Source organism: Mustelus asterias, chromosome 27 (genome assembly GCF_964213995.1).
Source record: "Mustelus asterias chromosome 27, sMusAst1.hap1.1, whole genome shotgun sequence".
NCBI classification, from domain to species: Eukaryota; Metazoa; Chordata; class Chondrichthyes; order Carcharhiniformes; family Triakidae; genus Mustelus; species Mustelus asterias.
In genome coordinates this window covers 37,013,373-37,157,551 of record NC_135827.1, presented here as the reverse complement: position 1 = coordinate 37,157,551, position 144,179 = coordinate 37,013,373, and the positions used below count along the sequence as shown (strand labels likewise).

The 144,179-nt window shown below is 46.9% G+C and overlaps 3 protein-coding genes across 8 annotated transcripts; 2 read left to right on the top strand and 1 right to left on the bottom strand.

Moving 5' to 3' along the window:
• The first annotated feature begins 6,248 nt into the window (after nucleotides 1-6,248).
• LOC144480042 (interleukin-20 receptor subunit alpha-like) lies at nucleotides 6,249-27,441 on the top strand. Its single transcript, XM_078199204.1, has 7 exons — nucleotides 6,249-6,338; nucleotides 10,672-10,798; nucleotides 17,316-17,497; nucleotides 19,579-19,745; nucleotides 22,287-22,440; nucleotides 24,626-24,756; nucleotides 26,779-27,441. Exons 1-7 carry the CDS (start codon nucleotides 6,290-6,292, stop codon nucleotides 27,352-27,354), a joined length of 1,386 nt encoding a protein of 461 aa, XP_078055330.1. The 5' UTR covers nucleotides 6,249-6,289; the 3' UTR covers nucleotides 27,355-27,441.
• Nucleotides 27,442-29,999: 2,558 nt separating this feature from the next.
• On the bottom strand, nucleotides 30,000-42,134 carry LOC144480045 (small integral membrane protein 35-like). Its single transcript, XM_078199207.1, has 5 exons — nucleotides 42,007-42,134; nucleotides 40,528-40,629; nucleotides 39,010-39,123; nucleotides 34,493-34,526; nucleotides 30,000-30,215 (listed from the first exon to the last, which is right to left on the bottom strand). The coding sequence occupies exons 1-5, from the start codon at nucleotides 42,008-42,010 to the stop codon at nucleotides 30,059-30,061; spliced, it is 411 nt and encodes a 136-aa protein (XP_078055333.1). The 5' UTR covers nucleotides 42,011-42,134; the 3' UTR covers nucleotides 30,000-30,058.
• Nucleotides 42,135-66,146: 24,012 nt separating this feature from the next.
• On the top strand, nucleotides 66,147-143,204 carry LOC144479953 (transmembrane protease serine 4-like). 6 transcript variants are annotated; one of them, XM_078199039.1, is made up of 14 exons: nucleotides 66,147-66,193; nucleotides 86,148-86,212; nucleotides 112,239-112,314; nucleotides 114,362-114,466; nucleotides 117,145-117,297; nucleotides 117,380-117,509; nucleotides 119,718-119,819; nucleotides 123,227-123,267; nucleotides 125,664-125,823; nucleotides 128,847-129,016; nucleotides 131,581-131,676; nucleotides 134,208-134,350; nucleotides 136,325-136,474; nucleotides 141,283-143,204. In XM_078199039.1, exons 2-14 carry the CDS (start codon nucleotides 86,162-86,164, stop codon nucleotides 141,292-141,294), a joined length of 1,389 nt encoding a protein of 462 aa, XP_078055165.1. In that variant the 5' UTR covers nucleotides 66,147-66,193; nucleotides 86,148-86,161; the 3' UTR covers nucleotides 141,295-143,204. The 6 variants fall into 6 exon arrangements, with proteins under 6 accessions (XP_078055165.1, XP_078055164.1, XP_078055169.1 ...); XM_078199038.1 differs by lacking the exon at nucleotides 66,147-66,193 and adding an exon at nucleotides 71,074-71,157; XM_078199041.1 differs by lacking the exons at nucleotides 66,147-66,193; nucleotides 86,148-86,212 and adding an exon at nucleotides 90,554-90,746.
• Nucleotides 143,205-144,179: the final 975 nt, after the last annotated feature.

Genomic DNA, 144,179 nt, shown 5'->3' with positions numbered 1-144,179 from the left:
ATCCAGGCTCACACATATTCTAGAACCTGAGGAAGGAGCAGCGTTCCGAAAGCTCGTGATTCCAAATAAACCTGTTGGACTTTAACTTGGTGTTGTGAGACTTCTTCCTATGTTCTAGAACAGTATTTGGCAACCTACGGCCCTGAGGGCCACATGCGGCTATCAGGGTTATAAGTGCGACCCATGAGACATTTTATTGATGGTTGCCCATGTGCAGAGTTGCCACATTCTCTTGATTCCCATCCGCTTGGTTTTTTCCTACTGGTTTGATTGAGGCGACATGCACTTAAAGCAAGGGCAAGTGTAGCGAGGAGTGTGCTGATTGCTCACAGCATTGACTGTGAGAGCCGTGTGCTCCCTCTGTGTCCAATCAAGCATTAATTTTCTTTATTTTTGTCGCTTGAAGTTGATAGTTCTGTTAATATATGAATGATTAGTCATTTTCTACAACTCATTATGAAATATTCAGTGTGTATTAAATATATTTAATTTTAAATGGTGAGTGAACAAGCCAGATTTCAATCTTGCCGCCCACTGAGATGAAGGAGGGCCGCTCATGCCTCCTCTACTAGCTTAGGTTGCCCATCACTGTTCTCGAAACACCATTGGATAAAGAGCTGCAATGGAATCCCTAATGGATACCCCAATTCCTTTCATAGAGTTACAGAGTTTCACAGCACAAAAAAGAGGGCCTTTGACGCATCATATCTGCGCTGGCCATCAAACACCTATTTATTGTCATCTCATTTTCTAGCACTTGGTCTCTGAACCAGTGCCTTTACTGATCATAGATTGGAATATCCCTAGGGCTAGGGGTTTGGATGGAGAGGAGTTTGTTAGGTGTGTCCAGGAGAGTTTCCTGACACAGTATGTGGATAAGCCTACTAGAGGAGAGGCTGTTCTTGATCTGGTGCTGGCTAATGAACCTGGACAGGTGGAGGATCTCTCGGTGGGTGAGCATCTTGGGGATAGCGATCATAATTCTATCTCCTTCACGATAGCATTGGAAAGAGATAGGGTCAGGCAGGCTAGGAAAGTGTTTCTCTGGAGTAAAGGGAAATACAGTGTCATCAGGGAGGAAATTAGACGGGTAAATTGGAAGGAGGCATTCTTGGGGAAAAGTACCGAAGGAAAGTGGAGGATTTTCAAGGAATGTTTGTCTGGAGCTCTGCATGACAACGTTCCGATGAGACAGGGGGGTGTTGGTAGGGTACGGGAACCGTGGTGCACGAAGGTTGTGATGAACCTGGTGAATAAGAAAAGAGAGGCGTACAGAAGGTTCAGAGAGCTAGGAGGTGTTAAGGATTTAGAGGAGTATACGCGATGTAGGAAGGAGCTTAAGAAGGAAATTAGGAGAGCGAGAAGGGGTCATGAGAAGACCTTGGCGGGTAAGATTAAGGAGAATCCCAAGGCTTTCTACAAATATGTCAAGAGTAAAAGGATGAGATGTGAAGGCATAGGACCCTTAAAAGGTGAAGGGGGAAAAGTTTGTGCGGAACCGTTAGAAATGGCGGAGCTGCTTAATGAATACTTTACCTCGGTATTCACGGTGGAAAGGGATCTGGGTGGTTGTACTGCTGGATTGCGGAGGACAGAAAGGATCGAGCATGTGGACATAAAGAAAGAGGATGTGTTGGAACTATTGAATGGCATCAAGGTTGGTAAGTCGCCGGGACCGGATGGGATGTACCCCAGGTTACTGTGGGAGGCGAGGGAGGAGATTGCGGAGCCTTTGGCGATGATCTTTGCATCGTCGATGGAGACGGGAGAGGTTCCGGAGGATTGGAGGATTGCGGATGTGGTCCCTATATTCAAGAAAGGGAACAGGGACAGCCCGGGAAATTACCGACCGGTGAGTCTAACCTCAGTGGTTGGTAAGTTGATGGAGAGGATCCTGAGAGACAGGATTTATGATCATCTAGAGAAGTTTAGTATGATCAAAAGTAGTCAGCACGGCTTTGTCAGGGGCAGGTCGTGCCTTACGAGCCTGGTTGAGTTCTTTGAAAATGTGACCAAGCACATTGACGAAGGAAGAGCGGTGGATGTGGTCTATATGGACTTCAGCAAAGCGTTCGATAAGGTCCCCCATGCAAGACTTCTTGAGAAAGTGAGAGGGCATGGGATCCAAGGGGCTGTTGCCTTGTGGATCCAGAACTGGCTTGCCTGCAGAAGGCAGAGAGTGGCTGTGGAGGGGTCTTTCTCTGCATGGAGGTCAGTGACCAGTGGAGTGCCCCAGGGATCTGTTCTGGGACCCTTGCTGTTTGTCATTTTCATAAATGACCTGGATGAGGAAGTGGAGGGATGGGTTGGTAAGTTTGCTGACGACACCAAGGTAGGTGGTGTTGTGGATAGTTTGGAGGGATGTCAGAAGTTGCAGCGAGACATAGATAGAATGCAAGACTGGGCGGAGAAGTGGCAGATGGACTTCAACCCGGATAAGTGTGTAGTGATCCATTTTGGCAGATCCAATGGGATGGAGCAGCAGTATAAAATGAAGGGTACCATTCTTAGCAGTGTAGAGGATCAGAAGGACCTTGGGGTCCGGGTCCATAGGACTCTTAAATCGGCCTCGCAGGTGGAGGATGCGGTCAAGAAGGCGTATGGCGTACTAGCCTTCATTAATCGAGGGATTGAGTTTAGGAGTCGGGAGATAATGCTGCAGCTTTATAGGACCCTGGTTAGACCCCACTTGGAGTACTGCGCGCAGTTCTGGTCACCTCATTACAGGAAAGATGTTGAAGCCATTGAAAGGGTGCAGAGGAGATTTACAAGGATGTTGCCTGGATTGGGGGGCATGCCTTATGAGGATAGGTTGAGGGAGCTTGGTCTCTTCTCCCTGGAGAGACGAAGGATGAGAGGTGACCTGATAGAGGTTTACAAGATGTTGAGGGGTCTGGATAGGGTGGACTCTCAGAGGCTATTTCCAAGGGCTGAAATGGTTGCTACGAGAGGACACAGGTTTAAGGTGCTGGGGGGTAGGTACAGGGGGGATGTCAGGGGTAAGTTTTTCACTCAGAGGGTGGTGGGTGAGTGGAATCGGCTGACGTCGGTGGTGGTGGAGGCAAACTCGTTGGGGTCTTTTAAGAGACTTCTGGATGAGTACATGGGATTTAATGGGATTGAGGGCTATAGATAGGCCTAGAGGTGGGGATGTGATCGGCGCAACTTGTGGGCCGAAGGGCCTGTTTGTGCTGTGGCTTTCTATGTTCTATGTTCTATGTTCTATTATAGCACTGCACTGACTGAGAGAAAACTAACTCAAAACAGATTCAGAATGGGATCTTTTTAGCATGTGTAGCTCAGTGCCAGATTGAGGAAGTATGCAATGTGAAATTGCACCCCTTTGTGCCCCCAGTGTGACTGAAGGAATTGGGCTAAAATGTAGATACTGAGGTAAGAACAAATGGCAATGCAGATTACAACCCCCCGACTGGTACTGACGTTCACCTTCTCTGGCAGCTCTGCTGTGTAATAAACATAGTGACTAATTCTTTAAATCATAGAAATCATAGAAACCCTACAGTGCAGAAGGAGGCCATTCGGCCCATCGAGTCTGCACTGACCACAATCCCACCCAGGACCTACCCCCACATATTTATCCACTAATCCCTCTAACCTACGCATCTCAGGACTCTAAGGGGCAATTTTTAACCTGGCCAATCAACCTAACCCGCACATCTTTGGACTGTGGGAGGAAACCGGAGCACCCGGAGGAAACCCACGCAGACACGAGGAGAATGTGCAAACTCCACACAGACAGTGACCCAAACCGGGAATCGAACCCAGGTCCCTGGAGCTGTGAAGCAGCAGTGCTAACCACTGTGCTACCGTGCCACCCCGGTTAAATGTGATTAAATGTACAATCTGCAACAAAACATTTACTTTAGAAGGGATATGGTGAAATAGAAATACTACGACAGTTTGTGTAATTTTAGAATGATGAATCACCATCAAGTTACATGCTGAGTTCAGAGTGTCATGGTGTTTTGACATCATCACAGAATCATGGAACCCCTACAGTGCAGGAGGAGGCCATTCGGCCCATTGAGCCTGCACCGACAACAATCCCACCCAGGCCCTATCCCCAGAACCCCGCATATTTAAGTTTTAGTTCATTTATTAGTGTCACAAGTAGGCTTACATTAATGCTGCAATGGAGTTACTGTGAAAATCCCCTAGTCGCCACACTCTGGCACCTGTTCGGGAATACTGAGGGAGAATTTACCATAGCCAATCCACCTAACCAGCACATCTTTTCAGACTGTGGGAGGAAACCAGAGCACCCAGAGGAAACCCATGCTGACACGGGGAGGACATGTAGAATCCGTACAGACAGACACCCAAGCTGGGAATCGAACCTGGGTCCTTGGAGCTGTGAGGCAGCAGTGCTAACCACCGTGCCACCATATCTTTACCCTGCTAAACCCTCCTAACTGACACATCTTGGGACACTAAGAGGCAATTTAGCACAGCCAATCCATGTAACCCACACATTTTTGGAGTGTGCTTTGGAATATTTGTCATAAAATATTTGCTGAGCATTTTACACAGATTTTACCCGAGGGAACATATAAGCTCATTGATGTTTAATATATTATTGTTTGGTTTTCCCCCTTCTAACCAGACTATCTAATGGGCGGCACAGTGGCACAGTGGTTAGCACTGCTGCCTCACAGCGCCAGGGGCCTGGGTTTGATTCCCGGCTTGGGTCACTGGCTGTGCGGAATCTGCACGTTCTCCCCGTGTCTGTGTGGGTTTCCCCCAGGTGCTCTGGTTTCCTCCCACATTTTGAAAGACGTGCTGGTTAGGTACATTGGCCATGCTAAATTCTCCCTCAGTGTACCCGAACAGGCGCCAGAGTGTGGTGACTTGGGAATTTTCACAGTAACTTCATTGCAATGTTAATGTAAGCCTATTTGTAACACTAATAAGTAAATTTATAATCCTGAGTGAAAATTGTGGCTCCATTTTAATGAATTTCACAATGTGCTTAAAGCCAAAAAGATTGGTGGGTAATCTAGGCTGACATTCCAGGAGTGGTACTAAAGGAGTGCTGCACGGTTGGAGCTGCTTTGTTTCAGATAGGACATTAGAACCAATCTGCTCTCTCTGTCGGACATGGAGCTGTTTCACAGAGGGAGTCTTCACTCCCACCCACACAACCTGCCACAGAATCCCTCAATCAATGGGCAGCACAGTGGCACAGTGGTTAACATTGCTGCCTCACAGTGCCAGGAACCTGGGATCCATTCCTGGCTTGGGTCACTGTCTGTGTGGAGTTTGCACATTCTCCCTATGTCTGCGTGGGTTTCCTCCGGGTGCGCCAGTTTCCTCCCACACTCCAAAGATGTGCAGGTTAGGTGGATTGGCTTTGCTAAATTGCCCTTTGGGGCGGCACAGTGGTTAACATTGCTGCCTCACGGTGCCAGGGACCCGCATTCGGTTCCCGGCTTGGGTCACTGTCTGTGTGGAGTTTGCACATTCTCCCTATCTCTGCGTGTGTTTCCTCCGGGTGCTCCGGTTTCCTCCCACAGGCTGAAAGGTGTGCTAAATTGCTCCTTAATGTGGGTTAGGGGGATTAACCATGGTAAATGTGCAGGATTACAGGGATAGGGCTTGGGTGAGATGCTCAAGGCGAGCCAGTACAGATTTGATGGGCCGAATGGCCTCTTACTGCACTGTAGGGACCTATGATCACAACCAGTCGTCTATCCCACGGCTGTGCGTGGGTTCTTGCTGTGAACGATCGGTCTTCAATTACAGCGGGGACCGAACGGCGCTAAATAAATGCAGTTTCTTTTAAAATCCCTTACAGGAGGTCTAGCAAGGCAGGAGCCTGGGTTTGTAAATTACTTTTTTTTAAATGCACCAGCAATGGACAAGAAACGACAAGAAAGATCATACGAGGTCCGGGGGCAGGGATCTTTCTGCGAATTCTACACCGATGTGTTATATCTGAAAGGGGAAATTATTTTTCTGTGATCTTTCGGTCATTTGATAGGAAACCCCAAGATTTTCAGTGAGCATGGGGTTGGCTTTGAGAGGTTCAGGGGTGAGTTTGTCAGTGGGAGCTCACAGCCTCAGTTGCTGCCTTTCTCAAGGTCCGTGCCTTGGTTCCGGGGAGAGTTGGAAGGAAATTCCCCAACATTCAAGTGTTCTCAGCAAGCCAGGAAATTAACAGGCGGAAACTGTGACGCTTGTGACTCCCTCCCACGCCTATACCTGCTCCAGCTGGACACCCAGACTCTCAGTGTAACTGGGACCGTGTGAGATATCTACAGAAACAGCAATGGAACTGAGGATTACAACCTTCCTATTCCTGCTGCCCATCCTCTCTGGTAGGTCCGGACGTGTTTCCAACACAGCCACAGATTATTTATATGTATATATATTTTTTTAACTATTGACTGTAAGCAAAAGTTGCAGCTACTCCTGTTCGATTAATGATTGTTGAGCATGTTACAATATTGTGCAGCTGAGAGAGGCACTGTGTGTTTTCTCTGGGTGTGTGATCGATCCTTATTTGTAGGGTCTTATCCTGTTGTGCAAACATTTGCATTTGCGTAGCATCAATTTCGGGACCAATGTGCTTTTTGAAGTCTAGCCATTGCTGTAGTGTAGGAATTGTGTCGGTTTGTCTGTACACGGCAGACTCCCAATGTGATGGTGACCAGATAGATTATTTTATTTCAGTTGGTGATTTGATTTGATTTATTATTGTCACATGTATTAACATACAGTGAAAAGTATTGTTTCTTGCGCGCTATACAGACAAAGCATACCGTTCATAGAGAAGGAAAGAAGAGTGTACAGAATGCAGTTTTACAGTCATAGCTAGGGTGTAGAGAAAGATCAACTTAACGCGAGGTAGTTCCATTCAAAAGTCTGATGGCAGCAGGGAAGAAGCTGTCCTTGAGTCGGTTGGTACGTGACCTCAGACTTTTGTATCTTTTTCCTGACGGAAGACGGTGGAAGATGTTAGTCGAAGGATAGATATTTGGCCAAAACATCACCGGAAAACAGATTGGGCATTGCCAGTGAGGTATAGACCCACAAAGGTCTGAACAGAAATTACTTTTTGTGAATACTGGGTTGGCTTCGGTTATTTACACAACTTTGCCCAATCCAATTCACACCTTCTCCGGGTGTGGGAGTCCAGGTGGGGGTGCTTTAGATTTTTTTTTGTCATCATCTCTCAGGGCAACATTTCCCTTCCATCTGTGTTTCTAATTGTTCACTCACACTGTCAGAGCAAAAACGAACAGGGTTTCTATGCAAAGTTGGAAATGTGGATATTTTGGCATCATATTTCTGGTGGCAACCAGCTAAGCTTGGAGACACTGTAACCAGATGCCACACAATGTAGATCAGAGCTCTATCTTACTGCTGTTTTATTCATGGGATGAGGGGCAAATGTAATCTACCTTTTGTTGAACTGGCTGTTATTGATTTACCCCCAGACATCCAGATTATTCGTTCTCTGTTAACGATTAAGAATCAAAGGTAACTCAAAATACTGCAAATGCTGGCATCTAAAACAAAAACAGAAAATGCTGGAAAATCTCAGCAGGCACGGGTGGCACTGTGGTCAGCACTGCTGCCTCACAACTCCAGCGACCTGGGTTCGATTCCTAGCTTGGGTCACCGTCTGTGTGGAGTTTGCACATTCTCCCCGTGTCTCCGTGGGTTTCCGCCGGGTGCTCCGGTTTCCACCCACAGCCCAAAGCTATGCAGGTTAGGTTGATTGGCCGTGCTAAATTGCCCCTGAAGTGCCCCAGGATGTATATGTTAGAGGGATTAGCAGGGTAAATATATGGGGTTTCGGGGATGGGGCCTGGGTGGGGTTGTTGTCGGTGCAGTCTCGATTGGCCGAACACCTCCTTCTGCACTGTAGGGGATTCTATGATTCTAGGTCTGACAGCATCCGTGGAGAGAGAACAGAACCAACGTTTTGTTGCTCTGACGAAGGGTCATCCAGACTTGAAACGTTGTCTCTGTTCTCTCTCCACAGATGTTGTCAGGCCTGCTGAGATTTTCCAGCATTTTCTGCTTTTGTTCCAAAGGTAACTCGATTGTTTAGTGCAGCACTAAGTCACCAAGGTCCCGACCCGGGTCTGTGTTGAGTTACCTGATCTCCGCTGTAATGGCAGCATGTCTAGCTCCGCCTCCACCAGCCCTGGGCTAGGGAAGGAACAATCATTCAGTGTTCTGTTGGGTTGGACTCGATTGTGTTGGGTGGCATTTGGTTGTGATGTGTGGATCTGGTTCTGCTAGTTGTATTTGGCTGTGTTGGATTAGGCTCAAATGCTTTGGATTGAATTTCGTTCTGATGGTTTTGATCTGGTCATTTTTTTATGTTGGGTTCAGTTTATTTGCCCTGGTAGCGGATGGGATTCTGGTGCAAGCAATTTCTCAGCTGGTTGTTGATGCATTGTTACTAGATTCAGACGAACTCGATATAAAACAGGCAATGCTGGAGCAATAAAAGCCCATGACTGAGGTCCTTAGCACATTTACCTGCATAGAGGTGTTGTGATGAGGTACAAACCCACCCCCCAACCCCCACCGTTTTCATCCACTTTTAGTTCCTAGAGACTTGCTTAGATCATATAATTCTTGTAAATGTTCCACTTTGTTTCCTCATTGCGTTGACTGGATTGGATATGGGTTCTCTCTAATAACTAATGCTCCCGGCCATTATCATAGAAATCCTACAGTGCAGAAAGAGGCCATTTGGCCCACTGAGTCTGCACCGACAACAATCCCACCCAGGCCCCATCCCTGTAACCCCTGGTATTTACCCCGCTAATCCCCCTGACACTAAGGGGAAATTGAGCATGGCCAATCCACCTAACCTGGACATTTTTTGGATCACATTTATATGACCCTTGACAATGATTGAGCAACCTATTCAGCTGGGCGCATCATGGTCAAACCTGATCTTCATCTGACATCCGTGTGCGTCTCCAGCAGGGGGTTACTGGATACCAGTGAGGAGCAAGAGCAATGTCAGAATTCCCCCCCCTCCACCCCAAACATGCTGAGAATAAGAAGGTCAAAGCAAACCACTTGAATGGCACCCCATCCACCACCCTAAACATTCACTCCCTCCACTATTGACATAGTGGTTAGCACTGCTGCCTCACAGAGCCAGGGACCCGGGTTCGGTTCCTGTCTGTGTGGAGTTTGCACGTTCTCCCCGTGTCTGCGTGGGTTTCCTCCGGGTGCTCCAGTTTTCTCCCACATTCTGAAAGACGTGCTGGTTAGGGTACATTGACCTGAACAGGCGCCAGACTGTGGTGGCTAGGGGAATTTCACAGTAACTTCATTGCAGTGTTTATGTAAGCCAACTTATGACTAATAAATAAACTTTAAAAACAGACACTGTCGATTGCTAATTGCCCAGGGCATTCCGAGTCGAACACAATAGGCTAGATCTCGTAGGTGTGGCAAGACATTAGTGAATTAGTTGAGCTTGGTTATTATAATTAATCAGCTGTAAATTTGTCAGATTGAATTTCACTACCTGTCAAAGTGGGTTTGAAGTCAGTCCAATTGTAAAGGAAATTGAGAGGGTTGGGGAAATGCAACCTAGATATTTCTGCTTGTGAAGGAAGACCAAACCTAGGGTTCACAACTATACGATAGTCACTAATAATTCCAATAAAGAGTTCAGGAGGAACTTCCATACCCGGAGATTAGTGAGAGTGGTTGAGGCAAATAGCATAGTTGTATTTAGGGGGAAGCTAGGTCAGTACAGGAGGGAGAAAAGATCGGGTCAGATGAAGCGGGTTGGGAGGAGGCTTGTGTGGAGTATTAACACCGGCAGAAATATTTTGGTGGAATGGTCTGTTTCAGTGCAGCACATACAACTAGATCAGCCATGATGTTATTGAATGGCAAAGTAGGCTCAAAGGCCTACTTCTGCCCTCAAGTGCTGTGTTCCTATAATTCTTTGTAAACCACGTTGCCATAGCCACTGGGCTCTCTTACCACAGGAGGAGCTGTCAGTTCCAACAGTACGAGCAGGAATAGAGTGAAGTCAACCCCATTCATATCTAACACTCCCCCCCCCCCCCCCCCCAACCACTCCGAAGCCTGGCCCAGCACAAACCAGGAATCGTTGTAGTGATTTTACATACTGACATTACCAGTTAATTGATTGTGGACTTAAAGAATTTATTTTTTGTAAAACAGTTCGCTTGCTCAGCTCAACACACACGAGGCCAGGGAAGTGGGGTCGAACCTTTTGCTTTCTGGTCTGTGTAGCCCTGTAGCATAAACATTTATGTGAGAAGCATTTATTCAGTGTGAATAAAGCTGGTGTCTTTTTTTTTTTGCCCGGATTTGAATTTTGGCAAGTTTCTACAATAGGTTTAATTTCACAGAGAGATTATGTATGTCATACAAATCCAAGCATGATTTTTCTGGGAAACTGGACAATAAGTCTATAGTTTTGTGGTATTGCGTGTTTACTTTGTGACGTTTACAAGTGACGTTCAAGTGACGTTCAATCCTGTTATTCTCCAGTATCAGAAAAGTTGTTCCAAGTAATAAGCAGATGTTCTGGCGAGGCCAGAGATGGCGGTGATTCATTTGCAGTCTGACTTCATGCTAATTTGAAAATGTGCTGTGTCTAAAGGAATTGAGACTTTAAAAATATTCTTACAGGAGCTGATGCTGGTCTGCAGCCCCCCAAAGATCTTCATTTCACTTCTTCTGTGACCAAAAACATCTTCCACTGGAGCCCAGCACAGGGGTATTCGCAGACCGTTCGATACGACGTGCAATACTTAAGGTAAAGTAGCATCCTTTCACCTTCTCACCAGTTAGGAGCTAGTAGCAGGGTGTAAGGTTGACCTATAGTTGACCTCAGTGGACCTTCGTTTAAGGAAACATAGGAAATAGAAGCAGGAGTAGGCCATCTGGCCCCTCGAGCCTGCTCCACCATTCACTTTGATCATATTCCACATCCTGATTTTTTTTTCTATTCATTCGTGGGACATGGTCGTCGCTGGTTAGCCAGCATTTATTGCCCATCCCTAGTTGCTCTTGAAGAGCAGTTGAGAGTCAGCCACATTGCTGTGGCTCTGGAGTCACATGTAGACCAGACCGGGTAAGGACGGCAGATTTCCTTCCCTAAAGGACATTAGTGAACCAGATGGGTTTTTCCAACAATTGACAATGGTTTCACGATCATCAGTAGATTGTTTAATTCCAGATTCTTAAAAAATTGAATTTGAATTCAACCTGTGGCGGGATTCGAAACAGGGTCCCCAGAACATTAGCTGAGTTTCTGGATTAATAGTCTAGCGATAATACCACTAGGCCATTGCCTTCCCCATCTCCCTTGATCCCTTTAGCCCCAAGAGCTATATCTAATTCCTTCTTGAAATCACATGTTTTGGCCTCAACTACTTTCTGTGGTAGTGAATTCCACAGATTCACCACCCTCTGGATGAAAAGATTTCTCCTCACCTCAGCCCTAAAATGTTTGCCCCTTATCCTCAAACTATAAGCCATAGTTTTGGACACCCCCACCATCGGGAACTTTTATTCTGAATCTACCCAGTCTAACCCTGTTAGAATTTTATGAGTTTCATCCCCAGCATCCCAATGAGGAGGTGGAGGAGGAAACAACCTGAGGTGTGACACGGTGGCACAGTGGTTAGCACCGCTGCTTCACTACGCCAGGGACCTAAGTTCGATTCCCGGCTTGGGTCACTGTCTGTGCAGAGTCTGCACGTTCTCCCTGTGTCTGCGTGAGTTTCCTCCGGATTCTCCGGTCTCCAGCACAGTCCGAAAGACGTGCTGGTTAGATGCATTGGCCATGCTAAATTCTCCCTCAGTGTATCCGAACAGGCGCCGGAGTGTGGTGTCCAGAGGATTTTCACAGTAACTTCATTGCAGTGTTAATATAAATCTACTTGTGACACTAATAAATAAATAAGGTTTTGCTCCTGGTTTGTATTCAGTGCGTCCCCCATGTCAATGCAACCTCTGATAGGTACTGGGGGCGGGCGGGGAGAGGAATCATGTTCAGACATGTTTTGACCTTTGTAGTCAGCTGTGGCTCTGGGGGTAACTCCTGAGCATCCTCACCTCTGAGTTGGTAGGTCATGGGTTTGAGCCCAACCCCATTCAAAACAAGTTCAATGAGGTGATCAATACGGCGTGAGTGCTGCGCTGTTGGAGCTGCTGCCTATGGGTGAGATATTATACTGAGACCTCTCCCCTCTTGGGTGGACACGGAAGATCCCATCTGGCGAAAAGCAGGCGAGTTCTCCCGGTGTCATGGTTAATATTTATCCTTCGACAGTGTCACTAGAAACAAATTATCTGGGCCTTTATCCCCTTTTTGTGGGAGCTTACTGTGCACAATTTGCCGAGGTGTTTCCCACATTAAAACGGGAGCTACATCATCGTCCATAAAATGCTCTGGAATGTTCTGAGGTCATGGAAGTTGAGGGCATAGAAGTGCCACCTGGCACAGTGGTTAGCACTGCTGCCTCACAACGCCAGGGACTCGGGTTCAATTCCCGGACTCGGGTCACTGTCTGTGTGGAATTTGCACGTTCTCCCCGTGTCTGCGTGGGTTTCCTCGGAGTGCTCCAGTTTCCTCCCACAGTCCAAAGATGTGCGGGTTAGGTAGATTGGCCATGCTAAAATTGCCCCTTTAGTGTCAGGGGGACTAGCTTGGGTAAATGCACGGGGTTATGGGAATAGGGCCTGGGTGGGATTGTGCAGACCATAAGGCCTTTTTCTGCACTGTAAGATTCTATGATTAAAGAGAAATGCATCTTCTTTCTTGAACTTTTTACTTTAAATGTTGAAGTTGGTGCTTGTACGGTAATAAATTTCTCTGAAATTATGTTGCCTCACTGCTGCCTCATAGGTCCAGGGACCTGAGTTCGATCCCAAGCCTTGGGTGACTGCCTGTGTGGAGTTTGCATGTTCTCCCTGTGCCTGCGTGGGTTTCCTCCGGGGGCTCCGGTTTCCCCTCACAATCCAAAGATGTGCAGGTTGGGTGGATTAGCCATGCTAAATTGCCCCTTAGTGTCCCAAGATGTGTAGGTTACGGGGATTAGTGGGATAAATATGTGGCATTATGAGGATAGGGCAGGGAAGTGGGCCTGGGTAAGATGTTCAGTCGGGGAGTCAGTGTAGCCTCGATGGGCCAAATGGTCTCCTTCTGCACTGTAGGGATTTTATGATTATCCTGTCACTGTTTACTTTGTGGATTGATTAACTGATGGGGTAATTCAATTGTGTAACATGCCAGATGTTGACTGTTGTCCACGGAAGGTTTAATACAGGAGAACGTTACACCAGCAAAAGAGACTCAAACTAAACTTTTCACATAGTTGAAATTCATTTCCAACTGCTTTGGCTGTTTATCCCTGTAATAATTTCCTGCCTTGAGTTTGATGTTACCTTTGAAACTGAAAGTTGGGAAATTTGCAGAAACCTTAAAAAAAAAAGGAAACAAAAACTGTGGCTTTTCACATGTTCTGTAATTTGCAAAAAAAACCCAGCTGGTTACCAGACCTTGAGTCTGATCTCAGAAGCGATTGAGTTTGTGGGCTGGTTGTTGAGGGAACTAGGCACAGTGGAAAGAAGGAAATAACTAATTTCTATAGTGGCTTTCACCCAGTTTTCCCAATTTTCACTGCCATTGAGGTACTTTTTTGAAGTGTAGTCGCTGTTGTAATGGAGGAAACATGGCAAGTTCCCACAATCCGTAATGGCATAAATGACCGAATCATCTGTTCTAGTCATGATGGTTGAGGACTCGAGGCCGCTTTTAATTTTGAGCATCTCCTGTTAATCCTCTCAGCTTTAAGAGCAACCCCAGCTTTACCCCACAAGGTAGAAGTTCCCTCAATTCGGAGGTTGGGTTGCCACCCCTCCAGGATTGGCCTGGAGTCTCCCCAGGACACTGCTGTGCGCAGCCCTGGAGGATAATAATAAGGGGGGCACAGTGGTCAGCACTGAGGCCTCACAGCACCAGGGACCCAGATTCAATTCCCGGCTTGGGTCACTGTCTGTGCAGAGTCTGCACGTTCTCCCTGTGTCTGCGTGGGTTTCCTCCGGATGCTCCGGTTTCCTCCCACAGTCTGAAAGATGTGCTGGTTAGGTGCATTGGTCATGTTAAATTCTCCCTCAGTGTACGCGAACAGGCGCCTGAGTGTGGCGACTAGGGGATTTTCATAGTAACTTCATTGCAGTGCTGCTTGTGACACTAATAAATAAACTTTATAGCTAAGAAAAAACGTAATCATTAGGACATCAAAAAAGATTGGGGTTTCTTTTCTTATTTTCTTTGAACATTTTTCTTTGCCAGGTATAAAACTATTGAAAATGGTGGGGGCGCGGGGGGTTGGAAGGATGTTGGGTTGACAGCCAAGCATCATCCAATCAAGTCTTGCTTTCCAATTAGCAGTACATTACAAGAATGGATGTGTTGGCCAATGAATGGCTGGAATGTGTAGAAGGGTCATGTGACAAAACCTCCCGGAATACATTTAATCACAGCTGACAACGCACCCTGGTGCCATTCTGGTAATTCTCTGTTAAGACCTTGACGCCTTTCCTGAAATTTGGAACACAGAGTTGATTTAAGATATTCCAGTTTGTGGATGCGCTTTATAAAGGCCTAGCAAAACCTCAAAGGCAAAATATAAACAGACTACAAAGATGTGCAGGTTAGGTTGATTGGCCATGCTAAATAAAGTTAAAGTTTATTTATTAGTCACAAGTAAGGCTTACATTAACACTGCAATGAAGTTATTGTGAAATTCCCCCAGTTGCCACAGTCCGGCACCTGTTCGGGTCAATGCACCTAACCAGCACGTCTTTCAGACTGTGGGAGGAAACCGGAGCACCCGGAGGTTACCCGCGCAGACACGGGGAGAACGTGCAAACTCCACACAAACAGTGACCCAAGCTGGGAATCGAACCTGGGTCCCTGGCGCTGTGAGGCAGCAATGCTAACCATTGTGCCGCCTCTTGATGGCACAAATTGCTCCTTGGTGTCAGAGGGATTAGCAGGGTAAATACATGGGGTTATGGGGATAGGGCCTGGGTGGGTTTGTTGTCGGGTGCAGGCTCAATGGGCCAAATGGCCTCCTTCTGCGCTGTCGGGATTCTATGAATTCTATAAAACTAGAAATGTGCAGCAGGCCTCGGGCCTCGTCAGCTCAGCAGGCTGGTGTTTAGATTTTAGTGTTAATTACTTTAGTGCTCCACTCCATTGATCACAACGCATCTGGAATCCTTGGTTTTAATAATCTGCTCAGCAAAATATTGGAAGGATCCAAGCCATTGGCTTTGGTTCCTGTCACAAATTCTGTTCCTCATCCATTCCTCTCCCTGTCTGCGACCGAACCAAGTTGTTTACTGTCATTATCAGTGCCATTGCCAATGTACCCATTAACGTACATCAAACGGGGCGTAGGGATTGGGAGCCACAGGCTGATGCTTAGATAATCGCTAATCTTCATATCAAATCCTATGTTTAGACTTGAAGGGAGAGGGACGTGTTGTGAAATTTGTGTGGATCAACCTAATGATGCAAAGAAAGACCAGCCATAAGTGAGATCAGAAGGGTGATATTCTTGACGCGTAATCTCCCACATCAGTGAATCAGAGACTATTTCCTGATTCATGATTTTCAGTTTGTACGGGGCCTTTCACTGACACTGTACTGGACGAGTGATGTCACAATTTTGGGATATCCTGTGCAGAAATATTTTTAAAGATTTGCCCACAGTGATGATCAGCTCCTCTGTGTTGTAATAATGGACACAACTCAGCAAAGTCAAAAGTAGCAGCTACAACAGAACAGTTTCAACATGGCAGCCAAAATATATCATAGAATCCCTACAGTGCAGAAGGAGGCCATTCGGCCCATCGAGTCCGCACCAACCACAATCCCACCCAGGCCCTATCCCCATAACTCCACCCTAGCTAATCCCCCTGACACAAAGTGGCAATTTAGCATGGCCAATCAACCTAACCTGCACATATTTGGAGTAATTTATACAAAACATTTGTGCACAGGATACTCCCAAAATTGCGACATCACTCGTACAATGTACAGTGTCAGTGAAAGTCCCCGTACAAGCTGAAAATCATCAATCAGAAAGTAGTCTCTGATTCACTGATGTGGGATTGAGCATCAATGTTTGCACGTTCTCCCCATGTCTGCGTGGGTTTCCTCCGGGTGCTCCGGTTTCCTCCCACAGTCCAAAGATGTGCGGGTTAGGTTGATTGGCCATGCTAAATTGACCCTTGGTGTCAGGGGGGATTAGCAGGGTGAATACGTGAGGTTACAGGAATAGGGCCTGGGTGGGATTATGGTCAGTGCGGACTCGATGGGCCGAGTGGCCTCCTTCTGCACTGTAGGGGGAAAATAAAACGCTGGCTTAGTCAGCAATATTCACATCCTGTGGAAGAATAAAAAAGTGGAGTTCCCATCCTCCGATATTCACTTTGCTGTAAATTAGGTGAACGCTGGGAAGCTTTTTCCCAGGTCGGTGGTGACGTTCACGAGGGGTCATAGGTTCAAGGTGAGGGGGGGGAGGTTTAACACGGATATCAGAAGGACGTATTTTACGCAGAGGGTGGTGGGGGCCTGGAATGCGCTGCCGGGCAAGGTGGTGGAGGCGGACACACTGGGAACGTTTAAGACTTATCTAGATAGCCACATGAATGGAGTGGGAATGGAGGGATACAAAAGAATGGTCTAGTTTGGACCAGGGAGCGGCGCGGGCTTAGAGAGCCGAAGGGCCTGTTCCTGTGCTGTATTGTTCTTTGTTCTTTGATTTTTAAATAATGTCATCCAGCTGAGAGAAAACAGGAGTTCTGATCTGATACTGGTACACCTCACTTAACTCAATAACCTCACTTCCACAGCAAGCTCCTCTTGTGGTCTAAATTGGTGATGTTCTGTGATCATTGTACTAATACCAGGAAGTGCTGTGTTCAGTTTTGTTTGCAACTCCTTGGATAACGAAACAGCCCCTCCCCACATGCGGTGAACCTGGACAGCTTTCGGGTTTGGGCTAATAAGTGGCAAGTAAGGTTTGCGCCACACAAGTGCCGGAGAGTGACCATCTCCAATTTTTAAAAAAAAGCTTACTAGCTCCCCATGACATTCAATTGGTGAACTCCTTGCTATCAACATCCTCATTCATCGATGATGGTCCAATCAGAGTGATGAAACCCAAATAGGGAAGGAGGGAGTTTTCGGGAAAGGTTGGCCTTTTATTAATAACACGCAGAAGCTGACCCGTTTCCTCATTGGCCCACAGGTATGGACAGATGGAGAAATTTATCGCAGTGAAACACTGTACAGGCATTTCCCACCATCACTGTGACCTCACCCAGGAGACCTTGGATTTTAAAGTGGAGATTATCGCCAGAGTCCGGTGCGTTGTTGGCAACAGAACCTCAGAATGGGAAAGATCGGAACACTTTAAACCCCTAGATTCCAGTAAGTCAACTCTCGCACAGAATGGAATGTAACACCAACCTCTTCTGATGCTCAGAAGGAACAGTTTCCAGTTTGAATGGCAGGGAGCGGCACAGTGACACAGTGGTTAGCACTGCTGCCTCACAGTGCCAGGGACCTGGGTTCGATTCCAGCCTTGGGTGACTGCCTGTGTGGAGTTTGCACACTCTCCCCGTGTTTCCTCCGGGTGCTCCAGTTTCCTCCCACACTCCAAAGATGTGCAGGCTAGGTGGATTGGCCAAGGTAAATTGCCCCTTAGTTTCCCAAGATCTGTCGGTTAGGTGGATTAACCATGGCGAATGTGTAGGGTTGGGGGGTGCGGTTTGGGGGAAGAGAAGGGCCTGGGTGGGATACTCAGAGTCAGTGCAGACTCGATGGGCCAAATGGCCTCCTTCTGCACTGTAGGGATTCTATAATTGAAGTTTGGGGACTGGATGCTAATTTCGAAATTGTTTGCTTACTGATTACATTTTTTTTAAGGGGTTTAGCAAACTGAAACTGTTTCCCACTGAAATGCACACACAGGACAAAACAAGCGCTTTGTGCTCCTATCTGACCTTTAAAGGGAGGAAGGTGCTGAGATCCAACACCTTGATACCCATCAGGAACAAGAACTCTGATATTTATTCCTTACTAGTCCCTGAGGCAGTTGTAGTCCAAGCTCCAACTCAGTGGGTATCAGTTACCTCAGCACAGATCAAACCTGGGACCTTGTGATCTCCTTGTCTCAGGAAGGAGATGTTTGCCTTGGTGGCGCTGCGGTGGAGGTTCACTAGATTCATGGAAGGGGTGAGAGGTTGAGTGCAAAGTCTTTGAAGTTTAGAAGAATGAGAGGTGATATTACTGAAATATATCTTGAGGGAACCTTGCAGAGTAGATACAGAGAGGCTGCTTCCTCTCCAGGTGAAGAGCCTAGAACTAGGGGTCAAAGTTTCAATAATAATATTTAAGATGATGAAACATTTCTTCGCTCAGGGTGAATCTTTTAAATTTTCTGTCTCAGGCATTGGGTCTATTCAATGTTAAGTAGATTTTTGGTCTCGAAGGGAATTGGGGGATATTGGTTTCGGGTGAGAAACTGGATGTTGAACTCATGATCTTACTGAACGGGGCCAAGTCTCGAAGAGCGGTCTGCCTACACCTTCTCCTGTTTTTCATTTGCTTGGCTTACACCAAATCTTTAAACAGTGGACAGCGAGACCCACTTATTTATTAACACCCGCTGCTCGCATTCGGACTGACATACTCACTCATTGACACACTTTCACGGACTCCGGTTGATGCGTTCACACTCACTAACACAGACATGAACACTCACGTTCACTGTCTCACGGGATTTATAGAGTCATAGAGGTTCACAGCATGGAAACAGGCCCTTCGGCCCAACTTGTCCATGCCGCCCTTTTTTTAAACCCCTAAGCTAGTCCCAATTGCCTGCATTTGGCCCATTTCCCTCGATACCCATTTTACCCATGTAACTGTCTAAACGCTTTTTAAAAGACAAAATTGTACCCGCCTCTACTACTACCTCTGGCAGCCCTGACTTACTGGTGCTTACACATGTGCACTCGCTGACACACTCAAACAGACACATTTACCCTCAGTAATAACTTGCTGACAGTCGCACTCAATGTTATGCTCTCGCTTGCACATCCACTGACTCACCAAGACTGTAAGGGGAGGTGGTGGTGTAGTGGTAATGTCTCTACCTAGTAATCCAGAGGCTAATGTTCTGGGGACATGGGTTCAAATCCCACCATGGCAACTGGTGGAATTTAAAATTCAGTCAATACATCTGGAATTGTAAATCTAGATTCAGTCATGCTGACCATGACAACTATCATCGATTGTCATGAAAGCCCATCTCCTTCACTAACTGCCCTCTGAAATGACCGAGCAAGTCACTCAGTTCAAGGGCAATTAGGGATGGGTAAAAAATGTTGGCCCAGCCAGCGACGCCCACATCCCATGACAGAATTTAAAAAACACATCTGCTCACTGACACATTCACTTCCGTTTTGGCGACAGATCTGTACTTAATTTTGTATTTCATATTCTTTCAGTCTCTTTAGGTGTGCCATCCTTTAATATTAAAGCAGAGCACAACATGATTCACGTCAGCATCTCTCCGCCGACCTTGTGTGTGGGAGGAAGGAATGTGTCAATGGAGGAGCTCTTCAACTCGTCGTTGATGTACATTGTTTATGTGCGTGAGAACGGCAATGACAAGGTAAAAGCTTGTGGAGATCTTCCAGCTGAAATTCCCCGGCCATGTGGGAGCGTTCTCCGTTATTGACATTTAGCTGATGCCAACGTTGTGCTGTGTTATTCTCTCCCTCTGCCTTCGTCCTGCCCAGTTTGTAACTCTCCCTCACCACCCTGTCCCCCTCTCTTCCAGAAAGGGTGGTTATTTAACATGTCCTGCTCCCTTGCCCGAGTGATCTTGTTCTCCATATCCGAGTCATGCCATTGAGTATCGGACAGAGCAGCCAGATCCAGTCCTTCCCAAGCCCGAGTCACTGGACAATGACCAGCTGTAGCTGGACATCACCGTGTCCATTCCACAGAGAGGATGGTAGAGGCTGATTGAACCTTTGTGTGAGCACAAATACTCCAGAGCCTGGGCCTTGGGAAGGCCCGTTCCTCGCAACAACCTGTATTTTGTATAAACACCTTTTTATAATACATCTCGAACAGCTTCACAGGAGCCAAGGACAGCTGACCAAATGCTTAGTCAAATAGGCATCTGAAGGAGCAGAGCGAGAGAGAGAGTTGGAGAGTCTTAGGGAGGCAATTCCAGAGCTTGGGGACCAGGTGGCCAAAGTTACGGCTGTCAGTAGTGGAGGGATTAAAATTGGGCCGTGCAAGAAGACAGAATTGGACAATATGGAGATCTTGTTGGGGTGGGGGGCAGGGGGTGGGGGCACAGGGGGGAGGCGGTGGGGGCACAGGGGCAAGGGGATGGTGGCTCTAGGGCCCCAATCACTCCTCCTCTCCACAGCCACAAGTTTGTTCATGGCTCCTCATTTGGGGGCACACGGAATGTGGGGATGTGGCACTCTGGGTGTACACCATCCTAACGGGCAATGCATTAAACTGTCTCCCTATTTCCCCACACTCCATAACCGAAACAGTAGGCAGGCTGCAGATTCCTTGACCGGTGTGAGGAACATACGAACAAGGGACAGGAATAGGCCACTCGGCCCCTCAAGCCTGCTCCATTCTTTAATAAGATCATAGCTGATCTGATAGGGCGGCATGGTGGCACAATGGTTAGCACTGCTGCCTCACAGCTCCAGGGACCCGGGTTCGATTCCCGGCTTGGGTCACTCTCTGTGCGGAGTTTGCACGTTCTCCCCGTGTCTGCATGGGTTTCCTCCGGGTGCTCGGGTTTCCTCCCACACTCCAAAGATATGCGGGTTAGGTTGATTGGCCATGCTAAATTAACCCTTGGTGTCCTGGGATGTGATAGGTTAGAGGGATGAGCATGGTAACTAAGCGGGGATAGGGCCTAGGTGGGATTGATGTCAGTGCAGACTTGGTGGGCCAAATGGCTTCCTTCTGCACTGTAGGGATTCTATGATTCTATGATAGTAACCTCAAATCTGCATTCCACCTCCCCCTGATAACCTATCAGCCCCTTAGTACCAAGAATCTACCCATCTCAGCCTTAAAAATATTCCAAGACTCTGCTTCCACTGCCTTTTCAGGAAGAGAATTCCGAAGACTCATGACCCTCAGAGAAAAAAAATTGCCTCATCTCCATTTAAATGAGTGACCCCTTATTTTTAAATAGTTCTAGGTTCTTCCACAAGAGGGAGCGTGTTCTCAGTGCAACAGGGGTCACACTGTTGGGGCATGGTGCTGTCTGACGCTCTTGCTAAAAGCCTGGTTAGGTTTGGACAAAATGCTAGACAAACACAGAACAGTTTGAGCTGGCTGTGTGTGTAATATGCTGGTGCCACAGCATGCGATGATAACGGAGTGGGTGACTAATCCCTATTATCATTCCCTATCAATGAGTCTGCAACAGACCAAGGCATGAGGTGAGAAAAACCTCAACGATGAAGAACTTTGGGAAATAATGAGATCCAAAGTCACCTGTTACTTCTATTCTGTTTTGGCATTGCAGATTAATATCCATATCACACTAGCCTAATCATTCTCAAAATGACAAATGTAGTGATGAATCTGATCTGTTTCCCACCAAAAAGAATTGCTACTCAAACTGCAGAGTGATGGTCATCGTTAGTAGGTACAGCCAATCAGTAGCCTCTTATTGTTCAATAGAATTTTTCCTATGAACTTCCTTACAGCTTGCAAATCCTAAAAGGATTGGGGTGGGATTTAGAATCATCGAATCCCAACAGTGCAGAAGAGGCCATTTGGCCCATCGAGTCTGCACCAACCCTCTGACACAGTATCTTGCCCAGGCTTTCTCTCCTGCCCTATGCCTGCAACCCCACACATTTATATATGGCTAATCCATCCAACCTGGACATCTTGGGATACTAAGGGGCAATTTAGCATGGCCAATCTACTTAACCTGCACATCTTTGGACTGTGGGATGAAACCAGAGCACCCGGAGGAAATCCATGCAGACACGGGGGAGAACGTGCAAACTCCTCATAGGCAGTGACCTAAGGCCGGAAATCGAACCCGGGGTCCCTGGCGCTGTGAGGCAGCAGCGCTAACCACCGTGCCGCCATCTTGAAATGTTTATGATGTTAGTTGATTTCTCTAATCTGTCCTTTGCTTGTGTTCCAACAGCCTGAAGAAGTGAAGTGCTCCAGAGAATTGATCAAATCCACAGTGCTACCAGGAAAAACCTACTGCATCAGCGTGAGAGCAAAATCGAATCAGGACGAAAGAGAAGGAAATGTCACGGAAGAAATATGTGTAACAATCCCAATCCCAAATCCAGGTAGAGTACTGCATCGATGGTGCCGTCAATTCCGAATTTATATAATTTTTGTTATTTGCAGTATCTCATTTGAAGGTTAGTCAGAGCACAGAGTTGTCATAGAATCCCTACACTGCAGAAGGAGGCTATTTGGCCCATCAAATATATACCAGCTACAATCCCACCCAGGCCCTATGTCCGTAATCCTGCACATTTACCCTGCTAATCCTCCTGACACTCGGGTCAATTTAGCACGGCCAGTCAACCTAACCCGCGGCAATGGCCTTGTGGCGTTATCGCTGGAATATTGATCCCAAAACTCAGCTAATATCTCTGGGGACCCAGGCTCGAATCCCACCACAGTAGCCAGTGGAATTTGAATTGAATACAAAATATCTGGACTGTGGGAGGAAACCGGAGCACTTGGAGGAAGCCCACGCAGTCACGGGGAGAACATGCAAACTCCAAACAGACAGTGACCAAGGCCAGAATCGAACCTGGGTCCCTGGCACGACAAGGCAGCTGTGCTAACCACTATGACACCGTGCCGTTAATGTGATCAGACCCGTGTTGTTAGGGTACAACCAATTACAGAAGGTTTTCGCCCGTCTCCCTGGTCTGGGTTTGAACCCAATCTCCGTCCCTCGTCAGAAACTGCCTCACTTCCTCTTGCACGATCTTTCCATTGGCCCAGAACCTTCTCAGGGGCCCCTTGACAGGAGACATTGGGAGGGTCTTTCCTTCGCAAAGCTGAGATGAACCGTTCAAGCATTGTAACATCAAACCCACTCCACAGCCTGGCATGGCACCTGGAAGCCCTGTGCATCACCAAGGCTTCAAAGGGAATGCTAGTTTGTGGAGAAGTCGTCAGGTGTGGCTCAGTTTCTAGCACTATTGTCTCAAACTCAGAAGGTTCAAGTCCCACTTCAGGCCATAGTCTAAGGCTCATTGTGATATTGAGGGAGCACTGTACTGTACTGCAGTAATAAAATATTAATAATTATTAAACCAAGATCTTGATATAAAAATTCCTGCAACACTATTCAAGGGAGAGCAGGAAAGCTTTGTGTTTCCTGGCTAATATTTATTCCTCCAACAACATGACCAGAAGCAAATCACCTGGTTTATTGCTGCTTATTGTAACAGTTTGGATCCTCTATTTGCCCATGTTTTAACAATTACTATATCTCAGTTGGAATTCACTGGCCATTGGATCAGGAAGGGTGCTACATAAATGCAAGTTCTCCTTGCTTAATTATCTGGCAAAACTGTTCCTGTATAAACACGCTGATGGAATGGACATTGGCAAATGCACAATCCACCTGAGGCAGATCATAGAATCATAGAAAGTGAATCATAGAAACCCTATAGTGTAGAAAGAGGCCATTCGGCCCATCGAGTCTACACCGACCACAATGCCACCCAGGCCCTACCCCCATATCCCTACACATTTACCCGCTAATCCCTCTATTCTACCCATCTCAAGACACTAAGGGGCAATTTTAGCATGGCCAATCAACCTAACCCGCACATCTTTGGACTGTGGGAGGAAACCGGAGCACCCGGAGGAAACCCACGCAGGCACAAGGAGAATGTGCAAACTCCACACAGACAGTGACCCAAGCCAGGAATCGAACCCAGGTCCCTGGAGCTGTGAAGCAGCAGTGCTAACCACTGTGCTACCGTGCCGCCCAGATGTGATGATGCCTTTCATTGGGGGCTCCACAAGGGAGATCTGTCTCGCACACCTGGTGAAGATGGTTCCCTCCATTCATTAGATAATTTTTTCTGACCGGGCCTGTGCATGTGCAGTGAGCGACCTCCAAAGGGTGGATTATGAAGAGTGTTTACATACGGTCACCTGTTCCCTAGAAAGGTGTCATTTCTGATTGAGGCTTTTAGGATTTTGATAGGGCAGGCAGAAGAAAAGAATCTCCGTTGGTGGACATGAGGGGGCTATAACCTTAAAATCAGCCAATTCAGGAGAGAAGTTAGGAAATTCCTCTTGTCAAGGGTGGTGGGAGTGTGCTCAACAAGGGCATAAAGGGAAAGGAGCTAAGACACGGATCAGCCATGATCTCAGTGAATGGTGATAAGTTTGAGGGGCTGAATGGCCTCCTCCTGTTTCTTATTCCATCTGGTTAAGATTCTCATTACTTTCTGTCTCTTTCTTCTGCTAATGGGAGTTTCCTGTTTCTTTGTATAGCATTGGACACTTCAATCAATGTCATCTTTGGCGTCATCAGTGCTGTCTTCATATTATTTTCACTCAGTTTTTGCCTTGGAGTGGCCTGCTGGTCGTACTTAAAGAAGCAAAGCACAATCCCAGCTGTTCTGGTAAGTTCACTTGTCCCTCACTGAAAAATTATGAAACTTCTTTGGCTAAAAGAATTCTCTGTGGCAATGCCTTGACGAATGAGAGTCGACCTGCCTGGTTTGAATTTCAGTGAAAGCTTGGCGGTTAACTGCTCCCTGGTGCATTCTCCATGGCAATGTCTCTACCAATCAGAGTCCACTTACCAACCAGTCGGCACTCTCTTCTCATGCAATATAATTTGTTGTTATCTTTAGAATTGGCACAGTAAGAAGCCTCACAACACCAGGTTAACGTCCAACACGTTTGAACCTGTTGGACTTTAACCTGGTGTTGTGAGACTTCTTACTGTGCCCACCCCAGTCCAACACCGGCATCTCCACATCATGGCTCTTTAGAATTGGTATTCTCACTAATTCTGTCCTGAAGAGTCCAAAGCAAAAAGCTTCGACCAAATGTATTTTTTCAGTAATACTCAAATTCAAATGTGGAGTATTGGGTTTCCATCTGATCATCTCCTCCTGAAATCCCACCCTTACCCTCTGCACAAAACAGCATCGAACTGGGCTTTCAATAAACTCAGTGAGCTAGTTTCACCCACCAGTCCTAACGACCTGCTTAGTGCTGATCATCTCCTGTATGGAGATCATAGAATCATAAAATCCCGACAGTGCAGAAGAGTACATTTGGCCCATCGAGTCTGCACTGACTCTCTAATAGAGTGTTTTACCCAGGCCCTCTGCCCCGCCCTATCCCTGCAACCCCACACATTTGCCAATGGCTAATCCATCTAACCTATATATCTTGGGACACTAAGAGGCAATTTAACATGGCCAAACCACCTAACCTGCACATCTTTGGTGATATCTGCCCTAAACTTGTCGGTACCCCACGTTCTCTTCTTTTGCTCCCCAAGCTTACCTGGAAATATTCTGGCCTCCTCAATCTTATATAGTGTCCCTCATACCTCAGCAACCGCCTTTCCTGAATCTGGCCACGACGTGACTCCCTGTGTCCAGCAATATGGGTGGCCCCCAACCTTCCTGCAAAATGGTCTAGGAAGACACACGGTTGTACAAAACTACTGCAGGGTTGAGTGTCCTTTATCCCCAAAAAATCCAAGAACTGAATTTTTTTTGTAATGTAGGCTTGCGCGTTATCCAAAAAGCGAAATGGTATGAAATCGGCCCGAGGGCTTTGGATAAATGATACTCGACCTGTGTTTATAAAAATATATCTCTGTTGGGCATCTTCCATTCAGGGGTATTCAACAGCCAACAACAAAAGATAAAGTTTATTTTCAAAAGAAAAACCATGACTCCACCATGGTGGATGGGGTCGCGTAGTGGTATTGTCACTGGACCAGTAATCCAGAGATCCAGGGTAATGCTCTGGGTCCTACCATGGCAGGTGGCGAAATTTGAAATCCAATAAAAATCTGGAATTAAAAGTCTACGATGACCATGAAACCATTGTCATAAAACCCATCTGGTTCACTAATGTCCTTTAGGGAAGGAAATCTGCCATCCTTACCCGGTCTGGCCTACATGTGACTCTAGAGCCACAGCAATGTGGTTGACTCTCAACTGCCGTTGGGCAATTAGGGATGAGCAATAAATGTTGGCCCAGCCAGCGACGCCCATGTCCCACGAATGATTAAAAGAAAAGACAATGGTTAAATGGCCTAAGAAAGGATCCTGATTGCTTTGCGTCCCTGGGCTGTTGCTGGTGATAACACGGCCGATATTTGTCTTCCCGAAATAGACATGCTGTTTGTGAAGCTTTAGAAGGCCCAAACTCAGTATCTGGCATTTGGAAAGGGGCACACAGCCCATGCCCACCGCTGAAGCACAGTCCCAAAAGCTCTCCGTTCCCCCCCCGCCCCGCTGCTCCCGCCAACTGTCCCTTTCATCAGTCCTTCCATGGCTTTTTATAGCAAAGATGAACTGCCCCTTTCTGACAATGTTTCACAGCATGGAAGACAAGTTGTTTTTCATTAGGACGTTTATGGTTAGACTTGAACTGTGATGTGTTTCCTCTCTCAGAAATCTCTTGACAAGAACAAGAAGTCTTTGAGCATCATGGATTACCTGAGTCTGATTGAGGATGTGGTCGTCCAGCAGGTGCTGGCTGACATACCTCTCGTTAGCCCCCGTAAGCTTCAGGAGCAGGACGACCTGTGGCCAGAGCTGAAAATCAAGGGGGCGCCTTCAGTGGACAGTGGGATCGATATTGGGAGTGGCTCATCAGGCCAGATGCCTTCGTTATGTGAACCACTGAACCCCTACATGCAGCAAACACCTGAGTCAAGTAGCCAGCGGAGCGTGAGCCCAGAGGGTGACCAGGACAATTCTCAACCAACGCAATCCTGTTTAATAAACATCCCCGATATCATAAACACACCTGCCGACGGTGAGGGAAGCATCACATCATCTGGTTATCAGAGGCAGACACCAAAGACTAACACAGCTTCAGAACACGAGGAGTGCAGTACTCCAGTTCAGACTGTCCATGGCATCTCTCCTTGGTCTGTTCCGATACTGGACATTAACGTAACCGAAGGTTTCACAAGAGGACTTCTCAGCTTAGACGATGTGATGTTAACGGACAACAGATTATAGGAAAAAATCACTTCAATTGAAACCATATTAATGTCCCTTTTTTGTAAATTAATTATTTATTAATTAAAATATTTTCAGTTTAACCTGATTTTTTTTTTGTATTTTTCAAGGTGGCCGGACATAGAGAGAATAACGAGCATCATGATGGCACAGTGGTTAGCACTGCTGCCTTGTAGCGCCAGGGACCAGGGTTCAATCCCGGCCTCCGGTGTCTATCTGTCTGTGTGGAGTTTGCATGTTCTCCCCGTGTCTGCGTGAGTTTCCTCCAGGTGCTCCAGTTTCCTCTCACAGTCCGAAAGACGTGCTGCGTAGGTGGATTGGCCATGCTAAATTGCCCCTTAGTGTCCCCAAGATGTGTAGGTTAAATGGATTAGCCATGGGAAATGTGTGGGGTTACAGGGATAGGGTGGGCGAGAGGGGCTGGGTGCAGACTCGATGGGCCAAATGGCCTTTTCTGCACTGTAGGGATTCTATGATTTCATAAGGATGGTCACTTGAGAGAAATAACGCTAAGGGGGTAGAGTGGGAGAAAGTTGCTGCTTGGATTGCGCTGCAGAGAACTCACAACGACTGGATGGGCCTTCCGTATTGGCAATTATTCTCAGGCTCGTTCATGGATTGTGCTCTGGATGCTTCATACAGGGGAATATTTTAACCAACTTTACGGCTTATCTGCCAGTTAAAGTCCATAAAGCCGCTTTTATTGAATAAAGAGTTCACTTCAGTTGAGAGTGAGAAGATCCCAGTATTTGAGGTACAACAAATTATTACAAAGGCAAAATCAGCTGCAATTCTTCCACCCAACAGTTGATGGCGAGTTTTGGTGAATATGAAATATTTGCTCCCGAGTGGAATTAGTCTCTTTACTGCTAAACTCGGTTTCCCTCATGGTAACTGCCAGCGAGGGAACCTCGGGCTTTAAGCGTCATGTCCACATTTCCACTTTCTATCTGCTTTCCGCGCAGGTTAGAGATTCAGTCTCTTTGTCCGGTGACATTTTTATTCACACACATTCACTCATGTTCACGTTCAAGTGAGTTCAGCATTTGCATTTCACAAAGTATATGAAAGTTTATCCACAGCTTCGCCACAAAGTTAAAACAGCTAAAGGAAAAGCAACATTAATCACAGAATTTCTTAAAACTGAGTTGAGTGTCGGACGGTCAATCTCTGCATTCCCAAGGCAAGGCTGCTGATATTCGGGGAGGGAATCCCTTCTTTTCATGCACCTGGTGCCAGCAATAAACACTCCCAGGACAGGTACAGCACGGGGTTAGATACAGAGTAAAGGTCCCTCTACACTGTCCCCATCAAACACTCCCAGGACAGGTACAGCACGGGGTTAGATACAGAGTAAAGCTCCCTCTACACTGTCCCCATCAAACACTCCCAGGACAGGTACAGCACGGGGTTAGATACAGAGTAAAGCTCCCTTTACACTGTCCCCATCAAACACTCCCAGGGCAGATACAACATGGGGTTAGATACAGAGTAAAGCTCCCTCTACACTGTCCCCATCAAACACTCCCAGGACAGGTACAGCACGGGGTTAGATACAGAGTAAATCTCCCTCTACACTGTCCCCATCAAACTCCTGTGTCTAAGATCTCAGGGCCCCTATTTCGAAGGGCTGGTGAATTCGCCCTGGTGTCCGTGCCAATATTCATATCTCAACCAAAATCATTGAAAGAAATAGAATATCTGGTCAATATCACATGGCCGTTTGTGTTTTGTGCAAACTGACGCTGTATTTCTTTTCTCTATTAAGGAGAGGCTGGGTTGACGGATTTTTTTCTCTGGAACGTAGGAGGCTGAGGGGTGATCTTATAGAGGTCTATAAAATAATGAGGGACATAGTTCAGCTAGATAGTCAATATCTATTCCCAAAGGTAGGGGTGTCTAAAACTAGAGGGCATTGGTTTAAGGTGAGAGGGGAGAGATACAAAAGTGTCCAGAGGGGCAATTTTTTCACGGAGGGTGGTGAGTGTCTGGAACAAGCTGCCAGAGGTAGTAGTAGAGGCGGGTACAATTTTGTCTTTTAAAAAGCGTTTAGATAGTTATATGGGTACGATGGATATAGAGGGATATGGGCCAAATGCGGGCAATTGGGATTAACTTAGAGGTTTTTAAAAAAAGGGCGGCATGGACAAGTTGGGCCGAAGGGCCTGTTTCCATGCTGTAAACCTCTATGACTCTAATCAACAACTCTGAAATAGAACATCTGACTATGAATCCCTTATTGTTTGTGGAATTTTTCTGTGTGCAGATTAGCTGTGGGATTTTCTACATTGCAAAAGTGACTCCACTTTGCGAAAGTACCTAATTGGTTGTGAAACGCTACGGGGCATCAAAGTCATTGCACAAGGGGCTGAGATCAATGCAAGTTCTTGCTCATTTTTGGAATACAATGGAATATTTTCTTACCTTGCTGAGTGATCCCATTGTTCTTTCATTTACACTCCTATTGTTGCTTTGGACTAGATGTAACTGAACCCCCAGATCTCAAACTTGGTAAAACCCAACCACCAGTCAGAGCTGTGATTTCCCCTGGGATTTTTAAGAAAGTTCCTCATTCTAACCCCACTAAAAAACCCAATAGGAATAAAGTTTCTTGTTTCTCGGCAATGTCTGCGGGGGGCGGGGGGCGGGGGGGCGGGGGGCGGGGGGGGGGTGACAATCTCACACACATCTCGCACCCCTCCTTTCAGAGATGCTCTTCGTTTGCTGGGTACAGATCCTCATCGCATTTCTTCATGTTGCGATACTGGAACTGACGTTCTGAGCTGGCGTTTCCCGGAGTGTTCAAAATTCCACTGATGGTAAAGGGCGGGTCAAACTCCAAATGGATCGATTTCAGATCTCTGTTAGAAAAATTCAGAATCTAAGATCTGTTCTTTTCCTTCCCTCTGTCCCATAATTCCCTCACCAGTCCAGTGACATCTCCCCAAAACACTCAACTCCTTCCCATCGCACCCAAGACATCCACCCTCCCCCGCCCCCCCCCCCCACCTCCCCATCCCACCCAGGACACCCGCCCCCCACCCCCCAACCACCAGCACGTCCCCACACCCACCCAGGGCATCCCCTTCCTCTCCCACCCCCCCCAGCACCTTCCTGACCCCACCCAGCACCTCCCTACCTCTATCCTGCTCTTGCTGTGACTTGGCCATTTGGGCACGAGGAGATTTTCTAATTCCTTTGCCCCCGGTGGCCAGTCCTTCATCGGAAGTTTGGTGAGGCTTGTTTACCAAGGGGGGCAGACTCACCCGAAACCGGTCCTGTTCTCACACAACAAGGTGATACACCGGGCCCTTCTAGCAAGAGATCAATGGATAATCCATAGCATAAAAGCAAAATACTGTGAATGCTGGAATCTGAAACAAAAACAGAAAATGCTGGAAAATCTCAGCAAGTCTGACGGCATCTGAGGGGAGAGAATAGAGCCAACATTTCGAGTCTAGATGACTCTTTGAAGAAGGGTAATCCTGACTCAAAGAATTGACTTTATTCTAGATTTTCCAGCATTTTCTGTTGATCCATAGCATCCTCACTGTAAAGTTCCTTAGAGCATCCAGCCTCATATCAGAGAACAAAGAACAAAGAAAATTACAGCACAGGAACAGGCCCTTCGGCCCTCCAAGCCTGCACCGACCATGCTGTTCAACTGAACTTTGGAATCTAACCTGGGCCTTGTTTATCTGCGCAGCCAGATGCATTGTTAGATTTGGTTTGTAATAGAGCACAAGGGCGGCACAGTGGTTAGCACTGTTGCCTCAGAGCATCAGGGACCCGGATTCAATTCTGGCCTTGGGTGACTGTCTGTGTGGAGTTTGCATGTTCTCCCCGTGTCTGCGTGGGTTTCCTCCGGGTGCTCCGGTTTCCTCCCACAGTCCGAAAGACGTGCTGGTTAGGTGCATTGGCCATGCTAAATTCTCCCTCGGTGTACCCGAACAGGCGCCGGAGTGTGGCGACTAGGGGATTTTCATTGTACCTTCATCACAGTGTGAATGTAAGCCTGCTTGTGACTAATGAATAAAGTTTTAAAAAAAGGCTGTATCATTTGTGAATATTCCCACAGTAACAATGTCACACGCAGTAACTCTCCGCTGTCAATGACATCAACAAATACACATGACAGCCAATTGTCACACTCCAGAGGTCACACAAACAACCTTTTAACAAAGAGAAGGCAGGAGAGTCAGTTAATGTTGGATACTTTTATACTGCTGTCTGAAACTACTGAGTATTTTCCAATTTGCACGGTCCCTTCCACATGACAATTTACCTCCGAATGACCTAAAGCCATTTTTCCCTAACAATTAACCTCTGTGGCTTTATGAGTGCGCAGTTTCACCCTAGAAGCAGAATAATGCAGGGAACACGTCTTCAATTTACACCTGGCTATCTGATTATCTGATGTTGCTGTTCTTATATCGCCCACTTCCTTCACTTTCACTGGGTCAAAATCCTGGAACTCCATCCCTAACAGCATTGTGGGTGCACCTACGCAACATGGATTCCAGCAGCTCAACAAGACAGCTCACCGTCTCAAGGGCAATTAGGGATGGGCAGTGAATGCTGACCTGGGCAGTGAATGCTGACCTAACCAGTGACACCGGTTTCCTGTGAACAATGTTTTTTTAAAGTCCTTTTTCATACGCAGGGCAATTCCAGAGGTGAGTAATAATGATGATAATTTCCACTCTCAATGACTTCATTCTGTGGATTGCTGAGTAACACTGACCAAGGGATAAAATTCTAATATTACAATTGTGTGTGGATTTTCTTCACTAGTTTCTCCTGCTAACGATGCCCTCTTGGAGACAATGGAACTTCACCTTCTGTTTACTCTCCAAGTAGCTAGATTTTGAGTGTCACCGAGATAGCTGACTTCAGGTTTTCATGATGTGGAGATGCCGGCGTTGGACTGGGGTAAACACAGTAAGAAGTTTAACAACACCAGGTTAAAGTCCAAGAGGTTTATTTGGTAGCAAAAGCAACAAGCTTTCGGAGCCTTAAGCTCCTTCTTCAGGTGAGTGGGAATTCTGTTCACAAACAGGGCAAATAAAGACACAGACTCAATTTACAGAATAATGGTTGGAATGCGAATACTTACAGCTAATCAAGTGGATTGCTGAGTAACTCGATTAGTTGTAAGTATTCGCATTCCAACCATTATTCTGTAAATTGAGTTTGTGACTTTATATGCCCTGTTTGTGAACAGAATTCCCACTCACCTGAAGAAGGAGCTTAAGGCTCCGAAGGCTTGTGGCTTTTGTACCAAATAAACCTGTTGGACTTTAACCTGGTGTTGTTAAACTTCTTACTGTGTTCAGGTTTTCACACAGGGTCCCTGCCTAACATCAACTCAAGGATCATAAGGAGCAAGAATCATTGATGAATTTCCCAGCCCACAAGAACCGAGGGCACGCGTGCCCCCTCCCCCCCTTCCTAATCCTACCCCTTTACCTCACCCATCCCTAACCCCCTCTCCGCACCTACTGCACTGCCCCCCCCCCCCCCCCCCCCCCCCCATCCCAGCTCCTTCACCTGCTCAGACTGTGGTTCAAAGCTGCAACTTCATAGAATTACATAGGATTTACAGCACAGAAACTGTGTACAGTTCTGGTCACCCTATTATAGAAAGGATATTAATAAACTAGAAAGAGTGCAGAAAAGATTTACTAGGATGCTACCGGGACTTGATGGATTGAGTTATAAGGAGAGGCTGGATAGACTGGGATTTCTTTCTCTGGAGCGTAGGAGGCTGAGGGATGACCTTATAGAGGTCTATAAAATAATGAGGGACATAGATCAGCTAGATAGTCAATATCTTTTCCCAAAGGTAGGGGAGTCTAAAACTAGAGGGCATAGGTTTAAAGTGAGAGGGGAGAGATACAAAAGTGTCCAGAGGGGCAATTTTTTCACACAGAGGGTGGTGAGTGTCTGGAACAAGCTGCCAGAGGTAGTAGTAGAGGCAGGTACAATTTTGTCTTTTAAAAAGCGTTTAGACAGTTACATGAGTAAGATGGGTATAGAGGGATATGGGCCAAATGCAGGCAATTGGGATTAGCTTAGGTGTTTATAAAAAAAAAGGCAGCATGGACAAGTTGGGCCGAAGGGCCTGTTTCCATGCTGTAAACCTCTATGACTCTAAACAGGCTATTCAGCCCAATTAGTCCATACCAGTGTTCAGGCTCCACTCGAGCCCCCCTTTTTTTGCATTCATTCATGGGACATGGGCATCACGGGCTGGCCAGCATTTATTGCCCATCCTGAATTGCCCGAGGGCTGTTTGAGAGCATTGATGTGGCTCTGGAGTCACTTGTAGGCCAGACCAGGTAAGGACGGCAGATTTCCTTCCCTGAAGGACGTTAGTGAACCAGATGGCTTTTTCAGGCAACAGTTTCATGGTCATCGGTAGATTCTGAATTCCAGATTTTTTTTTATTAAATTCAAATTCCACCATCTGCCGTGGCAGGATTCGAACCCAGGTCCCCGGAACAGTAGCCGCGTTTCTAGATTAATAGTCTCACGATAATACCACTGGGCCATCACCTATTTCTCCTGTCTTTTCTCATCTAAACTCAGCATCATAATCCTCTATTCCTTCGCCCCCTCACATGCTTGTCTAGACCGGGTAAGGAGGGCAGATTTCCTTCCTTGAAGGACATTAGTGAACCAGATGGGTTTTGAAACAACAATCATAATAGTTTCATGGTCGCTGTTACTGATTCCAGGTTTGAGTAACTGAATTTAAATCCCACCAGATGTTATGGTGGGATTTGAAACTCTGGCCCCCGGTGTATAAGCCTGGGCCTCTGGATTACTAGTGACATGCCGCCATCTCTCCCTTTATATTGATATCGATGGTCTCTCGCGATGTTCTTCCTCAAGGATTCTCTCCAAATCCACTCTTACCAAAGCCTTCGATAGTTTTAAAGGCCTGGGTGATCAATGAGCTTACTTTTTTCAAGAGATCAGTCACCCAATCCTTTCCTGAGAGGCAGACACACACATTTCTATCATTCCTACTCTGCTGTGTCTCAGTAATGTTGCTACTTTGACAGATTGAACAGTCAGTGAGTGGATTGTAAACCATTCCCAGTGACGTGCCAGTGAAGATTGTAAACTGTACCTCAGAACGTTCTGGCTAAAGGTCAGCTTGGACTCTGTAAAACACACAGAGCAACAGTGTTAATGAAGATCAGCGTATTGAAGCAATGCGATACACATCCTCACACACACCGTCACACGTACACCCTCATACACACCCACATTCACACAGTCATACACACCCTCACATGCACACATCATCATACACACCTACACACATGCACACGCTCTCTCACAATTATATATACCTCCTACACACACATATACACACAAACCCTCACACACAGTCACACCCTCACAAAATCATATACACCTCCTATACACAGAATATCACACACACACCCCACGCACACAACCCCCCACACCCCCCCCCACGCACACATCCTCCCCCACACACACACAACCCCTCCCACACACACACACACACACACCCTCCCACACACACACACACACACCCTCCCCCCCACACACACACACACCCTCCCACACACACACACATCCCCCCCACACACACACCCTCCCACACACACCCTCCCACACACACCCTTCCACACACATACACACACCCTCCCACACACCCTCCCACACACCCACACACACACACCCTCCCACACACACACACACACCCTCCCACACACACACACACACCCTCCCACACACACACACACACCCTCCCGCACACGCACACCCCCTCCCGCACACACACACACCCCCTCCCACACACACACACACCCCCTCCCACACACACACACACCCCCTCCCGCACACACACACACCCCCTCCCACACACACACACCCCCTCCCACACACACACACACCCCCTCCCGCACACACACACCCCCCCTCCCACACACACACACACACCCTCCCACACACACCCCCTCCCACACACACACACACACACCCTCCCACACACCCTCCCACACACACACACACACACACCCTCCCACACACACACACCCTCCCACACACACACACACCCTCCCACACACACACACACACACCCTCCCACACACACACACCCTCCCACACACCCTCCCACACACACACACACTCTCCCACACACACACCCTCTCCTACACACACACACCCTCTCCCACACACACACACCCTCTCCCACACACACACACACACCCTCCCACACACACACACACACACACCCTCCCACACACACACACCCTCCCACACACACACACACCCTCCCACACACACACACACACCCTCCCACACACACACACACACCCTCCCACACACCCTCCCACACACACACACACACACACTCCCACACACACACACCCTCTCCTACACACACACACCCTCTCCCACAAACACACACCCTCTCCCACACACACACACACACACCCTCCCACACACACACACACACCCTCCCACACACACACACACACCCTCCCACACACACACACACCCCCTCCCACACACACACACCCCCTCCCACACACACACACACACCCTCCCACACAGACACACACACCCTCCCACACAGACACACACCCTCCCAAACACACACCCCCACACACACACGCACACCCTCCCACACACACACGCACACCCTCCCACACACACACACGCACACCCTCCCACACACACACACGCACAATCTCACACACACACACACGCACACCCTCCCACACACACACCCTCCCACACACACCCTCCCACACACACACGCAGACACCCTCCCACACACACACATCCCCCCCACACACACACCCTCCCACACACACCCTCCCACACACACCCTCCCACACACACCCTTCCACACACACCCTTCCACACACACACACACACACTCCCACACACCCTCCCACACACCCACACACACACCCACACACACACACCCTCCCACACACACACACACACCCTCCCACACACACACACACCCCCTCCCACACACACACACACCCTCCCACACACACACACAACCCCTCCCACACACACACACACCCCCTCCCACACACACACACACCCCCTCCCGCACACACACACACCCCCTCCCACACACACACACCCCCTCCCACACACACACACACACCCTCCCACACACACACACAACCCCTCCCACACACACCCCCTCCCACACACACACACACACCCTCCCGCACACACACACACCCCCTCCCACACACACACACCCCCTCCCACACACACACACACCCCCTCCCACACACACACACACCCTCCCATACACACACACACACCCTCCCACACAGACACACACACCCTCCCACACAGACACACACGCTCCCACACACACACACACACCCCCACACACACACGCACACCCTCCCACACACACACGCACACCCTCCCACACACACACAATCTCACACACACACACACACACTCTCACACACACACACCCTCCCACACACACACCCTCCCACACACACACACACCCCCTCCCACACACACACACACTCCCACACCCCCTCCCACACACACACACCCTCCCACTCACACACGCACACCCTCCCACACACACACGCACATCCTCCCACACACACACACGCACACCTTCCCACACACACGCACACCCTCCCACGCACACGCACACCCTCCCACGCACACGCACACCCTCCCACACACACGCACACCCTCCCACACACACACGCACAGCCTCCCACACGCACACCCTCCCACACACACACGCACACCCTCCCACACACACACGCACACCCTCCCACACCCACACGCACACCCTCCCACACGCAGACCCTCCCACACGCACACCCTCCCACACGCACACCCTCCCACACGCACACCCTCCCACACGCACACCCTCCCACACGCACACCCTCCCACACGCACACCCTCCCACACGCACACCCTCCCACACGCACACCCTCCCACACACACACCCTCCCACACACACACCCTCCCACACACACCCTCCCACACACACCCTCCCACACACACGCACACCCTCCCACACACACGCACACCCTCCCACACACACACGCACACCCTCCCACACACACACGCACACCCTCCCACACACACACGCACCCCCTCCCACATGCACCCCCTCCCACACGCACCCCCTCCCACAATGATTTTTGATAACTTCTTTCACCATCCTTTCTCCCTCCTGTGGCGCTGACAGTGCCACAGGCACCCACTGCTGCCTCATCCTCATGTCCATTCTCCCCATGTGTGCACACGTACTGAGTGTGACTCTCTGACACACTGTCTCTCTCACACACACGCACACACCTTCCAGAAGTGGGGAGTGAGCTTCAGGGGGAAAACGATGAGTAATAATTCCCGTCTCTCCCTCCGGAACTCCCCGGCACTGAAGGGAAATGTACCAACTTGACAAAAATCAGCACAGGTCAAGGATTCGACCTCTCCTGATATACTTTGGGAGTTAACTCCTCCTGGGAAGGGAGGGGGCAGAGGGGAATGGAAAATGGCTGTTAAGTACATGAGCTGTGGATCGGATAATTAATATTCTGGATGCCTCTCAGATTCCCTGTCCCCATCCTATTATTTTATTGGGAATCATTTACATAATACAGCTACAATATTGTCCAGCACAGTGGATACACATTAGCAGGGTAAATACACAAGGTCACAGGAATAGGGCCTGGGTGGGATTGTGGTTGATGCAGACTCGATGGGCCAGATGGCCTCTTCTGCACTGTTGGGATTCTATGATTCTATGAATATTAATTTAAAACATATATGGTTTCTAATGCTAATCCCTAAGGTTAGTTTGATGGGGCTGGGGTTTAGGTGTAGGGTTTCGGGTTGATGGGAAAGGTCAGGGTTTCGGCAAAGGGGTTGGGTTTAGGGTTAGAGGTTACCCATGAGGTACCAGTGTCTCCCAGTCGGTCACGACCCAGTCTCCAGAACCAAAGAGAAGGCCCACAGGTTGACAGGCCTCTGTCAAAATTTGAATGGACAATGAAATACTTCGAAGCACGAGATCAAACCCAAAAAGGGACCCAGCTCGAAGAGGTCATAACCAACAGCTCCAACTGTTGTACATCCCAACGTCCTTCCTTCACTGACCCTCCCAACCCCCAAGAATAATTAAGGACTGGAACAATCTTCCACAAACCTTAAATCCATGCCCCCTAAGGACTCATTTAAGGAAAATATGTTGAACTTTCTTCAATTAACATGACCATAGACAGCACTCATTGTACACTACCTGTAAACAAAATCCCTAGGGACAGAAACCTTAACCAGTGCCGACTGCTAAACCTTAACCACCATCACCAACCCCTAACCCTCAACTCCAGTCCTGTCCACTAACCCGAATTACGTTTTGTGGGTTGGATTGTAGGGTCAGTAATCCCTCCATTTATAATCATATCACAAAATCCCTACAATGCAGAAGGAGGCCATTCGTCCCATTGAGCCTGCACTGACAACAATCCCACCAAGGCCCTATGCCCCTATAACCCCACGTTTTTACTCTGCTAGCCCCCCTGACACCAAGGGGCAATTTAGCATGGCCAATCCACCGAACCCGTCTATCTTTGGAGTGTGAATCGTCTTCACTGCACTTACTCTGAAAGCAGCATCCGTGTCTGTAGTAATGGATTAAGGATATGGCCAGCGCAATCCCGACGAGGATCAGCAGACAGACAGCGATGATCATTCCCCGCGTATTTACGCCATTACCTAGAAACGGACAGAGATAGCGTTCAGTTTACTTTCTCAGTTTATTTATTAGAGTCACAAGTAGGCTTACATTAACACTGCAATGAAGCTAAATCCCCTAGTCGCCACACTCCAGCGACGTTCGGGTAACCGAGGGAGAATTTAGCACGGCCAATGCACCCAACCAGCTCGTTTTTCGGACTGTGGGAGGAAACCGGAGCACCCGGAGGAAACCCACGCAGACACGGTGAGTGTGGTGCCATTTTCCTGAGCAAACAGAGACCTTGGCTGTCCTCTCACCTGTACATAAAGACCCCAATGTTTTGAAGAAATATGTGGGGTTCTCCCTGGTGTTACATATCATAGAAACATACAGTGCAGAAGGAGGCCATTCGACTCATCATGTCTGCACTGACCACAATCCCACCCATGCATTTACCCTAGCTAGTCCCCCTGACACTAAGGGGCAATTTAGCATGGCCAATCCACCTAACCAGCACGTCTTTTGGACTGTGGGAGGAAACCCACGCAGACACGGGGAGGACGTGCAAACTCCACACAGACAGTGACCCAAGCCAGGAATTGAACCCAGGTCCCAGGTACTGTGAGGCAGCAGTGCTAGGGCGGCACGGTGGCACAATGGTTAACACTGCTGCCTCACAGCGCCAGGAACCCGGGTTCGATTCCCGGCTTGGGTCACTGTATGGAGTTTGCATGTTCTCCCTGTGTCTGTGTGAGTTTCCTCCGGGTGCTCCGGTTTCCTCCCACATTCTGAAAGACGTGCTGGTTAGGGTGCATTGACCCAAACAGGCGATGGACTGTGGCGACCAGGGGAATTTCACAGTAACTTCATTGCAGTGTTAATATAAACCTTACCTGTGACTAATAAATAAATAAAACTAACCACTGTGCCACCCAACAGTGATATCTCATTTGTATATCACTTAAAATAACTAGATTATTTGGTCACCATCACATTGGTGTTTGTGGGAGCTTGCTGTGCACAAATTGGTTGCAGTGTTTCTAAGATTACAGGAGTGACCACACTGCACAAAGTACTTCATTAATTATAGAGTCATACAGCGCAGAAAAGACCCCTTGCCCCATCGAGTCTGCACTACAATAACTAGTTGTGCTAATCCCATTTTCCAGTATTTGTCACACATTCTTGAATGTTACGATGTCTCAAGTGCTCATCCAAATATTTTTTTAAGGGTTGTAAGGTTTCCAGCCACCACTACCTTCCCAGGCAGCGCATTCCAGATTCCCACCACCCTCTGAGTGATGTCTGTTTCCTTCTTTGATCATCCAGAGGATATGAAATATGCTACAGAAATCCAAACTCTTTTTATTCAAGGTATTGGTTAAATGTCCAAGTGACAGGATGTACGGGAGTGAAAGGAATTCAGCTGGTTCTCCCCTTACTGTCTCCTGATTCCGTGTTGTTCTCGTGTGCGATCTGTCTCTGGACATAGAGCAGGATCTCACTGGGAGAAGTGACTGTCCCTCGATCCTCCTGAGAATTACCTGCAAAACAGAAGTTTGGATTGAGTTGCAGTGGAGTCTCTGTGGCCCAGTGACACTGGGAGCTGCCGTCACCTCGCTGGCCGGCAGACCCCGGGGCACAGGAAGGGGTGCACACCCATCTCCTCAATCCATGGGCATCAGCTATGGCTCAGTGGGCAGCCTTCTTGTCTCTGAATTAGAAGGTTGAGAGTTCAGGTCGCGCTTCGGACTTGAGCACACAATCTAGGCTGACACGCCTAGTGCACTGCCGAGGGAGTGCTGAATTGTCAACCCTTCTGATGAAGCATTAAATCAAGGCCCAATCTGCTGTCTCAGGTAAAAGATCCCATGGTACAGGTGGAAGTAGAGTAGGCCAGGGTCCCGTGTTCGATTCCCGGCTCGGGTCACTGTCTGTGCGGAGTTTGCACATTCTCCTCGTGTCTGCGTGGGTTTCCTCCGGGTGCCCCGGTTTCCTCCCACACTCCAAAGGTGTGCAGGTTAGGTGGATCGGCCATAGCAAACGCGCGGGGTTATGGGTGGAGGGGAGGGCCTGGGTGGGATGTTCCTTCGGACATTCGGTGCAATCTCAATGGGCCAAAGGGCCTCCTTCTGCACTGTAGGAGTTTTCCCTGCGCCTCTGGCCAACATTCATACCTAAACATCATTAAACCCAGTTATCTGGTCATTTATCACATTACTGTTGGTGCTTGCAGCAAGAAAATGAGCTCCCATGTTTTCGTGCAGGAGTGCTCTGATACCTTGCAGGATCAGCACTTACCATCCTGCCCGCCATGGGAATCAGAGAGTGTGAGGGGACATCCATGGAAAGGTCAGTTGACCTCGGGTGGGATTTTCTGCTTTCGGGGTGAGCAAGGCTGGAAAACCCCGCCGCGATGGTGTCTGTCCCTCATCAGTAGAAGGATATGTTCTGGCTCTGACGACTCACCGAGTGAGTGCACTATACATTTTCAGGAACCGATACTGAGGCCCACAGCCAGACAGGAAGCTATTGTTCACTTTCAGCGGATGGATGCCGAATTAAATGGGTCAGTAACTGGCCTTTGGCCTTTTGGACAGTTGGACACTTGCATTAAAGCTAATAATTGAAGCGACAGAAGATAATTTCAGGATTAAAAAGCAAACTCTGATTTTAATCAAAATAAGACAGCAAAGGGCTAAATATTGTCACACATACCACAGAGATTGTGACAGTCTCACATTACAAAATCACAAGAGCAGCTGGCTCCAACGTTCTATTACTTCCTGCTGCTGAGAAAAATTTCCTCAACTTCGTAACATAATCCTGAAACCAAACAGCAAGAATATACCCTGTCTATTGTCTGAAATTAGTAATTCATATCTGAAATAATTACTGGGTTCTCTGACTCTCGCTCTTACCCATCTCTTCCCCGGCAGAGTGTGGATAAGGTGAACTTGCTGCCGTGATCCAGTGCTCCCATTAACCCTGACTGCCACCAGAACTGGTTTGTCCTGATTCCTAACAAATCAACTGCGTGAATGCCTCAAATAACCGGGAGATCAGGTGAACAGCTGGAGTCACAGAAATGGGGCAAACCTGAAACTGCCATCAAAACTCCATTCAGTTTCCCCCTCCCCTACGACCTTCATCTAACTCCATCTTTCCCTTGCCCCCAACCCTTCTCTCTTCCCCTCTGACCCTTCCCCTCCCCTCCTGATCCCCACCTCTCTTTTTCAATCCTTCCTCCCTATCCACCCTCTGCTCCATCCTCTTTCCCCCTCCCTTATCCCCCCCACCCTCACTCCTATCCCAAACCATTGCAATAGTATTCATTGCCTGAGAAGTGATTGGACCATCCCAAAGTTGTGAAATGCGCAATAGTAATTCAAATTCCAGCTTTGACAAAGGGTCATCTGGACTCCAATCGTCAGCTCTGTTTCTCTCCTTCCAGATGCTGCCAGACCTGCTGAGATTTTCCAGCGTTTTCTCTTTTGGTTCCAGATTCCAGCATCCGCAGTAATTTGTTTTTGTATAGAAATTCAAATATTTATTTAATTCATAGAATCCCTTCGGTGCTGAAGGAGGCCATTCAGCCCATCGAGTCTGCAACAAACCATCTTTTTATCCCACCCAGGCCTTATCCCCGTAACCCCACATATTTACCCCGCGGCACGGTAGCACAGTGGGGGGGGCGGCACGGTAGCACAGTGGTTAGCACTGCTGCTTCACAGCTCCAGGGACCTGGGTTCGATTCCCGGCTTGGGTCACTGTCTGTGTGGAGTTGGCACATTCTCCTCGTGTCTGCGCGGGTTTCCTCCGGGTGCTCCGGTTTCCTCCCACAGTCCAAAGATGTGCGGGTTAGGTTGATTGGCCATGCTAAAAATTGCCCCTTAGTGTCCTGAGATGTGTAGGTTAGAGGGATTAGCGGGTAAATATGTAGGGATATGGGGGTAGGGCCTGGGTGGGATTGTGGTCGGTGCAGACATGATGGGCCGAATGGCCTCTTTCTGTACTGTAGGGTTTCTATGATTTCTATGATAATCTTCCTAACCTATACATTTGGGACACTGAGGGGCAATTTAGCCAATTTAGCCTAACTTGCACATCTTTGCAGTGTGGGTGGGAACCAGATCACCCGGAGGAAACCCACGCAGACACGGGGAGAATATGCTAACTCCCCACCCGAGGCCGGAATTGAACCCGGGTCCCCGGCGCTGTGAGGCAGCAGTGCTAACCACTGTGCCACCCATGCCGCCTCAGTTAGTCTTAGTGGTTAAACAGGAATCCTGTCTGAAAGAGTCTATGAAGGACCAAATCCCTGCTTTTGCTCCTGAATTTCAGGGGTGAAGTAGATTGCGTCTCTGTCAGTGCGCCGACATTAAAAAGTTAATCCAGACCATACCCAAAGAGGATACCCACCCTGGGTAACACAGCATCCCGTCACCAACATTTGTTAATCCTTTCAGCATACGTTTCCACTTTCACGCAGAAGGAACCAAACTCACGCGATAACCATGTAAACTGATTAAACTCATTAGGGTCGTGTAAAAAAGGGAAAGGTAAAGATTTATTTATTAGTCACATGGAGGCTTACATTTACACTGCAATAAAGTTACTGTGAAAATCCCCTAGTCGCCACACTTTGGGGCCTGCTCGGGTACACTGAGGGAGAATTTAGCACGGCCAATTCACCTAATCAGCATGTCTTTCGGACTGTGGGGGAGGAAACAGGAGCACCCAGAGGAAACCCACGCAGACACGGGGAGAACGTGCAGACTCCACACAGACAGTGACCCCAAGCTGGGAATCGAACCCGGGTCCCTGGCGCTCTGAGGCAGCAGTGCTAACCCACTGTGCCACCGCGCCACCCCACTATTGTCAACACAACCTTGTTCGAGACAGGGTGATGCTGATAATAGTGGAGCTGTCACCTGACTGATCATTTCCAGGGAGGACAAAGAAACCCATCAAATGGTTAAATGGATGGGAAACAGAAACAAAATTTAGCAGTTGCAAATATTAATTCCCTTATCGAACCCAATTCTAATTTTGTACTCATATTTGGAATACAGACTAAAGACTCTCCAGTAAGTCAGTAAATGATTTTAAGGTACTTCCTCACAGATTAAGCAAGAATATAATAGTTAACAAATACCCCAGAATGAGTTAAAGTCTGGAATCTGATCAGGGATTCAGATATATATATGTATATATACACAGAATAACAGATAATCTACAAATGAGTTACGGGCTGAAATCTAATCAAGGGTTACAGGTGGTTTATATATAAGATATCAGGTATCAGGGGAATGAGGTACAAGATGGAATGTAATCAAGTTCTATTCTTTGTTAATGCCAGATTTGATATTTAATTTTAGGTACTATTCTTGCTTATTTGAGTGTTATTGTGTGTGGTCCCAGTTGAGAGAGATGCAGAGAATGCTAGTCTTTTTAAAAATTAATTCACGGGATGTGGGTGTCGTTGGCGAGACCAGCATTTATCCCTAATTGCCCCTTGAGAAGGTGGCGGTGAGCTGCCTGCTTGAACCGCTGCAGTCCCGGAGGTGTAGGTACACCCACAGTGCTGTTAGGGAGGGAATTCCAGGATTTTGACCCAGCGACAATGAAGGAACGGCCGGTATATTTCCAAGTGGGCGGCACGATGGCACAGTGGTTAGCACTGCTGCCTCACAGCGCCAGGGACCCGGGTTCAATTCCGGCCTCGGGTCACTGAGAGTTTGCACTTTCTCTGTGTGTCAGCGTGGGTTTCCCCCGGGTACTCCGGTTTCCCTCCACAGTCCAAAGACGTACGGGTTAGGTTGATTGGCCATGCTAAATTGACCCTAGTGTCAGGAGATTAGCAGGGTAAATATGTGAGATTGTGGGAATAGGGCCTGGGTGGGATTGTGGTCGGTACAGACTCGATGGGCTGAACGGCCTTCTTCTGCACTGTATGGATTCTATGAAGTCAGGATAGTGAGCGACTTGGAGAGGAACCTCCAGGTGGTATGTTCCCAGGTATCTGCTGCCCTTGCCCTTCTAGATCATAGTGGTTGTGGATTTGGAAGGTGCTGCCTAAGGAATTTTGGTGAGTTCTTGCAGTGCATCTTATAGATGGTACAGTGTCAGTGGTGGAGGGATTGAACATTTGTGGAAGGCATAGCAATCAAGTGGGGCTGCTTCGTCCTGGATGGTGTTGGGTTTCTTGAGTGATGCATCCATCCAGGCAAGTGGGGATATTCCATCACACTCCTGACTTGTGCCTTGTAGATGGTGGACAGGCTTTTCCTTACCCCCAGCACACACCTGTTTATAGTCAACAGTCTGGTTTCTGAGTACAATAGATCTTTGTAGTGTGTGATGGTATGGAATAGGTTCATCTTTTAAAGTAAATATACCTGTTTTTTACTAATCTTTGTACTTATATTAAATAATCAAGTATATTTGTTAGTAATATTCATTCATTACTATGGTCAATCCAGCCCCAGTTCAATCCCATTCTGTTCTCTAATCCTGCCCAGCATTGTCTTACTGCTCCACTGAACCCTCTCAATCATAGAATCCCTACAGTGCAGAAGGAGGCCATTCGGCCCATCGAGTCTGCACCGACCACAATCCCACCCAGGCCCTAGCCCACATCCCACCTATTTACCGTAGCTAATCCTCCTGACACTAAGGGGCAATTTAGCGTGGCCAATCCACCTAACGTACACATCGTTGGACCTATTCCTTACCCCCCACCTGTATCCTGTTCCATGTTCCTGCTTGATCTGCCCCAGTTTTCTCCCAGCCCCGGAGCCTCTCCCTGTCCCTTTCCCAAGCTCTGTGCAGAAGCCTGGGTGTGTGTGAAAGGGTTAACTCGCTGGCTCCAGCCACACGGGACTTGCTTTGCCAGCTTGGTGCACTGAAATTTGGCAGGGGGCCCTGGCTGAGCTCTGATTGGTTGAACTGGATTCCTGGGCCATATAGGGAACACAATAACAGAACCATCAACAAGGCCCAACCAATCACGTTAAACATCAAAGGGCAGTTCCAGGAGGACAGTATTCAGAGTGACAATTACTCACCCAGTGGGTGCACTGCACCTTAGGGTGGCACTGACCCATTCAGGACACAAAAATAAAACAGGTTATCATCATAGATCATAGAATCCTACAGTGCAGAAGGAGGCCATTCGGTCCAGCGAGTCTGCACCGACCACAATCCCACCCAGACCCTATCTGCACAACCCCATGCATTTACCCTAGCTAGTCCCCTGACACTAAGGGGCAATTTAGCATGGCCAGTACAGCTAACTCGCACATCTTTGGACTGTGGGAGGAAACTGGAGCACCCGGAGGAAACCCATGCAGACACGGGGAGAACGTGCAAACTCCACACAGACAGTGATCCAAGCCGGGAATTGAACCCGGGTCCCTGGCGCTGTGAGGCAGCAGTGCTAACTACTGTGCTACCATGCTGCCCCTCACTCCACTCTCCCCTCCCTCACTCACTTCCCTCTCCTCCTAGTCTCTTTCCCAACATCTTGTCCATAAAAAGCAGGGAGTTGTTGAGATGCTGGCCCATTCAGAGTCAGTCCTGCAGCAATGATGTGACTGAACACCAGAGGGAGCTGTTGTTTGCTTTTCCCACCAGCTCTCTTTAGAAGGTGAAGGTACTCTGAGAATCTGCAGCTACACCAAGGCCCCAGCAACCACCACCTCCCTTCTTTTGCTTGTGTCCTTTGTTTGTCCACTTATCTCTCTGAAAGAAAGAAAACCTGCACGTCGCTTCTCATGACCATCCTGTGTCTCAGACTGCTTTACACCCAACTCTGGTGTAATGTAGAAAACGGATTCAAACTTTCTCGTGTTGATGTGTCCTTTCTCTCTCCTTTGACATTTGTCTGTGTTTATCTGTCTATCCCTTTCCCTCTTTTAACTGCTCTTTGCTCCTGCATGTCTTTCTTTCCATCATTTTTTCTCTCTCTCTTGCCTTCTCTCTCTCCAATCTCTTTCTTTGCCTCTTTCTCTCTGTCCCTCCTTCTTTGCTTGTCTGTCTCTGTGTCGCTTTTGACCCTGCAGTCCATCATAGAACATAGAAAAACTTCAGCACAAACAGGCCCTTCGGCCCTCAAGTTGCGCTGAACATGTCCCTACCTACTAGGCTTACCTATAACCCTCTATCTTACTAACTTCCATGAACTTATCCAAAAGTCTCTTAAAAGACCCTATCGAATCCGCCTCCACCACCACTACCGGCAGCCGATTCCACGCACCCACCACCCTCTGAGTGAAAAACTTACCCCAAACATCTCCTCTGCACCTACTCCCCAGCACCCTAAACCTGTGACCTCTTGTGGCAACCATTTCAGCCCTGGGTAAAAGCCTCTGAGAATCCACTCTATCAATGCCCCTCAACATCTTATACACCTCTATCAGGTCACTTCTCATCCTTCGCCTCTCCAAGGAGAAAAGACCCAGCTCTCTCAACCTCTCCTCATAAGGCATGCCACCTAATCCAGGCAACATCCTTGTAAATCTCCCCTGCACCCTTTCTATGGCTTCCACATCCTTTCTGTAATGAGGCGACCAGAACTGGGCACAGTACTCCAGGTGGGAGTTTCTCACCTATTCTGGATAAAAGTATTAGCATTGCCCAGGATGACAACGCTTCTCACAGGCTGCTTTTGGGATGGTCCAATTTCATAAAGGGCTCCCCAAACAAATGTTAGACCTTCTTGTTTGTGTATGCAGAGGGTCTGACCTTTGAATGCCAATGCTGGTGCCGACACAGACTGCTCCAGGTGCGCAGACAGGATGTGAAACTGCAGCATTGACCCTCCACTCTCTCCACCAGAGGGAGTTTGTTGGAACAGTTCTATTTGACTCCAAGGACATTAGGCCGAGGGTTATTGTGTCGGAGACATTTGCAACTCAGCAACACTGCTGGATGAAAGGCTGTGCATCTCGGAGATCCCTGCACTCCTTCAATGTTGGTAAACATTCCCGATTTTCTTTGTCCCATGTCTTCAATTCTCTCATCCCAATGACCGGAATTCCTTCACTAAACCCCTCCACCTCTCTCTTCTCCAATACGACGCTCCTTAAGGCCTATATTTTTGGCTATGCTTTTGACTACCTGTTAGGTGCATTGGTCATGCTAAATTGCCCCTTAGTATCTCAGGACACATAGGTTAGAGGGATTAGCGGGGTAAATATGTGGGGTTACCGGGATAGGACCTCGGTGGGATTGTTGTCGGTGCAGGCTTGATGGGCCGAATAGCCTCCTTCTGCACTGTAGGGTTTCTATGACTGTGAAAACCTTCTATGACTAATGGTTCCTTTCATGGCTCAGTATTAGAAACATGTTTGATAACAGCTGAGAAGCTCCTTCTGATGTTCTGGTTCAGGTCAGAAACTCTGAAGTGTTTTATGGAGCCCACCTGAATCAGAAGTTTTGCATTTTGAATTTGGCTCGGATAAGCATGAGATGTTTCACTTCAGGTGTGATTCAAGTGACCCACTAGGGAGCTTTTATCAAACAAAGTTTATTTACGAATGTAGTTAACATGTACAGTAAGAAAATTAACAATAATTTTTATCAATTACAAACAATCATGATAATGTAAAACCCTTAACAAAGATCTCTACAATGTTCCAATCAAACTATAGACAAAAGACTCTTTTCACAGATTTAACACTGCACAGACAAAGAACAAAGAACAGTACAGCACAGGAAACAGGCCCTTCGGCCCTCCAAGCCTGTGCCGCTCATTGGTCCAACTAGACCATTCGTTTGTATCCCTCCATTCCCAGAATGCTCATGTGACTATCCAGGTAAGTCTTAAACGATGCCAGCGTGCCTGCCTCCACCACCCTACTTGGCAGCGCATTCCAGACCCCCACCACCCTCTGTGTAAAAAACGTCCCTCTGATATCTGAGTTATACTTCGCCCCTCTCACCTTGAGCCCGTGACCCCTCATGATCGTCACCTCAAACTAATGCTCACGTGATACTGGGATTGAGGCCGTTAGTGGAATTCTGCAGTCTAATGCTCTTGAGATTCAGAACAGTTTGGAGACAAGAACAGCTTCCCAAAACACCAGGGAGGCTCTGGTCCAGCCCCCAACAACAGCAGATTATCACCCTTCAGGAAAACAAGATCTGGTTCTCAGCTAACCAGCAGAATTTTCAAAACAACAGGGAGAGAGGGAAAACACTTCTTTTTAGCTTGCCGTCCCTTCTAAAACAAAAAAATCAAACCTGCAGCTCCAAACTGAAACTGAAAATTAAGTCCCTGCCATCTGACCTGCCCACAGATTGTTTCTCCTCCCAACAATGCGGCACGGTGGCACAGTGGGTTAACACTGCTGCCTCACAGCGCCAAGGACCCGAGTTCAATTCCGGCCTCAGATCACTGTGAGGAGTTCGCACGTCCTCCCTGTGTCTGCGTGGGTTTCCTCCCACACTTCAAAGCTGTGTGGATTAGGTTGATTGGCCATGCTAAATTGCCCCTTATTGTTGGGACGGGGGGCGGGGGGGATTAGCAGGGTAAATATGTGGGGTTGCGGGGATAGGGCCTGGGTAGTAGACTCGATGGGCCAAATGGCCTTGTTCTGCACTGTAGGGATATGATTCTATTCTATGATCTGACATCACCCAAGGCTGTGAGCATGAATTTAAAAATCTTAAAGGTACGCTAACATCATAAATGTTAAAGGTGCCATATAAATGTAAGTTGTTGTTGATAGCGCACAAAAAAAATATAAACCGAGTTGAATAACATTGGTGCCTAAAAGGCTTTTTAACTTCCTCATTCTGGGTTCTCATCTTGCTCTGAATTCCCCTGAGAATTGATGAAGGAAGTGAACCGTGGATGTGAAGGGTCATTTTGACTTGATTGGTAATCCTCGCTGGATGATAGGCAATACTGAGTCTTTCAAAAAAGAACTTGAGAAACACTTGAAAGAGAAAACATTGTGAGAAGAGGGTGATCGCAGAGTGAGACTAGCTGGATTGCTATTCAAAAGAGCTGGTGCAGACCCGATGGGCTGAATGGCCTCCCGATGCGCTGAACCAATCTTTCATCCTACAAGGGACTTGGAGAGCGGCCCTTCCAACTCTCAGGGTGATCTGATTTTGTTTTAAGTCTCGGTTTTCTCGCCCCCAGTTTTCAATGCGGTGACCAGGAGGAATGGTCGCTGAGGTATCCACATAGGGAAAGGCACATACTGCCACCCTCAGCAGTGTTACGCTGGCAAGGAACCCGTACCGCCTCAATTTCCACATCTTTGGCTGTAGCATTGGTGGGAAGGGATTCAAGGAATACGGTTCCAAAATGTTAACACACCTTAGGAGGCTAAGGAAATCTGGCATGTTCATCATGACTCTCAGCAATCTTTACAGATGCACCATAGACAACATTCTTTCTGGATGTATCACAGCTTGGTATATCTCCTGCTCTGACCAACTCTGCAGGAAACTAATGTAGCCCAGTCCATCATGCAAACCCATCCATTGACTCAGTCTACACTTCCCGTTGCTTCAGAAAAGCAGCCAGCAGAATCAAGGATCCCACGCACCTCGGACATTCTCTCTTCCACCTTCTTCTGTTGGGAAAAAGATACAAAAGTCTGATGTACCAACTGACTCAAGAACAACTTCTTCCCTGCTGTCATCAGACTTTTGAATGAACCTACCATATATTAAGTTGATCTTTCTCTACATCCTAGCTATGACTGCAACACTATATTCTGCACCCTCTCCTTTCCTTCTCCCCTATGTACTCTATGAATGATATGTTTTGTCTGTATAGTGCGCAAGAAACACTACTTTTCACTGTATCCCAATACATGCGACAATAATAAATCAAATCTTACCCTGCCATGGATAGAAAATCAACTGCAGTTAATGTCACCAATGCTGATTGGAGCATATTCTGGTAGGTTTCATCACATTACATCCCACCTTATACCCAGCTCAGACACAATCTCTTCATTGGGTGCCTGATGTGCCAAGTGGTCAACAATGGTGACTGCAATACCCATAATCCTCTGCACTCCAGAAACCACTGTATCTATCAAGCGGCTTGACCACAGTTTGAGTTCACCAAAGGTCTCAATACATCCTGGGATCCTTGCAGATTGGCCATTTATTGTGAGTCTTCTCAGAGTGAAACAGCAAAGGAAAACATCCTGATATTACCAAGGCAGTGTTGGAGGGCTTTCAGATGGGATATTAATCGGAGACAATATCCTGAGACATTAAGTTGAAGAAGAGGATGGGGAATTCTCCCTGTTTTCCTGGACAATAAATCACTCTATGACATTCGCAGGGACTGATACAGGTCTGGATACGGACACTGGTGAAAGACTGATTTTAATATTATTGTAAACACCGATTCCAAAAAAAGAGAAACAAATTCCTCAAGCCCCAAAATGAAATATTTCACGAAATCCCCTCAATCCCCCTGCATCTAGGAATTAACCCACCTTTTCCGAATCATAATTCTATTCCAATGACTGTTAACACAAATGCATCTTCCAGGCACCAATTCTAATGAGTCGCTTCACACTTTAAAGCTGAACTCTTACCATCATATTGCTGTCAAAGTTTAATTGAAATGGAGTAAGAAATTGCATTCATGTAGTGCCCTTCACATCCTCATGACATTCCAAAACATTCAGCAGCCAATCAGTTGCTTCTACAGCTTTAGGCAGGCAAATTGAGTAGCCAATTAGTAGACAGCTGGTGACAACAGTCAGCAGGTGGATCAATGATTACATCATTTGCTTTGGTGGTTTGAGTTACAACTGGGAGGACTGGGGCTGCTTTCCCCCAATAGAATTGTGAATCTTTCATGTCCCCTCGGAACAAACGGACATGCTCAAGGAAAAGGTGAGTAAATGTGTCTCACAAGAATGATCCACACTTGGGTCTCCTGTGCCAAGTAGCTGGTTGTGACAGTTTACATTGACACAATCTCATGTGGAGTGTAAAGACATTTACCAAACAACAGACACACCCAGTTTCAGTTCAGCAGTGAGGGTTTACAGGAAACTGGATAAGGACACATATCACAAATAATCCTAATCATTAATGATTCTCATGTGGCCTCACCCTTCTTGTGATGATTAGTCATTTTTTATTATTGAAAAACTCAGCTGCTCATTGAGGACAAATACAGCCAAAGCAGGCCATTCAGCCCCTTGAGCCAATTCCCCCCCAATCAATGAGATCATGACTGACCACCTAATTCAACTCCACTTTCCTGGCCTATCCCCATATCCCTTAAGTGTCCAAAAATCACTCAGCCTTGTGACATAGCCTTGAGTATATATAATGTACTCAACAACTCAATTTCCTTCTGGAGCAGAGAATTCCAAAGATTCACAACCCTTTAAGTGATGAAATATCTCTTTGTCCCAGTTGTAAATGACTGACACTTTATTCCAAGGTGATGATTGTAAGGTCAAGATTCTGTAAGAGGGAGACTAATAAATGTTGGACAATTGCAACAGGCAGACAACAATCGTGATTTATTTGGGGTGAAAGGATTACAATCAACAGGAACTGGTAACTTACTGGAGAGACTTTTTAGAGAGTTTGAAAATTATATAGCACTGTATTAGGAGGTAAAATGTCACCCAGCGAACATGGCAAGGACACTATGGGTTCAATGTGTACGTGGCTACGCAGTAAACATGTCTGGAGACCTCTGTAATTAGCAAACAAGGTCAACAGTGCAAGGCTGGAGCCTGATAGCAACAAGCCGTGGCACAGTGGTTAGCACTGCTGCCTCACAGTGCCAGAGACCCGGGTTCGATTCCCTGTTTGGGTCACTGTCTGTGCGGAGTCTGCATCTTCTCCCCGTGTCTGTATGGGTTTCCTCTGGGTGCTCTGGTTTCCTCCCACAGTCCAAAAGATGTGCTGGGTTGGATGCATTGGCCATGCTAAATTCTCCCTCAATGTGCCCGAACAGGCGCTGGAGCACGGCGACCAGGGGATTTTCACAGTGACTTTATTGCAGTGTTAGTGTTAGTCGACTTGTGACACGAATAAATAAACTTTAAACACTGGGGAGTTGAAGCAGCTGAAGAGAGATAAAACAGATCATTCCTATTGGAATGTGAATGATGCTTTGCCTACGTGATTTACTGGGTATAAATATTGCGTGGTTCTTCAGCCAGGATAGAGTCAATCGCAGCGGCCTTCTCTTGAGGTTGAGCTCCCCCAACACGTTGGCTGATAAACGATGTCTGTACTGGGTCTCTCCTGAGATTATTGCAGAGAATAATCTGCTCCATAACAATCCCATAGGATCCCTACAGTGAGAAGGAAGCCATTCGGCCCAGAAGTCTGCACCGACTCTCCGAAAGAGCATCCCACCCAGGACCTCTCCCAAGCCCTGGCCCTATAACCCCTCACATTTACCACGGCCAATCCCCCTAACCTACACATCTTTGGACTTCTGGGAGGAAACCGGAGCACCCAGAGAAAACCCACGCAGACACGGGGAGAATGTGCAAACTCCACACAGGCAGTCACCCGAGACCAGAATTAAACCTGGGTCCCGGGCGCTGTGAGGCAGCAGTGCTAACCACTGTGCCACCGTGCCGTCCCAGCTAAATGGAAACAACCACTCAACATGCATGAACGCTGTTGGACAGGGTGTTTCTCTAGTCACCCTCGAATGGTGCCACAGATACTTTCCCATCTTCTTGAGAATGCTGCATTCCTAAAACTGTTTACTCTGGTGTGAGACTTGAATCTACAACCTTTGACCTCCAAAGTTCAGGTAAATCCAATTAAATCATAGAAACGATAGAAAATTACAGCTCAGAAACAGACCTTCTTGTCTGTGCCAAACCATTTTTTGCCTAGTCCCACTGACCTGCACTTGGACCATATCCCTCCACACCCCTCTCATCCATGAACCCGTCCAAGTTTTTCTTAAATGTTAAAAGTGACCCCGCATTTACCACTTTATCCAGCAGCTCATTCCACACTCCCACCACTCTCTGCGTGAAGAAGCCCCCCCTAATATTCCCTTTAAACTTTTCTTCTTTCACCCTTAGCCCATGCCCTCTGGTTTTTTTTCCCCCCTAGCCTCAGCGGAAAAAGCCTGCTTGCATTCACTCTATCTATACCCATCAAAATCTTATACACCTCTATCAAATCTCCCCTCATTCTTCTACGCTCCAGGGAATAAAGTCCCAACCTATTCAATCTCTCTCAGTAACTCAGCTTCTCAAGTCCCGGCAACATCCTTGTGAACCTTCTCTGCACTCTTTCAACCTTATTTACATCCTTCCTGTAACTAGGTGACCAAAACTGTACACAATACTCCAAATTCGGCCGCACCAATGCCTTATATAACCTTACCATAACACTCCAACTTTTATACTCGATACTCCGACTTATAAAGGCCAATGTACCAAAGGCACTCTTTACGACCCTACCCACCTGTGACATCACTTTTAGGGAATTCTGTACCTGTATTCCCAGATCCCTCTGTTCAACTGCACTCTTCAGAGTCCTACCATTTACCCTGTACACTCTACTTTGGTTTGTCCTTCCAAAGTGCAATATCTCACACTTGTTTGCGTTAAATTCCATTTACCATTTTTCAGCCCATTTTTCTAGTTGGTCCAAATCCCACTGCAAGCTTTGAAAACCTTCCTCACTGTCCACTACACCTCCAATCTTTGTATCATCAGCAAATTTGCTGATCCAATTTACCACATTATCATCCAGATCATTGATGTAGATGACAAACAACAATGGACCCAACACTGATCCCTGCGGCATACCACTAATCATAGGCCTCCACTCAGAGAAGCAATCCTCCACAACCACTCTCTGGCTTCTTCCATTGAAAGAGTTTTAACAACACCAGATTAAAGTCCAACAGGTTTATTTGGTAGCAAATACCATTAGCTTTCGGAACGCTGCTCCTTCGTCAGATGGAATGGAAATGTGCTCTCAAACAGGGCACAGAGACACAAAATCAAGTTACAGAATACTGATTAGAATGTGAATCCCTACAGCCAACCAGATCTTAAAGATACAGACAATGTGGGTGGAGGGAGCTTTAAGCATTAAGGTTAAAGAACAAAGAACAATACAGCACAGGAACAGGCCCTTCGGCCCTCCAAGCCCGCGCCGCTCCCCGGTCCAGGATTGAATCCTGAATCCAGGATCCCCGCCCATTTTTCTAGTTAAAGAGATGTGTATTGTCTCGTTCATGTGTATTATCATCATTCTTCCATTGAGCCAGTGTCTAATCCAATTTACTACCTCCCCATGTATACCCAGCGACTGAACCTTCCTAACTAACCTCCCATGAGGGACTTTGTCAAAGGCCTTGCTGAAATCCAGGTAGACAACATCCACTGCCTTCCCTTCATCCACTTTCCTGGTAACCTCCTCGAAAAACTCCAATAGATTGGTCAAACATGACCTACCATGCACAAAGCCATGTTGACTCTCCCTAATAAGTCCCTATCTATCCAAATATTTGTAGATCCTATCCCTTATCACACCTTCCAATAACTTGCCCACCACCGACGTCAAACTTACTGGCCTATAATTTCCCGGATTGCTTTTGGAACCTTCTTTAAAAAATGGAACAACATGAGCCACTCTCCAATCATCCGGCACTTCCCCCGTGAATACTGACATTTTAAATATGTCTGCCAGGGTCCCTGCAAGTTCAACACTAGCTTCCCTCAAGGTCCGTGGGAATACCCTGTCCGGTCCTGGGGATTTATCCACTCTGATTTGCCTCAAGGCAGCAAGCACCTCCTCCCCTTTAATCTGTAAAGGTTCCATGACCTCATTACCTGTTTGCCCTATTTCCGTAGACTCCATGCCTGTTTCCTCAGTAAATACGGATGCAAAAAAAACATTTAGTTTCTCCCCCATCTCTTTTGGTTCCATACACCGTCGACCACTCTGGTCTTCAAGAGGACCAATTTTATCCCTCACTATCCTTTTGCTCCTAACATACCTATAGAAGCTCTTTGGATTTTCCTTCAGTCTGCCAAAGCAACCTCATGTCTTCTTTTAGCCCTCCTGATTTCCCTCTTAAGTAGCTTCTTGCACTTTATATACTCCTCGAGCATCTGATGTGTTCCTTGCTGCCTGTACATTTCATACAACTCTCTCTTCCTCTTAATCAGTGTTACAATCTCCCTCGAGAACCAAGGTTCCTTATTCCTGTTTACTTTGCCTTTAATCCTGACACCGCAAAAATAAATGATAGGAGGCTTCTTACTAGCTTCCTGATTGGTCAATGTTAAGCATGCTGTTATTAGTTAGAAGGTAAAAAAACTAACAAAAACTAACAAAACCTACATTCACAGAACACAATTTATAGATTGAACATTCGAAAGTGCTTCATAGTAATTAGCATTAAACAGGTGAAGACTATAGTAGAAAGAAGTATGGCAATGACTTTGCACACGGCAGAATCCCTTAAACAACAATGGCTGGATAATCTGTTCCAGTGATGTCAGATGAAACATAAATACTTGCTGGGCATTGGGAGAGCTTCCCTGCTCTCCCAGTAAACGCCTGGGATCTTTCATATTGGTTAGGCCATGCTAAAATTTAACACTGGCCATGCTAAATTCTCGCTCAGTGTACCCGAACAGGCGCCGGAGTGTGGCGACTAGGGGCTTTTCACAGTAACTTCGTTGCGGTGTTAACGTAAGCCTACTTGTGACACTAATGAATGAACTTTATTGTTAGGGAGGGTGACAAGGCCTCAGTTTAATACATCATTTGGAAAAAGGTAGTGCCATCCTTCAAACTGAGACATGGCGGCACAGTGGTTGGCACTGATGCCTCACAGCGCCAGGGGCCCAGGTTCAATTCCAGCCTTGGGTCACTGTGTGTGCAGAGTCTGCACGTTCTCCTCGTGTCTGCGTGGGTTTCCTCCGGGTGCTCCGGTTTCCTCCCACAGTCCGAAAGACATGCTGGTTAGCTGCATTGGCCATGCTAAATTTTCCCTCAGTGTACCCGAACAGGGGCTGGAGTGTGGTGACTAGAGGATTTTTACAGTAAGCCTGCTTGTGACACTAATAAATAAGCTTAAACTTAAGTTTTCAAAGTCATCTATGAAATATGAGCATCATTGGCAAGGCCAGCATTTATTACCCCTCCCTAATTCCCCTTCAGAAGGTGGTGGTGAGCTGCCTTCTTGAACCACTGCAGTCTGTGTGTTGTAGGTACACCCACAGTGCTGTTATAGAGGGAATCCCATTATTTTGACCCAGCGACTGAAGGAACAATGACTGACTGTTCCGAGTCAGAGTATTGTTGACACTGCACCAAAATTGACAACATACTGGCGCCATACTCAGTCGTGACTCACCAGATTACAACAGCCATAAGGAACCATCATACTTCCTGATATTTACGCCAAAGAACCGTGTATTGTCTTGTTCTCTGTCTATTTAAGAAAAAAGCATTCTCTTCATTTCTCTCTGTTTTTACTAAAGCAAAACCATTTCCAGTGGCAACTGTGTCAGTAAGCAGTGGATATTGACTCAAGGTGACTGGCAAAAGAACCAGAGGCAATTTAGGGAAATTTTTTAAAAAACAAGTTGTTCTGACCAGGAATGCACAGAAAGGGCAGATTCGGAAGCAGATTCATAGAACATAGAACAGTACAGCACAGAACAGGCCCTTCGGCCCACGATGTTGTGCCGAGCTTTAGCTGAAACCAAGATCAAGCTATCCCACTCCCTATCATCCTGGTGCGCTCCATGTGCCTATCCAATAACCGCTTAAATGTTCCTAAAGTGTCTGACTCCACTATCACTGCAGGCAGTCCATTCCACACCCCAACCACTCTCTGCGTAAAGAACCTACCTCTGAAATCCTTCCTGTATCTCCCACCACGAACCCTATAGTTATGCCCCCTTGTAATAGCTCCATCCACCCGAGGAAATAGTCTTTGAACGTTCACTCTATCTATTCCCTTCATCATTTTATAAACCTCTATTAAGTCTCCCCTCAGCCTCCTCCGCTCCAGAGAGAACAGCCCTAGCTCCCTCAACCTTTCCTCATAAGACCTACCCTCCAAACTAGGCAGCATCCTGGTAAATCTCCTCTGCACTCTTTCCAGCGCTTCCACATCCTTCTTATAGTGAGGTGACCAGGACTGCACACAATATTCCAAATGTGGTCTCACCAAGGTCCTGTACAGTTCGGTCTTAATTTTAAAAGAAAATTGGAAAAAATACTTGAAGAGAATACATCCAGAGGACTTGGCAAAACAATAGTGGAGTGAGACCAATGCGATAGGTCTACTAAAGAATTAGCACAGTCACGATGGGCTGAATGGCCACATTCTCTGCTTTATGATGCTATGATATAGGGCCAAGGAGGTCTTGTGGCACAGTAGGTAATGACCCTGACTCTGAACCAGAAGCTCAAGGTTTAAGTCCCATTCTAGGATTTGATGATGAAGGAAGCTGTGTTTGTAACGTGTCCAAAGAGTTTGAGGATCAACCTGTAAATCCTTCCAACACCCACCAATACTAGGCCGGCAGCAAGAGTGGGAGAGGTTCCTGGCCAGCCATGTGATGGAAAGAAAAAAGAACATTACAGCACAGGAACAGGCCCTTCGTCCCACCAAGCCTGCGCCAACACATGGCGCGTTTCTAAAAATTTTGTCTCAACATGGTCCATATCCCTCCATTCCTTGCCTATTCATGTATCTGTCAAGATGCTTCTTAAACATTGCTATTGTGTCTGCTTCTACCACCTTGTCTGACAGCGCATTCCAGGCACTTACCACCCTCTGTGTAAAAGAAACTCATATCAGCTTTAAACTTTCCCCCTTTTACCTTAAACCTAAGTACCCTAGTAATTGACATTTCTACCCTGGGGAAAAAGACTCTGACTATCCATTCTATCCGTGCCGCTCATAATTTTGTAAACTTCTATCAGGTCGCCCTTCAGCCTCTGACGTTCAAATGAAAACAAACTAAGTTTGTCCAATCTCTCCTCAAAGCTAATATCCTCCAAACCAGACAACACCCTGGTAAACCTTTTCTGTACCCTCTCCAAAGTCTCCACATCCTTCTGGTAGTGTGGCGACCAGAACTGTAGGCAATATTCCAAATGTGGCCCAACTAAAGTTCTGTCCAGCTGCAACATGACTTGTCAATTTTGATAGTCTATGCCCTGACTGATAAAGGTGAGCATGCCATACACCTTCTTGACATCGGAGCCTCTATCATCAATATCCATAGCTCCAGACTATACAAGATGCATCTAGGAGTGCTTGTTGATCATACTGGGTGCCAACAGCATGGGATTTGACTCCCATTCCACCAGGGGTGCAGTTGGGACCTGCTGTCTTGTCCTACCTGTGGTGGAGGTTACAGTGCTGTGGGTCGGACATGCCTTTGGGCAGAGAACTGAAGGAGAAACTTTAGGGAAATGTGCTGCTTTGCACTCTATCCCCTTTCCTAAAGGAAGGGAGACGGTGTGGGGTGACGGTGGCGTAATGATATTGTCACTGGTAGTAATCCAGAGACTTGGGGTTGATGCTCTGGGGACCTGGGTTCGAATCCCACCATGGCAAATTTTGAAACTTGAATTCAGTAAAAATCTGGAATTAAACTTCTAATGATGACCATGAAACCATTGTCGTGAGAATCGATTGTTGTAAAAAATCCATCTGGTTCACTCATGTCCTTAGGGAAAGAAATCTGCCATCCTTAGCTGGTGTGACCTACATGTGACCCCAGAGCCACAGCAATGTGGCTGGTGTGACTCTTAATGTCCTCAGGGATGGGCAATAAATGGTGGCCCGGCCCACATCCCATCAATGAATAAAAAAACCGAATTAAAGTATAGGACAATCACTATTTTTACCTGCTTGATTGCCACACAATGACCTTTGACAGCGGGTAATTATAACGCACCTTTAACCTCATAAATCACTTCAAGGCAATTTACCAGAACGTTGCTAATGGAAATTTGGCACTGAGGAGATATCAGAACAGGGTGACTGAAAGGTTAGTCGTAAATGTAGATAATTAAGGAGCAGCTTTGAAAGAGGAGAGGTTTCAGAGGGGGAATTCCAGAGCTTGGGGCCCAGGCAGCTGGAGCCATGGTTACCAACAGTGGAGCGATGAAAATCAGGTACACTCATTGAGAGTCCAGAATTAGACAAGTTTATTTTGCTCCAGCTAATGTTAATTGTTATTTTTCAGCAACACCTCCTTTATTACACTTTGTTTTCCATTATGTGACCTTGCTTAATATCAGGCGTTAGAATATACAGGAGGAACTACCACGGAATACCGATCAGAACATGCCTTATCTCTCTCAAGATCCCAAGTGCCCAAACCTGTTCCAGGTTTCTTACCCCAACAACCTTACGTCAGGGTTCTGTGAGTCAGATGTTCAGTCTTTTGTTATTTTTTGCTAAACGTTTCTGGTCAGTGACTGTTTTGAAGAAACCGCCTGAGTGAATCTTTTTGTATTTGTGTAGCTCGGGTAAAAATAACTCCTACACCTTTCACAATCACACATCTCCTGACTTTCTTATTGTTCTCTCCTCATACCTTGAGCTTTTTATGTTATCTATCTGACATTCAATGAGAAATCCTCTCACCGTGACACCAAACTACATTCCAACTGCATGCCCAGATACCACCCTGACATAACCTCTGCTTCTTGACCTTCTGGCTAAGATCAAGCGGCAGATTAAGCCCAGGATGGGATGCAATGCCTTATCTCGTCAGCTTGGATCTTCTTTGTCTCTCTTGTGGGGACCTTGAATTGGATTCAGTTGGATTTTGAATTTGGTTTTGGGAGCGAGCAAGGAATGGATTTGGGTTTGCCTGGCCCACTCTGAGCATTGGCTTTCTAACTTCAAGGATGGAGCTAATTTTTTTTTAAAAAGCAAAGTGAAGTGAAGCACCCTCAACCATGTGCTGACGGTCCCCTGAGAAGAATGTCCTTAACAAGTCCATAGGAAAGTCCGACACAGGTTATTCAACCCAATAGGTCGACATTTCTGCTGAGCCTCCTCCCACCTTACTTCGTCTCATCTTGTCAGCATTTCCTTCCTCTCTCCTGTGTATCAATCTCCCCTTTTAATGTTCTGTCACTTCAACCACTCCATTACGGTAATAAGGTCCACATCCTAACCTCTCTCTCTGAATAAAGATGTTTTTCCTGAACCCCCTATTGGATTTAATCATCACGATTTTGAACTTCTGGCCCCTAGTTTTGGGGACTTACCCCACAAGTGAAAACATCTTCTGTACATCAAACCCTTCTGCAATCATAAAAACCTCAACCCTTCTCTTTTTCATAGAAAATAATCCCAGTTTCTTCAATCTTTGCTGATAGGTTTTGATTTTTAAAATCTCTCTCTTTTAATATAATCCTTTGTAAATCTCTTACAATTTCTCCAGTGTTTCTATGCGTGGAACTCTCTCGTTACATAGAACATAGAAAGCCACAGCACAAACAGGCCCTTCGGCCCACAAGTTGCGCTGATCATATCCCTACCTCTAGGCCTATCTATAGCCCTCAATCCCATTAAATCCCATGTACTCATCCAGAAGTCTCTTAAAAGACCCCAACGAGTTTGCCTCCACCACCACCGACGTCAGCCGATTCCACTCACCCACCACCCTCTGAGTGAAAAACTTACCCCTGACATCTCCTCTGTACCTACCCCCCAGCACCTTAAACCTGTGTCCTCTTGTAGCAACCATTTCAGCCCTTGGAAATAGCCTCTGAGAGTCTACCCTATCCAGACCTCTCAACATCTTGTAAACCTCTATCAGGTCACCTCTCATCCTTCGTCTCTCCAGGGAGAAGAGACCAAGCTCCCTCAACCTATCCTCATAAGGCATGCCCCCCAATCCAGGCAACATCCTTGTAAATCTCCTCTGCACCCTTTCAATGGCTTCAACATCTTTCCTGTAATGAGGTGACCAGAACTGCGCGCAGTACTCCAAGTGGGGTCTAACCAGGGCCCTATAAAGCTGCAGCATTATCTCCCGACTCCTAAACTCAATCCCTCAATTAATGAAGGCTAGTACGCCGTACGCCTTCTTGACCACATCCTCCACCTGCGAGGCCGATTTAAGAGTCCTATGGACCCGGACCCCAAGGTCCTTCTGATCCTCTACACTGCTAAGAATGGTACCCTTCATATTATACTGCTGCTTCATCCCATTGGATCTGCCAAAATGGATCACTACACACTTATCCGGGTTGAAGTCCATCTGCCACTTCTCCGCCCAGTCTTGCATTCTATCTATGTCTCGCTGCAACTTCTGACATCCCTCCAAACTATCCACAACACCACCTACCTTGGTGTCGTCAGCAAACTTACCAACCCATCCCTCCACTTCCTCATCCAGGTCATTTATGAAAATGACAAACAGCAAGGGTCCCAGAACAGATCCCTGGGGCACTCCACTGGTCACTGACCTCCATGCAGAGAAAGACCCCTCCACAGCCACTCTCTGCCTTCTGCAGGCAAGCCAGTTCTGGATCCACAAGGCAACAGCCCCTTGGATCCCATGCCCTCTCACTTTCTCAAGAAGTCTTGCATGGGGGACCTTATCGAACGCCTTGCTGAAGTCCATATAGACCACATCCACCGCTCTTCCTTCGTCAATGTGTTCGGTCACATTTTCAAAGAACTCAACCAGGCTCGTAAGGCACGACCTGCCCTTGACAAAGCCGTGCTGACTACTTTTGATCATACTAAACTTCTCTAGATGATCATAAATCCTGTCTCTCAGGATCCTCTCCATCAACTTACCAACCACTGAGGTTAGACTCACCGGTCGGTAATTTCCCGGGCTGTCCCTGTTCCCTTTCTTGAATATAGGGACCACATCTGCAATCCTCCAATCCTCCGGAACCTCTCCCGTCTCCATCGACGATGCAAAGATCATCGCCAAAGGCTCCGCAATCTCCTCCCTCGCCTCCCACAGTAACCTGGGGTACATCCCATCCGGTCCCGGCGACTTACCAACCTTGATGCCATTCAATAGTTCCAACACATCCTCTTTCTTTATGTCCACATGCTCGATCCTTTCTGTCCACCGCAAACCAGCAGTACAACCACCCAGATCCCTTTCCACCGTGAATACCGAGGTAAAGTATTCATTAAGCAGCTCCGCCATTTCTAACGGTTCCGCACAAACTTTTCCCCCTTCACCTTTTAAGGGTCCTATGCCTTCACATCTCATCCTTTTACTCTTGACATATTTGTAGAAAGCCTTGGGATTCTCCTTAATCTTACCCGCCAAGGCCTTCTCATGACCCCTTCTCGCTCTCCTAATTTCCTTCTTAAGCTCCTTCCTACATCCCGTATACTCCTCTAAATCCTTAACACCTCCTAGCTCTCTGAACCTTCTGTACGCCTCTCTTTTCTTATTCACCAGGTTCATAACCTGGGCAAATTAAGAGATTAAAAGGTGACTCTCCAAACCGGATGTCACCAGGAAATATGCTTTGATATTGCACAGGCCTCTAGTGTTTACCCTTCCTCCATCCTCTCCTTGCACAGCAACCCACTCCCCCCCCCCACCTCCCCCGGACTCCCCTTGTCTTTGACGACCATCCCCAGCCTTCAGCATCACCTCGCATATCAAACCTCACCCCCAGTTGAACTTCGGTTCTCTGTTGCGGTGGCTGCATGAGTCCTGCAGCACAGTGCTCTCCAGACAGACACTGGTATGTGGCACCAGGGGTGGAGAGGGGGTGGGGGGGGGAATGAGACCCATGTACTCCCCAACCCCAGTGATCCTTCGGTAGCACAGGAGGGTCTACAGGTCCAGCAGGATGGTGCTGCCCACAATGACCAGCTCAGCGTGGAGATGAAGGCAGGAAATGGTCTGCCCGGCAGAGCGATGTACAGCATGGGAAATCAGGTCAGTGCCAAACCCGATTGGTAAGGTACGGTATTGACAAGGCAGTCCTCCGTTTGCAAGAGACTGCGAGGTGAGTGCAACGTGTGCCAGTGTTCCTGATATAGAGTCATAGAGGTTTACAGCACGGAAACTTCGACCCAACTTGTCCACGCCGCCCTTTTTAAAAAAAATCCCTAAGCTAATCCCAATTGCCCACATTTGGCCCATATCCCTCTATACCCATCTTACCCATGTAACTATCTAAATGCTTTTTAAAAGATAAAATTGTACCCGTCTCTACTACTACCTCTGGCAGCTTGTTCCAGACACTCAACACCCTCTGAAAAAATTGCCCCTCTGGACCCTTTTGTATCTCTCCCCTCTCACCTTAAACCTATGCCCTCTAGTTTTAGACTCCCCTATCTTTGGGAAAAGATATTGACTATCTACCTTGTCTATGCCCCTCATTATTTTATAGACCTCTATAAGATCACCCCTCAGCCTCCTGCGCTCCAGAGAAAAAAGTCCCAGTCTATTCAGCCTCTCCTTAAAACTCAATCCATCAAGTCCTGGTAGCATCCTAGTAAATCTTTGCTGCGCTCTTTCTAGTTTAATAATATCCTTTCTATAATAGGGTGACCAGAATTGCACACAGTATTCAAAGTGTGGCCTTACCAATGTATTGTACAACTTCAACAAGACGTTCCAACTCCTGTATTCAATGTTCTGACCGATGAAACCAAGCATGCTGAATGCCGCCTTCACCACTCTGTCCACCTGTGACTCCACTTTCAAGGAACTATGAACATGTACCCCTAGATCGCTCTGTTCTGTAACTCTCCCCAACGCCCTACCATTAACTGAGTAAGTCCTGCCCTGGTTCAATCTACCAAAATGCATCACCTCGCATTTGTCTAAATTAACCTCCATCTGCCATTCGTCAGCCCACTGGCCCAATTGATCAAGATCCCGTTGCAATTGGAGATGACTTTCTTCACTGTCCACTATGCCGCCAATCTTAGTGTCATCTACAAACTTACTAACCATGCCCCCTATATTCTCATCCAAGTCATTAATATAAATGACAATATATGCTGTACATCAGTCAGCTGGGGTAGACTGGATTCTGCCCTCCATCTCCACGCCAACATTATCTCCTGATTTCGAGACTGGATGGCCTGATGGGCAGTTGTTTTAATGGGCATTCATGAGATGCGGATGCAATTCACGCCACTAGCCAGCGGGAAGAGCGACACGCGATTCAATTATGAAAATTGTAATATGATTTTGCACTGACGGATTTCCAATCTTCTGGCTCCAGCTAGATTCTCCACTCCTGTCCACTACCAGTTTATAAAGTTTTAAAGTTAAGTTTATTAGTGACATAAGTCGGCTTACATTAACACTACAATGAAGTTACTGTGAAAATCCCCGAGTCGCCACACTCCAGCACCTGTTCGGGTACACTGAGGGAGAATGTAGCATGGCCAAAGCACCCTAACCAGTATGTCTTTCGGATTGTGGGAGGAAATCGGAGCACCCGGAGGAAACGCATGCAGACACGGGGAGAACGTGTAGACTCTGCACAGACAGTGACCCAAGCCGCGAATCAAACCCGGGTCCCTGGAGCTGTGAGGCAGCAGTGTTAACCACTGTGCCACCGTGCCCCCCACCCCCCCAACCACCAAACCTGATGGGAGAATTGCACCCTATGTCTTCTGTTATCATGTGCAGAACTGGACACAGCTGTGTTCAAATCAAGGTTCCACATTAAAGTTCAAACTAACTTAACTTTTTTAAAAATTCTCTGTCTAGAAATAAACCCAAGGTCCTGTTTGACTTGTTTAGTGGCCGTATTAACTGAAGTTAAATAACTGGTTGGTTGCTGAGTTGATTAGCTGAATTTAGCTTGTTCTATTTCATATCACCCCCCCGGTGAAGTTAATAATTGAACGTGCATGTTTCTCTGTCCAAACAGCCTACGTGTAATACTTATGACACCACACTTCCTTCCCCAGTTACCATTATTCGTTTCCTGTTTTATTTTGTGCCTCCCTATTTCAGTGCAATCTTTCTCAAATCTAAAAGTGACCTTCATTCCTTTTTTGCCTTTATTGAGTAACAGTTACTGGTAAGTGAGTTTGTTTTTCTACGCTGCTTCTTTAAGAGTAATAATCCTTCCCTTGCGTATCGTTCAACAGGTAGCAGTGCGGTGAGTGTTGTCATCTCATCCATATTGTTCCCCTTCAGCTGAAAATGGATTTTTGGTTGGTTAGTCAAAAATCGCAGGTGCTCAAATCTCGATGGGTTTCACCGCACCCTCTCTTCCTCTCTCTCGATTCCTGTGTTATTTTGTGAGGAACATTTCCATATTGGTGAATTGCCTATGTTTGCTTAGAGCTGTTGGTTCCCCCACCCCCCCCGCTTTCCTCCTTAACCGCAGATTGTGGTTTGAACTTGATAATGAGGGCCTGAATGTGCAAACTATTCCAGAACTATACTATGCAAAATGAAGGGAATGCTGTATTAGTGGAGATGCTTTTCGGTGACCACTCGCTTACATCATGCTTTCTGTCAGATTCTGGTGGTGGTTTAAGTCAATGTTAATGATCCTCTGGCATTATTGAATAAACATCAAATTGTCCTGGTAGAGCAAACTGGAGGGGCCGAACGGTCCACTCCGGATCCTGTTTCCTATGTTGTTGGTGCCCTGGTCATTATTTTTCCAACAACTAACATAGGAACAGGAGGGACTCCCTTCACTCTTCAAGCCTGTTAGGCCACCCAACAAGATCCTGTCTGACCCTAATTCCACCTCATAGAATCCCTACAGTGCAGAAAGAGGCTATTCGGCCCATTGAATCTGCACTGACAACAATCCCACCCAGGTCCTATACCCGTAACCCCACACGTCTATCCCGCCAATCTCCCTGACACTAAGGAGTATTTTAGTATGGCCAATCCACCTAACCTGCACATCTTTGGACTGTGGGAGGAAACCGGAGCATCCGGAGGAAACCGGAGCAGATACGGGGAGAATGGTGACTGTCTGTGGAGTTTGCACAAAGGTTGGAATTAAACCCAGGTCCCTGACACTGTGAGGCAGCAGTGCTAACCACTGTGCCACCATGAAACCTCATCTCCTTATTCCTTAAAACCATTGGCTAGTAAAAATCTATCCAGTTCAAATGTAAAATTATCAATTAAGCTCGCATCTGCCGTTTCTCTTTGGGAGAGGGTTCAACATATTAACAGTATGTTAATTAGGTTAAGATATATAGACAAAAGATATTGTTGAATTACGTAATTGGAGTGAAGACAGACTGCGGGGACACTGGGGTAGTAGATAGGAAGCAGAGACTGGCACGGTGGCACAGAGGTTAGCACTGCTGCCTCATAGTGCCAGGAGCCTAGATTTGATTCCAGCCTTGGGTCACTGTCTGTGTGGAGTTTGCACATTCACCCCATGTCTGCGTGGGTTTCCTCTGGGCGCTCTGCTTTCCTCCCACAGTCCAAAGATGATTTGATTTGATTTATTATTGTCACATGTATTAGTATACAGTGAAAAGTATTGTTCCTTGCGTGCTACACAGACAAAGCATACCATTCATAGAGAAGGAAAGGAGAGAGTGCAGAATGTAGTGTTACAGTCAAAGCTAGGGTGTAGAGAAAGATCAACTTAGTACGAGGTAGGTCCATTCAAAAGTCTGATGGCAGCAGGGAAGAAGCTGTTCTGAGTCGGTTGGTATGTGACCTCAGACTTTTGTATCTTTTTCCCAATGGAAGAAGGTGGAAGAGAGAATGTCCGGGGTGTGTGGGGTCCTTAATTATGCCGGCTGCTTTTCCGCGGCAGTGGGAAGTTTAGACAGAGTCAATGGATGGGAGGCTGGTTTGTCTGATGGATTGGGCCATGCTAAATTGCCCCTATATACAACATTGCATTCTGTAAATATAGTATCAAGAAAAACTTTAGCTCCAGTTTCGTACTTCAACTAGCTTGGGGTTGGATAATTCTCACTTCTAACGTTGTTAATCTAATGAGACATTTCCTAAATCCTCTCCTGAATGGCCTGGCGTGGATTTTAATGTTAAATGTCCTTATCCAAGGCTTCACCATCTCCCCAAGAGATGAATGAATCATTATCTGATTAGTGTACGTGGGATGTTGTAAATACAAAATGACTGCTGAGATTTCCTACTGAATAATTGTCACTGGACTTTCAAATAATATTTGGCCCCCTTAGAATATCAGCTCCCCTTTGGGCAAGTGGAGGCTCGCCCAATAGGGAAGGAGCAGTGGGGAGGTTAAAATCAGCTGGCTCCACTCAGGCTGGCAGTCGATATCTTGGAAGATTCCAAGATGGCGCCACAGCAAGGTGACTTCTTGCAAGCTGTGCCCAGCTTACCTTCTAATTCTATCTTTTACCTTCATTCTTTACTCGCATTCAGGGGCGGCACAATGGTCAGCACTGCTGCTTCACAGCTCCAGGGACCTGGGTTCGATTCCTGGCTCGGGTCACTGTCTGTGTGGAGTTTGCACATTCTCCCCGCGTCTGCGTGGGTTTCCTCCGGGTGCTCCGGTTTCCTCCCACATTCCAAAGATGTGCGGGTTAGGTTGATTGGCCGTGCTAAAATTGCCCCTTAGCGTCCTGAGATCTGTAGGTTAGAGGGATTAGTGGGTAAAATATGTAGGGATATGGGGGTAGGGCCTGGGTGGGATTGTGGTCGGTGCAGACTCGATGGGCCGAATGGCCTCTTTCTGTACTGTAGGGTTTCTATGATGTATGATCTATGCTTCTAAAACTTCATTCTAACTCTTTTAAACTCTCTAACTGCACTCTCTAGTTTCCTTCTCTATGAACGGTATGCTTTGTCTGTATAGCGCGCAAGAAACAATGCTTTTCACTGTATGTTAATACATGTGACAATAAATCAAAGCAAATCAAATCCGATAGACTTGGCACTGATCAGCACTCTGTAACCGTTGAAACGCGTTCAGGTATCACTGTAAATAAAAAGGTGATTGGTGATGGAAGACTGGCCTCGGCAAGATTATTGCACTCACCTGGACAGGGAGCTCCTCTGCTGTGACAAACATTCTGGTCAGTAAATAAAGGAATTCACCAACAGAAGCTGGAGGTTTGTCAAAATGGAAGTTCGATTTGCATGGATATGACCATCCATGTAACTGGTTCATTTTCCAATTGATATCCAGCCTCTTCCTATAACGTAATAGCAAACAGGATGGGGAAAAGAGTCCTCTTCTAGCAGAATGCAGTGGAAAACCATTGCACTTGTGGCACTCACAGCAAGACATTCAAACTCCAACAGGGAAGATTAGTCCGTGTTCTTTCCTGCAACTAGTGAAGAGAGGGATTCTTACAGGAGAGGGAGAGGAGAATGGGGATGAGAAGCATATCAGCCATGATTGAATGGCAGAGCAGACTCGATGGGCAGAATAGCCTAATTCTGCTCCTATATCGTATGGGCTAAGACCTGGACAAAATCCAAGCTTGGGCTGACAAGAGGCAAGTAGTATTCGTGCCACACAAATGTCAGGCAATGACTATCATCAGTAAGAGACACTCTAACCACCGTCCCTTGACATTCAATGGTGTAACCATCGCTGAATCCCCCACTATCAACATCCTTGGGGTCATCATTGACCAGAAACGCAACTGGACTCGCCACATAAACACAGTGGCTACAAGAGCAGGTCAGAAGCTAGGGAGACTGTGGTGAGTAAGTCACCTCCCGACTCCCCAAAGCCTGTCCACCATCCCCCCACCACCGATCCTCAGTAGCAGCAGTGTGTACTATCTACAAGATGCACTGCAGAGAGATCCTTCGAAAGCATCTTCCAAACCCACGACCACTTCCATCTGGAAGGACAAGGGCAACAGATACATGGGAACACCATCACCTGCAAGTTCCTCTCCAAGCCACTCACCACCCTGACTTGGAAATATATCGCCGTTCCTTCGCAGTCGCTTGGTCAAAATCCTGGAATTCCCTCCCTAACGGCATTGTGGGTCAACCCACAGCACATGGACTGCAGCGATTCAAGAAAGCAGCTCACCACCACCTTCTCAAGGACAACTAGGGATGGGCAATAAATGCTGGCCAGCCAGGGACACCTATGTCCCATGAATGAAATAAAAAAACCCACATCATTATTAAAGTTAGAAATGGTTTAGAATTCTAGGAAAGTCTGAAATATAAAAATCTGCCCTTTTATAACAAATGTACAGGATGATCATATTCGTTCTGGCCTTCAGCACTCCATTTAATCTCCTCCCACACCCCATGTACACTGCACATTGCACCATTGGTTTTACCCTATCCATTCACTCCCCTAAGGGTGAGATAGCTATCAATGTTTCTTGATCCAAAGACTCCATAGAATCCTTATAGTGCAGAAGGAGGCCATTCGGCCCATCAGGTCTGCACCGACCGCAATCCCACCCAGGCCCAATCCCTGTAGCCGCACGTATTCACACTGCTAGTCCCCCTGACTCTAAGTGGCAATTTAACATGGTCAATCAACTTGACCCGCACATCTTTCAACTGTGGGTGGAAACCGGTGCACCCGGAGGAAACCCACGCAGACACGGGGAAAATGTGCAAACTCCGCACAGACAGTGACCCAAGCTGGGAATTGAACCCGGTTCCCTGGCGCTGTGAGGCAGCGGTGCCAACCACTGTACCGCTGTGCCGTCCCTTCAATTGTTTGATTCTTCTCTCTGCAGGGAGGAAAAATGTCCTAATGTAGGGATTGTCAGAATCCTCCTCCACCTGTAAGGCAATGCCCAAAAACCACAAGAAAAGCACCTTTAAGAAATGTCTCACTGGTATCCAATCAGAGGCTAGGTTAATGGACTTTCACTCTTGAGCTCACAGACAAATAGTTTCCTCCAGTTCTGTAATTACACCGTTCTGCCTCCCAAAAGGCCTTGCTATTTCTTTCCATCCGCAGGTAGATTTTACAGCTGCCATAAAAGGAATTGCTTGCTAATTCCCTCTCTCTCCCCGTCATAAATGTTTAAGGGTGCGTATATTATCTCTGCAGTGAGAGGGAGTTAGGCTGGGACACTTCCACCTATTCCTCAGCAGCAGAAACTCCATTGCTGGGAGCACGATGCGAAATGTACTGAAAGGATCAAAGACAGACGGCAGGTAAAAAACAAACCACGGGATATTTTGCTAATGTTTGTTTCGGGTGATGTGGTAGAGAGAAATTGGCATAGGAACTTGGGAATTTAGGAGCAGAAGTAGCCAAAAATCAGCCCTTCGCGCCTACCCCGCACCGTGTAGCTGACTCTCAATCTTGGCTGGAGTTGGGTTGAGGTTCCAGCAGAGAAAGGTCAATGCTGCAACATCCTATTGGCTAAAGCTTAGGTGTGGCTTTCGTTAAAGGTTACCCATACCACCCCCCCCCTCACAATATTAATTATAAGACGTAGGAACAGAATTAAGCCGCTCGGCCCATCGGGTCTGCCCCGCCATTCAATCATGGCTGATGAACCATCCAATTAGAATGGGAAACAATCCATCAACAAGTTGTATTTGCAATTTTATTCTTATTCTTCCATGGGATGGCTTGGTCAGCGTGTGTTGCCCATCCCTAATTTCCCTTGAACTGAGTGACTTGCCACGCCATTTCAGAGGGAAGTTAAAAGTCAACCCACGTTGCTGTGGCTCTGGAGTCACCGGCCAGACCAAGTGAGGACAGCAGATTTCTTTCCCTAAAGGGAACCAGATGGCTTTTTTTGGACAATCGACAATGGTTTCATAGCTTTATATTCCAGATTTATTGAGTGAGTTTAAATTCCACCAGCTGGAATTTGAACCCCAGTCCACAGATTGTTAGCCTGGGCCTCTGGATGATTAATTCATTGGCACTACCACCATGCTGCCGTCTCCGTCACCCTTTCAGGCAGTGCATTCCAGATCATAGCGCAGTACCTTTATTTTTGTTTTACTCTTTCCTCTGTTTCCTTAGCCTAATGCTCATTACTCTGTTACTGGTCTCTCTGCCACCTTCCACAATGTGTCCTTACTTACTCGATCAAATATCCTCGCTGTGCATCCTCACCAGCACAGTGTCAACAGGTCAACTAGAGTGGCAAAGTTAATGTGAGGAAATGAGAGTTCTTTATATTTTTTGCAATATCATTGTCATATTTGATTTGATTTATTATTGTCACATGTATTAACATACAGTGAAAAGTATTGTTTCCTGCGCGCTGTACAGACAAAGCATACCATTCATAGAGAAGGAAACGAGAGAGTGCAGAATGTAGTGTTACAGTCATAGCTAGGGTGTAGAGAAAGATCAACTTAATGCGAGGTAGGTCCATTCAAAAGTCTGATGGCAGCAGGGAAGAAGCTGTTCTTGAGTTCGGTTGGTACGTGACCTCAGACTTTTGTATTTTTTTTCCTGACGGAAGAAGGTGGAAGAGAGAATGTTCGGGGTGCGTGGGGTCCTTAATTATGCTGGCTGTGTTGCCGAGGCAGCGGGAAATGTAGACAGAGTCAATGGACGGGCTGCATGATGGATTGGGCTACATTCACGACCTTTTATAGTTTTTTGCGGTCTTGGGCAGAGCAGGAGCCATACCGAGCTGTGATACAACCAGAAAGAATGCTTTCTATGGTGCGTCTCTAAAAGTTGGGGAGAATCGTAGCGGACATGCCAAATTTCCTTAATCCTCTGGGAAATACTGGGAAACATTTGTGTGCGTGTATGAATATGGGTTGTGACTGGTTTAATTCATGCGGAGACAGTTGGGCTGCAAAGATCACATCATCAATAAAGGAGGTAGGAAGACAAATGGTAAAGCACAGGAGGCCAGAGAAACAGCTTGACTAGGAACTTACATTAGGCAGATAGGGGAAGTGATTTTAAAGTTTACAATTGAATTTCTAAGGAAACATATACAAGTGGGAGTTGGTAAATGTGTGAGGCAAAATAGTAAGTTTATTTTATAGATGTCGTGGCCATAAACTAATAAAAAAAGTCAATCAATTCTGGGAAGAGGAACCTCTAAAGGATTGTAAAAACAATAGAGTGGAAGGTTAAAGGTGAAAACAGGACAGCGGAGTATTGTGTGGTACTAGATGATACTAGAAGGTTATAGCTTAGAAAATCTATAAGCACTGTTGTCATCAAAAATTTGATAGCAATTATCACAACTCTGTTTAAATAAACCGTGCTGAATCACGGAATTGTTAGAGAGTGGTGGCCATTCAGCCCGTTGTGTCTGTACTAGCTTTCTAAATGAGCAATTTATTTAGTGCCATTCTCCCGCCTTCTCCCCACGTTCCTGCACTTTTATCTTTTGAGTTTATTTAATCTAACGTTTTTAAGGAAATGTTAATAAAATTAACTGTGTAAATGTGTTCTTGTGCCTTTAAATGTTATTTTATTTTTGTTATCATTTAGTATATGTATATATTTACTATTTAAAAATCAACCAGTGGTTTAGGACTTACTTACCTTGATTTCCGATAACTCCTCATAATAGATAAATTGAAAACTGTTGTGGCAGCTTGTTTCAAGTTTCCCTTTGGGATTTAGACAGCCTGGTACTTATTATTTGTCACGCCATAACATTACTGAACCCGCCAGCGTAAAATAAACTGAATTGGAATCTTTAAGAAGAAAAGGGGCAGAAACAATTGTGAACAGGGATCGGTGCTGGGCCCACTGTTCTTTGTCATTTATATTAATGATTTGGATGAGAATATAGGAGGCATGGTTAGTAAGTTTGCAGATGACACTAACATTGGTGGCATAGTGGACAGTGAAGAAAGTTATCTCCAATTGCAACGGGATCTTGATCAATTGGGCCAGTAGGCCGACGAATGGCAGATGGAGTTTAATTTAGACACATGCGAGGTGATGCATTTTGGTAGATTGAACCATGGCAGGACTTACTCAGTTAATGGTAGGGTGTTGGGGAGAGTTAAAGAACAGAGAGATCTAGGAGTACATGTTCATAGCTCCTTGAAAGTGGAGTCACAGGTGGACAGAGTGGTGAAGGCGGCATTCGGCATGCTTGGTTTCATTGGTCAGAACATTGAATACAGGAGTTGGAATGCCTTGTTGAAGTTGTGCAAGACATTGGTAAGGCCATGCTTGGAATACTGTGTGCAATTCTGGTCACCCTATTATCGAAAGGGTATTATTAAACTAGAAAGAGCACAGCAAAGATTTACTAGGATGCTACCAGGACTTGATGGATTGAGTTATAAGGAGAGGCTGGATAGACTGGGACTTTTTTCTCTGGAGCGCAGGAGGCTGAGGGGTGACGTTATAGAGGTCTAAAATAATGAGGGGCACAGATCAGCTAGATAGTCAATATCTTTTCCCAAAGGTAGGGGAGTCTAAAACTAGAGGGCATAGGTTTAAGGTGAGAGGGGAGAGATACAAAAGTGTCCAGAGGGGCAATTTTTCACAGGTCGACCCTCGATGTTGCGCCGACCTGTGAAACCAATCTAAAGCCCATCTAACCTACACTATTCCAATAACATCCATATGTTTATCCATTGACCATTTAAATGCCCTTAATGTTGGCGAGTCCACTACTGTTGCAGGAAGGGCATACCATGCCCTTACTACTCTCTGAGTAAGGAACCTACTTCTGACATCTGTCCTATATCTATCATCCCTCAATTTAAAGCTATGTCCCCTTGTGCTAGCCATCACCATCCGAGGAAAAAAGGCTCTCACTATCCACCCTATCTAATCCTCTGATCATCTTGTATGCCTCCATTAAGTCACCTCTTAACCTTCTTCTCTCTAACGAAAACAGCCTCAAGTCCCTCAGCCTTTCCTCATAAGACCTTCCCACCATACCAGGCAACATCCTGGTAAATCTCCTCTGCACCCTTTCCAATGCTTTCACATCCTTCCTATAATGCGGCGACCAGAACTGTACGCAATACTCCAAGTGCGGCCGCACCGGAGTTTTGTACAGCTGCAACATGACCTCATGGCTCCGAAACTCAATCCCTCTACAAATAAAAGCTAACACACCGTACGTCGCCTTAACAACCCTATCAACCTGGGTGCCAACTTTCAGGGATCTATGCACATGGACACCGAGATCTCTCTGCTCATCCACACTACCAAGTATCTTACCATTAGCCCAGTACTCTGTATTCCTGTTACTCCTTCCAAAGTGAATCACCTCACACTTTTCCGCATTAAACTCCATTTGCCACCTCTCAGCCCAGCTCTGCAGCTTATCTATGTCCCTCTGTAACCTGCAACATCTTTCCGCACTGTCCATAACTCCACCGACTTTAGTGTCATCTGCAAATTTACTAACCCATCCTTCTACGCCCTCATCCAGGTCATTTATAAAAATGACAAACAGCAGTGGCCCCAAAACAGATCCTTGCGGTACACCACTAGTAACTGAACTCCAGGATGAACATTTCCCATCAACCACCACCCTCTGTTTTCTTATAGCTAGCCAATTTCTGATCCAAACCGCTAAATCACCCTTAATCCCATGCCTCCGTATTTTCTGCAATAGCCATCCGTGGGGAACCTTATCAAATGCTTTACTGAAATCCATATACACCACATCAACTGCTTTACCCTCATCCACCTCTTTGGTCACCTTCTCAAAGAACTCAATAAGGTTTGTGAGGCACGACCTACCCTTCACAAAACCGTATTGACTATCCGTAGTCAAATTATTCCTTTCTAGATGATTATAAATCCTATCTCTTATAATCCTTTCCAAAACTTTGCCCACAACAGAAGTAAGGCTCACTGGTCTATAATTACCAGGGTTGTCTCTACTCCTCTTCTTGAACAAGGGGACAACATTAGCTATCCTCCAGTCTTCTGGCACTATTCCTGTAGACAATGGCGACATAAAGATCAAAGCTAAAGGCTCTGCAATCTCCTCCCCAGCCTCCCAGAGAATCCTAGGATAAATCCCACCTGGCCCAGGGGACTTATCTATTTTCACACTTTCCAGAATTGCTAACATCTCCTCCTTATGAACCTTAATCCTGTCTACTCTAATAGCCTGTATCTCAGTATTTTCCTCGACAACATTGTCTTTTTCCTGTGTGAATACTGACGAAAAATATTCATTTAGCGCCTCTCCTATCTCTTCGGACTCCACGCACAACTTCCCACTACTGTCCTTGACTGGCCCTCATCTTACCCTAGTCATTCTTTTATTCCTGACATACTTATAGAAAGCTTTAGGGTTTTCCTTGATCCTACCTGCCAAAGACTTCTCATGTCCCCTCTGGCTCCTCTTAGCTCTCTCTTTAGGTCCTTCCTGGCTAACTTGTAACTCTCAAGCGCCCTAACTGAGCCTTCACGTCTCATCTTTACATAAGTCTCCTCCTTCCTCTTCACAAGAGATTCAACTTCTTTAGTAAACCACGGTTCCCTTGCTCGACCACTGCCTCCCTGCCTGACAGGTACATACTTATCAAGGACACGCAGTAGCTGTTCCTTGAACAAGCTCCACATTTCAATTGTGCCCATCTCCTGCAGTTTCCTTCCACATCCTATGCATCCTAAATCTCGCCTAATCGCATCATAATTTCCTTTCCCCCAGCTATAACTCCTGCCCTGCGGTATGTACCTATCCCTTTCCATCACTAAAGTAAACGTAACCGAATTGTGGTCAGTATCACCAAAGTGCTCACCTACCTCCAAATCTAACACCTGGCCTGGTTCATTACCCAGTACCAAATCCAATGTGGCCTCGCCTCTTGTTGGCCTATCTACATACTGTGTCAGGAAACCCTCCTGCACACATTGAACAAAAACTGACCCATCTAAAGTCTTCGAACTATAGCGTTTCCAGTCAATATTTGTAAAGTTAAAGTCCCCCATAACAACTACCCTGTTACTTTCGCTCCCATCCAGAATCATCTTTGCAATCCTTTTCTCTACATCTCTGGAACTTTTCGGAGGCCTATAGAAAACTCCCAACAGGGTGACCTCTCCTTTCCTGTTTCTAACCTCAGCCCATACTACCTCAGTAGATGAGTCCTCATCAAACGTCCTTTCTGCCACCGTAATACTGTCCTTGACTAACAATGCCACAGCTCCACCTCTTTTACCACCTTCCCTGCTCTTACTGAAACATCTAAACCCCGGAACCTGAAACAACCATTCCTGTCCCTGCTCTATCCGTGTCTCCGAGATGGCCACAACATCGAAGTCCCAGGTACCAACCCATGCTGCAAGTTCACCCACCTTATTACGGATGCTCCTGGCATTGAAGTAGACACACTTCAAACCACCTTCCTGCCTGCCGGTACACTCCTGCGACCTTGAAACCTTATTCATGACCTCACTACTCTCAACCTCCTGTACACTGGAGCTACAATTCAGGTTCCCATCCCCCTGCTGAATTAGTTTAAACCGTCCCGAAGAGCATTAGCAAATTTTCCCCCCCAGGATATTGGTACCCCTCTGGTTCAGGTGTAGACCATCCCATCTGTAGAGGTCCCACCTACCCCAGAATGAGCCCCAATTATCCAGGTATCTGAATCCCTCCCTCCTGCACCATCCCTGTAGCCACGTGTTCAATTGCTCTCTCTCCCTATTCCTCTCCTCGCTAGCACGTGGCACGGGTAACAAACCAGAGATAACAATTCTGTTTGTTCGAGCTCTAAGCTTCCATCCTAACTCCCTGAATTTCTGCCTTACATCCCCATCCCTTTTCCTACCTATGTCTTTGGTGCCGATGTGGACCACGACTTGGGACTGGTCCCCCTCCCCCTTAAGGATCCCGAAAACACGATCCGAGACATCACAGACCCTGGCATCTGGGAGGCACCACACCGACCGCGAGTCCCACTCGCTCCCACAGAATCTCCTATCTGTCCCCCTAACTACGGAGTCCCCAATGATTAATGCTCTACTCCTCTCCCACCTTTCCCTTCTGAGCAACAGAGACAGACTCTGTGCCAGAGACCTGTACCCCATGGCTTACCCCTGGTAAGTCCCCCCCCCACCAACAGTATCCAAAACGGTATACTTGTTATACAGAGGAATGGCCACGGGGGATCGCTGCACTGACTGCTTCTTACCCCTTCTAACAGTCACCCAAGTATCTTCATTTCTAGGAGTAACTACCTCCCTGTAGCTTTTATCTATAACTGTCTCTGCCTCCCAAATGATTCTGACTTCATCCAGTTCCAGCTCCAGATCCCTAACATGGTCTTCAAGGAGCTGGAATTGGGTGCACTTCCTACAGGTGTACTCAGCTGGGACACTAATGGTGTCCCTCACCTCAAACATCCCACAGGAGGAACATTGCTCTGCCTGCACTGCCATCCCTGCTAACTTCTCTTACTAAGAAACGAAAGAGAAAAGAAGAAAAGAAAGAAAAAAGCTTACCTGCTCTCACATCGAGTCTTTTTTTTAGGTTAGAGGAGGAGAGAGGGTGGGAGACATTAAACGTGTAAGTGTCTCGGGTTTCCTCACCGTTCAAATTTATTGGGCAAAACAAAAACCTTCCCAGGTCTCTCCATGGCCTACTTCCGGTTTCCTGCTGCTCTGGAAAAAAACTCCGGAAAATTAAAAATCAAACACTCTTGCCTTCCAGCTCTCCTCACAAGAATCGCTTCCCTCTCTGCCTGCTCCGCTGGAAGAATGAGGTCGAAACCTCAAAGGTAAGTACCTTTTAAAGAAAAAATACAAAAACCTTTCCAGGTCTCTCCACGGCCTACTTCCGGTTTCCTGCTGCTCTGGAAAAAACTCCGGAAAAAGTAAATTAAAAATCAAACACTCTTACCTTCCAGCTCTCCTCACAAGAATCGCTCCCCTCTCTGCCTGCTCCGCTGGAAGAATTTAGATAGTTACATGGGTACGATGGGTTTAGAGGGATATGGGTCAAATGCGAGCAATTGGGATTAGCTTAGGGGTTTTAAAAAAGAAAGGGCGGCATGGACAGGTTGGGCCGAAGGGCCTGTTTCCATGCTGTAAACCTCTATGACTCTATAACTGTGAGGAGGAAAGTGCAGAACTTGAAAAGGACATGGACAAGCTGGTGGAGTGGGCAGACAGGTGGCAGATGAAGTTCAATGCGGAGAAATGTGAAGTGAGTAATTTTGGTATAAAAAGCATGGAGTGACAAAATAAAATAAATACAAAGTTACAGGGAGTGCAGGAGCAAAGGATCCTGGGTGTACTTGTGCATAAGTCATTGAGGGTGGGAGGACAGGTGGAGAGTGCTGTTAATAAAGTATACGGTATCCTAGGCTTCATTAATTGAGGCATGAAGTGTAAGGGCAAAAAGATTACGTTGAACTTGTAAAGGGCACTGGTTTGGCCTCTGTTGGAGTTTTGCATCCAATTCTAGGTGTCATACTTTGGGAAAGATGTGAAGGCGTTGGAGAGAAAGAGAGAGAGCAGAAAAGATTCATGAGAATAATTCCAGGGATGAGGAGCTTCAGTGTTAGCAGAGATTGGTGAGATTAGGACTGTTGTATAGCTGTACTGTAAGAAGTCTCACAACACCAGGTTAAAGTCCAACAGGTTTATTTGGCAGCACAAGCTTTCGGAGTCTCAGACTCCTTCAGGTGAGTGAGGACTTGTGTTCACAAACAGGGCATATACAGACACAAACTCAATTTACAAGATAATGATTGGAATGCGAGTCTTTACAGGTAATCAAGTCTTAAAGGTACAGACAATGTGAGTGGAGAGAGGGTTAAGCACAGGTTAAAGAGATGTGTATTGTCTCCAGACAGGACAGTTAGGTGAGATTTTGCAAGCCCAGGCAAGTCGTGGGGGTTACAGATAGTGTGACATGAACCCAAGATCCCGGTTGAGGCCGTCCTCATGTGTGCGGCACTTGGCTATCAGTCTCTGCTCAGTGACTCTGCGTTGTCGTGTGTCGTGAAGGCTGCCTTGGAGAAGGCTTACCCAGAGGCTGAATGCCTGTGACTGCTGAAGTGTTCCCCGACTGGAAGGGAACACTTTGAAGGCAAGAAGTGGGGGTGTGGGGATGGCCTTGACGAGATGTTCGTCTTCATCAATGAAATGTTGAAGGGCCGGAGAAGATGCCGTAGCTTCTCCGCTCCTGGGAAGTACTGGACGACGAAGGGTACTCTGTCCGCTGTGTCCCGTGTTTGTCTTCTGAGGAGGTCGGTGCGGTTGTTCGTTGTGGCGCGTCGACCACTTCTTGCCTTCAAACAACCGCACAACCTCAAACAGACCATTGTCCACAGCAAACTACCCAGCCTTCAGGAGAATAGTGACCACGACACCACACAACCCTGCCACAGCAACATCTGCAAGACGTGCCAGATCATCGACATGGATGCCATCATCTCACGTGAGAACACCATCCACCAGGTACACGGTACATACTCATGCAACTCGGCCAACCTTGTCTACCTGTTACGCTGCAGGAAAGGATGTCCTGAAGCATGGTACATTGGCGAGGCCATGCAGAAGCTACGACGACGGATGAATGAACACTGCTCGACAATCACCAGGCAGGAGTGTTCCCTTCCAGTCGGGGAACACTTCAGCAGTCACAGGCATTCAGCCTCTGATCTTCGGGTAAGCCTTCTCCAAGGCGACTTACACGACAACGCAGAGTCGCTGAGCAGAGACTGATAGCCAAGTTCCGCACACATGTGGACGGCTTCAACCGGAATCTTGGGTTCATGTCACACTACCTGTAACCCCTACAACTTGCCTGGGCTTGCAAAATCTCACTAACTGTCCTGGCTGGAGACAATACACATCTCTTTAACCTGTGCTTGGCCCTCTCTCCACTCACATTGTCTGTACCTTTAAGACTTGATTACCTGTAAAGACTCGCATTCCAATCATTATCTTGTAAATTGAGTTTGTCTCTGTATGTGCCCTGTTTGTGAACACAACTCCTCACTCACCTGAAGAAGGAGTCTGAGACTCTGAAAGCTCGTGCTGCCAAATAAACCTGTTGGACTTTAACCTGGTGTTGTGAGACTTCTTACTGTGCTTACCCCAGTCCAATGCCGGCATCTCCACGTCATGTATAGCTGTGCTGTCAGGGGAGTAACGCCCAAGAAGGCTGAGAGGAGGTTTGGTAGAAATGTTTAAAGTCATGAGGAGTCTGCACAGAATAGAGAGGGAGAAACTGTTCCCACTTAAGAAAGGATCGAGAACGAGAGGGCAGAGATTTAAAGTAATTGGTAAAAGAAGCAAAAGCGACATGTGGACGACCTTTTTCACCCAGCGAGTTGTTGGAATCTGGAAATGTGCTGCCTGGGAGTGTGGAGGAAGAACTAGATTGTTATTTGTAATGGAAGAACGTACAGGGACATGGGAAGAAGGCGGGAGAATGGCACTAAATAAATTGCTCATTTAGAAAGCTAGTGCAGACACAATGGGCTGAATGGCCACCACTCTGTAACAATTCCGTAATTCAGCCCGGTTTATTTAAACAGAGTTGTGGTAATTGCTATCAAATTAAAACTTGGACCCATGAAGCATGTGTAGGAGAATCCAGTGGGACTTATTAAAACTGATGAAAATGGGAAGGTTTTTGAAGGCTATCAATCCTTATTTCTATCCACACTTATTTCTGCAGGTAGTTCTGGTCACCATGTTATTATGAAAATGGTATGGGGGCATTGGAGAGGGTGCAGAGAAGATTTACCAAGATGATTCCTGAAAAGTTTGGGTTGTATCAGAAAAGGATTCACAGGCTGGGTCTCTCCTCTTCAACTAAGGAGTCTGAGGGTGACTTTGCGGAGACCTTTAAAAATCTGAAAGGTTTTGATAGAGTGGAGATAGAGAGAATGCTTCCTCTTATGGGGAAGAGGCTGTGAATATGAGGTAGTCACCAAGAAATCTTTACCCAAAAGTATGGTGAGAATGTGGGGTCTCTCAACCACAGAGGCGGCACGGTAGCACAGTAGTTAGCACTGCTGCTTCACAGCTCCAGGGACCTGGGTTCGATTCCCGGCTTGGGTCACTGTCTGTGTGGAGTTTGCACATTCTTCCTGTGTCTGCGTGGGTTTCCTCCGGGTGCTCCAGTTTCCTCCCACAGTCCAAAGATGTGCAGGCTAGGTTAATTGGCCATGCTAAATTGCCCCTTAGTGTCCCGGGATGCGTAACTTAGAGGGATTAGCAGGTAAATATGTGGGGATAGGGTCTGGGTGGGATTGTGGTCGGTGCAGACTCGATGGGCCGAATGGCCTCTTTCTGCACTGTAGGGTTTCTATGATTCAGAGAGTAGTTGGAGTGAATAGCATAGATGCATTTTGAGGGAGAAGGGAATCGAGTATTAGGATACAGGGCGGCACGGTGGCACAGTGGTTAGTACTGCTGCTTCACAGCTCCAGGGTCCCGGGTTCGATTCCCGGCTCGGGTCACTGTCTGTGTGGAGTTTGCACATTCTCCTCGTGTCTGCGTGGGTTTCCTCCGGGTGCTCCGGTTTCCTCCCACAGTCCAAAGATGTGCGGGTTAGGTTGATTGGCCAGGTTAAAAATTGTCCCTTAGAGTCCTGAGATGCGTAGGTTAGAGGGATTAGCGGGTAAATGTGTGGGGGTAGGGCCTGGGTGGGATTGTGGTCGGTGCAGACTCGATGGGCCGAATGGCCTCCTTCTGCACTGTAGGGTTTCTATGATTCTATGATTCTATGATTCTATGATAGTAGAGTTAGATGAAGAAAGATGGGAAGAGGCTTGAGTGGAGCATAAATATAGGCATGGAGTGGATGGGTCGAATGGCCTGTCTATGTATTTACTCGAGAAATGCATAAGAACGCATTGTCAGAAAGAGGAGGTAGCTAAAAGAGTCAATTTGATTAAGTTGTGTTGATGGTATGTGATGGGATTCTCTTATCGATCGGTGAGTACCACCCTACGGATTACTGAGTCCATAAAACATAGGAGCAAAATTAGGCCACTTGGCCCATCGAGTCTGCTCCGCCATTCAATCATGGCTGATATTTTTCTCATCCCCATTCTCCTGCCTTTTCTCCATAACCCCTGATCCCCTTATTAATCGAGAACCTATCTATCTCTGTCTTAAAGACACTCAATGACCTGGCCTCCAAAACCAACTGCAGCAAAGAGTTCCACAGATTCACCACTCTCTGGCTGAAAAATTCCTCCTCATCTCTGTTTTAAAGAATCGTCCCTTTAGCCTGAGGTTGTGCCCTCTGGTTCTAGTTTTTCCTACCAGTGGAAACATCCTTTCCACGTCCACTCTATCCAGGCCTCGCAGTATCCTGTAAGTTTCAATAAGATCCCCTCCTCATCCTTCTAAACTCCAGCGAATACAGACCCAGAGACAAGACAGGTTACAGTCTGAATTCCTAATTTATAGCGTTCTCAGCTGGGGGTGGGGGTGTGGGGGGAGCGGGGGGCGGTGGTGGAGTCGGTGTGTGGATAGGAGGGTGAGATTGGTATGGGTTGGGCTGTAGGAGGTGATAGGGTTCTCAATTTCAGGTGTGCATAATTCTGGAGATTTCATCATGTCAATTCTTGCCTCCAAATGCCCCCCCCCCCCCCCCCACCCCCGCACCAGCCCCCACCACCCCCGCACCAGCCCCCACCTCCATGCAAACTCTCTATCTCTGTGCCTGTCTATCCTCATGGTGTCTTGCCCAATCAGAACGCAAACTGACCATGGATTACCCAAGTGGCAGTTCCTTGATTGTGAAGCAGCTTTTTCTCCCTCTGTCTGTCTGTCTGTCTGTCTGTCTGTCTGTGTCTGTCTGTCTGTCTGACGGCACAGGTGCTCTTAACTAATAAACAACAATATTCAAAGAAATTCATTAGAGTGCTGGGGATTGGGTGTTCATTCTTGGGGAGAATCGAAGAGAACCCTGGAGATATGGAACCTTAAACAGTGAGACCAATTACTGCATCATTTATCGCCACTCCATTGTGATTAACAGTAAAGCCTTGGGGTAAAGTGTACCAAGGTTTATAGAGTGTAGGATTACAACAATCAACAAAGTCGGGGCAAGAACTGCGGTGAGATACTTGAGGAGAATAAAACGAGGCACAGGAAGATGGAAAGCCTCTGCAGGTTGTCAATGTTAGTGAAATTGCAGTGATCGATGTTTCAGCCCCGTCCACCCTTCCCCAGGACGGGGGGGGATATGATCGATGGACGGTATTTAAAAGGGCAATGTGACAGAAGGGATGTAGTGGGGAAGAATAGAGAATATCTACTCTGAGTTCAGACACGTCTGCAGCAAAAACAATTGTGGACGGACCGGTTTCGTGTGCTGTTGACAAGGAAGTGGCGTTAACTCTTTCAATGCTGTCGCTGACTGGGTTCCCTCTCTCTCTCTCTCTCTCTCTCTCTTTCCATGTTGTTACCCAGCACAATTCAAAGCTGTTTCTAACCGCGGATCACTTTGTGCCAGAGAGGGGCGAGGGGAGGGTGTATGGGTTGCTAACACCCTTCACGGTGGCACAGTGGTTGGCACTACTGCCTCACAGCGCTAGGGACCCGGATTCGATTCCTGGCTTGGGTCTCTGTCAGTGTGGAGTTTGCACATTCTCCCCGAGTCTGTGTGGGTTTCCTCCGGGTGCTCTGGTTTCCTCCCACAGTCCGAAAGACGTGCTAGTTAGATGCATTGGCTGTGTTAAATTCTCCCTCAGTGTACCTGAACAGGTGGCGACCAAGGGATTTTCACAGTAACTTCATTGCAGTGTTAATGTAAGCCTATTTGTGACACTAATAAATAAACTTTAGCTTTAACTTCACGTAACTTCAGATCTCAGTTTCAGTATGACACTGTGTCAATGTGTAAAGTGCAATCCTTGGGAATGTGCTAAATCCAACTTTAACCACTTGCAGCCGGGATTCATCGCAAATTCCAGCATCGCCCAATGCAACTGTCCTCATGACTTACACGGTGATGAAGCCTTGGTCACATTTGAACTACATTGATTAGAATCCAGCCCGTAACTTCCTCCCCTGCATCCGTTTTTTTAAAGTGAGACTTGCATTCCTATATCGCCTTTTCTAATGGCAACATGTCTCAAAAACACTTCACAACCAATGAAGCATTTTTGAAGCATAGTGACTGTTGTTATGTAGGAAATATTGCAGCTAATTTACACACGGTAAACTCCCACAAACAGCAAGAGTCCCATTGTCTAGTTAGTGATGGCGATTGAGGGATTATCAATGACCCCACGCACCCCAGAGGTCCACCTTGTTCTGTCGGGAAAAAGATATAAAAGTCTGAGGACACTTACCAACCGACTTAAAAACAACAACTTCTTCCCTGCTGCCATTAGACTTTTGGATGGACCTACTTCGCACTAACTTGATTTTTCTCTACGCCCTAGCTATGACTGCAACAACACATTCTGCACACTCTCCTTTCCTTCTCTATGTATGGTATGCTTTGTCTGCACAGCAGCAATGGTCAGCACTGCTGCCTCACAGCACCAGGGACCTGGGTTCAATTCTCGGCTCGGGTCACTGTCTGTGTGGGGTTTGCACGTTTCCCTATGTCTGCGTGGGTTTCTTCCGGGTGCTCCGGTTTTCTCCCACAGTCCAAAGATGTGTGCGTTAGGTGGATTGGCCATGCTAAATTGCCCCTTAGCGTCGGGGGGACTAGCTAGAGTAAATATGGTTATAGGGATAGGGCCTGGGTGGGATTGTGGTTGGTACAGACTCGATGGGCTGAATAGCCTCCTGCACTGTCGGGATTCTCAAATGACAGCGCGCAAGAAACAATACTTTTCACTGTATACTAATATATGTGACAATAAATCAAATCAAATAAATATTGGCCAGGATACTGGGGCGAGCTCCCTGATTCTTCTTTGAAGTAGTGTTGTGGGATCTCTTGCGCCCTTCTAAGAGGGTAGATGGGAGGCTTGGTTTAACCTCTAATTCAAAAGGTGGCACCTCCAACAGTGCAGCAGTCCCTCGGTACTGCACAGCGAGTGTCAGTCTGAATATTGTGTGGTTCCTCAAAGCCGCAAAGCTCCTGACTCAGAGTTGGGAATGCTGCCCAATGATCCATAACAGACCCCGAAGTGGTTGTGCAACTGGCTGTACTTGTTCTATGTATAGACCGTCTACATGTGTGCGTCATGCACATAGATCTGTGGAATCCTGCTCTGTTGTTTCACATCACAATCACACTGCACTGGATTTTTGTAGATCAGCTGACTTTACTCGATCCTTACAGACTGAGCACTTCCGATGCTCCAAACAGTTTCCGTAGCAGCAACAATGGTTAAAAAGTCCCGAAAGGTAAGAGAAGTTTCTCGTTCGTTTTTCTGTCTCCCCCCCACACCTGCCCCACCTCACAGATTGGATTGTTTCGTTGATTCTTTTTTAAATTTAGCCCAAGTCTATCGGAACACAAACCCTGGAAGGCAAACTGGGACATGTCTTGGTTCTGGATCACTTGCAAGGTGTTCTGTGTTTGTCTTCTGGATTGCTGCTGTTGTAATGTAAACGTGTTTTAAAACTGTTTGCGCTTTCGGGAGGATGTGAAGGGTGCAGAAAGATCTCTGGGAACGGCTCCACAGCTCAGTTGCTTGGATGAACTGGGGTCGTGTTTCTGAGGCAAGAGACGGTGGAGAGGAGATTTGATAAAGGCGTTCAAAATTGTGAGGGGCCCTGACAGGAGATGGAGGGAGACTGTTCTTGATGGCCGAATGTTTGAGAAGAGTACACAGGTTTAAAGTAAAAATCAAAGCAAAATACTGCGGATGCTGGAAACTGAAACAAAAACAGAAAATGCTGGAATATTTCAGCAGGTCTGACAGTGTCTGTGGAGAGAGAATGGAGCCAACGTTTCGAGACCCTTCATCGCTCTGTCATCCAGATTTGAGGTGAATTTGATGCACTGTCTGAGAGTGGAGGACACAGTAAGAGGTTTAACAACACCAGGTTAAAGTCCAACAGGTTTATTTGGTAGCAAAAGCCACACAAGCTTTCGGAGCCCCAAGCCCCAAGGGGCTTTCGGGAGGACTCGATGAGCCCCAAGGGGCTTGGGGCTCCGAAAGCTTGTGTGGCTTTTGCTACCAAATAAACCTGTTGGACTTTAACCTGGTGTTGTCAAACTTCTTACTGTGTTTACCCCAGTCCAACTCCGGCATCTCCACATCATGAGAGTGGAGGAGGCAGAGTCAATCGTAACTTTCAAAAATAAGTTGGAAAAGTACCAAAGGAGTGAGAAATTTGTAGGGGAAAGGGGGTTAGGGGTTGGGAGTGGGGCTAACTGTGTTGCTCTTGGAGAGAGCCAGTGCAGACATGATAGGCCGAATGGTCCTATCATGATGGGTCCGAATGGTTGTGATATTTCAAAGTTCCTTGGATTCTGGTAAGGTCCCGGTGGATTGGAAACACGCTAATGTGACACCCCTATTCAATAAAGGAGAGAGGCAAAAAGTAGGAAACTAGAGGCCAGTGACCTTGACCTCTGTGGTGGGGAATTTGCTGGAATCAATTATTAAGGGAGAGAAGGCTGAGCATTTGGAAAGACAAAGCTCAATCCACCATTCTCAACATGGATTTATGAAGGGAAAGTCATGCCTGACAAACTTGCTCAAATTCTTTGAGGACATAACCAGCAAGGTGGATAGAGGGGAACCTGTGGATGTGGTATATCTAGATTTCCAGAAGGTGTTTGACAAGGTGCCGCGTAAAAGACTGATCCAGAAGGCGGGATCGCAGGGGGTTGGGGGTAGAGTACTGGATTGGATTGAGGATTGGCTGAATGACAGAAAGCAGAGGGTCGGGATAAATGGGTCCTTCTCTGGCTGGCGAAATGTAACTAGCGGGGTGCCGCAGGGGTCAGTCCTCGGACCTCAACTGTTTACAGTCTAGATAAATGATCTGCAAGCAGGGACAGAGTGTAACAGAGCAAAATTTGCGGATGATACTAAAATAGGTGGGAAAGCAGGCAGTGAAGAGGATATAAAGATTCTACAGACGGATATAGGTAGGCAAGGAGACTGGGCCAAAATTTGACAGATGGAGTTTAATGTGGATAAGTACATAAATGGAAAGCAGATTCAAAATGTGTCTGGGCAGAGGGATCTGGGTGTCTTTCTTCATGGATCACAGAAAGTCAGTACTCAGGCGCAGCATGTAACAAAAAAGGCAAATGGGATATTGGCATTTATTGAAAGGAGCTGGAGTATAAGAGGAGAGAAATGTTGTTGCAATTGTATAGGGTGTTGGTGAGACCACACCTGGAGTACTGTGTCCAGTTTTGGTCTCCTTTGTTTGAGGAAGGATGTGGAGGCATTGGGGGCCGTTCAGAGCAGGTTCACCAGATTGATTCCGGGGATGAAAGGGTTGACGTATGAGGAGAGATTAAAAAGTTTGGGCTTGTACTCACTGGAGTTTAGAAGGATGAGGGGGATCTGATGGAGGTATATAAAATTTTGAAAGGGATTGATAAAGTAAATGTAGACCAAATGTTTCCTGTTATGGGGCCATTTCGAACGAGAGGTCACAGGTATAGGTTGAGAGGCGGTAGATTTAAAACTGAGATAAGGAGGAACTACTACTCGCAGAGGGTGGTGAATTTGTGGAACTCACTGCTCCATAGGCGGTGGAGTCTGAATCGTTGAATGGTTTCAAGAGCGAGATAGATATATTTCTGATAAAGAGGGGTTTGGGGAACAGGTGGGGAGGTGGATTTGAGACCAAGGACAGATCAGCCATGATCTGATTGAATGGCGGAGCAGGCTCGAAGGGCTGAATTTGCCTACTTCTGCTCCCAATTCCTAAGTTCCTATGGTCCCCTGCCGTAACAATGCTATAAAAGCATCTCCGGCCCAGTTTCCACCACGTATGAAAAGTCAAGAGTAACAGCAGTCGGGCTGGCAGCAATTGTTTCCTCATCGGTTTGTTGGGTAACCCTTTGTCTCAGTCCACATTCTACCCCTTTCATCTTGCTGAATCCCCAAGCCTTGCTTACCTGTCTCAGATCTGAACTCCAGGTACGTAAGTGATGGAGGGTGGGCCGCACAGACTCCCCTTGTGGTTTCTGCGTTTCCATTCCTACAGCAGCAGAGTGTGATCCTGTTCTCAGCCACGCTAGGACTGCACCTGCACACTCTGAAGGACAGATACCAATCGCTGCATCACTGGTGGCATGGTAGCACAGTGGTTAGCACTGCTGCCTCACAGATCCAGGGACCCAGGGTTTGGGTCATTGTTTGTGCGGAGTCTGCACGTTCTTCCCGTGTCTGCGTGGGTTTCCTCCCACAGTCCAAAAGACGTGCTGGTTAGGGGCATCAGCCGTGCTAAATTCTCCCTCAGTGTACCTGAACAGGTGCCAGAGCATGGCGACTAGGGGGATTTTCACAGTAACTTCATTGCAGTGTTAATGTCAGCTTACTTGTGACACTAATAAATACATTTTTAAAATGGTGATCAAGAGTTGGAACACTGGCTGATTTTATTTTTCTTTCATTTTCTCCAAAGATGTGCGGGTTAGGTGGATTGATGATGTTAAATTGCACTTAGTGTCCTGAGATGTGTAGGTTAGGGGAATTAGCAGGGGTGGCATGGTGGCACAGTGGTTAGCACTGCTGCCTCACAGCGCCAGGGTTCGGGGTTCGATTCCCGGCTTGGGTCACTGTCTGAGTGGAGTTTGCACATTCTCCCCGTGTCTGCGTGGGTTTCCTCCGGGTGCTCCGATTTCCTCCCACAGTTTGAAAGATGTGCTGGTTAGGTGCCAGAGTGTGGCGACTGGGGGAATTTCACAGTAACTTCATTGCAGTGTTAATGTAAGCCTTACTTGTGACTAATAAATAAACTTTAAACATGTGGAGTTACGGGAAAGGGTCAGAGTGCGTTCGTCTGTCGGAGAGTTGGTGCAGACTCGATGGGCTGAATGGCTTCCTTCTGCACTGTGGGGATTCTACGATTCTCCCTTCTTCTCCCCTCACCTACCCCACTGCCCCACCCTGGATGGGTACTGAGACTAAAGTCCCAACACTGATCCAATCGTTACTCAGCAAGCTATCAAGCTCGTAACCGGTTTCTGGCAGTGCTCTCGGAGTTGAGCACAAAACTCAAGGCTGATATTGCAGTGCGTTACTACGAGAGTGCTGCACTGTCGCAGGTGCTGTCTTTCTGATGAGATGTTCATAGGATCATAGGAATCCCTACAGTGCAGAAGGAGGCCATTCAGCCCATTATGCCTGCACCGACAACAATCCCACCCAGGCCCTATTCCCATTGGACCCAAGTCCTGCTCAGGTAGAAGATCCTATGGCACTATTTCAAAGAAAATAAGGCTCATTCTCCTCAATGCCCGTGCCAACATTCATCCCTCATTTAACATAACGTGAAAACAAATAATCTGGGCATTATCACTTTGCTGTCTGTGGGAGATTGCTGAGTTCACAATGGCTGCCACACTCCCTACATCACTTCAGTGACTGCACTTCAAAAAGTATCTAATTGGCTGTAAAGTGCGTTGAGATGTACTGCGGGTATGAAATTTGATACATGAATGATTTTCTTTTTTAATTAATCTGCTAATCAGTATAGCTGTACTGTCAGGGGAGTGACGCCCAAGATATTTTCTCTGTGAGATAGGCGGGACAGTGACTAATCCAGGATAATAGCGGAAGTTGGGAACTAGCACAAACGCTACCAGTGACCAGCCGAGAGGGATAGCAGACTAATGTTCTGGGCGTGGGCCCGACATTGAAAACTGGCACTCTGGAGACAGGTTCAAACAGAACAGGAAAAACAGGCAAACTGAACAGGTGAAAGAATGGGGGAAAGGGGAGAATGCCTGTTTGAAAGATAGGTGAGTCTAAGCTTGGTCTGTACTGGTGTCGTCCCAATAACTGGTGCCGTATGCTGTCTATATAATGTTCACTGATATTCCTGAGGCCAATTTAAATTCTGCACTTTTTAAACCCATGGATCAGTGTTCGTAATCTCTGAGAAACGCCAGGAATACTCGTGTTTATCTAACGAATGAAGTACTTTTTGATGGGTAGTTACTACTGCAATGTAGGAAATGCAACAATTTGTACACAGCAAGCTCTCTCAAATAGCAATGCGATTTAAATATAGAACATAGAACATAGAACAGTACAGCACAGAACAGGCCCTTCGGCCCACGATGTTGTACCGACCTTCATCTGAAACCAAGATCAAGCTATCCCACTCCCTACCATCCTGGTGTGCTCCATGTGCCTATCCAATAACCGCTTAAATGTTCCTAAAGTGTCTGACTCCACTATCACTGCAGGCAGTCCATTCCACACCCCAACCACTCTCTGCGTGAAGAACCTACCTCTGATATCCTTCCTATATCTCCCACCATGAACCCTATAGTTATGCCCCCTCGTAATAGCTCCATCCACCCGAGGAAATAGTCTTTGAACGTTCACTCTATCTATCCCCTTCATCATTTTATAAACCTCTATTAAGTCTCCCCTCAATCTCCTCCGCTCCAGAGAGAACAGCCCCAGCTCCCTCAACCTTTCCTCATAAGACCGACACTCCAAACCAGGCAGCATCCTGGTAAATCTCCTCTGCACTCATTCCAGCGCTTCCACATCCTTCTTATAGTGAGGTGACCAGAACTGCACGCAATATTCCAAATGCGGTCTCACCAAGGTCCTGTACAGTTGCAGCATAACCCCACGGCTCTTAAACTCCAACCCCCTGTTAATAAAAGCTAACACACTATATGCCTTCTTCACAGCTCTATCCACTTGAGTGGCAACCTTTAGAGATCTGTGGATATGGACCCCAAGATCTCTCTGTTCCTCCACAGTCTTCAGAACCCTACCTTTGACCCTGTAATCCACATTTAAATTAGTCCTACCAAAATGAATCACCTCACATTTATCAGGGTTAAACTCCATTTGCCATTTTTCAGCCCAGCTTTGCATCCTATCTATGTCTCTTTGCAGCCTACAACAGCCCTCCACCTCATCCACTACTCCACCAATCTTGGTGTCATCAGCAAATTTACTGATCCACCCTTCAGCCCCCTCCTCTAAGTCATTAATAAAAATCACAAAGAGCAGAGGACCAAGCACCGATCCCTGCGGCACTCCGCTAGCAACTTGCCTCCAGTCCGAAAATTTTCCATCCACCACCACCCTCTGTCTTCGATCAGACAGCCAGTTACCTATCCAATCGGCCAACTTTCCCTCTATCCCACACCTCCTTACTTTCATCATAAGCCGACCATGGGGGACCTTATCAAACGCCTTACTAAAATCCATGTATATGACATCAACCGCCCTACCTTCATCAACACACCTAGTTACCTCCTCAAAAAATTCTATCAAATTTGTGAGGCACGATTTGCCCTTCACAAATCCGTGCTGACTATCCCGGATTAATCCGCATCTTTCTAAATGGTCGTAAATCCCATCCCTAAGGACCTTTTCCATCAATTTACCAACCACCGAAGTCAGACTAACCGGTCTATAATTACCAGGGTCATTTCTATTCCCTTTCTTAAACAGAGGAACAACATTTGCCACTCTCCAGTCCTCTGGCACCATCCCCGTGGACAGCGAGGACCCAAAGATCAAAGCCAAAGGCTCTGCAATCTCATCCCTCGCCTCCCAAAGAATCCTAGGATACATTTCATCAGGCCCAGGGGACTTATCGACCTTCAGTTTATTATAAATATAAATATTATAAATATAAAATGCTAATCTGTGTTTTGCTGGTTGAAGGATAAGCATTGACCAGGGAGCATTCTCCTGCTTTTCGTAATAGTAAGGAGTCTAATAATAGTCTAATAATAGTAATAATAAGAGTCATAATAGTGTCCGGGGGTTTCTTATGCCCCTCTGAGAGGGTGGACTCGGTTTACTGTCTCATCTTTTTAAAAAAAGACCTGGGCCTCCAACAGTGCAGCACTCCCTCAGTATTGCACTGGAGCATCTGAACTTGAACCAAGAACCTTCTGAGACGAGTCCTACCAACCCAGCCATCGCTGACAGCCACGGACTCGAGTTGCATTTGGTGCGGCACGGTGGCACAATGGTTCACACTGCTGCCTCACAACTACAAGGTCCTGGGTCCGATTCCTGGTTTGGGTCACTGTCTGTGTTGAGTCTGCATGTTCTCCCCGTGTCTGCGTGGGTTTCCTCCGGGTGCTCCGGTTTCCTCCCATAGTCCAAAGATGTGCAGGTTAGATGCATTGGCTGTGCTAAATTGCCCCTTAGTGTCCCGGGATGCGTAGGTTAGAGGGATTAGCGAGGTAAATATGTGGGGTTACAGGGGTAGGACCTAGGTGGGATTGTTGTCTGTGCAGACTCAATGGGCAGAATGGCCTCCTCCTGCACTGTAGGGATTCTATGATTCAGCTATACATTGACCTTCAACCCCCTCCCTTCCAAATGGACATGAATCACCCAGTGGCACGCTTTGATTAATACAAGAGTTCTCCCTGTATCATGGACATTTTCTAGCCTTCAGTTAACATCGCTGGAGCAGATTATCTGGTGACTTATTGTGGGATCTTGCTGTGTGTGTATTGACTGCCACCTACCACACGTAAAAATAGTGACTATAGTTCAAGAAGGTGCTGTAATATCTGTGGTGAGGTTTTGGGAGCACTGGAAGTTACAAAGAATGTTATGCAAGTTCCTGCTTGCTTGCTCTCTTTCACCCTCTCTCATGTGTTACGACCCCTCTTACTCACTGTCTCCCTCTCTCCTTTAGCTGTCTCTCTCTTGACTTTGAACCTCTGAGCTCAGGTTGATATATCTGAACGTCAGCTCCTGTCGCTGTCTCGTCGCTTGTTAAGTGTGCGGTTTAAAGTAAATTAGATTTGATGCTTTTTAAAAAAAGTCCTGATTCTACATGTTGTGTAGAAGTACTGTTCTGTGCAGTACATTATACGGTGGCACTGTGGTTAGCACTGCTTCCTCACAGCGCCAGGGACCCGGGTTCAATTGTCAGCTTGGGTCACTGTCTTTGCAGAGTCTGCACGTTCTCCTCATGTCTGCGTGGGTTTCCTCTTCGTGCTCCGGTTTCCTCCCACAGTCCGAAAGACGTGCTGGTTAGGTGCACTGGCCATGCTAAATTCTCCCTCAGTGTACCCGAACAGGCGCCAAAGTGTGGGGACTAGGGGATTATCACTGTAACTTCAATGCAGTGACTACTTGTGACTAATAAATAAACTTTGCACAAGGAGGAGCTGGAAGGGTTAACCAAAGAGTCTATTTGGTTATCAGGTCTGTCAGCATCGAAAAAACAAAAGCTTGCGTTTCAGGGGAAACCCAAAACATGAAGTTCTGTTTTGCGTTTTAGAAATGACTAGTTGTCATGTGCTGGGTTACCCCAAACCCAAACCCAAACAAATGGGCGACTCTTAAAGAAGCACCACTGACAGGAGGGATAAAGACCACGACAAAAAAAAAGCCATCAAACTAAATAACATTTATATAGGGATTTTTAATATAGTAAAACATTCCAAGATGCTGTTGTCAAAGAAAATTTGTTACTGAGTGACACAAGGAAATATTAAGACAGTTGATAGAAACTTAGTCGAAGAATTGGCAGTGCCCCAAAGGAAGAAAGGGAAGTGGAGATGTTTAGGGAGCGAATGTCAGAGTTTAGGATTTGGGCAACTTGAGGCATGACCCACTTGTGATATCGACAGGTTGATCTATCTGAGGTAAAGCTCAATCTCGCTGCCTTGGCATTTCCCCAGCCTGCACTGTAGGATATATACCATGGCACAGTTGTTAGCACTGCTGCTTCTCAGCGCCAGGGATCTGGGATTGATTCCCGGCTTGGTTCACTGTGGAGTCTGCACGTTCTCCCCGTGTCTGCATGGGTTTCCTCCGGTTGCTCCAGTCTCCTTCCACAGTCTGTAAGACGTTCTGGTTAGGTGCATTGGCCATGCTAAATTCTCCCTCAGTGTACCCGAGCAGGTGCCGGAGTGTGGAGACTAAGGGATTTTCACAGTGACTTCATTGCAGTGTTAATGTAAGCCTACTTGTGACACTAATAAATAAACTTTAAAACATGTTGACCTATTGTTCCAGGATGTGCAGACTGACCTGCTGTGCATCACACACATCATTTGTTTGTTTTGCAGTACAGAGAATGTCACAAAACCTTGGGACCGAGTCCATGCAGGATTTTCCGATCTTGCTGGTTTTCGGAATGGATGGTGCAGACAGGTTGGGTCAAGGCTTGCCCAGGGGAAAAGACAGGCGCGTGAAGCTGATGACTAGTCAACTAATGTCCTTTAGGGAAGGAAATCTGCCTTCCTTACCTGGTCTGGCCTACATGTGACTTCAGATCTACAGCAATGTTGTTGACTTAACTGCCCCCTCCAGGCAATTAGGATAGGCAAAATATGCCAGCCCAGCCAGCGATGCCCACATCCCATGAATGAATTAAAAGAAGCCCACCATGCCAATGCACCACCTAACCCAATAAACAATAATATAAATTTATACATGGCAGCTGTAAAAAAACAATGTCTAATGTTCTGACGTTGCTAGATTTTGGACGGCCAGCTTTGAGATATTGTACTTGTAGTTGTTTTATGCAGTTCATCCAGTTGAGTTTCTGGTCAATGGTGTCTCTAGCTCCCAGGATCTTGGAGAGGGTGAAGCTGTTATTGGTAAAAGCGATCGTTAAAATTGTTGTATTTTAACAAAAAGGAAACTGGTTCACTAATGTCCTTTTTAGTGAAGGAAAGTTGCCAACCTTACTAGGTCTGGGGTCATGTGACTCTTTCCCACAGCAGTGTGGTTGACTCTTAACTGTCATCTGATGGCACTCACAAGAAACAGGAGCAGGAGTAGAACACACGGCTGTCCAGCCTGTTCCACCATTCAACATAATCATGGCTGATGTTGGGCTTCAACTTTGTTTTCCCATCCAATCCCCATATCCCTCAATTCCCTAAGTCCGAAAATCTGTCCCTTTCCAGTCTTAAATATTTTCAATGATGGAGCATCCACAGCCCTCTGGGGTAGGGAATTCCAAAGATTCATAAGCCTTTGAGTGAAGTAATTTCTCCTCATCTCAGTCCTAAATGATCAATGCCTTATCCTGAGACTGTGCCCCATGTTTTAGATTCCCCGACCAATGGAAACAATCTCTCAGCGTCCACCCTATCAAACCCCATCAGAATCCTATCAGTTTACCATGGAACCATAAAAATGATCTAGCATTGAAGGGGGACATTTGGCCCATCTTGTTCATGCTGACCCAAGGACACCCAGGTGCCCTTTTTAATCCCACCTTTCTGCACCCCGCCCAAAGCCCTGCAACTTACAGCACTTAAGGTGCAGATCCAGGTACTTGTAACAAGAGTTTAGGGTCTCTGCCTCCACCACCAATTCAGGCAGCGAATCCCAGATACCCACCAGCCTCTGCGTAAAAAAAAAAAGTTTTTCCTCATGTCCTCTCTTATCCTTCTGCTACTTAGCTTGAATCTATGACTCCTGGTCTCTGAACTCTCTGCCAAGGGAAAGAGGTTCCTCCTGCCTACTCTCTCTCTACCCCTCAATTTTGTACACTTCAGTCATGTCACCCCTCAGCCTTCTCTGTTCCAAGAAAAACACTCCAACCTCCCCAATCTCTCCTCATAGCTGCAATTCTCCAGCCTTGGCTGGAGAATCCATCTAGTGAATCTCGTCTGCACCCTCTCCAGAGCAATTGCATCCTTCCTGTAAGGTGGTGACCGGAACTGCACACAACACTCCAGTTGCGGCCTCACCAGTTCCATCTCTATATCCCTACTTTTGTATTCTATACCTCTGCCAATGAAGGAGAGCATTCCATATGTCTTCTTTACATCCTTATCTGCCTGTACTGCTACCTTTGGGACCTTTGCACATCAAGATCTCTCACTTCATCCACCCCTCTCAGTATCCCTTCTACTGTTTGACCTCTCCACACACATTACCTCGCACTTATCAGAGTTGAACTCCATCTGCCACTTTCCTGCCCGCTCCACCGACCCATCGATATCATCCTGGAGTTTACAGCTATCCTCTACACCACAAATGTTTGTCGTCTGCAAATTTCCCATTCGTGCCCATACACTCAGGTCCAAATTGTTAACATATAAAACAAACAACAGGGGTCCCAACACCGAGCCCATTGGAATATCATTTGAAACAGCTTTCCATTCATCGACCATTACCCTTTGTTTCCTGTTACTAAACCAACTTAGAATCCAATTCGCCACATTTACCCTGTATCCTGTGGGCTTTCACCTTTTTTGAACATTCTGCCACTGGGACCTTGTCAAATGCCTTAATAAAATCCATGTGGACAACAACCAGGGCACGACATCAATCCTCCCTCTCACTTCCTCAGAGAATTCAATTGAATTTGTAAGGCAGCATCTTCCCTTAACAAATCCATGCTGACTATCCCTGACTAGTCCATGCCTTTCCAATGACCGTTTATCCAATCCCTCAGGATTGATTTTAACAATTTTCCCATCACCAAAGTAAGACTAACCGGCCTAGAATTATTTGGAATTTCCTTTGTACCCTTTTTCGACAACGGAACCACATTTGCATTCTTCCAGTCCTCTGGCACTCCCCCGTGTCTGGTGAAGATTGGAAAATAATCCTCAGAGCATCTGCTATTTCCTCCCTGACCTCCTTCAACATCCTAGGGAACAGTCCACCCAGCCCTGGCGACCTATCCACTTTCAAGGGTGCCAACTCCTCTAACACTTCTCTGTCATTGTAATTATTTTATCCAATATTTCACACTGCTCCTCCTAGATTACTATTTCCTCATCAGCCCTTTCATTTGTTCATTAAAAACTCTTCCCATATCCTCTGCATCTTCCTACACGTTCCTGAATTCATCTCTGGTAGGTCCCACTTTTGCCTTATTATCCTTTTGCTCTTCATATACTTTGGGTTTTCCTTAATCTTGCTTGCTAATATTTTTTCATGTCCTCTCTTTGATTTCCTTATTTCGTTTTTTACTTGGTCCCTGTACTTTCTATATTCCTCGAGGCTATCTGCAGTGTTGAGTTTTGTATGACTATCATAAGTTTTCATTTCCTCTGACGAAGGATCATCCAAACTCGAAACGTTGGCTCTATTCTCTCCCCACAGATGCTGTCAGACCTGCTGAGATTTTTTTTTGTTTTTGTTTCTGATTCCAGCATCTGCAGTATTTTGCTTTTATACACACTTTCCTTTTCCCTCCGCCATTCAATAAGACCATGGCTGATCTGACTGTAACCCCAACCCCACATTCTTGCCGACCCCCAATAACCTTTCACCCCCTTGTTAATCAGGAATCTATCTAACTCTACCTTAAAAATATTCAAAGATTCTGCTCCCACCGTCTTTTGAGGAAGAGAGTTCCAAAGATTCACGACCCTCAGAGAAAAAGATTCTCCTTCTCTCTGTTTTACATGAGCAACCCCTTATTTTTAAACTGTGACCTCTAGTCCGAGGTTCTCCCACAATCTCTCCCTCAATGTCAACAAAACGAAGGAAATTGTCATTGACTTCAGGAAGTGTAAAGGAGAACATGCCCCTGTCTACATCAACGGGGACGAAGTAGAAAGGGTCGAGAGCTTCACGTTTTTAGGTGACCAGATCACCAACAACCTGTCCTGGTCCCCCCATGCCGACATAGTTAAGAAAGCCCACCAATGCCTCTACATTCTCAGAAGACAAAGGAAATTTGGCATGTCAGCTATGACTCTCCCCAACTTTTACAGACGCACCATAGAAAGCACTCTTTCTGGTTGTATCACAGCTTGGTATGGCTCCTGCTCTGCCCGAGACCACAAGGAACTACAAAAGGTCGTGAATGTAGCCCAATCCATCACGTAAACCAGCCTCCCATCCATTGATTCTGTCTACACTTCCTGCTGCCTCGGCAAAGCAGCCAGCACAATTAAGGACCCCACGCACCCCGGACATTTTCTCTTCCACCTTCTTCCGTCGGGAAGAAGATACAAAAGTCTGAGGTCACATACCAACCGACTCTCGAACAGCTTCTTCCCTGCTGCTGTCAGACTTTTGAATGGACCTACCTCGCAATAAGTTGATCTTTCTCCACACGCTAGCTATGACTGTAACACTACATTCTGCACTCTCTCGTTTCCTTCTCTATGAACGGTATGCTTTATCTGTATAGTGCGCAAGAAATAATACTTTTCACTGTATGTTAACACATGCGACAATAACAAATCAAATTAAATCAAATCAAAGAGGAAACATCCTCTCCACATCCACCCTGTCAAAACCCCGCAGGATCTTAAAGGTTTCATTCAAGTCGCCTTTCAGTCGAGTCACCGCTTCTGCGTGCTAACTTTCTGAGTTCCTTGCGCCAGGATACACAAGTCTCTTTGAACATCAACGCTTAGAAGTTTCTCGCCCTTTAAAATATATTCTGCCTTTCTTTTCCTTACCACCAAAGTTTTCTGAAACTGGTGAAGTTTCTCCTGTTCTCTGTCCTTGTTCTCATGCACTTAACCTTGTCTGTATGTTCTTAAACCCCCCTGCCTCCAATCACTGGAGATAATGGGGGCGATTTTTCTGCTGCTTAGCGGGCAGGGAGGCATCAGCGGTGCCCATTTTGCGGGCTCCCCACTGGGCGTCTTGGCCTCTGCGCATCGCCGAGCCTAGGATTTTTGACGTAAGCAGCTCTGTGCTGGAAATTGGCTTGGAGCTGATTATCATATGGAAATCTCCATTTCAATATCATTAGCAAGCTCAGGACGGATTTCTCCGTGCTCTCTAGCATCAACCGCTACCCCCCCCCCCCTTCCGTCCCCCTCCCCACCTCTGTTCTCTGTGCCCTGTTTGAGAGCAGATTTCCACTCCATCTGATGAAGGAGCAGCGCTCCGAAAGCTAATTGCATTTGCTACCAAATAAACCTGTTGGACTTTAACCTGGTGTTGTTAAAACTTTTACTGGGAGTGGTTCCCTGCAGTGGGGTTTACTGCTGCTCCCCACTAACGTGGAACAGGAGGCCCAACCCTGCTGGAGGGAACAGAGGCCATTGAGGCCCCCCCCCAGGAGGTTGAGGGTAAGGGAGTTTCCCCTTGGGTAGTGCCCGCCTGTCACCCTGGCACTGCCCAATGGGCACCTTGGCACTGCCTACTGGGCACCAGGCAGTGCCAAGGTGGTGGAGCCAGAGGGGATGGGGTTTACTGGGGGGTGATTGGTGGAGGGACTGGCTACCACTCTGCAATTGGGATCGGAGTGAGGGCGATTGGGGCAGTCCATCAGGGGGTGGGGGGTGGTGGGGGGGTGAGGACTGTTGTGGGGGGGGGGGTGAGGACTGTTGTAGAGGAGGGGGTGGGGAACATCGGGGCTGGCCATTGAGATCGGGGATGGGTGTTGGGGCTATCTGGGGAGGTCAGGGCTGGCGGGAGGGGTTGGGGAGGAGCATAGGGTCTGGTCCAGGGAGGTCTGGGAGGCCAGCAGTCATGGGGATGGTCAGAAGTCCAGCGATTTGGTTGGGGGGGGGGGGTGGTTGGCCAGCGATTGGGCTGGCCAGCGATTTGAAGGCTGGCAATGGAGGGGACCACTGCACATGTGCTGATCTCTGCTCTGACCCACTCTATACTATGCTGCCGGCCTCTTGGGTGGGAATAGGCCCTGCTCACAGAGGAGAATCCTGCTGGGGCACTCCGTGATGTATAGAGTCTCAGAGGTTCATTCTGGAAATCTCGCTTTAAAACAAAGGTGGGATTTTCACCTATTTTTCTGCATGTTGGGAACTTTTTTTGGGAGAATCCTGGCCATTGACTTCCTGTCAACTCTGTCCCATTCCCTCATCATATTCACAGCTCCATTGCACTGACACCCTAATCTTCCGATATGTGTATTTCCTTCTGCCAAACAACACCCTCATGAACCTGGGAACCATCACCGTCCTTCCCCAGGAGCCCAGTGCTGAGGGTGAACAATCCGTTGTGTCTGCTTTAAAGTTTTATAATGATTCACTCTTAAATCTTATCTTTTATTCTAAGTTTAAGTTTATTTATTAGTGTCACAAGTAGGCTTAACACTGCAATGAAGTTACTGTGAAAATCCCCTAGTCGCCACACTCCAGCGTCTGTTTGGGTGCACTGAGGGAGAATTTAGCACGGCCAATGCACCCTAACCAGCACGTCTTTCAGAATGTGGGAGGAAACCGGAGCACCTGGAGGAAACCCACGCAGACACGGGGAGAACGTGCAGACTCCACTCAGACAGTGACCCAAGTCGGGAATCGAACCTGGGTCCTTGGCGCTGTGAGGCAGCATTGACTCTTGCCGGTTGAGTGCATATCTGGGCAGTCTCCTAGCGCAAGAGTTCCAGAAGTATTCAGTGAGGGAGGGGCTGCAATTTACCTGCAGGCCCTGAGGAAAGCGTGATTGCATCAAGCTATTCTCCGTGTTCATATTACTCGTGTCAATGTTAATGATTAATAATGTTCAACTACCAGCAGAAGACCACATAATATTCAAAATCTGATCAGTTGTGTGGGGAAGGAGTTGAAGGGGGAGGGGGAGTGAATGGTATAGGAGGAAGTAATGGAAAACAAATCAAACTGCTCTTGAATGTCGAGTAACTTCCGGCAGTGCGAGTGCGCTGGGCCCTGAGTACCGGCTAGGTGCTATGAGGAAGGAGCTGAAGGACTCTCTGTGAATACAGATTGAGAAACTCAATCTAACACAAAGGTGAGGTTGTTAATTCCTGCTTGTGTGTTCATGGAGATTTCATCCAGTGACCTTCCATCTCAAACTGCCCCACCCCCAGACACCCAATTGGGAAGGAATTAGACTCTTGAGTTGTTCAATTGGATTAATCTTAAACAGACCCTTTCACTAACAAGTTCTTAAATCTGTCACCAATATTTTAATTACCAATAGAATCATAAAATTGATCCAGCACAAAAGGAGGCCATTTGGCCCATTGTGTCTGTGCTGTTTCTAGGAAAGAGTAATTCACTTTGTTCCACTTGATTATCTTCCCTTATAGCCCTGCAAATCTGTCATTTTCTGATTATCATCCAATTCCCTTTAGGAAGACTTTATTGATACCACATCCACTACGCTCTCAGGCAGCGCGTTCCAGATCCTAACCACTCGCTGCATTATTAAATTCTCCCTCCGTGTACCCGAACAGGTGCCGGAGCATGGCGACTAGGGAATTTTCACAGTAACTTCATTGCAGTGTTAAGCCTACTTGTGACACTAATAAATAAACTTAAACTTAGAATAAAAGATAAGATTTAATAGTGAATCATTATAAAACTTTAAAGCAGACCTCTCTTGCCAATTGCTATTAAATCCGTTCCCCCGGTTCCAGATTCTTCACAATTTTGAATATATCTATCAAATCTCCTCTTCCCCTGTCTCTTCTCCAAGGAGAACTTCCCCAATAAAGTCCCTCATCCCTGGAACTGGCCTTGTGAATCTTTTCTGCACTCTCTTTAATACCTTGCCAGCCTTCTTAAAGTTTGGCACCCAGAAATGGGTATAGTACTCTAGTTGAAGCTGAACCAGTGTTTCTTTTACAGGTTTAACATAACTTGTTGCTTTTATACTCTATGCCTCTGTTAAGAAAGCTTAGGATGTCATATAATTTATCAGCCGCACTGTCTACCAGTCCTGCTGCTTTCAGTGACGAATGGACTTGTACACCCAGGTCCCTCTGCTCCTGCTTTAGAATTGGACCCTTTTGTTTATATGGTCACTCTGAAAAATGAATCACTTTTCTCTGCATTAAACTTGATCTGCCCCTTGTCTGCCCATTCCATCAATTTGTCCACGTCCTTTTGAGGTTCTACACTATCCTCCTCACGATGCTCCCAAGTTTCACATTGTGCACAAATTTTTTGAAATTGTGTCCTGTGCACTAGGGCCTTAGTTGTTAATATACATCGAGAAGGGGCAGGGATCGTGACAGCAATCTTCATGGGAAAATCCACTGTCAATCTTTCTCCAGTCTGAAAATCAACAGCTCATCACTGTTCTTGTTTCCTGCCACTCAACCAAATCTGTATTCATGTTTCTACCCTTCCTTCTACTCCAGAAGCAATAAATGTTCAAGGAAAATGAAGAAAATGTAAAGCCCTTAGATATTTTTTTCTCTTGGGCCTCGTGCCCCAGCAGCCATGTGGAGATTAATCTTCAGTCCTTGGTGACTCCAAGCCAATCCTGGAGTGGTTGGCAGCCGAAGTCTTTAGAATCATAGAATCACTACAGTGCAGAAGGAGGCCATTCGCCCCATCGAGTCTGCACCGATAACAATCCCATCCAGGCCCTATCCCAGTAACTCCACGGCCGGAATTTTATCGCCTCTGATTCCAGGGCGGGCGAGGCTTGCAGAACAGAGTTCTCAGTTGAACTTGGGTGGGATTTTACGAGCCTTGCCTGAGTGAAGTCGTAAAATCCCAGCCCGTATGTTTACCCTGCTAGTACCCCTGACTGACTAAGGGGCAATTTATCATGGCCAATCAACCTAACCCGCACATCTTTGGACTGTGGGAGGAAACTGGAGCACCTGGAGGAAACACACGCAAACACGGGGAGGATGTGCAGACTCCGCATAGTCACCCAAGGCGGGAATCGAACTCTGGTCTCTGGCACTGTGAAGCACAGTGCTAACCACTGTGCCACCGTGCCGCCCCATAGTTGTTTCTGTGTTGCAAATCATGATGGAGATATTGAGGCAATGAGTCTGCCCACTTCTCAGAGTGAGAGGAGGGGAGGGCAAATACTTGGAAACTTAACAAATTAAACTTTCCATGTTAAACACATTTGGGAAAATGTGCCCAATGTTGGTCTGAAATTGCCCTGTGAGGCGGTCACACATGAACAATTAGGCAGAGTCCTAATCTAAATTGTCTCTTTTATAAATGGCACTTAACCGCATATTCCTTGGTGTAGTTGCCTGATGGAGTTTTATTAATGTGGTTGAAAGACGTTAAAAATAAGGATGTATCTGAGTGGGTGGCACTGTGGCACCGGGCGGCACTGTGGCACAGTGGTTAGCACTGCTGCCTCACAGCGCCAGGGACCCGGGATCGATTCCCGGCTTGGGTCACTGCTCTGTGTAGAGTTTGCACATTCTCCCCGTGTCTGCGTGGGTTTCCTCCGGGTGCTCCAGTTTCTTCTCTCAGTCCGAAAGACGTGCTGGTTAGGTGGATTGACCCGAACAGGCGCCGGACTGTGGCAGCTCGGGGAATTTCACAGTAAATTCATTGCAGTGTTAATGTAAGCATTACTTGTGACTAATAAATAAACTTTTCTTTTACTTTACTTGAGTGTGAGAAAGTTAACTGAATATGACTGAAAACAAAACTATTCCGGATCTATTACCTCGGTGGTGTCCAGCTTAGTAGAAAATAAATATTTTGATCTGACAAATCTTTTCAAGCTGGCCAGTGCAGCAAAGAAAGTGAGTGTCATCTGAAGAGGCGTTCTGGACTTGTAAAAACTATTTAAAGTTTGAGAGAGGCACAGGTTCTATTTGGTTAGTGAGATGTGGTTCCTGTGAGTTGGATCATGAGTTGGTGTAAAAAGGGGAGGTTGATGGGCTTTGGGTGGCATTCCCCTGCTTTTAAACTTCCCCAGTGCAGAGGTCAGTAACCAGAAGACATGGATTTAATTTGAGTGACAAATGAGCAGGGTGTTTGTTACGCTGGGTATTGTTTATAAATCCAGAATGCACTCAGCCTGGTGGTAGCGGAAGCGTATTTGATCATTCCAAAGGGGAATTGGATGTTTACTGAAGGAGGGAGGCATTTCCAAGACTGGAGAGCTGGGTAATGGGACCAATGGGATAGTTCTTTCAAAAAATTGGAACATGTATGATGGGCCGAATGGCTTCCCATGCTGTGATCCTGCTGATACAATTAGTGGAGTTTTGGCTCACACAAAACCAGGTGTTCTTGGCAGCCTGGATTTAGTATGCCCCCTAAAAGTTAAAGTTTATTTATTAGTGTCACAAGTAGGCTTACATTAACACTGCAATGAAGTTACTGTGAAAATCCCCTAGTCGCCACACTCCAGCGCCTGTTCGGGTAACACTGAGGGGGAATTTAGCACGGCCAATGCACCTAACCAGCACGTCTTTCGGATTGTGGGAGGAAACCGGAGCACCCGGAGGAAACCCATGCAGACACATGGAGAACATGCGTAGACAGTGTCCCAAGCCGGGAATCGAACCTGGGTCTCTGGCACTGTGAGGCAGCAGTGCTAACCACTGTGCTACCGTGCTGCCCTCTTCTGGGACCATGAATTAGGTTCCGTTTGAATTATTTTTGGAGCAAACAAGGAAATTGATTGCCTCTGCGCATTCTGAGAGATTTGTAATTCTGAGGAAAGAATTTAAAAAAATAATAACCAGTGAAATTGAACGAGAAACTCTAACGCTATCTTTTTTCTTTCAATTGGTGCAGGCTCTATTTTGAATTGCAGTTTCTATCAATCATTGGTGTTCATGCTGATGAGAGGTTGGTAAATAATGTGGTTAATCGCAGTGGGTTAGATTAGGTACAGAGTGCATTGAGCAAAGTCCTGAGATGATGACTGTACAGATATAACCAATCCCCTTCACCAGTGGAATATAGCTCGTTATCAGTGCAGGTTCAGTTCCTTGTTCTCTTCATTTGCCTGTGAAAAGGGGAGGAAGGTCCTTTCTCTATTGGCCTGTTCAAGCCTTTGGTGAAAGGGTGAATTTATGACCTTGTCGTCCTGTTTACACCGTATGCTCCTGTAGGTTTACAACAGCTGGAGCTTGATTGGTCGAAGGTGAGATCTGTTATGATTGATCTATGGAGCCAACTCTTTTGTTTTAAACCGACGAGAAAGTGTGAGGTACTGAAAATAGTTATCCAAGTGCATAATATTGGAAAAGTCGGTATGCAGACTAGGGAAAATCTCCCAGGCATCAATTCATAACCATTTCAAAAATAGACTCTCTCTTAAACGAGGAAGTGAAGATTCGGTTACAACACTTTTGTTTGGTTAAAGGTTGCAGGGGGAAATGGAAGGCGTGGGGAAGTGTTAACTTCAGAGGTTACATTACTGGGAGTGAATAAGGAGACTGTGTAATGAATCTGTTACAATAGCACGAGGACCAAGTTGGTGTATGGGGAGTTTGGGGGCTTGGAGATATCGGGTGACTCAAGAGGCAGTGGGGAGTGTTGGTTGGACGAGTTTTGCCACTCTCTCCAGAAAAGCTTCCCAAGGGTTTCCTGGACGTGCAAGTAGGATTCAGAGCTGGAACCCAGGGGGAGAGAAGCGATTGTAAGAATGTGGAATACTAACGCTGTGAGGCCAGGTCTGTGCAATTTCAATCATTTGTGTATCCCAGGTTTAACCCTTAACCATCTGTAACCTCACACTATCCCATCGCTTCTACCTATTTCTGTTACCTCTTGGAGGCACTCCCCAAATTGCTTCATAGCCAATGAAGTGCTTTGTTTTTACTTTGTAAAGTTAAGTGGTCGTTGTCATGTAAAGTAATTGTTATTGGTCTGTCTTCCCCTCTGTGCTGTGTACAGCAGACCACCCCCCCACCCAAACCTGTACTATATCCAAATTCAGTAAGAAGTCTCACAACACCAGGTTAAAGTCCAACAGGTTTATTTGGTAGCAAATACCATAAGCTTTCGGAGCGCTGCTCCTTCGTCAGATGGAGTGAAAATTTTCACTCCATCTGACGAAGGGGCAGCGCTCCGAAAGCTTATGGTATTTGCTACCAAATAAACCTGTTGGACTTTAACCTGGTATTGTGAGACTTCTTACTGTGCTTACCCCAGTCCAACGCCGGCATCTCCACATCATGACTATATCCAAATCACAGTTATTGACTGGAGCGTTAGTGTTGCTTGCAAAAGGGAGTCCGGAATAAAAGTAGGGAAGTTGTATCAGCAGCTGGACTACAGTTTCCACCTCTCTCCTTGAGAAAGGATATAATTACATTAGAAACTGTTCGGAGAAGATTTGCTGGACTGATTCCTGGGATTTAAGGTGCTATCTTGTGAGGAAAGGTTGAACAGGTTGGGCTGATGCTCACTGGAGTTTAGATAAATGAGGGGTGATCTGAGGGGACTTTATGGCGTGGATTCTGGGAGGATGTTTTCCCTAGGGAAGGGGGGGATCTAGAACTAGAGAACAAGGTTTAAAAATGTAGGGGCCTCCAAGTTATTTATTTGAGGGTCGATATAGAATTCTCTTCGCCAGGGGGCAGTGGTGGTCATTGAATCTATTCAAGGCGGAGTTAAATAGATTTTTGATTGACAAGTGACTTGAGGGTTATGGGAGGGAGGGGGCAGGCTGAAAAGTGGAAGTTGAGGCCACAATTAGATCAGCCATGATCTTATCGCAAGGAGGAGCATGCTCAAGGGGCTGAATGGCCTACCCCTGCTCCTAATTCTTAGTGTTTTGATATATTTATACCCAAAAGGGCTGCTGATTTGAGGTGTAGGAACCTTGGCTCATTCACTCCATTCTCCGACTTACCCCACTACCTGCTCCTCAGGGAAACTCCAAGGTCTCAGCTTCCACTGATTTGATATCACTGTCTTTGAATTGTTGCTCACTCAGGTAAGACGGGAACTGTGAGCAGAGGGAAAAATACCAAGATGTGAGTTTCAGAGTAGAATTTGAGATTTACAGTGGAATAAAATCTCTCCCATGGTGGCATGATGGTTACACTGCTGCCTCACAGCACCAGGGACGTGGGTTCAATTCTGGCCTCGGGTCACTGTCTGTGCAGAGTCTGCATGTTCTCCCCGTGTTGGCGTGGGTTTCCTCCGGGTGCTCCGGTTTCCTCCCACAGTCCAAAGATGTGCAGGTTAGGTGGATTGGCCATGCTAAATTGTCCCTTATTGTCCCAACAAGTGTAGGTTAGGGGAATTGGTGGGGTAAGTGCGTAGGGTTACGGGAAAAGACCTGGGGTAGGATCCACCTTTGGAGAGTGTAGACTCGGAGGGTCGAATGGCCTCCTTCTGCTCTATAGGGACTGTATGATTCTGAAGGAGGGAGACTTTAGCAGGATTGCAATGAGCAGAGACTTAGATTCCCAGGTGAAATGCATGGAAATTTTGAGATAAAAACTTAAAATATTTAGCTGGTCTGGTGGCATCTACAGAGAGAAAAACAAAGTTTAATATCCCAGGTGAATGACCTTTCATCAGAATTGGGAAAAGTTATAGCTTTTAAGTAAGTAAAAGTGGGAATGGGAGGAGTGGATAATGATCAATGGGGAAGTTCTCATGGTAGTGTAAGATGGGAGGGGTTAAATGATAAAGGAAGTTGGCGAGGTGAGACCTAAGGGAGCGGGAATGGGACAAGGAAAGAAATGAAAGATGAGTCTGGAGAGGACGTGTACACGGCGAAATGATGAACAGCTACTTTCCGAAAATAAAAACGAGAGCAAAATCCAAACCTTCAAAGAAAATGGGGGCAGAGATTACGATTTGTTGAGCCTGGAGATAGAACATAGAAAAAAGTTGAGCCGGTCATGTCCCTACCTACCTAGGCTTATATATAGGCTTACCTATAACCCTCAATCCTATTAAGTCCCATGTACTCATCCAGAAGTCTCTTAAAAGACCCTATCGAGTTTGCCTCCACCACCACTGACGGCAGCCGATTCCACTCACCCACCACCCTCTGAGTGAAAAACTTACCCCTGACATCTCCTCTGTACCTACTCCCATACCTATTTGAAAGAGGAGATTCGAACACTGTAGCAGGCCAAGGACTGAGATGTCAGCAATGAGATCAACATGGAGACAGACAGCTGACCAGAGACTCAGGGTAACGCGGACTGAGTGGAGGTTCCACAAAGCGGGCACCAAGTCTGTAGTTGGTCTCCCCGCTGGAGAGGAGACCAGATTGTGAGCCGTCAACGCTGTAAACTAAATTGAAAGAAGCGCACAAATCTCTTTCACATGGGTGCTGTTTGGGACTTTGGACATTGAGGAGAGAGGAGGCAAAAGGGCAGGTGTCGCATCTCCTGGGTTTGGGTTACAACCTGCCCCAGGTGAGGTTCCCCAAAAGTTGTTGATCCAGACAAGATGCCTCAATTTGTCACTGTCTGGCTGGGATCCCCCAGTTACTACAAACCCAGAGAAGAAGGGGTGACTGGCTCTGTGTCTTTATTCAACCCACCCTCTGCTGGCAGCAACAAGGGGTTGAATTGAGCAAGATTCCCTTTCCCTCGGAAACTTTTTCCAGACCCAATAGTTGTGCTTTAAAAGGAGCCAATTTAACCAGGCTTTCTTAGTTAAGGTAGAGTAAGTTTATTAACTACTAAAATGGTAAAACATGCATCTCAATTCACACAAATTCTAAATAAAAATTGACATCCATTAGTAAGTAAATATGAATTAAAAAATTATGCGGAACAGTCCTTGGATGTGAGGAATAGATGTTGAAGCGTTGCAGGTGTTACAAATTGATGTTGAAAATAAAAAGGAACAGTTGGCAGCCTCCTGCTGGAGATGTGGGGGGGTGGGGGGGAGGTAGCGATGTGGGGGCTGGTGGAGTGGAAGATGAGGGAACCCTGTCATAGTTCTGGGAGAGAAGAAGTGAGAATGGAACAGGCGTGATCACGGACCACCTCCTCCATGGTGAGGGGGGAATCGCTGGTTGAGGAAAAAGGAAGATGTATGGGGGGTTGCATCATCGGAACAGATTTGACAGAGAAACCGGAGGGAGGGAACAGAATGTTCCAGGTAGCGGGCATGAGCAGGTACGGTCAGAGAGCGTACAGTGAATGCTGGTAATTAGCCTCTCCTACAGAAATGGAGACCGAGATGGCGAATGAAGGGAAGCGTGTGAAGGTGAGATCGGTGTGGAAATTGGAAATAAAGTTGATGAAATTTTCAGATTGGGGCAAAAACAGGAAGCAGCGCTGATACAGTCATCACTGTGCAGGAAGTGATAAGGATAGGAGTAGAGGAAGGAAACTTGAGGCAAGCAAAACACTGCAGATGCTGGAAATTTGAAACCTTGATGGAACAAAGGGCATTTTCTGGATTGAGCAACAATTTGAATAACTGAATCTGATTGGTGTAATTGTTCGAGGTGTTGGAAGGGGAAGGATCATGACAGGAAAATAATTAAATGGAGGGGCGGAGGGACAAGTTGCTGGGCAATAAAGATGCCTGCGGAATAATGGTCACTCTCACTCCTAATGTCCTATTCCTGACCTTGTCACTTGGAGACAGGGACACAGAGAGGTAAAAGAGAACAAGCCAGTCAGCTGCTTGGCATGTGGCCATATCCAGTTAATTATTCTTGGTGTGTCTTTGTTGCAGGTGAAATAATAAGCAAAGCTGTCAGCTCATGGTGGAATAGTGCCACGGGATCTTTCTCAACCTCTGGTGGGGAAAGGGAACCTGGGCTTCATGGGGCCACTGGACTGGGGCAAGGGTGGAATCAGTCTGCAGTGACCTCCTGGGTTGCATTTGAAAATGTGTTTCATAGCTCCTCATAAGCTGGCTTACCTCTCGGGGAGTGTGTTAATATCATGACCTGGGTGCCTTTGATCAAAGGGAACTGGAGACCACACTAACTGCAAACTAGTGAACGTTCATTGGCCAGTTACAGAGACATGCTCTGTTAGAACATTCTTAGAGGATTTGCCAGGACCCCTCTTCCAGAGGTTTTCTTTTCCAATTCATTCTTGGGATATAGATGTTGCTGGTAAGGCCTGCATTAGTTCCCCATCCCTAATTGCCCTTGGCCTAGCAAACCACTTTGATCATTTTAGTGCAATGGGCAGTTAAGAGTCAACCACTTGTACTGGGTCTGGAGTCACATGTAGGCCAGACCGGATAAGAACGGCAGATTTCCTTCCCTAAAGGGCATTGGTGAACCAGATGGGTTTTTACGACAATGGGCCAGACCATGGAAGGTTTGATGAGTTTTCCTACCCCCCAGTTGAACTTTTAATCAACCGTTTATCCAGCTAATCCCCATAACCTACACATCTTGAGACACTAAGGGGCAATTTAGCGTGGCCAATATACTTAACCTGTGGACTGTAGGAGGAAGCACAGTAAGAAGTCTCACAACACCAGGTTAAAGTCCAACAGGTTTATTTGGTAGCAAATACCATAAGCTTTCGGAGGGCTGCCCCTTCGTCAGATGGAGTGGTTATCTGTTCTCAAACAGTGCAAACACTGTGCTTAACCTGGTGTTGTGAGACTTCTTACTGTGCTTACCCCAGTCCAACGCCGGCATCTCCACATCATGACTGTAGGAGGAAACCAGAGCACCCATAGGAAACCCACACAGACATGGGGAGAATGCGCAAACTCCACACAGTCACCCGAGACCGGATTTGAACCCAGGTCCCTGGTGCTGTGAGGCAGCAGTGCTAACCACTGTGCCACCATGTCATCCTGTGCCTTTCCACAGCCACGTTTTCCATTGGTCCACAAATGAGAGTTATTAATTTTTCTGATTGTGGAATTTGAGCATATGTGTCGGAATTCCTCCACCCTGCCCGCCACGGGAATTGGAGCGGGCGAGGGGTGGACAATGGGAAAGTCCGTTGACCTCGGGTGGGATTTTCCGGTCTTGGGTCGAGTGAGGCCGTAAAATCCCACCCATGGTCCTTGGGATCTTACTGGATCTCCAGAACCCTTGCACTCGCTCCTCGTGACGTGAATGTGATGTTAAGGATTTTAAATGAGATGACGCAGCTCATGGAAGATATGTTTATAGCCATCGTTTCTGGCAGGCAGAAGCTTAACAATTTGTAGCGATCATCAGACTTCTGGTACTAAAGGAACTCATGGGGGTCAGTGAATGTGTTGACCTGGTAAGAAGTCTCACAACACCAGGTTAAAGTCCAACAGGTTTATTTGGTAGCGTGAGCTTTCAGAGCGGCGCTCCTTCATCAGGTGAGTGGAAAGTTGAGTTCACAAACAGGGCATACATGTGTTGACCTATTGAGACTGATGAACCACGTTGGATATTTGTCCTGAAGCAGTTGGTCCACGCCAGTCTCTATCCTCTACACAAACCTCCTCCCAGTCTGCTTCATCTCACCCGACCAGCACTCTTTTCTCTCAGAAGAGTCATAGCGGACTGGAAATGTTAACTCTGCCTCTCTCCACAGATGCTGCCTGACCTGCTGAGTTTCTCCAGCATTTTCTGTCTTTATTTCCGATCTCCAACATCCGCAGTATATTGCTTTAATCTTCCTATTTTGAGCTGTACCCGATGTTGGCGTTGACACACTTGGCCAATTCCGGGCATTTCCCGAGTCAGGTTTTTTTGTGTGTCCCAGCTGACACTGGAAAGTATTTGACTGTACCCTCTTGCATACCATTTTTCAGGCACGGGAAAGCGTGACATCAAGAGAGGAGACGGATGAGTTTGTTGGCTTCAGATCTTCGAGTCCAGCGGATCCAGGTTTAAAAACTCACTCTTTAACGTATAGTCAAACTTTCTTGTTACGCCCGTGTGCTTATGGGAAGGTTTGTTTGGGCCCAAAGGCCCACCTTGCTTTACCCTTCATTGGGGGAAGTTGTTTCATACTCTTGGATTTGGTGAGGAAGTTGAGGCTTCTGCAGAATGAACCTGGATAGATTCCTGATTAGAAGTGGGACTTCTGTAGAAAGTGATGGAATGAGTGATCAGACAATCTATGAGCCTGATGGGCCCATTGCTGCTGGGATTGAGAAGGGCAGAGGGAAAAGGAAGAGGGCATAGGTGGACAAGTAGAACGTGCCACACAGAAAGAGGCTACTAAATCCACTGGATCCGTGTCGATGCTTCTGCTGCAGTCGAGTTTCCTCCCATCCCTATTTCACCTCTACATACCTTTCTACTCTTATAAAATTCTAACAGGGTTAGACGGGATAGATTCAGAAAGAATGTTCCCGATGGTGGGGGAGTCCAGAACTAGGGGTCATAGTTTGAGGATAAGGGTTAAACCTATAAGGACTGCGGTGAGGAGAAATGTCTTCACCTAGAGGGCGGTGAATGGTGAGTCAACTACCTTCTATGGTGACTTCATTACCATGGAAGGTAATTGAGGCCAAAATGTTGTGTGATTTAAAGAAGGAATTAGATTTAGCTCTTGGGGCTAAAGGGATCAAGGGATATGGGAGGAAGGGGGGATCAGGATATTGAATTTGATGATCAGCCATGATCAAAATGAATGGCAGAGCAGACTCAACTATTTTCTATGTATGTTTCTGCCTATTTCTTTCTTCCTTTGTGTTTATCCAGCTATGCTATTTGCCTCAATTACTCCATGTAGCAGCGAGTTCCACGTTCTTCCCACTCCCTGGGTAAAGATACAGTTAATCTCAGCCTGGTCTGGCCAAGGTTCTATGCAAATTTAGCACAACCTTTTCTGCTTTAAATTTCTCCCGTCTAGAAATAACCGTCGTGCTATTTGTCTTTTTAGGGCGTTGTCAGCCTGCATTGCTGCTGGGAATGATTTGTAAGGTGTATTGTAACAGGAGCAAAACAGACATTGACAGTAAAAAGGAACTGCAGAGTGGGAAGGTATTTGAGAGCGGAGCTCGGATGTCACCGTCAGTTTAGGAAGGGGAGAACGTTTGGAAAAGTCTGTGGGTGGAGAATAAAACAGCAAGAGGGCATGTCAACCTCTGTAATTAGAGACCTGCTCCCATTATCCCAGGAGCATGTGATGTTGCTGCATGCCATTCCTCTTGTTACGATTTCCATTCTGTCCTAACTCGGATATCCCAATGAGAGTTTTTTTTACCTTTTTTCTGAAATAAGGTTGTCCCAAGAGCTTGCTGGAGTCGCGAGTGAGTCACTTAGACATCACTTAAGCACACCAGGGTCTATAATCTGAGCTGTCACTCCTGGAACTCGTGCCTCTAAATCATATTGTTGTGGGCTCAAGTCTCACTCCAGAAACTTAACAAGATCTCGGCTGACATTCCTGGTGCGGTACTGAGGGGGTGCAGTCTTTCAGATGAGATGAGCGACCAAGGCTCCCTCTATCATCATAGAATCATAGAAACCCTACAGTACAGAAAGAGGCCATTCGGCCCATCGAGTCTGCACCGACCACAATCCCACCCAGGCCCTACCCCCATATCACGGGTAGATGTAAAGGATTGCATGATGCAATGAGCAGAATCTCCCTGATATCCTGGTTAGTATTTATCACTCAAGTGGCGTCACTAAAATGGATGGACTGGTTGTTGTATTATTGGACGTGGGAGATTTCTGTGCACAAATTGGCTGCTATGATCCTTCATTTCAACAACGACTACACTTCAAAAGCACTTCATTGGCTGCAGAGCACTTTGGGATGTTCTGAGGTTGTATCAGGCGCTATATAAATACAAGGGTTTTTTTTTTCCTCTTCTTTCATCTGATCTCCCTTTCCTGCGAGACACTCATTCTCCTATTCAGAAGAATTTCAGGGCATTTGTGACTTGCACCTAAATAAACAATCTTTTCTAATCTCCAGAAATGGCTACCAGTTCAAGAAGCAAGACGTCAAAGAAAAAGATCATTATAACCGTATTGACGGTCCTCGTAGTTCTAGCAATTCTTGCAATCGTCATTTATTTTGGTAAGTTGCTTTTCTCATTCAAGAAGTTAGTATAAAATATTCCTCCTTGCTACACTCTTCATTTTCTCCAACCCGCTGTATGAAATGCTGGGCTGTGTTCCAGCACCTCTCCCCCATAAGTGTGAGTCAACAAGCGTCCAGCGGATAATCGTCTTTGTGGCATCACAGCTTCCTGATCTAATTCCGCCCCCCGCCCCCCCCCTCCTCACATCACTCACTGACACAGAGGCACACTCCCCAATGGGGTAACGATCAGATAAAAGCAAAATACTGCAGATGCTGGAAATCTGAAATAAAAACAGGAAATGTTGGATATACTCAGTCAGCAGGTCTGCCAGAAACACAGTTAACGTTTTGAGTCCGTACGACCCTTCTACCATTCTGTTTATCCTGCATTTTCTGTTTTTATTTCAGGGTAATGATCATGATTGGTGCCAATTGTGGATTAAAAAAAATATATCTATATATTCTCACCCCTTCTCGCACCAGGGGTCCCAAGTCAAATGGGAATAGATCCTGTTACTGGAACATTGGAACAGAAAGAGGCCATTCATCCTAACCCTAACCCTAACTTCTGTCAATTAGTTGAATCATCATAAAATCCCTACAGTACAGAAGGAGACCATTCGGCCCATCGAGTCTGTACCGACCGCAATCCCACCCAGGCCCTATTCCCACACATTTACCCCGCTAATCCCCTAACTCTAGGGTCAATTTAGCGTGGCCAGTGCATCTAACCAGCACATTTTTCAGACTGCGGGAGGAAACCGGTGCACCCGGAGGAAGCCCACGTGGACACTGGGAGAATGTGCAGACTCCGCACAGGCAGTGAATGAAGCCGGAATTGAACCTGGATCCCTGGTGCTGCGAGGCAGCAATGCAAACCACTGTGTCACCATTCCGTCCATGAGAGTTGAATCCCATTCATCCAAACCTTGACTCCATTGATGTATCAATTCCTTCCATCACCTCTTAATTTTCTACAATCGAGGGAAACTGATTTGAGTCTGGAGATTAGTATGGATGATGGGATTGTCTGTTTTTTGAACTGAGGCAGGAGTTGTCATCATCTCCTTGTATGGGAGGCTGTCAGTAATGCTGGTGTGAAGTGATGGTGTGTTTAATCCCAGGATTTGGGGAAATACCATCTTGTTTACTGCTGCTGTTTGTCTGAAATGAGCAAAATCTGAAGAACAAGTCAGATCATAAGACCAGTAAGAAACTGCTCCCAAATCCTGGTGAAAGGTTTTCCCTGTCTTGTACTGTCCCCGCTATCCGTCGGTACACAGTTTTTGGCAGTAATCACCAGGCAGTAACCGGGGGAAGGAATCCTGGTTAACCTTTCCCATTGTTCTGAATCAATTTCTGGTGTTGCTCGGCACGGTGGCACAGTGGTTAGTGCTGCTGCCTCCCAGCGCCAGGGATCCGGGGTTCAATTCCGTATCACTGTCTGTGTGGGCTCTGCATGTTCTCCTCGTGTCTGTGTGGGTTTCCTCCAGGTGCTCCAGTTTCCTCTCTCAGTCCAAAGATGTGCGGGTTAGGTTGATTGGCGTAGTAATTTGCCCCATAATGTCAGGGGGACTAGCTAGGGTAAATATGTGGAGTTAAGAGGATAGGGCCTAGGTGGGATTGTGGTCAGTGCAGACCTAATGAGCGGGTACGGCCTGCTTCTGCACTGTAGGGATTCTATGGTTCTTGTGTCCTTGTCAGAGGTCAGCTAAGACAAGGGCTTATAAAGGGCTTGAAGCTCGGATACTTCCCAGTTTGGGCCTCTTCTACAAAGTCTCCCAGAATGTCCCACTGGAGATTATTATGTGGGATGGTGAACCATTACTTAACAAATGAACATAGGAATTAGGACCAGGGAATAGGCCATTCAGCCCATCAAGCCTGCAGTAAGATCATAGCTGACCTGATGTGGCCTTGATTTCCTTCATATCCCCCATACTCTTTGGCTCCCTTGTCAATCTATCCAACTCGGTTGTAACTATATTCTGTGACCGTGCCTCCAGTGTTCTCTAAGGAAGAGAATTCCACAGACATGTAACAACTGAGGAAAAATTCTCCCCTTCTCCGTCTTAAATAGGAGACCCCTTATTTTACAACTGCCCCCCCCCCCCCCCCAGTGCCCCCATTCTGGTCTCCTCCACCAGGGGAAACATTCTCCCGGCATTCAGCCAGTCAAGCCCCCTTAGCCTTTTTTTTTAATGTTTCAATATGATCACCTTTCATTCTTCTAACCTCCAATGGATACTGGCCTACCTTTCCAATGTTTCCTCGTAGGACAAGCCCCTCATTCCAGGTGGGATGTGAACTCGGGCAGCACGGTGACACAGTGGTTAGCACTGCTGCCTCACAGCATCAGGGACCCGGGTTCAATTCCAGCCTCGGGTCACTGTCTGTGTGGAGTCTGCACGTTCTCCCCGTGTCTGCGTGGGTTTCCTCCGGGTGCTCCGGTTTCCTCCCACAGTCCAAGGATGTGCAGGTAGGTGGATTGGCCGTGCTAAATTGTCCCTTAGTGTCCAAAGAAGTTCAGGTTAAGTGGATTAACCATGGTAAAATGTGCAGGGTTACAGAGATAGTGGAATATGCTGAGTTGGTGCATATTCTTGATGGGCCAAATGGCCTCCTCCTGCACTGTAGAGATGTTTAACCAGCACCATTCTCTCCCTTTGCAGTGAAGGTCGCTATCGACACGTACTATTACTTCTGTTCCAAATCTTTTAAGTTCATTCCTCGCGATTCGCTGTGTAACGGAGTCTCAGACTGTTCGGGAAATGAAGATGAACTGGACTGTGTGGTGAACATCACATTCCGTAACCAATTCCCAGGTAAGTAAAGAATCCTCTTGTGTGTGATTGACGCTACTGTTTGTCCGATGGGGCAGTGACAACCTATTGTGTCCCCTTTCAGTGCGAATATACGGACTCAACTCCATCCTATTAGTGAAAGATTTGAAAACCCAGACTTGGAAGAGCGTGTGCTATGACAGCTGGAGACCCAAGCTTGCTGAGATAACATGCAACCAACTGGGTTACTCAAGGTAAGAGTGTAACCTGCTTCTCTCCCAATGCCTTCCAAATCATAGAATCCCTACAGTACAGAGGAGGCCATTCGGCCCATTGAGTCTGCACCAGCCACAATCTGCTCAGGCCCTATCCCACTAACCCCATATATTTACCCTGCTAGTCCCCCTGACATTATGGCGCAATTTACCATGGCCAATCCACCTAACCTGCACATCTTTGGACTGTGGGAGTAAATTGGAGCACCCGGAGGAAACCCACGCAGACACGGGGAGAGCGTGCAAACTCCAAACAGACAGTGACCCGAGGCCGGAATTGAACCTGGGGTCCGTGGCGCTGTGAGGCAGCAGCACCAACAACTGTGCCATTGTGCCGCCCATAAGACGTGAGACCGAGGTCCCATCTGATCTCTGAGGTGGATTATAAAAGATCCCTTTTGTCTTGAAGGGAGTCTTGATGTCCCAGCCTAAACTTTTTCAACTCAACTGACATCACTTAAACAGATGGACTTGGAATTTAACTCATCGATATTTCTGGGGTCTTTCATGTACAAACATTATGAGTTTGACTGAGATTTTTAAAAAATTTGTTCATGGGATGTGGTCGTCACTGGCTGGACCAGCATTTGCTGCCCATCCTTGAGGGCATTTAAGAGTCAACCACATTGCTGTGGCTCTGGAGTCACATGTAGGCCAGACCGGTTAAGGACGGCAGATTTCCTTCCCATAAGGACATTAGTGAACCAGATGGGTTTTTCCGACAATCAACAATAGTTTCATGGTCATCATTCGATTCTGAAGTCCAGATTTTTCTTTTGAATTCAAATTTCGTCATCTACCGTGGTGGGATTCGAACCCGGGTCCCCAGAACATTACCCTGGGTCTCTGGATTACTAGTCCAGCGATGATACCACTGAGCCACCACCTCCCCCAAAACATTGAATTGCCTCTAGAGCAAATGGACATCCTGAGGTTATGAATGGAGCTGTATTAGTGCAGGCCCCACCTCCCCGCCCCAACCCCCACCTCCATTCCCCCACATTTTGCTGATTGGATCCCAAGTTGGAGTCAATCAATCTGATTATTTAGAGAAGGCCGGAGAAAGCTTTCCATTTCTGCAGTGCTTTGTCTTGGTGCATCTCAAATACTGTGGACATTTTGCCTGGAATTTTACTGGCACACCCACCCCGGCTCCGGGGGTGGGCGAGGCTCGGAGAGAGGCATTCTCCATTGGCAGGATCGTACGAAACTCGCTAGAGCACTGCTGTCTCACAGCGCCAGGGACCCAGGTTCAATTCGAGCCTTGGGTCACTGTCTATGTGGAGTTTGCATGTTCTCCCCGTGTCTGTGTGGGTTTCCTCCGGGTGCTCCGGTTTCCTCCCACATTCCAGAGATGTGCAGGTTAGGTGGATTGGCCAAACTAAATTGTCCCTTATTGTCAGGGACATTAGTGGGGTAAATACGTGGAGTTATGGCGCAGGGCCTGGGTGGGCTTGTTGGTGCAATTATAGCCAGTGTCGACTTGATGGGCTGAATGGCCTCCTTCTGCACTGTAAGGATTCTATGATTCCAAATCTTTGATACAGTATGGCAATAATAAAAGGAATATGAAGGATCTTGGGTTTTGCAAACTCTAGATACCATGCACAAATGACAGGGGATGATAGAGTTTTTACAGATCATTGGTTCGACCCCCCTTGATAGGATTGGGTATGGTACTGGGCATTGTTGACTCCGAGGCTTTGGAGAGAGGTCAGCGAAGTGTGACTGACATTGGTGCATTCGAAAATTGAGTTAAGAGGCGAGGCTGCAGAAACTGGGGAGCAGGAAGATGGAAATTGGACCCCCAAATCTTCCCGTCCCCCTCACCGCCTCCCTCTCAAGTGGCAATATTGATCTTCGAAGGCCAGACTCGAGCAGAATGTCGCGCTTTTCCTGAGTTTGTAGCTTTGGTAACCAAGCATCAGTCATGTTGTTAAATCCCATCAAGTTGGATCCTGGATTGAACAAACTTCCAGAGCCTCGAAAGCTTGTGTGGCTTTTGCTACCAAATAAACCTGTTGGACTTTAACCTGGTGTTGTTAAACTTCTTACTGTGTTTACCCCAGTCCAACGCCGGCATCTCCACATCTTGAACAAACTTGACAGGTCGTTTTGGCAAACAGTGACGATGACACACAGCCCATGCCTGGAATGGTTTATTTAACAAGTGTTCTTACTCTGCAGGAACCCTGCAGGAAATCCCGTGGAAAAGAATCTATGGTCCTCATACAAGTTAATCAAAAAAGTCCCCAATCCAACTTCCATTCAGGATGTGTTAATGGAAGGGTGAGTAGGATCTGGTTACTCGAACTCAATGAACTGATGTGTAGCAGAGGTGATGCTAAACTGCTTTATCAGTCCCGCATGTCTTAATGCAGGGCTACATTGACACTGGCTTTGGGTGTGGATGGGATTTTTCTGTTGGGGGTCGATAGTGTCTTGATTTTAGATTCTGATTTGCAAATGGAATTTGCCTCAACATATTCCAGAGATGAAGCATTCTGGATTTGGGAGTGGCTTACGTTTATTTATAAAGTTTATTTACTAGTGTCACAAGCAGGCTTACATTAACGCTGCAATTAAGTCACTGTGAAAATCCCCTAGTCGCCACGCTCCGCTGCCTGTTCGGGTACACTGGGAGAATTTAGCATGGCCAATGCACCTAACCAGCACATCTTTCAGACTGTGGAAGGAAACTGGAGCACCCGGAGGAAACCAACGCAGATACGGGAAGAACGTGCAGACTCCACACAGTCACCCAAGCCGGGAATCGAACCCGGGTCCCTGGCGTTGTGAGGCAGCAGTGCTAACCCCTGTGCCACCGTGCCGCCTTAGCCCTGCTGGCTCACAGTGCCAGGGACCCGAGTTCAATTCTGGCCTCAGGTGAGTGTGTGGAGTTTGGATTCTCTCCCCCATTCCCCACCCCCGCAAAGGTTGGCCTATCTGAAGCACAGTCTCTTCATCACTATGTTGTAAATCACTGAGAATATATCTTGATACTTCAAGGCATATGAGGTTTCATTAAAGAATTAATCTCACCTTCTGAAAGGCAATTAGAGGCTTTAAGTTTATTTATTATTGACACAAGTAGGCTTGCATTAACACTGCAACGAAGTTACTGTGAAAATCCCCTAGTCGCCACACTCCTGTTCGGGTACACTGAGGGAGAATTTAGCATGGTCAATGCACCTAACCAACACATCTTCTGTACTGTGGGAGGAAATTGGAGCACCCGGAGGAAACCCACACAGACACGGGGAGAACGTGCAGAATCTGCACAGACAGTGACCCAAGCCAAGAATCTAACCTGGGTCCCTGGCGCTATGAGGCAGCAGTGCCAACCACCATGCCATCGTGCCGCCCCTATTGGAGCTGGACTGGGCCTTGCGAACATGTTCTGATAGGTTTGAGTTACTTTGAAGAATTGTGGAGTTAGTTTGCTCTCATCTGAGGGTTGAGATTAGCTTCCACCTGCCTGATTCTCATTCCTTTTGAAGTCAAATTGGGCGGATTTTGTAATAGGCAGAAGCTTGACCTAGCCACTCCTATGTTAATTCTTATGAGACTGGACAGTACTTAACTGTCAGTCTAACGACCCTGTATCGTGTCTCCAATATTTTTATAATAGAACATTTAACGATAAGGAAAATCTTGCATAATATTTTTAAACATCCTTCACAGAAGCTTCATAGAATCCCTACAGTGCAGAAGAGGCCATTCGGTTCATCGAGTCTGCACCAACTCTCTGACAGAGTACCTTACCCAGGCCCTATGTCCCACCCTACCCCTGTAACCCCACATATTTACCATGGCTAATCCATCTAACTGACACATCTTTGGACACTAAGGGGAAATTTAAGATGGCCAATCCAACTAACCTACACATCTTTGGACTGTGGGAGGAAACCGGAGCACCCGGAAGAAACTCACGCAGACACAGGGAGAACATGCAAACTCCACACAGACAGTGACCCGAGGCTGGAATCGAACTTGGGTCCCTGGTGCTGTGAGGCAGTAATGCTAACCACTGTCCCTGATGACTCTCTGCTGATTTTGTTTGCAGTAGTGTTCAGGACATTAATCCCAGTCTAACTGCCAGCCTCGAAGAGGGAAGGCCTTCCTGCACTATTCTTACACTTCACACAACATTTTGGAAGGTCTAATACAGATGGGAAATATAGAGTAAATGCCAGAACCCTTAAGAGTATTGACAGGCAGAGGGATCTGGGTGTACAGGTACACAGATCACTGAAAGTAGCAACGCAGGTGGAGAAGGTAGTCAAGAAGGCATACGGCATGCTTGCCTTCATCGGCCGAGGCATTGAGTTTAAAAATTGGCAAGTCATGTTGCAGCTTTATAGAACCTTAGTTAGGCTGCACTTGGAATATAGTGTTCAATTCTGGTCGCCACACTGCCAGAAGGATGTGGAGGCTTTGGAGAGGGTACAGAAAAGATTCGCCTGGTATGGAGGGCATTAGCTATGAGGAGAGGTTGGAGAAACTTGGTTTGTTCTCACTGGAACAACGGAGGTTGAGGGGTGACCTGATAGAAGTCTACAAGATCATGAGGGGCATGGACAGAGTGGGTAGTCAGAAGCTTTTTCCCAGGGTGGAAGAGTCAATTACTCGTGGGCATATGTTTAAGGTGTGAGGGGGAAGGTTTAAAGGAGATGTACGAGGCAAGTTTGTTACACAGAGGGTGGTGGGTGCCTGGAACTCACTGCGGGGGGACGTAGTGGAAGCAGATACGATAGTGACTTTTAAGGGGTGTCCTGACAAATATATGAATAGGATGGGAATAGAGGGATATGGTCCCCGGACGGGTACGGGGTTTTAGTTCTGTTGGGCAGCATGGTCGGTGCAGGCTTGGAGGGCCAAAGGACCAGTTCCTGTGCTGTAATTTTCTTTGTTCAAACATCCTGTGACTTCCCTTGAACAAAGTTACCTATTTATTTTTGAACGCGTTCTCACCTTTGACCATAGAGTCACATCACACTTGAGCTTTGAGATTGTTCCAGATTAATTTATTGGGGAGTTTTTTTTGGCAGTTGAGATATATAGAGGGGGGGGGGGGGTGGAATTTCATTCCCAGAATTGTAGAGGAGTGCACGGCAAATGGAGACCATTTGGCCCATCAGGTCTTTGCCAGCTCTTTTGAAGGACAATCCAGCTCATCCCATTCCTCTGGCCTTCCCCGTTTCCCTACAATTTCCTTTTTGAAAATTACTACAGAATGAGCCCCCATTGCCTTATCCATTGCAAATCCTAACCGCGTGTTGCATTAAGAAGCTTCCCATCACTGGGTCTTTTGCCAATCACTTTATCATCGGTGCCTTCTGGATATCGATCTTCAAAGGCTGGGAACGGTTCTCTTTATCCAGTCGGTCAAAACCCTTCCTGAACTGAAGCACAGATCCGAACTTGTATCAAACACAAAGCCAGAGGTTTTGTGGTTGCTGGCGTGAAATCACTTGGGCATGTCCAAAGAAATGCTTCAGCTATTAAATAGCTTGTGATCTAAAATCAGGAACATTGCTCCAAGTTTTCTGAATGGACTGTCAGTGTAATTGCAGCATTTTATTATCTCTCCCTGGCACCAGGTCAACATCTGAACAAAATTAAATAAAGTTAAAGCTTAGCTGAAAAATAAATCAGCCACTCGACCATTAACTGAACCATTACTTTCTGTTTAGGTTTTGTTATTCTGAGAAGATTGTCTCTTTAGTCTGTGCACGTAAGTTAATTTACTATTCCCTATTTTTCAATTTAAGTTCTTCAGAGTCTCTGTATATTTGGTAATTTCCACTCAGCAGTTTGCTAGTGGAAAGTTTTGATTTGTTTTATTATTGTCACATGCATTAGCATACAGTGAAAAGTATTGTTTCTTGTGCGCGATACAGACAAAGCATACCGTACATAGAGAAGGAAAGGAGAGAGTGCAGAATGTAGTGTTACAGTCATAGCTAGGGTGTAGAGAAAGATCAACTTAATGCAAGGTAGGTCCATTCAAAAGTCTGACAGCAGCAGGGAAGAAGCTGTTCTTGAGTCGGTTGGTACGTGACTTCAGACTTTTGTATCTTTTTCCTGACGGAAGAAGGTGGAAGAGAGAATGTCCGGGGTGCGTGGGATCCTTGATTATGCTGGCTGCTTTTCCGAGGCAGCGGGAAGTGTAGGCAGTGTCAGTGGATGGAGGCTGGTTTGAGTGGTGCACTGGGCTTCACTCACGACCCTTTATAGTTTTTTGCGGTCTTGGGCAGAGCAGGAGCCACACCAAGCTGTGATACAACCAGAAAGAATGCTTCCTATGGTGCGTCTGTAAAAAATGGTGAGAGTTGTAGCTGACATGCCAAATTTCCTTAGCCTCCTGAGAAAGTAGAGGTGTTGGTGGGCTTTCTTAACTATCGCTGGATAGGGAAACTGGAATTGGAAACTAAAGCTCACCTTGCTCTTTGTCTACCATCCTGGTATAGATTTGATACAATTGTTGACAAAGCACAACAATCAATCTTCTGCCAATGAGTCAACAGCAGACCCAGACAGTGGGCCATATGATTATATTGTCGTTTGTTTCCTGGGGTTCTGTTTTAACTAACAATTATTTGATTACTGGCCCTATATTGGCTTCAGGGCCTTTATTGCGTTGCACACCATCTGATTCCTGACAAATGTTTCTTATAAGGTCTTGTGCACTCATCAAGCGACAGGAACAGTTTCAGTGTGATTCGTTTAATCTCTGTGTTAATTGTGTTTTATAACATTCCCAAGACGCTGACCTCACGGCAACTATTGTCTGTCTGCCATTGCCTTTTGAGAAGTTTGTGGTGCACAGCTGCCTTGAACTACTGCAGTCTGTGTGGTGTGGGCACTTCCACAGTGCTGTTAGCAAGTGAGTTCACAGATTTTGACACAGTGCAGATGAAAGAATGGCCAGATATTTCCAAGTCAAAATGGTGCGTTTTGTAGACGAGAACTTGGAGTTGGTGGTGTTCTCATGCACTTGAGGTTTTTGTTCTTCAAAGTGGTAGAGGTTGCGGGTTTGGAAGGTGCTGTCGAAGGAGCTTTGGTGAGTGTAGGAGGCTTAGGGGTGATCTTATAGAGGTCTATAAAATAATGAGGGGCATAGATCAGCAACATAGCCAACATCTTTTCCCAGAGGTAGGGGAGTCTAAAACTAGAGGGCATTGGTTTAAGGTGGGAGGGGAGAGATACAAAAGGGTCCAGAGGGGCAATTTGTTCACACACAGGGTGGTGAGTGTCTGGAACAAGCTGCCAGTGGTAGTAGTAGAGGCGGGTATAATTTTGTCAATTACATGGGTACGATGGGTATAGAGGGATATGGGCCAAATGCAGACAATTGGGATTAGCTTAGCGGTTTAAAAAAAAAGGGTGGCATGGACAGGCTGGGCCAAAGGGCCTGTTTCCATGCTGTAAACCTCTATGACTCCAGTTCCTGCAGTGCACCCTATGGATAGTACACGCTGCTGTCACTGTGAGTCAGTGGCGGAGGGAGTGATGGATATGGTGCCAATCAAGCGGGCTGCTTTGTCCTTAATGATGTTGAGCTTTTTTGGAGCTGCGCTGATCCAGACAAGACCATAAGACATAGGAACAGAATTAGGCCACTTGGCCCATCGGGTCTGCTCTGCCATTCAATCATGGCTGATTTCTTTTCTCATCCCCATTCTCCTGCCTTTTCCCCATAACCCCTGATCCCCTTAATAAGACCATAAGACATAGGAGCAGAATTAGACAAGTGGCAAATATCCCATCACACTCCTGATTTGTGCCTTGTAGATGGTGGACAGTCTTGGGGAGTCAGGAGGTGAGTTACTTGCCGCAGAATTCCCAGCCTGCGACTGGTTCTTGTAGCCACAGTATTTATATGTCTAGTCCAAGAAATTGTGTGTTGTAGAATCCATTTTCAGGAGTCAAAGGACAATTGGCTGTGTTTCTGCTTTCTCTAATTCATATTAATCCAGAAAGGAAGGTGATTGGACAAGGTTTCTTTTGCTCCGACAAATTCCGATGCTCCAATGATTAGTTTGCATTTTTCAATTATCCTGAAGAATTGTTTTCTGTTCAATCTTGGAGAAAATAACCGAATGGGTATTTTGTCTTGAAATGTTTCAGGGTGTGAGCGAAGTGCCAGTGACCGGATTGTGGGGGGTACCAACGCCAATATTGACGAATGGCCCTGGCAGGTCAGCCTCCAATACAAGAGACAGCATCTGTGTGGTGGGAGCATTATCAATTCCCAATGGGTCCTAACTGCTGCACACTGTTTCCCAGAGTAAGTTTATACATAATGATGCGCTCTGTCACACATCAACCCGATTCCACCACCCCACTCCCCACTCCCCACTTTGCACTTTCTCCCAATTGATTGACACTCCACCCCTGCCTCACACTCATACTCCATCAATCACTCTGTTTCCACTGACCCCATCAAACACTCCCAAGACAGGTACAGCACGGGGTTAGATACAGACTAAAGCTCCCTCTACAATGTCCCCATCAAACTCTCCCAGGACAGGTACAGCACGGGGTTAGATACAGAGTAAAGCTCCCTCTACAATGTCCCCATCAAAAATTCCCAGGATAGGTACAGCACAGGGTTAGATATAGAGTAATGTTCCCTATACACTGACCCCATCAAACACTCCCAGGACAGGTACAGCACGGGGTTAGATACAGAGTAAAGCTCCCTCTACACTGTCCCCATCAAACACTCCCAGGACAGGTACAGCACGGGGTTAGATACAGAGTAAAGCTCCCTCTACACCGTCCCCATCAAACACTCCCAAGACAGGTACAGCACGGGCTTAGGTACAGACTAAATCTCCCTCTACAATGTCCCCATCAAACACTCCCAAGACAGGTACAGCACGGGCTTAGATACAGACTAAAGCTCCCTCTACACTGTCCCCATCAAACACTCCCAGGACAGGTACAGCACGGGGTTAGATACAGAGTAAAGCTCCCTCTACACCGTCCCCATCAAACACTCCCAAGACAGGTACAGCACGGGCTTAGATACAGACTAAAGCTCCCTCTACAATGTCCCCATCAAAAATTCCCAGGATAGGTACAGCACAGGGTTAGATATAGAGTAATGTTCCCTATACACTGAACCCATCAAACACTCCCAGGTCAGGTACAGCACGGGGTTAGATACAGAGTAAAGCTCCTTCTACAATGTCCCCATCAAACACTCCCAAGACAGGTACAGCACGGAGTTAGATACAGAGTAAAGCCTCCTCTACACTGTCCCCCATCAAACACTCCCAGGACAGGTACAGCACGGGGTTCGATATAGACTAAAGCTCCCTCTACACTGTCCCCATCAAACACTCCCAGGACAGGTACAGCACAGGGTTAGATATAGAGTAATGCTCCCTATACACTGACCCCATCAAACACTCCCCGGACAGATACAGCACGGGGTTAGATACAGATTAAAGCTCCCTCTACACTGTCCCCATCAAACACTCCCAGGATAGGTACAGCACTTGGTTGGATACAGAGTAAAGCTCCCTCTACACTGTCCCCATCAAAAACAGTAAGAAGTCTCACAACACCAGGTTAAAGTCCAACAGGTTTATTTGGTAGCAAATACCATAAGCTTTCGGAGCGCTGCTCCTTCGTCAGATGGAGTGGAAATGCCCATCAAAAACTCCCAGGATAGGTACAGCACTTGGTTGGATACAGAGTAAAGCTACCTCTACACTGTCCCCATCAAACACTGTGGAGATGCCGGCGTTGGACTGGGGTAAACACAGTAAGAAGTCTAACAACACCAGGTTAAAGTCCAACAGGTTTATTTTAGTAGCAAAAGCCACTAGCTTTCGGAACGCTGTTCCTTCGTCAGGTGGGTGGGAGTTCTGATCACAAACAGGGCACAAAGACACAAACTCAATTTACATGAATAATGATTGGAATGTGAGTCTTTACAGCTAATCAAGTCTTAAAGGTACAGACAATGTGAGTGGAGAGAACATTAGGCACCGGTTAAAAAGATGTGTATTGTTTCCAGACAGGAAAGTTAGTGAGATTTTGCAAGTCCAGGCAAGTCATGGGGGTTACTGATAGTGTGACATGAACCCAAGATCCCAGTTGAGGCCGTCCTCATGTGTGCGGAGCTTGGCTATCAGTTTCTGCTCAGCGATTCTGCGTTGTTGTGTGTCGTGAAGGCCGCCTTGACAGAACGCTTACCTGAAGATCAGAGGCTGAATGCCGTGACCGCTGAAGTGTTCCCCAACAGGAAGAGAACAGTCTTGCCTGGTGATTGTCGAGCGGTGTTCATTCATCCGTTGTCGTAGTGTCTGCATGGTTTCCCCAATGTACTATGCCTCGGGGCATCCTTTCCTGCAGTGTATCAGGTAGACAATGTTGGCCGAGTTGCAAGAGTATGTACCGTGTACCTGGTGGATGGTGTTCCCACGTGAGATGATGGCATTGGGTTCATGTCACACTATCAGCTATCATAGAAATCATAGAAACCCTACAGTGCAGAAGGAGGCCATTCGGCCCATCGAGTCTGCACCGACCACAATCCCACCCAGGCCCTACCCCCACATATTTTACCTACTAATCCCTCTAACCTACACATCCCAGGACTCTAAGGGGCAATTTTTTTAACCTAGCCAATCAACCTAACCCGCACATCTTTGGACTGTGGGAGGAAACCGGAGCACCCGGAGGAAACCCACGCAGACACGAGGAGAATGTGCAAACTCCACACAGACAGCGACCCGAGCCGGGAATCGAACCCGGGCCCTGGAGCTGTGAAGCAGCAGTGCTAGCCACTGTGCTACCGTGCCGCCCAAAGGACATTAGTGAACCAGATGGGTTTTTCCTGACAATCGACAATGGTTTCATGGTTATCAGTAGATTCTTAATTCTAGATATTTTTATTGAATTCAAATTCCACCATCTGCCGTGGCAGGATTCGAACCCGCATCCCCAGAACATTAGCTGAGTTTCTGGTTTAATAGTCTGGCGATAATACCACTAGGCCATCGACTCCCAAAGCTAGTGGCTTTTGCTACCAAATAAACCTGTTGGACTTTAACCTGGTGTTGTTAGACTTCTTACCCCATCAAACACTCGCAGGACAGGTACAGCATGGGGTTACATACAGAGTAAAGGTCCCTCTACACTCTGTCCATCAAACACTCTCAGGACAGATACAACACAGTGTTGGAAACAGGATAAAGCTCCCTCTATACCGTCTGATTGGTCCCAGTGTCAAAAGCAGCAATTAAACTGTTTTTCTTTTTGGAATGATTTGCTGATTTGAGTTGTTTATTCCAGGGAGTACCATCAGATAGGGAACTGGAGGGTGTTTGCTGGGAGTGAGACTCTCTACTCCGGGGGAAAGAGTTTCTCTGTTGTCAAAATCGTCACAAATGCACTCTACAACGACCGGACCAGTGACTATGATGTTGCACTCATTAAAGTGAGATCAGAGTTACCGTTCACAGGTAAGACACAGCTCGAGCACAGATAGGAGCTCTGTTAATGAATGAACTATGTTTGATTGTTAATTCTCCATTACCCCCTCATTAGTCAACATTTCTTCACTAAGAACACCTGTTTCTGTGCAATTTTCCCTTACTGTCTTGAAGATTTACCTCTCTGGGGTACTGGGTCCGGCTCTCACTGGGGTACGGGTCTCACACACACTGACTCTCATTGGGGTACGGGTCTCACACACACTGACTCTCACTGGGGTACGGGTCTCACACACACTGACTCTCACTGGGGTACGGGTTCCACACACACTGACTCTCACTGAGGTATGGGTTCCACACACACTGACTCTCACTGGGGTACGGGTTCCACACACACTGACTCTCACTGAGGTATGGGTTCCACACACACTGACTCTCACTGGGGTACTGGTTCCACACACACTGACTCTCACTGGGATACAGCTTCCACACACACTGACTCTCACTGGGATACAGGTTCCACACACACTGATTCTCACTGGGGTACGGGTTCCACACACACTGATTCTCACTGGGATACAGGTTCCACACACACTGACTCTCACTGGGGTACAGGTTCCACACACACTGACTCCCACTGGGGTACAGGTTCCACACACACCGACTCCCACTGGGGTACAGGTTCCACACACACTGACTCTCACTGGGGTACGGGTTCCACACACACCGACTCTCACTGGGGTACAGGTTCCACACACACTGACTCTCACTGGGGTACGGGCTCCACACACACTGACTCTCACTGGGGTACGGGTTCCACACACACTGACTCTCACTGAGGTATGGGTTCCACACACACTGACTCTCACTGGGGTACTGGTTCCACACACACTGACTCTCACTGGGATACAGCTTCCACACACACTGACTCTCACTGGGATACAGGTTCCACACACACTGATTCTCACTGGGGTACGGGTTCCACACACACTGATTCTCACTGGGATACAGGTTCCACACACACTGACTCTCACTGGGGTACAGGTTCCACACACACTGACTCCCACTGGGGTACAGGTTCCACACACACCGACTCCCACTGGGGTACAGGTTCCACACACACTGACTCTCACTGGGGTACGGGCTCCACACACACTGACTCTCACTGGGGTACGGGTCCACACACACTGACTCTCACTGGGGTACGGGCTCCACACACACTGATTCTCACTGGGATACAGGTTCCACACACACTGACTCTCACTGGGGTGCGGGTTCCATGAGTTGAAACAGTCATGTTTCATATTATCCCAGGCAGCTTGGGCAAGAAATTCAACCATGGGTGCTATCACAACCAAACTTAATCCTCTCCTCCCTCTATGCGCCAGCACAGGGGTGCAGCTTATCACTTCCATGTACATGCTATTGTGGCTGTGAATGCTGTCAATCTCCTTGGGCTCAGTGCTCCCTTAACCCTGACGTGCTGCATCGATTTGTGTGGCTAATACCACAGCCCAAGAATTACTGTGTTTTTGATGTTTAAGATGAGACCCCCCCCCCCCCCCCGTGAAGATCAGACCTTGTCCTGTCCTCCACTTCAACATATCTACCTTGCAGGTGGATTTAAATGCTGATGCCTTATAAATAAATCCAAGCCAATCCCACGACATGCACCAAAACACCTGCAGTCCAGTTGCGACAATCCTTTATGGCAGAGTTCCTGCTGCAAATCATGAAATGTGTATAGAGGAAAGTGACGGAAATGTGGAAGCTCACCAGGCATAGAATCATAAAAATCCCACAGTGCAGAAGGAGCCCATTCGGCCCTTTGAGTCTGCACCGACCACAGTCCCACCCAGGCCCTATCCCCGCTTAGTTATCCTGCTAATCCCTCCAACCTATCACATCCCGGGACACCAAGGGATCATTTTGCATGGTCAATCATGGTCAACCTAACCCACACATCTTTGGACTGTGGGAGGAAACTGGAGCACCCGGAGGAAACCCACACAGACATGGGGGGAACGTGCAAACTCCACACACACAGTGACCCAAGTCGGGAATCGAACCCAGGTCCCTGGCGCTGTGAGGCAGCAGTGCTAACCATTGTGCCACCGTGCCGCCCCCAACGCGATAAAGTTTGGGATTGGCGCAGGGTGTGTTACATACAGCCAGGGAGACCAGAAAAGCAGACCATGGATCTAAGGCCAGGTCAACTAACATTGAACAGAAATTGGACGGATATGTCTCGATGCAGTGAGCTGAGTGCTGCAGATTAAATACCGTTCAGCTCTGTCCAATGTATTAATAAAAGATTTGAATTGAATCAGTTTTTCTGGTCTGCTTTTCTCTTACTGTGTTGACTTGGAGTTGGAAAAATTGGAAATCTCACCAATTCTACTTGTATGCCACATTAACCTGTACATTGAAAAATATGGTAATTTAAATAAAAAATGATTTTCTATCTCTTATCTGACCCAGGATATATTGGTTCTGTCCAAGGTAAAATGGTGCGCCTAAGCCCACAGTCATTTATTTTGCTATGAACTCAATCTCTTCCTGCAGAATAATTTCTCTCCATTTCTTGATTCAAGATTACATCCGTCCGGTTTGTTTACCCAACTACAACTCCAGATTTCAAACGAAAAACATGGCATGGGTCACCGGCTGGGGCTACACAAAGCAGTTTGGTAAGGAGCATCGAGAAAATTCTAACAGGGTGGAGGATACAGGAAGGATGTTCCCAATGGTGGGGGTGTCCAGAACCAGGGATCAGTTGAGAGAGCAATTGAGGCCAAAACATTGTGGCTGGGAGTTTACCAGCTTGCCACGCATGGCGATCCAGTAAGACAGGGCAAGAGGCGTAAAATTGGGTTCGCGCCCAATTTCTGCCCCCTCGTGATCTTGCCAGCCCCGTTCTGCTGGTGAAATCCGTCCAAGGCATGAGGTTGATTTAAGCATTCATGATATGCTTAGCATGGGGCTGTGATTGGGAGGGGGTGATTGGCTGGGGCCGCGATTGGGTGGGTAGGGGGGGGGGGGAGGGGATCGATGGGCCATGATTGGGGTGGGGGAGTGCGATGTATGTGGGGGGTGGAGAGGTGACAGATCTCTCAGTATACTGTGTACTTTGTGTGCACAGTATACTGGTTGATCGGGGCGCCTGCACAATGGCGCCCCTAGAGCTTAGTAGCCGGCCTTACAAGCGAGCCGAGATCCGCACCCCTCTACTGGCAGGATTCACATTACAGCCGCTGTATTGCACAGATTGCTGTAAATTGCCATCACTTACCTTGCTGAAAAAAACCAGCGAGAAAATCTCCTTTCTCTTGCCTGTCTTACACTTAGAATTTTTTTGCAAAAATTCAGCCCTGTATGTTTTCAAGAAGGAGCCACATAAAACTCTTGGGATGAAAGGTATCGAGGGAAAATAGGATCAGAATATTGAGTTGGATGATCAGCCATGATCATAACAAATGGCAATCCTGGCTCACAGGGCCAAATGGCCTCCTCCTGCTCCTGTTTCTATTGTTGTTACTATTAGATAAGAAACTATCTATTCATAAATGGCTGGAAAAGGGGTTTCTCCTATGTTGTGCTCCAGGGATAATGAGCTTTCTGTCTCTGTAGGCAGTGTTTGGTCTTGGAGAGAGGCAGAAATAATGTTTTTGAACTCCTGTTATTTGATAACTTGTGCGGCACGGTGGAGCAGTGGTTAGCACTGCTGCCTCGCAGCACCAGGGACCTGGGTTCAATTCCAGCCTCGGGTAACTGTCTGTGTGAAGTTTGCACATTTTCCTCGTGTCTGCGCGGGTTTCCTCCGGGTGCTCCAGTTTCCTCCCACAGTCCAAAAATGTGAAAGTAGGTGGGTTGGCCATGCTGAATTGCCCCTTAGTGTTCAAAATGTGTAGGTTAGGGGTTTTGGGCTTGATCTACATGATCCAAGCTGATTGGAGCAGGCATTGTACCTTCTCAAAGGCTTGGTTCAGATGTTCTGTCAGATGGTCTGTGCAGACTCGATGCAGACTCGACCTTCTGCCCTCTTGGGATTCTATGATTCAATTAAATCTCTAATAGGTCACACTAACAAATTTTGGCATTCCAATTTGGGGTTTATCCACCAATGAAATAATTCAGAGCAAATTTTAGTAAAATGGCGGGGTTGCCAATTCTGGTCGACCACATTCTGGGACACATGATGTCCACACCCCCTCTGAGATTGGCTGCTTGAAAGCACAACAATTTGCATTTATATAGCACCTTTAAGGTAGTAATATGTCTCAAGGCATTTCACAAGAGCATTATCAGACAGAATTTGACATCAAAACATAAAGGAGAGGTTGGTCAAGGAAGCAGGTTTTAAGAAATGTCTTGGAGGAGACATGAGAGAGATGCTGAGGTTTAGGAAAGGAATTCAGGCCTTTTGGCTGAGGGATGGACACTAATGGTGGGATGAACTAAATCAATGTTGCACAGGAGGCCTGAACTGGAGGAACACAGATCATTTGAAATACTTTTGAAGTGTAGTCACTGTTACAATGTAGGAAACACAGGAAGCCAATTTTCAAGTTGGGGAGGCAATGGTGTAGTGGTATTGTCGCTGGACTAGTAATCCAGAGACCCAGGGTAATGCTCTGGGGACCTGAGTTCAAATCCCAGCACAGCAGATGGTGAAATTTAAACTCAATAAAAATCTGGAATTGAAAAGTCTACTGATGAACATGAAACCATTGTTGGAAAAACCCATCTGGTTATCACTAATGTCCATTAGGGAAGGAAATCTGCCATCCTTACCCGGTCTGGCCTACATGTGACCCCTGATACACAGCACAGGTCGACTCTTAATTACCCTCTGGGATGGGCAACAAATGCTGGCCCAGCCAGCGATGTCCACATCCATGAACGAATAAACAAAACAGTTCCACAAATATCAATGTAATAATGCGCACATTTCTTTTCAGTGATATTGGTTGTGGGATAAATCCTGGACAGGAGATAGGGGGAAAATTTGTCTGTTCTTCAAGATGGTGCCGATGGATCTTTTAATGTCCATCTAACAGGGCAGATAGGGTTTCGGTTTAAAGCTTCATCAGACAGATGGCACCCTTGACGGTGCGGAACTCTCTCTGCACTGCATCAAACTGTCAGCTTGGGTTTTGTTAACTGGGGTCAATCTCCTTCTGTGATTCTTAATTTTTGTTTTTTTTTGTTCTTATAACAGGTAAAGTGTCAACTGTGCTTCAACAAGCTAATGTATCGCTGATTGGACGGGACGTTTGCAATAGCAGACAGTTATACGGTGGGCACATCACTGACCGTATGCTGTGTGCGGGGTACCTGGCTGGCAAGGTGGACGCATGTCAGGTATGGACGGGGATGAATGCAGAGCCAGGTCCCTGAAAGAAGCAGTAGGTTCTAGAGTTTTGGGTCCCGCTCTGAGCAGATTGGGCAGTGATTTGATTTGATTTGATTTATTATTGTCACATGTATTAGCATACGGTGAAAAGTATTGTTTCTTGCGTGCTATACAGACAAAGCACACCGTTCATAGAGAAGGAAAGGAGAGAGTACAGAATGTAGTGTTACAGTCATAGCTAGGGTGTGGAGAAAGATCAACTTAATGTGAGGTAGGTCCATTTAAAAGTCTAACAGCAGCAGGGAAGAAGCTTCTTGAGTCAGTTGGTACGTGACCTCAGACTTTTGTATCTTTTTCCCAACGGAAGAAGGTGGAAGAGAGAATGTCCGGGGTGCGTGGGGTCCTTAATTATGCTGGCTGCTTTGCCGAGGCAGCGGGAAGCGTAGACAGAGTCAATGAATGGGAGGCTGGTTTGTGTGATGGATTGGGCTACATTCATGACCTTTTGTAGTTCCTTGCGGTCCTGGGCAGAGCAGGAGCTATACCAAGCTGTGATACAACCAGAAAGAATGCTTTCTATGGTGCATCTGTAAAAGTTGGTGAGAGTTGTAGCTGACGTGCCAAATTTCCTTAGTCTTCTGAGAAAGTAGTGAAAGTAGAGAAAGTTGGTGGAGAAACTGTGTGATAACGTAGTCAAACTATTCAACAATTCCCAAACTTATTTTCACTGTTCAAGCACTGAATAAAACCCACAGCACATGAACTGGATATTTGATCCAAATCGAGACCTTCTCTCTAATTTATCTAAAGTTTTTTTTACTGAATTATTTATTAGAATCATTAATCATATTTCATATTTTGCTCCAAGTGTTTTGAATTCACTTTAAGCTGTACCATCTTCTGTGTCCACCTTATCAAACCCATCAGTCAGGTCACCTCTCCTCATTTAGCCTGTTTTTATTTTCTCCCCATGAGACCAGAGGATATAGGAGCAGAATTAGGCCATTCGGCCCGTTGAGTCTGCTCTGCAATTTGATCATGGTTGATGAATTTCTCAACCCCATTCTCCTGCTTTTTCCTCGTAACCCTTGATTCCCTTACCCATCAAGAACCCATCTATCTTTGTCTTAAAAGCAATGAATTCCACAGATTCACCACTCTCTGGCTGAAGAAGTTCCTCCTTAACTCGGTTCTAAAGGGTCGTCCCTTTACTCTGAAGCTGTGCCCTCGGATCCTCGTCTCTCCTGTTAATGGAAACATCTTCCCACGTCCATTCTACCCAGGGCTTTCAATATTCTGTACGTTTCAAAGAGAACCGCTCCCCCCCCCCCCCCCCCCCCCCAACCCATCCTTCTAAACTCCATCGAGTACAGACCCAGAGTCCTCAGATGCTCCTCATATGTCAAGATTTTCATTCCCGTGAACCTCCTCTGGACTCTCCAGTAAGTGACCTCCTTATTCCTTCTATCAAATGCACATTTACTCTTGTGCATATTAAATTCCTCAATTGAAGACCCAATTGTTTTGTGGGTGGGATGGGGCCTGCCTGCAATGACCCCCCTTTTTCCCACCCTCCCCACCACCTCCCACACCATTGTCCAGTGCTCTGCTGACCATCTGTACTCTCGCTCTGGGAGTGCCTCCTGAGTGAGCTAGCCCAGTGCTGTACTCAGAAAGATGCCAACTCTTTCAAGGGAAGAGGGAGAGAATGCAACTCTCTCAATCATTGTTTTTCATCCACATTGGAATTGAGGAGCTGGTGAACTTTAAGTGAAATCTCTCTTTTGGAACTAAGGCACGTTTTGTGGGATTTAAGATACTTGAAAGCCACAATCTAAATCGATGGTGGGACGGGCTTGAGAAGCTGATTGGTCTCTGATGTTCTGACATTCCTGTCTGTGTACACTGGAATGTGACCCTGCGTATTGAGTGTGAGATTCTACCAGATGGACTGTTGAATTTGCCATTCTGTCTCTTTTCAGGGGGATAGCGGGGGTCCGTTAGTTTACTTCCAGAGATACTGGCAGGTAATCGGGATTGTGAGCTGGGGGAGTGGATGTGCCCGTCCCAATCGACCCGGAGTTTACAGCGATGTGACTGCCCTGCTCGACTGGATCTACAATGTCATCAGTGTAAGTACAAGAGGCACACTGTTCCCAACTCTGTCCCCCATCACACTGGCACACAGTGCCTCACCCATCACACTGGCACACAGTGCCTCACCCATCACACTGGCACAATGTCTCACCCATCACACTGGCACACAGTGCCTCACCCATCACACTGGCACACAGTGCCTCACCCATCACACTGGCACACAGTGCCTCACCCATCACACTGGCACACAGTGCCTCACCCATCACACTGGCACACAGTGCCTCACCCATCACACTGGCACACAGTGCCTCACCCATCACACTGGCACACAGTGCCTCACCCATCACACTGGCACACAGTGCCTCACCCATCACACTGGCACAATGTCTCACCCATCACACTGGCACAATGTCTCACCCATCACACTGGCACACAGTGCCTCACCCATCACACTGGCACAGTGCCTCACCCATCACACTGGCACACAGTGCCTCACCCATCACACTGGCACACAGTGCCTCACCCATCATACTGGCACAATGTCTCACCCATCACACTGGCACAGTGCCTCACCCATCACACTGGCACAATGTCTCACCCATCACACTGGCACACAGTGCCTCACCCATCACACTGGCACAATGTCTCACCCATCACACTGGCACACAGTGCCTCACCCATCACACTGGCACACAGTGTCTCACCCATCACACTGGCACAATGTCTCACCCATCACACTGGCACACAGTGCCTCACCCATCACACTGGCACACAGTGCCTCACCCATCATACTGGCACAATGTCTCACCCATCACACTGGCACAATGTCTCACCCATCACACTGGCACAGTGCCTCACCCATCACACTGGCACACAGTGCCTCACCCATCACATTGGCACACAGTGCCTCACCCATCATACTGGCACAATGTCTCACCCATCACACTGGCACACAGTGTCTCACCCATCACTGGCACACAGTGCCTCACCCATCACACTGGCACACAGTGCCTCAACCATCACACTGGCACACAGTGTCTCACCCATCACTGGCACACAGTGCCTCACCCATCACACTGGCACACAGTGTCTCACCCATCACTGGCACACAGTGCCTCAACCATCACACTGGCACACAGTGCCTCACCCATCACACTGGCACACAGTGCCTCAACCATCACACCGGCACACAGTGTCTCACCCATCACACTGGCACACAGTCCCTCCCCACCCCCCCCCCCCCCCTTCCACCCCACCCCCCCTCCCCATTGTCACACTGGCATCCTCACACTCAGGACACACGTCCTATTTCCGCAGTGTTCACTTTCTCTAAATAATTTATAAAATAAACAAAATGTTGAGGAAGGGGCCAAATTATTACATAATTCCCTTAATCCACTCAGCACCTTTCACCGGTTCACCCGGTGCACTCTCCCTGGGCTACAGAGAGAGGGATAGAGAAAGGTCAAGATTCCTGCTCCTGATCTCTCTCTGCTCCTCAATCAGCATCTCGACTGGCAAACTCCCTCCGCTCATTTCACCATCTCTCGTCTGCACCTGTTTCCCCATTCTCGCGCTCTCTCGTTCTCTGTCGTCCCCTTCCCTTCCCCCTCTCCGCCCCTGCAATGTTCAGACTCATCATGTGATGCACTCCTGCCACCCAGTGGCTGCATCCAGCATGGTACAAACACTTTAAAGTTTATTTATTAGTGTCACAAGTGGGCTTACATTAACACTGCAATGAAGTTACTGCGAAAATCCCCTAGTCGCCACACTCCGGTGCCTGTTTGGGTACACTGTGGGAGAATTTAGCATGGCCAATGCACCTAACCAGTGCGTCTTTCAGACTGTGTGGGAGGAAACTGGAGCACCCGGAGGAAACCCACACAGACACGAGGAGAATGTGCAAACTCCACACAGACAGTGACCCAAACTGGGAATCGAACCCAGGTCCCTGGTGCTGTGAGGCAGCAGTGCTAACCCACTGTGCTACCGTACTCAACCGAAACTCGGTTTGATTTTAGTCAATCTGTCAATCACAGAGACGGGAACAGCAAGGACGTTGCAGTTCTACTTACTGACGCCTACCCCCTATACACCCAGGATTTGGATGTTATGGGATGTTTGAAGGACTCGCCTAGCATTTAGAAACCAAGGCAGCAAGGGCTCTGGCAACGCTGAACAATCAAACCATCCCAAAAGGTCGAGCAAATGGTCTCATAGCAACGAGTGAAACATCCACTTAGAAGCTTGTCGCTAAGTAGTCAGGCTGGGAGTTTTGCCAATTGTGTGGTATTTCTGACATTGTGCCATTTACTCTCTTTGCCATTCGCCAAGTGACTCCAATTAAAATTCCCAGAAACTGCACGCAATTCAGTGGGGAGGGAAGCTTTTTATTGACGAAAGCTGCTGTGAGCTGAAGATACAGCAGCTATGAGCGAGGTATTCCAGAGTCTAAATAAAAGCAAAATGCGGCAGACGCTGGAATCTGAAACCAGTTGGGGGCGGCACGGTGGCACAGTGGTGAGCACTGCTGCCTCATAGCACCAGGGACCCGGGTTCGATTCCCAGCTTAGATCACTGTCAGTGTGGAGTTTGCACGTTCTCCCCATGTCTGCATGGCTTTCCTCCGGGTGCTCCGGTTTCCTCCCACATTCTGAAAGACGTGCTGGTTAGGGTACATTGACCTGAACAGGCGCCGGAGTGTGGCGACTAGGGGAATTTCACAGTAGCTTCATTGCAGTGTTAATGTAAGCCTTACTTGTGATTAATAAATAAACTTTACTTTAAAAGAGAAAATGCTGGAAAATCTCAGCAGGTCTGGCAGCATCTGTAAGGAGAGAAAAGAGCTGACGTTTCCAGTCCAGACGACCAATTGATAGCTTTGACAAAGGGTCATCTGGACTCGAAACGTCAGCTCTTTTTTCTCATATTACAGAGTCTCCTGGTCAAACAGGAAGACTCTCCATCAAGACCAAGACTTTCCTGCCCAGTTCCGTTGCTGTTAACCTCAGGCTTATTGAGAGCTTTATGAAGTCTTTCAAAATGAAATTCCATTTTCAAACATTTTATGTTGCATTCACTTTATTCATGCTGACATTCAATGGCATTACTGTCCCTGAATCCCCCCCCCCCCCCCCCCTATCCACATCCTGGGGGTTACCATTGACCAGAAACTCAACTGGACCAGCCAGATAAATATTGTGGGCTACCAATCCTGTCGCGATTAACTTGCCTCTGCGTGGGATTCCTCCGGGTGCTCCGGTTTCTTTCCACAGTCCAAAGATGTGTGGGTTAGGTTGATTGGCCATGATAAATTGGCCCTCGTGTCAGGGGATTTGCAGTGTAAATATGTGGGGCTACGGGAATGGGGCCTGGGCGGGATTGTGGTCAGTGCAGTCTCGATGGCCGAATGGTCTTTTTCTGCACTGTAGGGATTCAATGTAGGTCTATGTAGGCTTCCTGTCCCTCCCTCCCCCACCATCACTAAGCCTGTCCCCCACCTACAAGGCACAAGTCAGGAGTGTGATGGAATACTCTCCACTTGCCTGGATCAGTGCAGCTCCAACAACACTCAAGAAGCTCGACACCATCCAGGACAAAGCAGCCCTACTTGATTGTTATGCCTCCCACAAACATTCAAACCCTCCACCACTGATGGACAGTAGCAGTCATGCTCACCATTTACAAGATGCACTGCAGGAACTCACCAAGGTTCCATTGACTTCCAGCCACTTACACACCCCTGATTTTAACTACAGCACCACAGGCTGTCGTACCTTCAGCCACCTGGACCCTAAGTTCTGGAATTTCCTCCCTAAACCTCTCTACCTTGCTTTTCCTTTTTAAGGCATTTTGATCGAGCTTTTAGTCACCTGATCTAATGGTGATTCACTGTCAGATATCACATGATGGTGATCTTGTGAAGCACTGCTGATGATTGGTCCATATATTTCATTCTATTCAGGATGTGAATATTTCTATATTACAAATTTACAGCACAGAGCCAGGCCATTCAGCCCACCTGGTCTGTGTCGGTTTTTGTGTTCCACATGAGGTTCCTCCTACCCCTCCCCATCATCTCGCTATCAGCAAATCCTTATCCCTCGTGTTTATCCAACCTTCCTTTTAAATGCGTCTGTATCTTAACTACCCTCTGTAATCGTCAGTTCCACATTTTAACCACTCTGCAAATAACTTTCCTATTTTTTATTCATTTGTGGGACATGTGCATCACTGGCTGGGCCAGCATTTATTGCCCATCCCAAGCTGCCTAAGGGCAGTTGAGAGTCAACCACATTGCTGTGGCTCTGGAGTCACATGTAGGCCAGACCAGGTAAGGATGGCAGATTTCCTTCCCTAAAGGAAATTAGTGAACCCGATGGGTTTTTCCGATAATTGACAATGGTTTCATGGTCATCAGTAGATTCTTAATTCCTGATATGTTTTATTGAATTCAAATTCTACTGACTGTCGTGGCCGGATTCGAACCCGGGTCCCCAGAACATTAGCTGAGTTTCTGGATTAATAGTCTCGCGATAATACCACTAGGCCATCGGCCTCCCCTGAAATCACTGTTAGATTTATTACTGACTATATTATATTGATATCGCCTCGAAGTGAAACACCTTCCTCCAGTCAAACATTTAATAATTTAAAAGATATCTATTACGTCACCCTGCAGTATTTCTCTTAAGGGAAAAAAATTTAGCATAACATTTCAATTTTATTTCTTGGAAATTAACCCCACATTTGGTTGCTTATTTTAATTGGCCTTGTTAAATGAAGCAATGCGAGTTCATGTATGTAAATAAAAATCAATTGCATTTTTATGTTTTTTTAGACACTACAGTGAGGAGGAGAGTTTGGGGGGGAAAAGGTTCACCTCAGGCCGGGGCCTAGTTCCCTGGATGTGTGGGAGATCTTCACTCCATGCACTTTATTGAAGATTTGTCAGGGACCCAGTAATTTCGCCTTGAATTGCTTGGCTGTGTTGCCTTTTGTTGTTCAGCCTGGAATGCGAGGATACGGATATACCAGCTGCCTCAGCAACCCTCTGCACTGGAGCCCGGACACTAGGTCTGGGCAAACGCTTGAGACTCATGGTTACTTTTTATTATTAATAATGTGAACTGTGTTAAGTTGAAGATTGGAAAGAATCGCACCGTGGTGTCCATATGGGAAGGTATCAGAAGGCAATGGAAGAAATGCTGGGATTTGCTAACTTTTTCAGGGATGAATCCCACGATTGTTGGTTACAACCAGGTACCTCCTAATCAGTTAAACCTCCACATTTCTAAGAGGAGAAAATACCCGAGGGGGAAGGGAAGAACTCTTCAATTTTCAACCAGAAACGACCGATCAGACAATCAGATTACTTTTTGATTGAAATGTCCAATAAGATTACCAGATTTTTGCACAGCGGATTACAGAGTGACCAATCAGGTCATGGGAAGAAAAGCTTGATTAGTGCGTAGCTGAAGGCTACTGCCTTAATTTCATCCTTTTTTTAATATGGGCTTATTAACCTGCGTTTCTATGTTTAATGTATATAAGACATATATTTTTACACATTAAAAAAAAAGATACATAAAGCAGCAAGGACCAGGAGTTTTGGGGGAGAGAAACACTTGCTTTTTGCCAGAGTGCAGTTTGTTTCTGGGGGAGGTTTGGCCCATTCCCTTCCCCTTGGGTCTCTTAGCACACCCCGACTTATAAACCCATTACCACAAGAAAAATAATGATCGTGTGTGTTTGATTATATACGGAAGACTGGCAATGTTAGTGTTTCAGAAACGACACCGCCTCCCATTTTGGACATCTTCCTTGGTGCTGGCAATGAGCCAATCCCAGATCCGAGACATCACCAGGCAAATCTTCTTCCTCCTTCCCTCCAGCATCGGCTTCCAGGTGTGGATGTGATGGGTGCTAAACGGAAGGCTCATCATGCGGCCCATTCTAAAGATTAAGCCTACGACACTTGTCCATTCCCTACACCAGCTTTTGTATCGGTTCTAAGTGAGATTGAAGGGACTGTGTGCAGTTTTGAACTAAGACCGGCCGCATAGAGAGGGGATTGGGCCGGATTTCAGTGCAACACCTTGAGGTAACTGCCAGTATGGGAAACAGTCAAATGTAGTTAGACCGACAAAAGCCAAAGAGCAAGAACCTGATGAATTCACAGGCTCAGGGTGAGTCTCACTTGTCTTATGCCAATTATTATGGTATGTGATTTTATAGATTGTTGAATGTGTTCCATTCAGTAATGCAGAGGGCAAATTTTCTAAAGGAACTTTGTTTACTTGAATCAGGGTCAATCCTTCCTTGCGATTGACGTGAAGCTGAGGCAAGGGGCATTTTGTTTAAAATTCCGCCCTAAAATGAGTATGAGAAATGCCTGTTTGAACAAGGGGTCTGTTTGGCACAGTAACGGGCACTGCCTGATCAGACGCTGCCTCATTTTCCATTCTGTTGACTCCCCTTGGAATGGTACAAGGACAGTTCCTGTCATGTTTGTGCTTGTCCATCTTTTCAATGTACTGATACTCTGGTATTAAGTTATTGTGTGGCCAAGAGTTTAATGCTTCCACAATGTACTGCTTTTTCTTGCTCTCTCTCGGTCCCTCACGTCAGGTGACTGAAGTTTTGACCTTGAATGCTGGAGCCAAATTGTGTGTCAAGATTTCTTTTTTTTTGGTTCTTTTTATGTCTTTGTATCTGAATTTTCAGATTAGTTTTTAAATAAATAATTGACTGTTTCTTCAGGCCGGTCTCTGTGGTGACTGGAATATGGGGAGATTTTCACCCTACAGGTGGTGTGATTGAATGGAGGAGGAGGGTTGGTGAGAGAGGATTCGCACAGTATGATGGCTCTCCCCACTTTCATTGGAGTTGGGAGGGAAATTCCAGTGCTCCCTTTTAGTCTGTACAACCAAAGAACAATGAAAATTACAGCGCAGGAACAGGCCCTTCGGCCCTCCAAGCCAGCACTGACCATGCTGCCCGTCTGAACTAAAACCACCTACCCTTCCGGGGACCATATCCCTCTATTCCCATCCTATTCATGTATTTGTCAAGACGCCCTTTAAAAATCACTATGGTATCTGCTTCCGCTACCTCCCCGATAGGGAGTTCCAGGCACCCACCACCCTCTGTGTAAAAATCTTGCCTCGTACATCTCCTTTAAACCTTGCCCCCCACACCTTAAACCTATGCCCCCTAGTAATTGACTCTTCCACCCCGGAGAAAAAGCTTCTGACTATCCACTCTGTCCATGCCCCTCATAATCTTGTAGACTTCTATCAGGTCGCCCCCTCAACCTCCATCATTCCAGTGAGAACAAACCAAGCTTCTCCAACCTCTCCTCATAGCTAATGCCCTCCATACCAGACAACATCCTGGTAAATCTTTTCTGTACCCTCTCCAAAGCCTCCACATCCTTCTGGTAGTGTAGCGACCAGAATTGAACACTATATTCCAAGTGCGGCCTAACCAAGGTTCTATAAAGCTACAACATGACTTGCCAATTTTTAAACTCAATGCCCTGCCGATGAAGGCAAGCATGCCATATGCCTTCTTGACTACCTTCTCCACCTGCATTGCCACTTTGTGACCTGTGTACTTGTACACCCAGATCCCTTTCCTATCACTACTCTTAAGGGTTCTGCCATTTACTGTATATTTCCATCTGTATTAGACCTTCCAAAATGCATTATCTCCCATTTGTCTGGATTAAACTCC

Coding starts and splice junctions, on each gene's coding strand:
- LOC144480045 (XM_078199207.1), bottom strand. Junction 39,124..40,527: donor CAACACGGAATCAGGAGACA/GTAAGGGGAGAA, acceptor GTCCGTTTCTAG/GTAATGGCGTAAATACGCGG. Junction 34,527..39,009: donor ACACGGATGCTGCTTTCAGA/GTAAGTGCAGTG, acceptor TGTGTTTTACAG/AGTCCAAGCTGACCTTTAGC.
- LOC144480042 (XM_078199204.1), top strand. CDS start 6,290: ATGGAACTGAGGATTACAACCTTCCTATTCCTGCTGCCCATCCTCTCT. Junction 6,339..10,671: donor CCTGCTGCCCATCCTCTCTG/GTAGGTCCGGAC, acceptor ATATTCTTACAG/GAGCTGATGCTGGTCTGCAG. Junction 24,757..26,778: donor GCACAATCCCAGCTGTTCTG/GTAAGTTCACTT, acceptor TTCCTCTCTCAG/AAATCTCTTGACAAGAACAA.
- LOC144479953 (XM_078199039.1), top strand. CDS start 86,162: ATGCTCCAAACAGTTTCCGTAGCAGCAACAATGGTTAAAAAGTCCCGA. Junction 112,315..114,361: donor TTCGAGTCCAGCGGATCCAG/GTTTAAAAACTC, acceptor TCTAATCTCCAG/AAATGGCTACCAGTTCAAGA. Junction 117,298..117,379: donor ATTCCGTAACCAATTCCCAG/GTAAGTAAAGAA, acceptor GTCCCCTTTCAG/TGCGAATATACGGACTCAAC.